The 137,341-nt window shown below is 44.1% G+C and overlaps 3 protein-coding genes across 8 annotated transcripts in view; 1 reads left to right on the forward strand and 2 right to left on the reverse strand.

Moving 5' to 3' along the window:
• csrnp3 (cysteine-serine-rich nuclear protein 3) overlaps window positions 1-24,831 on the forward strand; it is a 91,548-nt gene extending 66,717 nt beyond the window's left edge. For 4 of the 5 annotated variants that reach the window (XM_078403784.1, XM_078403781.1, XM_078403780.1 and 1 more), the window contains 4 exons: window positions 7,910-8,073; window positions 10,061-10,320; window positions 13,537-13,833; window positions 14,493-24,831. In XM_078403784.1, the coding sequence (XP_078259910.1) occupies window positions 7,935-8,073; window positions 10,061-10,320; window positions 13,537-13,833; window positions 14,493-15,554 (1,758 nt within the window). In that variant the 5' untranslated portion in view covers window positions 7,910-7,934 and the 3' untranslated portion in view covers window positions 15,555-24,831. Of the gene's footprint in view, window positions 1-1,136; window positions 1,303-7,909; window positions 8,074-10,060; window positions 10,321-13,536; window positions 13,834-14,492 lie in introns of those variants that run through there. The other variant, XM_078403783.1, reaches the window with a different exon arrangement.
• Window positions 24,832-27,479: 2,648 nt separating this feature from the next.
• On the reverse strand, window positions 27,480-46,815 carry LOC144595903 (polypeptide N-acetylgalactosaminyltransferase 3-like). 2 transcript variants are annotated; one of them, XM_078403785.1, is made up of 10 exons: window positions 46,316-46,815; window positions 44,563-44,735; window positions 43,562-43,711; window positions 43,173-43,407; window positions 37,948-38,065; window positions 37,195-37,395; window positions 36,287-36,418; window positions 35,021-35,122; window positions 31,376-31,525; window positions 27,480-28,203 (listed from the first exon to the last, which is right to left on the reverse strand). In XM_078403785.1, the coding sequence occupies exons 1-10, from the start codon at window positions 46,813-46,815 to the stop codon at window positions 28,090-28,092; spliced, it is 1,875 nt and encodes a 624-aa protein (XP_078259911.1). In that variant the 3' UTR covers window positions 27,480-28,089. The 2 variants fall into 2 exon arrangements, with proteins under 2 accessions (XP_078259911.1, XP_078259912.1); XM_078403786.1 differs by having other exon boundaries at window positions 27,480-28,200; window positions 46,316-46,812.
• An 18,681-nt stretch (window positions 46,816-65,496) lies between these two features.
• On the reverse strand, window positions 65,497-118,945 carry ttc21b (tetratricopeptide repeat domain 21B). The gene is made up of 29 exons (XM_078403788.1): window positions 118,775-118,945; window positions 116,692-116,821; window positions 116,472-116,582; window positions 115,905-116,071; window positions 114,081-114,203; window positions 110,201-110,358; window positions 107,422-107,506; window positions 105,726-105,824; window positions 104,517-104,709; window positions 102,059-102,156; window positions 100,412-100,612; window positions 98,813-98,942; window positions 97,005-97,162; window positions 94,424-94,648; window positions 92,063-92,301; window positions 89,748-89,820; window positions 89,314-89,424; window positions 87,718-87,856; window positions 86,826-86,932; window positions 85,971-86,159; window positions 83,280-83,390; window positions 81,698-81,779; window positions 80,263-80,413; window positions 77,253-77,414; window positions 73,824-74,019; window positions 72,537-72,761; window positions 71,071-71,191; window positions 70,897-70,964; window positions 65,497-69,776 (listed from the first exon to the last, which is right to left on the reverse strand). The coding sequence occupies exons 1-29, from the start codon at window positions 118,799-118,801 to the stop codon at window positions 69,699-69,701; spliced, it is 3,957 nt and encodes a 1,318-aa protein (XP_078259914.1). The 5' UTR covers window positions 118,802-118,945; the 3' UTR covers window positions 65,497-69,698.
• Window positions 118,946-137,341: the final 18,396 nt, after the last annotated feature.

The raw sequence follows: 137,341 nt of genomic DNA on the forward strand, positions 1-137,341 counted from the left end.
ACAGGGTGTGGTGCGGTGGCGGAGTCTTACAACACTAGAGACCCAGGTTCGATCCTGACTACAGGTGCTGTCTATGGAGTTTGTACGTTCTGCCCGTGACCGCATGGGTTTTCTCCGGGTGCTCTGGTTTCCTCCCACACTCCTAAGACGTACAGGTTTATAGGTTAATTGGCTTTAGTAAGCCCCTTCTCAAGATCTCAAGAGGGAAACAATGTGGAGAACTGTGGAATTGGTAAAATGACGAGGGTGGAGGAAGGGATTATTGTCTTTTTTTTAATAAACCAGCATCTGCAGTTCCTTGTTTCTCGACAATATTTCTTTACTGTTCAACATACTGATCCATACTTGTTAATTAATTACTCCATTTAATAATTTAATTAATTGTTTTATTAATCCCATCGCGAGTTCTGGACACAAAGTGCTGGGGTAACTCGGCGGATCAACCAGCATCTCTGGAGAACACGGATAGGTGGTATTTTGGGTCGGGACCCTTCTTCAGAATGATGGTCCGGGGGTCCCGAAGTCTGAAGGTCCCGACCGAAAACATCTCCCATCCATATTCTCCAGAGATGCTGCCTGACCCGCTGAGTTACTCCAGCACTTTGTGTCTTTTTATTTATTGACATTATTCATTTATCTCCTTACTTTGGATTAATACTTAATCCTAGATTATATTAATATTATTAATCTAATATTAATTCATATTAATCCTAGATGAATACACCAACTAACTGCTAAGCATCAGAATCAGTATGAAGAATGGCCCTGACCCAAAACGTAACCTTTCCATGTTCTCTAGGGAGACTCGCTGAGTTACTCCAACACTTTGTGTCTTTTTTTTTGTAAACCAGCATCTGCCGTTCTTTGTTTCTCTGCAATATTTATTTGCTGTTGTACGCTACAAGCTGAAGCCTAATCCCCACTTCACCACAGCCCCTGCCTGGTCTAGGAGATCTGCTGTTTGTGGAACCTCGCCTGTACCATTTAATCCGCTGAAATAATGGCCGATTCCTGGTTCCGATCCGCTCGTATGTTGTTCCTGAGCTGCTGAAAATATCCTCAGGCGGTGAAACGCTGGCATGCCTGGCTGTTCCAGACATTCACCCTCCCCGTCTGATCGCACAGGGGACTGAGTCCGACTGGAGCTATTTGGGGCAACTGAAGCTGATGAACCTTTGTGGAGCCCGCTGCCGTTGTGATTAAACAATATAAAGCATATGGTGGCAGTGTTTCCCCTCTGTGCACAAAAAAACATAATGGCTTCAGATCCGAGGAGGAGCCCGTGGAAAGAATAAATACAAGGTACTGTACATCTCTCGTTATCCGGTAAAGCAACAAAAAAAAAATGCAATGAAAGCACCTGTAAAAGTGCCCACTGCGGCGTGGCACCCAATGACACTGCGATGCAGTCTGCAGGCGTCAAATGCAAGGGAACATTGTGCTTGGCAATTTGGAGATACCTCATTGCAAACAATGTTACGTGAACATCAAAACACCGTTAATTGTTAGTTCTGCACCGGCCGAATAGCGGAGAGCAGACGATTAGTATGCACGGGGTATCATGAGAGAGATACATACCACAGATCACATATTCCGTGCAAGTTTGTCAGTGAATAATGAATCAATAGACTCCCTCGCGTTACAAATTCTGCCTGCTACTTTGTTCTTGTGGTGTTTCAGATGCAAGGCTTGGGGGAAATGCTGCGAGTCGCTATTTGTACTGTGATCGTGATGCACAATATGTACCTCTATTTATCTCATTAGTTGTGTGGACCGATGAGTTGGCATTTTGTTACGGCGGTCCTGTATTGTGGGGGACTGTGTTTTACTGATGTCAGTGTTCTCCTGTTTAGAAATCAAAGACTCACTTCAATTCACTCATCATTAATATACAGATTCTACAACCCAGCTTTAATCATAAGGCACTGTGCAGTTAACTTTGCGACGTTTTAAATGTAATAGAAACTGTTGAATTTCTTATTGATTTTCCAAAGTCTTTGCAATTGCAATGTTTTACTGTACATTAAACAAAGGAAACAGACATTATTGAAACATATAAGACTTCTTAAACATTTTATCTTCATGGTCAGGAAGTACTCTTGTTACCTCAGTTAGAAACATTTGTTTAAAAATTCTGTTTCACAAAGTCATAGAGCTGTACAGCATGGAAACAGGCCCTTCGGCCCACTTTGGCCATGCCACCATGTCAGCATACTGGATTGGTCCCATTTGCCTGCATTTGCCCCCTATCCCTCCAAACCCTTGCTATCCACATATCTGCCCAAATATATTTTAAACATTGTCATTGTATTCTACAGCTTCCTCTGGCAGCTCATTCCAGATACAGACAACCCTCTGAGTGAAAACGTTGCCCCTGGTGTCACTCTTAAATCTCTACACTCACCTTAAGCTTGTCCCCTAGAGTTTTTAAATCCTCTACGCTGAGTAAAAGACTGAGCATTCACTTTATCCATGCTCCCCATGATCGTCCGACTCAGTAAGGTCATCCCTCAGCCTCCTAAGCTCCAAAGGGAAAAAGTCCCAGTCTATCCAACCTCTCCCTATAATTAAAGCCCCAAGTCCCGGTAACGTCCTGCCGAATGTCTTCTGCACTCTTTCCAACTTGCGACATCTTAATTCAGATGAAAAAGTCTAAAAGCTCACATCATTATGCCTGGCATCTTGATGAAAAAGCACTATGTGACCACATATCAAAAGGACACAAAGTGCTGGAGTAACTCAGCTGGTCGGCAGCATCTCTGGAGAACATGGATAGGCGATGGATCTCGTTGAGACCCTTCTTCAGACCGATTGTGGGGGGTGGGATGGAGGGAAGGGAAGAGAGCTGGAAAAGAGGAGGCTGGACGAAGTGTAGCAGGCAATAGGTTGACAAAGGCGAGGGTGGGGGGGGGGACTATGACAGGCAGATGGTTGGAATAAAGGCCATTGATAAGAACAGTAGGTGTGAGACGGGTTTGAAGAGTTGCAGATTGTGAAGAAAGTATCAGTATTTTTCAACCTGGTTAACACACAACAAAAGATTTTCACTGTACCTCGATACACGTGACAATAAACTAAACTAAACCTAATAATATTGACAGGTAAGATATAGTTTCATATGAACCAGCATTCCTTTGTTGTGTGTTTAAAACTTCCATGCAATTATCTGTCTGAAATGCAGCGATCAAGATAACCATTAATTGTCAGTTATCTTCGGAATAACAGTGATTCTAAAGTGGACCCCAAGGAATCATTCACCGTAATGATCCCATTTTAAAGCAATAACATGATTTTAAGGACATAATAACACGTGCTCTTGTCTCCCTCGTGACACTATATAAATTGTGTTTTTGTAAAAACTAATTGGTGCAGTCCAGCCAATTGTATTTTATTTCATATTGGCTGTAATGATATGTTTAGTGGAGAATATCATTGAGAATATCATGGAGAATAACCGTTAAATATAACCGTTGAATATCATGGAGAATAATTCCGTTGAATAACCGTTGAATAACTCCGTTGATAACCGTTGAATATCATGGAGAATAACCGTTAACGTCATAATGTTGAATAATTCCATAATTGAATAATGTTGAATAACCGTTGAATAATTCCGTTGATAACCGTTGAATATCATGGAGAATAACCGTTAACGGCATAATGTGCATAATCTTGGGGACAAAGATCTGAAAGTGAAAAGCGCTAGAATATTCATCCTGCTTGGATTAAGACTGTCTGAGGGGACAGTGTAACGTGAGAGAAATCCTCCCTTGGTTTTGCAATTGCAGGCTGAATCAACACTGGACTACAACAGTTTCTCTAGAGACTAGGATAGAGTGGATGTGGAGAGGATGTTTCCACTAGTCGGAGAGTCTAGGACCAGAGCCCACAGCCATAATAGGACGTACCTTTAGAAAGGTGATGAGGAGGAATTTCTTTAGCCAGAGTGGTGAGTCTGTGAAATTCATTGCCACAGACGGCTGTGGAGGCCAAGTCAATGGATATTTTTAAGGTGGAGATTGATAGATTCTTAATAAGTAAGGGTGTCAGGGGTTATGGGGAGAAAGCAGGAGAATGGGGTTGAGAGGGCAAGATGGATCAGCCATGATTGAATGGCGGAGACTTGATGGGTCGAATGGCCTAATTCTGTTCCTATAACATAAACTATGAACTTATGAAGAGGAGGAGTGAAATGTAAAGCTCTTTCCACCCACTATCCCTCCCTCCCTCCCTTTACATTTCACTGCTAAATTAAGCTCCATGCATCAGCAACCCTCTCCATCACTATACCCCCCTCTTCTGTTTTGATTTTGTGAACATTCAACTTCTGATTTGATAAACCAATATCTAAAAAGTATAAAATCAACACATGTTAAAAATCGAACATATCATTTAAAATAACATACATGAAATAATGCACCAACCCGAGTTTCTGTGAGAGAAGATTCCCATCTTGTGCGGGCAGCACAGAGGTGCAATGGTTAGAGCTGCTGCCTCACAGCACCAGAGACCTGGATTCGATCCTGACAACGGGTAATGTTTGTGTGCGGAGTTTGCACGTTCTCCCTGTGACCGAGTGGGTTTCCTCCGGGTGCTCCGGTTTCCTCCCACATCCCAAGTTTCTTTTGGAGGAAACTGGAGCACCCGGAGGAAACTCATCTGGTCACAGGAAGAACGTATAAACTCCGCCCGAGGTCAGGATTGAACCGGGATCCCTGGTGCTGTGAGGCAGAAACTCTACCCTCTGCACCACTGAGGATCTTGGCACAAATACAGTGAATATGAAAGAAGATCCATTTAATATAACCCTTATTGTTTACTGCCCAACTATCTACCATCTACCAACTACCAACAGTTCAGTTAATACGTGTTTTCTCAAATCCAATCAGGTTTATACCAGGCATCTGATATCATTGTAACAGTTTGTTACCGGACAGATTAGGCTAACATTATTCCATTGTGTGGCATAGTATTGAACATGCTTGTTAAAATCTGTGAAGCCATGTGAATGATTGAGTTCTTCACATACACTTATAAACAAACGTATGCATTAAATTTTACCATAACACAAGTTGAATGTTGCATCATGGTGATAGAGAAAGGTCAAACTTACATTAGGGAGAGGTTGGACAGGCCTCTTTGGACAAGCTTTTCTTTGGCGTGTAGGAGGCTGAGGGGTGACCTTATTGAGGTACTAGATTGTGAGGTGCATAACTCCCTTTTTCTCTCAGGATAGAGGATTCTAAAACTTGAGGGCACAGGCCTAAGGTGAGAGGGGAAAGATTTAAGAGGGACCTTAGGGGCAACGTTGACTCAAAAGGTAATCTTTATCTGGAATAAGCTACCAGAGGAAGCTATAGAAATGAATACAACTATGACTTTTAAAAGACATTTGGATGGATACATGGATAAGAAGGGTTTGGATGGATATTGGTCAAATGCAGGCAAATGGAAGTAGCCCAACTTGTCGCCTTGGTCACCATGGACAGGGTGGGCTAAATGGCCCATTTCTCTGCTGTACAGCTCGATGACTTTATTCTCATTGTAGTGAAAGTATATCCTGAATTAGCCCAAATAATCAAGTTATTATCCATGTACTTCGACAGTGTAGCAGTTTTAGTCAGTGGGAGTTAATTTCTGAAATTCTGCACATTCAAAACATTCCAACAGTGCCACATTCAACTTGAATATCATTTATAGTTTGCAATTTGCAAGGGATAAATTTAGCATGTAATCCCCATACTCCATCCACTCCAACAAAATATGGATCAATTTTCATTTTATTTTGCAAATTATAAGCATATCAACATTTTAACTATGGTCTGGAATGGCTGTTTGTTTTAGCGTAAATGTAGAGTAAAATTAAGGCAATAGTGCAGATCAAAAGGAGGTGATGAGGTATTTCTGTAGTCAGAGGGTGGTGAATCTGTGGAATTTATTGCCACAGACGGCTGTGGAGGCCAAGTCTTTGGGTATTTTTAAAGTGGGGGTAAATGTAAAAATTGTCCCTAGTGGGTGTAGGATAGTGTTAATGTACGGGGATCACTGGGCGGCACGGACTTGGAGGGCCGAAAAGGCCTGTTTCCAGCTGTAGATATATGATATGATATGATATGGAGATTGACAGATTTGTAAGGGGGTTGAGGGGAGAAGGCAGGAGAATGGGGTTGAGAGGCAAAGCCATGATTGAATGGTGGAATAGACTCGATGTGCTGAATGGCCTGGTTCTGCTCCTATGACATGAACAGGATACACTTTTAATTTCTTCTGCAAAAAGGGAAAGGTATCTTGAAAGATTTAATAGGAACCTGAGGGGCAACCTTTACACACAGAGTTGGTGGGTGTATGGAATGAGCTGCCAGAGAAGGTAGTTAAGGCAGATACTATAACAGCATTTAAAAGACACTTAGACAGGTACATGGATAGGAAGGGTTTAAGAGGGAAATGGGCCAAACGTTGGCAGCTGGGACTTGCGCAGTGGGTAGAGCTGCTGCCTCAAAGCACCAGAGACCCGGGTTCGATCCTTGAATGCTGTCTGTGTGGATTTTACACATTCCCCTTTTGACCACTTGGACTTTCTCCAGGTGCTCCAGTTTCTTTGCACTGTCCCAAGACGTGCAGGTTTGTAGGTTAATTGACCCTCTGTAAATTGCCCTTTGTGTGTAGGGAGTGGATGAAATGGGACAACATAGAACTAGTGTGAACAGGTGATCAATGGTCAGCATGGACAAGGTGGGCCGAAGTGCCTCTTTCCATTGCTGTATCTCTAAACTAAACCAAGATAAAGTTGTGCTACCTTGTATTACCATATTTGTGCCTCTTTCAGGCAATTGAAAAATAGATTGCATCTGAGCAAGTCTATTATTTGTATTTATTGTTGCAGATAGCATCTCACACTTTATCAGTTATTGTCAGTAATAAATACCATGCTGGAGGAACTCAGCAAGTCAGGCAGCATCTGTAGAGGGAATGAACAGACAAAGTTTTGGTTTGGGACCCTTCTTCAGTCTGTCGGTGATCTGCCAATCGCCCCCCTCGCCTGTATCCACCCATCTGGCCAGGCTTTGTCCCACTCCCACCTCTCTTCCAGTTTTCTCCCTCCCACTCCATCAATCTGAGGAAGGGTTCCGACCCCATATGTCGCCTGTCTATTCCCTCCACTGATGCTGCCTGACCGGCCGAGTTACTACAGGTCTGTGAGATCTTCTCTCACAGCACTCCCTCTGAAAATTACTATTATATAAATAGTTTAGTTTAGTTTAGAGAGGTAACGTGGAAACAGTCCCTTCGTCCCAGCGAGTCCGTGCCGACCAGCGATCACCTCGTACACTAGCAATCTCCTACACACACTACACACAACTGGGATATGTTGGCAAGTTGGGCTGTAGGGCCTGTTTCCACACTGTATCACTCTGACTCTCTATGACTCTACCAGGAGCAATCTTTAATTTTCCCGGCCAATTAACCTACAAACCTGTACGTCTCTGGAATGTGGGAGGCAATCGGAGCACCCGGAGAAAACCCACGTGGTCACAAGGAGAATGCACAAACTGCATGCAGACAGCGTCCGTGGTCAGGATCGAACCTGGGTCTCTGGCGCTGCTCCACCGTGCACCTCAAGTTCTCAATACAGATACACAAATGGTCAGGTGGCACCAAAGGTCAATATTCTCAAAGTTCATAAAAAGTCCCGTTAATATTCTGAAGATGGGTCCCAACCCGAAACGTTGCCAGTCCATTCCCTCCACTGATGCTGCCTGACCCGCTGAGTTCCTCCAGCAATTTGTGTTTGGCTCAGGATTGCAGCATCTGAACTTCCTTGTGTCGACAGTTAATGGTCAGTGATGGTTCTGCTTTGTTTAATTCAAAATGCGAGATACTATTCAGCTTACTCTACGTCTTGTTGCAGTCGCTGTAGATCACTTGAAGGCACCATGAGTGGAATTTTGAAGAGAAAGTTTGAAGATGTTGAAGGGACCTCCCCATGTTCCTCTGTGAGGGAGTCTGAGGATGAGGTCTCTGGGAGCGAGAGTGGAGATAGTGTCAACGCGTCCACTTCCAGCCACTTCACTCGTAAGTACATATTCCGCTTGGGGTACCTGGCAACCTAACGGCATGTATGCATTATCTCTAAAGATGTTAGACAATAGACAATAGACAATAGGTGCAGGAGTAGGCCATTCAGCCCTTCGAGCCAGCACCGCCATTCAATGCGATCATGGCTGATCACTCTCAATCAGTACCCCGTTCCTGCCTTCTCCCCATACCCCCTCACTCCGCTATCCTTAAGAGCTCTATCCAGCTCTCTCTTGAAAGCATCCAACGAACTGGCCTCCACTGCCTTCTGAGGCAGAGAATTCCACACCTTCACCACTCTCTGACTGAAAAAGTTCTTCCTCATCTCCGTTCTAAATGGCCTACCCCTTATTCTTAAACTGTGGCCCCTTGTTCTGGACTCCCCCAACATTGGGAACATGTTTCCTGCCTCTAATGTGTCCAATCCCCTAATTATCTTATATGTTTCAATAAGATCCCCCCTCATCCTTCTAAATTCCAGTGTATACAAGCCCAATCGCTCCAGCCTTTCAACATACGACAGTCCCGCCATTCCGGGAATTAACCTAGTGAACCTACGCTGCACGCCCTCCATAGCAAGAATATCCTTCCTCAAATTTGGAGACCAAAACTGCACACAGTACTCCAGGTGCGGTCTCACCAGGGCCCGGTACAACTGTAGAAGGACCTCTTTGCTCCTATACTCAACTCCTCTTGTTACGAAGGCCAACATTCCATTGGCTTTCTTCACTGCCTGCTGTACCTGCATGCTTCCTTTCATTGACTGATGCACTAGGACACCCAGATCTCGTTGAACTCCCCCTCCTCCTAACTTGACACCATTCAGATAATAATCTGCCTTTCTATTCTTACTTCCAAAGTGAATAACCTCACACTTATCTACATTAAACTGCATCTGCCATGTATCCGCCCACTCACACAACCTGTCCAAGTCACCCTGCAGCCTTATTGCATCTTCCTCACAATTCACACTACCCCCCAGCTTAGTATCATCTGCAAATTTGCTAATGGTACTTTTAATCCCTTCGTCCAAGTCATTAATGTATATCGTAAATAGCTGGGGTCCCAGCACCGAACCTTGCGGTACCCCACTGGTCACTGCCTCCCATTCCGAAAGGGACCCATTTATCCCCACTCTTTGCTTTCTGTCTGTCAACCAATTTTCTATCCATGTCAGTACCCTGACCCGCTTTGTTTACTTTAGACTTTAGAGATATAGCGCGGAAACAAGCCCTTTGCCCATCGAGTCCACGCCGACCGGCGATCACCCGTACACTACCACTGTCCTACACACCAGGGACAATTTAGTTCTTTACCAAAGCATATTAACTTACAAACCTGTACTTCTTTGAAGTGTGGGAGGAAACGGAGCACCCATTTACGAGGATGTTGCCAGGACTTGAGGGTCTGAGCTAAAGGGTGAGGTTGATTCGGCTAGGACTTTATTCCTTAGAGCGCAGGAGGATGTGGGGTGTTCTTATAGAGGTGGATAAAATCATGAGAGGAATAGATCGGGTAGATGCACAGAGTCACTTGCCCAAAGTAGAAGAAATCGAGAAGTAGAGGGCATAGATTTAAGGTGAAGGGGGTAAGATTTTAGAGGAATCTGAGAGGGTGGTGGATGTATGGAATGCGCTGCCAGAGAAGGTAGTTGAGGCAGGAACAATCGTAAAGTTTAAGAAGCATTTAGATGGGTACATAGACAGGACAGGTTTAGAGGGATATGGGCCTAATGCAGGCAAGTGGGACTAGTGTAGATAGGACATGTTGGTTAGTGTGGGCTAGTTGAGCTGAAGGGCCTGTTTCGACTGTGTCAAAAGACTATGACCACCAGAGATAACCCACTTGGTCACAGGGAGAACGTATAAACTCCGTACAGACAGCACTCGTAGTCAGGATCGAACCTGGGTCTCTGGCGCTGTGAGGCAGCAACTCTACCACTGCGCCACCGTTGCCAAACTAATTTATCTATTTTCTCTTCCAGCATCATCGATCCTGAAACGGGAGAAGAGGATGAGGAGGAAGAGCGTGCGCTTTGACTACGTGACTGTGTACTACTTCACGCGGAGACAGGGCTTCACCAGTGTTCCCAGCCAGGGAGGCAGCACTCTGGGCATGTCCAACCGGCACAAGTGTGTGCGGCAGTACACCCTGGGCGAATTTGCACTAGAACAGGAGAGACTTCATGGGGAGATGCTGAAGGACCATCTCAAGGAGGAAAAGCTGAACTCATTGAAGCTCAAGGTATAATGACCTCTTTATATGTTGCACTTCAGTAATCCGGCAGTCCTGGTGGCCCCATTGCAGGGAGGATGAGGAGACAACACAGAAGAGGCCTACCAGAACGATTTGGCTTCACAATTCACAACTCTTCAATCCTTTAGTTTTGCACTTTCTGTCTTTTCATCTGTGGCTTTTGTCAGTGAAAGGTTTAGTCTTGCATGCTATCCAATCAGATCGGATATACCATTCATAAATGCAATCTGCCTATCACCACCCCCTCCCCTCACCTATACCCACTGTTACCTGCCAGGTTTTGTCCTGCCCCTCCTCTCCAGCTTGTTTCCTACCGCCCCCACCCACCCACCCCTACAATGTCTAAAAAAGGGTCCTGACACAAAATGTCACCTCTCCATGTTCTGCATAGATGTTGCTTGACCCACTGAGTCACTCCAGCACTGTCTTTTGTTTTTACCACAATGATGCCTGAATTAAGGGTTTTTAGCGATAGGGAGATCTTGGACAGATTTGGCTTGTTTTCTCTGTCACGTCAGAAGTTGAGGGGAAAGCTGATAGTAGTACACAAAATAATAGGAGGCAGAGACAGGGTAGACAGTTCAAAACTTTTTCCCAGGGTAGAAATGTCAAAGGCTACCGGGTGGTGTCAGCAATGGCTGCCTCGCCAACAGTCTGTCTGTCTCTTTCTTCTTTGTCGTTTTTTTGTATGTTTTTGGTGTTCTTTAGCTTGTTTTTATGTGGGGGGTGGGGGAGAGGATTGGGGGAAACTTTTTCTAAACTCTTACCTCGGCAGAGATGCAATATTTTCCGTATCGTATCTCCGTCCGCGCTGCGGCCTAACATCGAGGAGCTGGCGGCCTTTGCTGGCGACCGACTTTAAGAGCTCCACCGCGGGAGCCTGCAGGACCTTTAACATCGTGGAGCTCGCGATCCCTTTGCCAGGGATCGACGTCTGAGCTCCAGCCGCAGGAACCTGCAGACTTAACATCGTGGAGCTCGCGATCTCTGGTCAGAGACCGACTTCGGGAACTCCAAACCACAGGAGCTTCGACCGTCCTGATGCGGGGGCTTCGACCACCGGCTGCGGATGGTTCGACTGTCCCGACCGCGGGAGAAAAATGAGGGAAGAAGATTAGACTTTGTTGCCTTCCATCACAGTGAGGAATGTGGGGAATCCACTGTGGTGGACGTTTATGTTAACTTTTATGTAGTTGTGTGTTTTAGTATAGCTGTATGGTAATTCGCATATCGCTGTACCTTAATTGGTACACGTGACAATAAAAGACCTTTGAAACCTTTGACTAGAGGGCATAGCTTTAAGATGAGGGGCAAAGTTTGAAGTGTTAGGTCAAAGGGCCCAGTTTGTGTTTAGTTTATTGTCATGTATACCGAGGTACAGTGAAAAGCTTTTGTTGTGTGCTAACCAGTCGGCGGAAAGACAAGACATGATTACAGTCGAGCCATCCACAGTTACATGATAAAGGGAAGAATGTTTAGTGCAATATAAAATCCAGTAATGTTCAGTTAAAGATAGTCTGAGAGTCTTTGGTAGATGGGAGGTCAGGACCACCACCTAGTTGTTGGTAGTTCAGTTCAGTTGCCGGATAACAGCTGGGAAGAAATTGTGGTGCTGCATGATCACACACTGATGGAACCAAATGAAAAAAATAAAATATATACAGCTTTAAATCTAATTTTATTTTATAGAGTATTTAAGATGTTTTTTCCCCTGCTAAAAGGCATGAGTCATGGTGATTCATAGATCATCCCAGCAGTTGCAGGACACACAGGATGTTGACTTGTGGAGACTGCCAGGGACACTGGACTCTAGGTTTAGCTTTATTATTGTCACATGGTACAACGAAAGGCTTTGCTATGCGTGCTGTCCAAACAGATCAGATGAACTATACATGAATACAATCAAGTGGAACTCAAGTACAAAAGGTATAGCTAAGGGGTGCTGTGGTACGTTTAACACATGGTGGCAGCATTGTGCTCCCTGCAGGAAAATACTTGCAAAATCTCTTGTTCATTTCTTCGCAATGATGTATTGTAGTAAAGGATACAAAGTGCTGGAGTAAGTTAGCAGGTCAGGCAGCATCCCTGGAGAACATGGACAGTTGGTCTGAAGAAGGGTCCCAACCCAAAATGTCACCTATCCATGTTCTCCAGAGATGCTGCCTGACCCACTGAGTTTCTCCAGCATTTTGTGTAAACCAGTGTTTGCAATTCCTTGTTTCCACCATGTATTGTTATAGAGTCATGGTGTGAAACATCGTGGAAACAGGCTCTTCGGCTCAACTTGCCCATACCGACCAAGATGTCCCATCTACATTAGTCCCACCTGCGTGCATTTGGCCCATATCCCTCTAAACCTGTACTATCCATGTATCTGTCCCTATTATAGTAAGATGTATTGCTAACTATGAACTAATGATCACAATAGCAACTTATAGATGTTATTCGTATGTTTGAAGTCGATGTTACACATTGGCCTCAAACACAGACAGAATTCCTCTTGGGAAAAAAAAGTTCATCTTAACATTCATCTTTTAACTGAGCAGATAGATTTCTAATCATAATTATTTAACCTGTTCACATCTTCATTCATCCATCCAATCTTGAAAGTAGTCTGTTTCTACATCCCTTCTCTCAGCCCTTGTCTAATGTTTAAAACACCCAAGATACAACATGGCCCACAGACTCCATTGATCACCAGTTCTGTTCAAGGGTCCCGATCTGAAACACCAACTCTCTATTTTCTCCAGAGATGCTGCCTGACCCATTGAGTTACTCCAGCACTTTGTGTCTTTCTACACTATTTCTATGTTATCTTTAAAAGCTTGTTGCTGAATCTTTAAAAACACAATGTAGATTCCCTGGGATGCTGTTTAATTGAGGTAATAAGAAAAGTAAAATCCACTTGGGGCGGCACAGTGGTAGAGACGCTACCTCTAAGCACAAGAGACCAGGGTTCGATCGTGACTCTGGGTGCTGTCTGTGTGGTGTTTGCACCTTCTCCCTGTGGGTTTTCTCCAGGTGCTCCAGTTTTCTCCCACATCCCAAAGGCATGCGGGTTTGTAGATTAATTGGCCTCTAAACTGACCCCCAACGTGAACCGTCACCTATCCATGTTCTCCAGAGATGCAGCTTGAGCTACTCCAGCACTTTGTGTCTTTTTTTGTAAACCAGCATGGGTGTATCTCACATTTTGCATTGCAGTTGACAAAGAACGGAACCGTGGAGTCTGAAGAAGCCAGCACACTTTCACTGGAAGATATTTCTGACGATGACATCGATCTGGACAACACGGAAGTCGATGACTATTTCTTCCTACAACCATTGCCGACCAAGAAGAGAAGGGCTTTGTTACGGGCGTCTGGTGTCAAGAAGATTGATGGAGAGGAGAAACACGAGCTTCGTGCAATTCGAGTTTCCAGAGAGGACTGTGGCTGTGACTGCCGAATATATTGTGATCCTGAACTCTGTGCTTGTAGTCAAGCGGGAATTAAATGCCAGGTGAGTGAGTGAGTGAGTGAGTGAGTGGAGAACTTATTCTGTGTAAAAACATGAGTAGGTTTAGTCACGTGTATTTTTTAAATAATTTTCTCTCCCAGATCATGCTGCTAAAATATTTGTTGTCACGCCGACCAGCGATCACCCGTTCATAAGTTTATGTTCGTAAGTTATAGGAGCAGAATTAGGGCATTCGGCCCATCAAGTCTTTTCTGCCATTCATTCATGGCTGATTTACCTTTCCCGCTCAAACCCATTCTCCTGCCTTCTCACACTAGTTCTATGTTATCCCATTTCCGTTGTTAAATTGACGACTTTAGAGATGCATCCAGTCCGTGCTGACCAGCGATCGCTGTATCCTACACACTTGGGAAAATTCACAATTTACAGAAGCCAATTAATCTACAAATCTGCACGTTTTTGGGATGAAACCAGAGCACCTGGAGAAAGCTCTCGTGATCACAGGGTGAACGTACAATCCCCGTACAGACAGCATCTGTAGCCAGGATTGAACCTAGGTCTCTGACCATGCTGTGATGCATTCCAATAAAATGCTTTCTCCGGTGCATCGGTAGAAGTTGGTGAGATTGTTTTTTCTAAGCCAGCACCTGTGTTGCCTGTGTCTAGTAAACCGTTGCCCTGTGCTGTTTTCTTCCCCCTAGGTGGACCGCATGAGTTTTCCGTGTGGATGCACCAAGGAAGGATGCAGTAACGCGGCAGGCAGGATTGAGTTCAACCCCATCAGGGTACGGACGCACTTTCTGCACACCATCATGAAGCTAGAGCTGGAGAAGAGCCAGCAGCTGCTGGACCTGGAGAAGGGACTGTCGGGGGGAGAGGCGAACGGCCACTCTGCCCATCTATCCCGTCCGTACTCGGCCACTGAGACCTTCGAGGTGGACAACGAGCCCAAGACGGCGGTGATGCACCTGCAGTCGGCGGAGGAGATGGAGTGGCCTGAGGAGGAGGAGGAGGAAGAGGAAGAGGAGGAGGATGGCAGCAGTCTGTGCAGCGGGGTGACGGACTCCAGCCTTCAGAGTCTGGCTGCCAGCGAGTCGGACGATGAGGGAGGAGGCAAATCCTCGTCTGTCTCCGACCCCCCGGCTCAGCCCGACACCCTCTCCCTCCCCTCCGTGCTGTGCTACGCCGACGGCACCTCGCCTGAGGGCGCTCCCTACTACGGCAGCCCATCCACGCTCTACTATCAGATTGACTGCAACTCAGCCGCCGGTACCGTGAGCGCTGATGACAGCGCCTCGCCCACCTCCACGGAGCGCGGCAGTGAGCCCTTCTGTGTGGAAGCCACCTTGACCTCGAACTACAGCGAGGGGAGCCAGGAGAAGGGGGCGCTCTCCCTGGTGCCCTACGGCTCAGCGGCAGATCAGTACATCGAGTACACCCCGCCGCTGGAGGGAGGCTTCGGCGGTGCCCACTACCCCATCCCCACCCCCTCCGTGATAGTGTGCCGCCCCTCGGCTCACGGAAACATCGCCCAGTGCAACGGCCTGTACTCGGAGCAGCAGCTCGGACACTCCCGAGCGGACCTACAGAGCTACTTAACTAACCGCGTTCAGGATGACTACACCGCTGCTGCTGCTGCTGCTACCGCTGGAGACCTGTACTCCCCCAAACAGGTCCTGGACAATGCCATCATCCTCCCAGAGGGCAGCGCCTTGCTGGAGGAAACCATCAAAGCCTCAGTGGTGGAGACGGTGTTTGTTTAGCTTGCTCCCAGGCTCTGCACGCTTTGTCCCTCCGCTGCCCTCTGCACTGGTCTTTCAGAACGGGAAGGATTTACAACGTGAACGTTTACAGTTTTTAAACACTTGACACCTTTCCTTTGACCGATCAGAGGCCGCTATGAATGCCACTGGATGCAGTGGTTTACCGACTGCAATCAGAAATGAGTTTCATGTGAGACACTGCATTAGACAATGTAGTTTAATGCGAGGCATTACAGTCACTAATAATTTATTTGACTTTCAGAAGCATTTTAATTTACCTGAGCATTATAGATGAAGGACAGTGAAGCAGCCAGATCCAATCTTCCCGCTCTGCTTTAGGTCTACACGACAATCTCAAAAGTTTAAAATAAGGTCCCTGTTTTCAACAAAAAACTTGGAAAAAAAACTACTTATGTACTATTCACGTGAGCATTGTGAAAATAATTTTGTTTAATCTGTGAATTTATTTATGCCAGTTGGTGCAATTGTGAAGTATATGTTAAATATTTCTCTTTGATTATGACAGATAATTCAATCCAAGGGATCAGTGAAAATTGTTTGAGATGATACAGGCTTCATTTTCAGTTAAGGAGTTATTTTGAACTGAATATGAAGACAGCTCTTTCTTTGTGTTTACTCTACAAGTATGAAGGCAGTGCTCATGTTCATAAAACATAGGAGCAGAATTAGGCCCAATGAGTCTACTCTGCCATTCAATCATGGCTGATCTATCTTTCTCTCAACCGCCTTCTCCTTGAAACCCTTACTGATCAAGAATATATCAATCTCCGCTTTAAAAATACCTAATGACGGCCTCCATAGCCATCTGGGTGCAATGAATTCCACACATTCACCACCCTCTGGCTAAAGAAATTCCTCCTCATCTCCATTCTAAAGGTACGCCTAAAGGTACACCCTTTTATTCTGAGGCTGTGCCCTCTGGTCCTAGACTCTCCCATGACTGCAAACATCCTCTCCACATCCACTCTAGCCAGGCATGAGACTCCAGTGAGAAACAAAAGCTCAGGATCTCTTCAGACTGTGAGAACAGGGGTTTTATTTTCAGAGTCAACACCATAGTTTGACTGATCTATGATTATTCCTCACATTCCGTTGTCCAATTTTAAGGTAATAACCCACCTCCCTTTCCCCCTGCCTTACCTTGGTGCGCACACATTTCTCCCGTTATCCCACTCCCCTTCCCCCCTATCTCTTCCTCTGGCTTCACATTTCTCTCCTCTCGCAACTTTTTGTCTCCTTTTCACCTCTGGCCTTTTTGTCCACCCATCTACGACAATCACAACCCCCACTCCTCACTTGTATCCACCCATCACTTGCCAGATTTTGCCCTGCCTTTCATCTCTCTTCCCTCCCTCCCTCCCCACCACTCCATCAGTCTGAGCCAAAACATCGCCTGCCCATTCCCTCCACAGATGCTGCCTGACCTGCTGAGTTCCTCCAACCCTTTGTATTTTTTTTCTTCCTTTTAAGCAAACTGCCTCTGAATTGCAGAATGAGAAAATACTGCCACATGATCACTGACATATCTCAAATAAAACACATCAAAGTCCATGGAAAACACGAAGTGGTAGTGAGAATCAATCTGTCATGCTATCACTGATTGTTATAGCTCCCCCAGCATTTGTTTGGCAAACTAAAGTGAAATCTTTACTCTAAAGAAAGATTGTGCACTCTTTATATGTACGGTGCTGTTTTTCCCAGCTAAATCAAATATTTTAAGGGAATCAAGATTTTTTTAATCAGGCAACATGTTTCTATTTTGTCACTCCACTGTGGTTTATAATTTTTTACCAGTGTGAATGAGGGCAGCACTGTGGCGCAGCTGGTAAAGCTGCCATTTCACAGTTCCATCCTGACCTCGGGTGCAGCCTGTGTGGAGTTTGCATGTTCTCCATGACTGTATAGGGGTGTGGGTTTGTCGGTAATTGTCCTCTGTAAATTGCCCCAAGTGTGTAGGGAGTGGATGAGAAAGTGGAATAAAGTGGAACTAGTGTCAACGGGTGATCAATGGTTGGCATGGATTCGGTGGGCCGAAGGGCCTGTTTCCATGCAGTATCTCTAAACTAAATACTGCCAATATTTCCTAACTGCATGAAATAGTTCACAGGCTGGAATGATGCAAAATTCTGATTTAGCAAGATAAAAATTTATTTAATCGAGTTCATAAGTCATAGGAGCAGAATTTGGCCAATCGGCCCATCAAGTCTACTCCACCAGTCAATCATGGCTGATCTATCTTGCCCTCTCAACCCCCTTTCTCCCCGCAAGCCCTGACACCCTTACTAATCAAGTCTGTTAATCTCCACCTTAAAAAAAATCCATTAACGGCCTCCACAGCTATTTACGGCAATGAATTCCACAGATTCACCTCCCTTTGCCTAAAGAAATTAGTTGTGGCTTTGCAAAATGCATTCCAAAAAAACACTGAACCTAAATTTACACATTCCCATCAGGGAACAATAGGGCTTATCAATGGGAAAAAATACTCACTGGGGCAGCCCTGGTGAAAGTCACGTTAGGAGAGTCTAATTTTAACATTTCATTATATGGTTCTTGACAGCAATCAGAGAGTTCAAAGTTATGCCTGGGGTGAGGGAAATAAATCATTCCTTGGTGACAAGTTAATTCCAGAGTGCATCTTACATTAAATTCTGCCTGTACTGAGCTGTTACCTTGGTGAATAAAAGCTTGGATTTCAGGTTGGTGATTTAACATAGATAAATACAGTTCAGAAAGTAGAAAGTTTAATTTTACTTTTAAAAATAGTTGGTCACTTACTTTATAAATTATGGACGCACAAGAGACAGCAGTTGCTGGAATCTGGAGTAAAACACAAAGTGCTGGAGGAACTCAGCGGGTCAGGTAGCATCTGTGGAGAGAATGGACAGATGACGTTGTGGGTTTAATCTGAAGAAGGGTCCTGACCCGAAAAGTCATCTGTCCATCCTTCCACAGATGTTGCCTGACCCACTGAGTTCCTCCAGCAGTTTGAGAGAGAGATACAGCATGGAAACAAACCCTTCAACCCGCCAACCATTTAGTTTCGTTTATTGTCACGTGTCACAAATACAGTGAAAAGCTTTTGTTTTGCGCTAACCAGAGAGTGGAAAGACTAATTATCCATTTACACTGATCAGACACTGATCTAATCCAACTTTATTCTCTCCGTATAGTCATCAATCCCTCTCAGATTTACCACGCACCATCACACTAGGGATCATTTACAGAGGCCAATTAACCTACAAACCCGCACGATTTTTGGATGTGGGAGGAATCCGGAGCACCTGGAGAAAACCCACGTGGTCACAGGGAGAACATACAAACTCCGTATAGACCGTACAGGCAGTCAGGATTGAACCGGGGTCTCTGGCGCTGTGAGGCAGCAGCTCTACCAGCTGCACCCCTGGTCTGAATTGATCAAGCAAAAAAGAGCCATCAAACATACCCATTAGTGGAGAAATTATAACAACTAATATCCAGGTCACTTTAGTTTTTACCTGCACAAGTTGTAGCTTTGCCAGTGATCTTAATTTCAATTCTTGCATGTACTCAGAATACAATCAGAACTCTCCTTCACTTGTAGCGAGCAATGTGCTTGTGCAGGGGAACTACTTGTTATCTCCATTCTGCTGGAATAAATATTCAAAACTTAAAGTGGAATGACATAAAACTAGTGTGTATAGGTGATTAATGGTCGGCACGGACTCAGTGGGCCGAAGGGCCTGTTTCCACGCTGCATCTGTTAAATGAAAAAGAATGATTGATTTAATTCCAGTAAAAGCTGTGTGTGCTGACTATATGCCACCACATCAGTACCTCTGAACTTTTATCATCCGTGTTTGAAAATTGATCAAACATTTAGACTTACGGACGATATTTTAAGATCACATGATAGATGATTTAATGTGGATAAATGTGAGGTTATTCACTTTGGTGGCAAGAACAGGAAGGCAGATTATTATGTGAATGGTGTCAAGTTAGGAAAAGGGGAAGTACGACGAGATCTGGGTGTCCTTGTTCATCAGTCACTGAAAGTAAGCATGCAGGTACAGCAAGCAGTGAAGAAAGCCAATGGCATGCTGGCCTTCACAATAACAGTTGAGTGTAGGAGCAAAGAGGTCCTTCTGCAGTTGTACAAGGCCCTAGTGAGGCCACACCTGGAGTATTGTGTGCAGTTTTGATCTCCAAATTTGAGGAAGGACATTCTTGCTATTGAGGGAGTGCAGCGTAGGTTCACAAGGTTAATTCCCGGGATGGCGGGACTGTCATATGTTGAAAGAATGGAGCGACTGGGCTTGTATACACTGGAATTTAGAAGGATGAGAGGGGATCTTATTGAAACATATAAGATTATTAAGGGATTGGACACGCTAGAGGCAGGAAACATGTTCCCAATGTTGGGTGAGTCCAGAACCAGGGGCCACAGTTTAAGAATAAGGAGTAGGCCATTTAGAACGGAGATGAGGAAGAACCTTTTCCCTCCAGAGAGTTGTGAATCTGTGGAATTCTCTGCCTCAGAAGGCAGTGGAGGCCAATTCTCGGGATGCTTTCAAGAGAGAGTTAGATAGAGCTCTTAAAAATAGCAGAGTCAAGGGATATGGGGAGAAGGCAGGAATGGGGTACCGATTGTGTATGATCAGCCATGATCACGGTGAATGGCGGTGCTGGCGCGAAAGGCCAAATGGCCCACTCCTGCACCTATTGTCTATTGATTTGATAATTCTGTCAAAGGGGCTAGTGGAATCAAGGGATATGGGGAGAAGTTGGGCACAGGTTACTGATTGTGGATGATCAGCTATGATCACAATGAATGGCGGTGCTGGCTCGAAGGGCTGAATGGCCTCCTCCTACACCTATTTTCTGTTTCTATGTTTCTATTCCAGGGATTGACACACAATGCTGGAGTAACTCAGCTGGAGAAGGAATGTGCTTCTCCAGAGATGCTGCCTGTCCCGCTGAGTTACTCCAGCATTTTGTGTCTATCTTTGGTGTAAACCAGCATCTGCAGTTCCTTCCTACACATAGTGATTCTAAGTTTCAAAACATTTTATTTTGGCTTTGCAGCTTGTTATTCCCAAAGTTATAGCATTAATTAAGAATCAAATTAAATCACTTAAAACAAAATAATGAACAGTGCGATGGCATTGAACTCTCTACCCGCCTGCCCCATGCCTGCTGAAACATACACAGCAGCTACAAGACAGCGTGGCAAAAGTTTCAACAACTTTTGCCAGAATGTTGCATCATTTTTTATATTAAAAGTTTGGACCACCTCACAGCCCAGTTTTAATCCTACAGCACAATTGCAGAGAGTTGTGGATGTAGCCCAGGCCATCACACAGACCAGACTCCCCAACATTGACTCCATCTACACTTCACGCTGCCTCGGGAAAGCAGCCAACATAATCAAAGACTTGTCCCACCCCAGTCATTTCACCTTCTCCCCGCTCCCATCCTCCAGAAGGTATGGAAGCTTGAAGTGCGCACCACCAGACTCGGGAGCAGATTCTTCCCTTCCGTTATCAGGTTCCAGGTCGAGACTCTTCTTCACCTCTATCCCATTGCGGACATTGGACTTTATGTATGGAACTGATGCACTACGATGCTGAGAACTATATTCTGCACTCTGTATCTTCCCCTTTGTTCTTCCTATTGTATGAGTTTGAACTGATTGTATTTACATATAATATTATCTGATCTGTTTGTATAGCATACAAAACAGCTTTCACTGTACCTCGGTACACGTGACAATAATATACCTAAGCTTTCTGATCGCAGCTGGAAGTTGGGAACCAGTGACTTACGTAAATAGACTTTACCTTAAGTTTGCAGTAGTCAGATGCCGTCAGAACATAGCACATAAACAGGAGCGATTTAGACTTTATAGATACAGCACGGAAATTGGCCCTTCGGCATACTGAGTCCTCACCAATCACCCTGTACACAAGCACTATCCTAGAGACAATTTACAATTTTACGGAAGCTAATTAGCCTACAAACCCGTGCGTCTTTGGAGTGTGAGAGGAAACCAGAGTACCCGGTTAAAATCTGTGCAGTCATGGGAAGAACGCACAAACTGCAGATGCAGATTTACGAAAAAGGACACAGTGCTGGAGTAACTCAGCAGGTCAGGCAGCAGCTCTGGAGAACATGGATATGTGGCGTTTTGGGTGGGGGCCCTTCTTCAGACTGATTCAGTGAGTAGTTAAAGGACAGTGGTTCCAGGGACACTGTTGATTTCACATAAGATTATTGAGATTAAGTTTTCTGTTTACAATCTTAGAATATCCAGAATCACTTAAAGCACTGGGTCCTAAGCCAACAGTATTTTGTTCCATGCCTTGAGGTTACCTATATGCCATAAGGGAATGGATAAAGTGTGAAAGAGTTCATGTTGTTCCAATTGATGGTACAACGCAAGCTGTAATCATGTGTAGTCACATCCTTTTATTTTGATAAGATAGTCATTGTACAATAATTCATGCAGGTAGAAAACTGACACAAGATAGTTTCATTTGGACCAAAAAAATCTTTTTTTTCAATCGCATATATGAAACTATGTTTATATCATGGTTAATATTTTTCAAAAACTACTGTTCCAGGACTAATTTTTTGGACATTATGTCATATTTTGTTTAATCACATACCACAGGAGGTTTCACAGCTCATGTTTGACAGACTATTTAATTGGAGACACGAGAAACTGCAGATGCTGGAATCTTGAGCAAAACACAAAGTGCTGGAGGAACTTAGCAGGTCAGGCAACATCTGAGGAGGGAATGGACAAGAAATGTTTCAGGTCGAGACTCTTCTTCAATCTGAAGAAGAGTCTTGACCTGAAACGTCATTTGTCCATTCCTCCACAGATGCTGCCTGACCTGCTGAGTTCCTCCAACACTTTGTGTTTGGATGGTAATATAGTTATCTCATCAAAGATACGACCAGACAGGCAACACTTTGCATTGTTTAGAAAATTTTGGAATATTACAATTTATATAGTCTACCTGTGACCCCAGTTGTGCCAAAAGAGATGGTAGACCACAATATTACAAATCCCCAGAACTGGATTAAAGCTGGGTTTAGAATATTGTCTTTTTTTTCCACAGTAACTGTATACTTGGTAGTATTTATCTGTTCAGTATTTATTATGATGATACAGACATTTGATGTATTTATTGTGGTTTGTTGCAACAGTATATTGCAAATTCAAATGTTACTGTATTTTTTTGTTGCTAGAACATTAGTGCTAATTGTTACAGCTGTACTGTATTATATGAGCTTTGGTTCTCTGATGTCTATTTGTTTGTATTCCAGCTATTGCAAGGTGCAGGCTTGATATTTGTCCAATTAACTTGCATCTTTGGGGCCTGTAAAAATTGGACAAAATGTATTGTTTCAGAGGTTTGTTGTCTTCTTTGCACAAACAGATGTTGCTTATAGATGGTCAGAATGTGAAATATCTATGTTTTAATTATTCCACATTGCTGTAGGAAATGAGGCCAAAATACAGTACTGAACGAATTTCCATCATCCCCATCTGGTGCTTTGCTTTTTTTTTTACATTGATTTATGCACAAGCATATTGTCGGCGTTCATGGACATATGTAGTACATTGAGGCACAAGGAACTGCAGATATTGGAGTCTTTGGCGAAACATAAGAGAACACAGTGGGTCAGGCGTGTGGATGTGGAGGGAATGGACAGTCAACATTTTGGGTCAGAATGTGAATAAGGGTCCTGATCAGAAATGTCACCTGTGCATTTCTTCCTCAGACGCTGGCTAAGTTCTTCCAGCACCTTGTGTTTTGTTCATGTAGATAATCTTAAGCTTCATATATTGATATATTAAAAGTGCAGCCAGTGCTCTCTCCTCTTTGAATTGCCTTCCACTAATGTTGTGAAATAGAGTTATAGAGTAACACAGCATGGAAACAGGCTCTTCATTCCAAATCATCCATGCCAACTAAGATGCCCCGTCTAAACAGTCCCCAATTGCCAGCAATTGGCCCATATCCCTCTAAACCTTTCCTATCCATTTGGCTTTTAAATGTTGTTACAGTCCCTGCCTTAACTACCTCCTCTGGCAGTTCATTCCCAATAGCCACCACCCTCTGTGTTTAAAATGTTGCCCCTCAGGTCCCTATTAAATCTTTCCCCTCTTCCTCTCACCTTAAACCTATGTCCCCTGGTGCTTGATTCCCCTACTGTGGGTAAAAGACTTTGTGCATTCGCCGTATCTATTCTCCTCATGATTTTATACACCTCTCTGAGATCACCCCTCGGCCTCCTGCGCTCCAAGACATACAGCCTGCCCAACCTCGGCAGATCAGGCGCTTGAGTCCTGGCAATATCCTCGTTCTCTGCACTCTATTTAGCTTAATGGCATCCTCCCTATAGCAGGGTGACCAAAACTGAACACAATACTCCAAATGCAGCCTCAGTAACATCGTACAACTATAAAATAATGTCCCAACTTTGATGGTCAAATAAGAGTCCCGACCTGAAACATCACCTATCCTAGTACCCCCAGAGATGCTGCTTGACCTGCTGTGTTACTCCAGGATTCTGTGTATCTTTTCTATACTCAAAACCCCGACTGATGATGTTACACAGCAATGTATCCAGACAAATTCACCTTGACTTATAGGTGTTTCAAAGGTTGGTCAAGTAGATTGATTTTAAACACAAGAACCAGAGGTCTTTAACCTCTTATTCCTTTTCCAGTACGTCATGAGATGATAATTAATCTATAACCCAATTCCATAAATCCAATTCTGCCCATTATTCCTATATTCCAGAGATGCTGCCGGACCCACTGAGTTACTCTAGCACTTTGTCATATCATATCATCATCATATCATATACATACAGCCGGAAACAGGCCTTTTCGGCCCTCCAAGTCCGTGCCGCCCAGTGATCCCCGTACATTAACATTATCCTACACCCACTAGGGACAATTTTTACATTTACCCAGCCAATTAACCTACATACCTGTACGTCTTTGGAGTGTGGGAGGAAACCGAAGATCTCGGAGTAAACCCACGCAGGTCACGGGGAGAACGTACAAACTCCTTACAGTGCAGCACCCGTAGTCAGGATCGAACGTGAGTCTCCGGCGCTGCATTCGCTGTAAAGCAGCAACTCTACCGCTGTGCTACCGTGCTACCGTGCCGCTTTAACATATAACATATAACAACTACAGCATGGAAACAGGCCTGTCCGGCCCTACCAGTCCACGCCGACCATTCTCCCTGACCTAGTCTCATCTACCTGCACTCAGACCATAACCCTCTAATCCCCTCTTATCCATATACCTATCCAATTTACTCTTAAATAATAAAATCGAGCCAGCCTCCACCACTTCCACCGGAAGCCCATTCCATACAGCCACAACCCTCTGAGTAAAGAAGTTCCCCCTCATGTTACCCCTAAACCTTTGTCCCTCAATTCTGAAGCTATGTCCCCTTGTTGGAATCTTCCCCACTCTCAAAGGGAAAAGCCTACCCACGTCAACTCTGTCCGTCCCTCTCAAAATTTAAAAAACCTCTATCAAGTCCCCCCTCAACCTTCTACGCTCCAAAGAATAAAGACCCAACCTGTTCAACCTCTCTCTGTAGCCTAAGTGCTGAAACCCAGGCAACATTCTAGTAAATCTCCTCTGTACCCTCTCCATTTTGTCGACATCCTTCCTATAATTTGGCGACCAGAACTGCACACCATACTCCAGATTTGGCCTCACCAATGCCCTGTACAATTTCAACATTACATCCCAACTTCTATACTCGATGCTCTGATTTATAAAGGCAAGCATACCAAACGCCTTCTTCACCACCCTATCCACATGAGATTCCACCTTCAGGGAACAATGCACAGTTATTCCCAGATCCCTCTGTTCCACTGCATTCCTCAATTCCCTACCATTTACCCTGTACGTCCTATTTTGATTTGATTTTGTGTTCTAAGCTTTTAAATGAGACCCACATTATAAAGGCATCAAAGTGTTGCAGTGTGCAAATTAACATCACAGCACTTCTAAAACACAAATCCAGCACTCACCTGTAAAAATGAATTCCTTTGGATGTTTGTACCCTCTTGTGAGTTGAAAGACATGCCTTCAATAACCAACTGCAAACATGGGGATGTACAAATTGGGGGAAAAGGGCCAATATTATGTGTCTAGCTAGTTACAATTTCCAGAGATTCGAATGATCTCTCAATCCCCACGAAAATAACAGCTATTTTATGTAGCAATACAAGAAACTGCGGATGGAGGAATCTTGAGCAAAAGACAAAGTGCTGGAGAAACATTAATGGGGCCACATTTGGAGTATTGTGTTCAGTTTTGGTCACCCTGCTGTAGGAAGTATGTCATTAAACTAGAAAGAGTACAGAGAAGATTTACCTGGATGTCACCAGGACCTGAGCTATAGGGAGAAGTTGGGCAGGCTAGGACTTTATCCCTTGGAGCACAGGAGGCTGAGGGGTGATATTATTGACGTGTATTGGATCATAAGGGGAATGGAAAGGGTGATTGCACCTGTAGTCAGGACCGGAGTAAGGTATTTTACCTAAGGTTGGGGAACTGAGAACCAGAGGACACAGGCTTAAGGTGCGAGGGGAAAGATTTAATAGGAATCTGAGGGGCAACATTTTCACTCAGAGGGTGGTAGGTATATGCAACAAGCTGCCAGAGGTGGGACGTAGTGGAGGCAGGTACTATAACAACATTTAAAAGGCACGTGGACAGGAAAGTTTTAGAGGGATATGGGCAACTGGGACTAGTGTAGATGGGGCATCTTGGTTGGCATGGATGATTTGGGCCCAAGGGCCTGGTTCCACGCTGTATATAACTGTAACAGCGGGTCAGACAGCATCCCTGGAAGGCATGGACTGGTGATGTTTTGGGTTCTTCAGACTTTTTAATATATTTATTCTGCTGTGAAGTTAGGGGCCACCAGCCGATTCGTTTTCTCGGTACTGGCGGGATGTACAGATCATAAGTGGCTGCAGGATAGTATATTTGCAACACATTTAACAAGAAGGTATGCAGAGAAAGAGTGTTTTTCAAAAGAGTAGGGCTGCTTGGAGCTAGAAGTTGCTTTGTGTAGCAAGAGAGAAGTGGACCCAAAAAGCTGGAGTAACTCAGCGGGACAGGCAACATCTCTGGCGAGAAGGAATGGGTGACGTCTCAGGTCAAAGCCCTTCTTCAGACTAGTCAGGAGAAAGGGGAAGAAGAGAAATAGACAGTGATGGGTATTAGTCAATCAGCAAATACACAATTGGTGCAGATCCAAAGGTACATTTCTCTTAAATAAAGACATCCTCTGTTATCTCACCCTATTTTCCAGGGTGATTTGGCCAATTCTACAAATTGCATAAACTGCTCAATCACTTTGCAAAACATTTATGAAACATAAGCAGCATTTTCCTCAACCCACAGAGATGGATGACCCACGAGAGAGAGAGAGAGGAAACTGCAGACGCTGGAATCTAGAACAAAACACAAAGTGCTGGAGGAACTCAGCGGGTCAGGCAGAATCTGTGGAGGGAATGGACAGATGACAATTCAATTTAACCAGCATTGTGACCTATCTTTAATCGGACTTTACCTTGCCAAAAACATTATACCCTTTATCTAGAGTGTCCTATATCTGAACACTGTGGGTGACTTGATTGTAATTATGTATACGTCGTATAGTCTTTTCGCTGACTGGATAACACGCAACAAAACGCTAACACTGACAATTAACAATTTTTATTGGAGCAGAGTTTGGAAAAATATTATAAATATTGTTGAAAAATTACTTGACATTACATGAAATAAATTTGATTACCCCTGCACAGAAGATCCTTACAACCAAATTTCCTGAATTATAAACACATTTCAATCTCAAAAATTGTCAAACTTCAAGATGAGATAGCAGCAATAATCCAACCCTTGGCACATACTTTATTAAAGAAATGTCATCGCACCAATAAAGATGAAATAATGGACAGTCTAAGAAAGAGATACCTTACAATCCTCTTTCTGTACTTTTGTTTTATAAATACAGCTCTTTGCAGTTTTAATGAAAGGAAAAACAATCTTCCCAATACATCCCTAAATCATTCCCCAAAATATATACCACAGTAAAATCCTCAAGTAAATTATTCTTCAAAAAATAAGCAGAATTTATTCTGCCCCTCATTCACCTGTTAAAATGTGACCAGCATACACAATCACCAACTGTATAAAATCTCACATGTTCTCCAAATTCATCATTGAGTATTGGAATAATAAAAAATATAAATTGATTAAAAAAATGTCCATTGCTATAAGATATCGGAAGGTTACCTTATCACCGTCTAACACATTCAAGTGCAATTTGCTTTACTACAAACTTTAAAAATGTCTGAAAAATATTTCCATTGTATAAACCTGCATGTTTTTGTGCCTTTCAAAACTGTGCAAAAATTCCTGCTGCAATAATTTGGACTTGAGCTTCATTGGTTCAGGGCCGACTGACCTTGCCCGCTAGCTAAAGATCCACTGTTGGTGTTGATCGGAAGGATCGCAGGGAACCAAGTTGGGGTGTTTACCTCGTGCCGTTAAACACTTATTTGAAACTCGATTTACAAGATGCATCTCCTGTAATACAAAATAACGCATGAAAGATAAACCTGCAATATCTTTTTATTATTAATGGTGATAACTACAACTGTCTTTGGAAACCCAACACATTCTGAGCCAATGTCCATGCAAGTACATCTTAGTGATTTTAATAGTGCCGTCAGTAATAAATATTGAAATATTTTACTTTGGTAACTCATGCGGAATTAAACAATTCACAAGATATTTTAGTCGAGTATAGGCATTCCTATTGAACAGTCGCAGTGGTGGAGGCAGATACGCAAGTGGCGTTTAAGAGTCTTTTAGATAAGCACATGGATCATCATTCACAGCATCTTCATCTGGCATTTCCACAAAGAGCCACGGCACTGGGACCACGGGCAATGTTGCTCCCAGTTTGATCTCGTCTCTCCCTGATGCATCGATCCCATAGATGAATGCCAGTCGTGCTTAGACTTCCATTCTTCAACTACTTAAGAGTCATACAGCGTGGAAACATCCCCGGCCAACTTGCCCACGCCAGCCAACATGCCCATCTATTACTAGTCCCACCTGCCTGCGTTTGGCTCATATTCCTCCAAACCTATCCTATCCATGTGCCTATCCAGATGTTTCTTAAACTACCTCCTCAACTACCTCCATATACTTGCCACCCTTTGTGTAAAAAGGTTTCCTTTCAGGTTCCTATTCAATCTTTTCCCTCTCACCTTAAACCTATGTCCTCTGGTTCATGATTCCCCTACTCTGACTGCATTCACCTTATCTATTCCTCTCATGATCAGCCTCCTGCACTCCAAGGAATAGAGTCACAGTCTTCTCAATCTCTCCCTATAGCTCAGACCCCCAAGTCCTGCCAACATCCTCGTAGATTTTCTCTGCACCCTTTACAACTTGCTTTGGAGATCCAATCGTTTCATGTTAATTCCAGCCTTAACTGAAAACAGCCTCCACTTACACTTATCTAGGACATAAGTCCATATGTCAGAGGAGTAGAAGTAGGCCATTCAGCCCATCAAGTCTACTCAGCCATTCAATCATGGCTGATCTATCTTTCCCTCTCAACCCCATTCTCCTGCCTTCTCCGCATAACGGTGACACCCTTACTAATTAAGAATCTGTCAATCTCCGCTTTAATAATACCTAATGACGGCCTCCACCGCCATCTGTGGCAATGAATTGCACAGATTCACCATCCTGACTGAAGAAATTCCTCCTCATCGCCTTTCTAAAGGTCCATCCTTTTATTCTGAGGCTCTACCCTCTGGCCTACTTTTCCATGAGTGGAAACATCCTCTCCTCCACATAGGGTCGGAAACTGATCCGTATTAGCCGGGACATCCCGTATTTTGGGCTAAATTGGTTTGTCCCATACGGGACTGTCCTTGTCCCGTATTAGTAGGGTTGCCAACTTCTTCACTCCCAAATAAGGGACAAAGAGTGACCTCACCCAGCCAGCGGCCACGTCCCTCGCTCCACCAATGGCGGCTGCCTGGGCCGGGTGGCAGGTTGCTACGCAACCTCTGTTAGGGGATCCCAGAAATCGCAACAAAATGTAGTAATAATCAGCGAGGTCTTAAAATCCCGGGTTTAAATGTCCAAGTTTGGGCTAACTCAGTGTAAAATTTAACAGAAATGCCGCGGGGAAAAGCTCAGCGGGTCAGAACGAGAAACGGAGTTAATGTTTCGAGTTGGCGACCGCTTGTCATTCCCAAATCACTTTCAGTCGGATAGTGGAGCATTGTGACTCCTTGTGTAAAGGTCGGAAGGTGGTTTCTAAAGTACAAATGGGGATCACTGCAGAGTACGGGCAGGAAATACATCATGCCCTTGCCATCTTGGCCAGCGCCTGCTCCATGTGTATGGTGGAGCTGGAGAGGGAGTAACATTAAATCAGTGCTTCCTCAAGGGAGTAACATTAAATCAGTGCTTCCTCAAGGGAGTAACATTAAATCAGTGCTTCCAAGTCACATAGCGGGGTTACAATCCACTTAAATTGCTTAAACCTGCGGGAATTCATCCAATCCACAAAAAACAGTCAGAAACTGAACAATTCTTTGACCCTAATCGCGGGTTCCCCATTGACAGTGCGGTTTAATTCCTTGTGGCAGCCGGTAAACCGAGCTAGACTCTGCTGTCTTGGAGGGCATGTTTGGTTGGGTGGGCGGGGTCTCCGGGTTTTTTGATTCCTTTCCCCTCCCCAAAACTTACAGACAAAGGCAGCGTCCTTGGTAAACCTGCACACAATGCCGGAGGAGTTTGTGGTTGAAGCGGGCGAGCCCGACTCGCAAGAGAGGGAGGTGCAGGAGGAACAGGGGGCCGAGCTGCCCCAATGGGAACATGGTGTGCAGCCGGCGCCACCAACACCGAGAGAGCTGCCCGGTGTTTTAACCCGGGATTTTATGACCTCGCTGATTGCGTAGCAACCCGCCTCCCGGCCCGGGCAGCCGCCATTGGTGGAGTGGAAGCATGGGGCCGCTGGCTGGGTGAGGTTACGTGGGGCGGTTATGTCACCTTGTCCCGTATTACGGAGTGAGATAGTTGGCAACCCTATCTCCACATTCGCTCTATCCAGGTCTTTCACTATTTGGTAAGTTTCAATGTGGTCCCCCCTCATCCTCTAAACTCCAGGAGTGCAGGCCCAGTGCTGCCATGCCTGTGTATGTTAAAGCTTACTTCTTTTTTCTTTCTACTTTAATCATTAGTGATCTCTTAGGATTTGACAATGCAAGATGTAGTCTTTAGCTCATCATATTGGGGTGGCGTGGCAGCATGGCAGTAGAGTTGCTGTTTATACAGCGTCGGAGACCCAGGTTCGATCCTGACTACAGGTGCTGAATGTACAAAGTTTATACGCTCTCCCCATGATCACCCATACTCCAAAGATGTACAGGCTTGTAGGTTAATTGGCTTCAGTAAAGACTGCAAATTGTTCTTAGTGTGTAGGATAGTGCTAGTGCATGCGGTGGTCGCTGGTAGGCGCAGATTCGGTGGGCCGAAGGGCCTGTTTCCTCGCTGTATCTCTAAACTAAACTAAAAAATATATTAGTCAAACCACTGTAATATCGCACATGGTTTTACAACATAACTGGGGAGCTGGAAATCATTTGAAATGGGTTTGCTGCATAATCTTCAACATAATTTAAAAGTACATAATGTTTGAGTTACAATCTGTTGATTGTGAGTTGATTACCTGGTTTTCCCAAATCTGCTCTCCTGAGACAGCGCTGTTTGAACCTTTGTAAGTACATTGCTTCAGATAAGCAATGTCGTCTAAGTTATGAACACACAATTCCTTCCGGATATTATGACGAATTTCATGCAATGAGCTATATTCAAAGTACTGAAAAGAATAACAAGAGTCAATGAGTATGCATTCATTATGTAATTGAAGGCAAGCTGAGTTATCTTGCAGCACCCGAGTCAGGATCGAACCCGGGTCTCTGGCGCTGTGAGGCAGCGACTCTACCCGCTGGGCCTCTGTGCTGCTCTTGGAAATCAAGCTTGATAATTGGCGTAGGAATCGCCAAAATAGATGTGATTAAGGGGGGAGCTCGGCTGATGGGATACATTTTGTTCAGGACCAAAATAAAAATCAGAACCACAAAGGTGATGATCATCTTTGCTCTGCATTATCGGGCAGCGCAGTGGCACAGCGGTAGAGTTGCTGCCTTACAGTGCCAGACACCTGGGTACAATTCTGACTGTGTGGAGTTTGCATATTCTCCCTGTGACTGTGTGGGTTGTCTCTGGCTGCTCAGGTTTCCTCCCACATGCTGAAGATATGCAGGTTGGCAGTTTCATTGTCCCTCTGTGAATTCCCTCTAGTCAAGTCAAGTCAAGTCAAATTTTATTTGTCATATACACATACACGATGTGCAATGAAATGAAAGTGGCAATGCCTGTGGATTGTGCACAAAAAGAATTACAGTTACAGCATATAATAAAGTTAATATAGAGAAGACAAAATTTAGTCCCTGGAGTTATAAAAGTTAACAGTCCTGATGGCCTGTGGGAAGAAACTCCGTCTCATCCTCTCCGTTTTCACAGCGTGACAGCGGAGGCGTTTGCCTGACCGTAGCATCTGGAACAGTCCGTTGCTGGGGTGGCAGAGGTCCCTCATAATCTTGCTTGCTCTCGATCTACACCTCCTGATGTATAGGTCCTGCAGGGGGACGAGTGTAGTTCCCATGGTGCGTTCTGCCGAATGCACTACTCTCTGCAGGGCCTTCCTGTCCTGGGCAGAGCTGTTCCCAAACCAGACTGTGATGTTGCCGGACAGGATGCTCTCTACAGCCCCAGAGTAGAAGCACTGAAGGATCCTCAGAGACACTCTGAATTTCCTCAGCTGTCTGAGGTGGTAAAGGCGCTGCTTTGCCTTACCCACCAGTGCGGCAAAGTGTGTTGCCCATGTCAGATCCTCTGTGATGTGGACTCCCAAGTATTTAAAGCTGCTCACCCTATCCACAGTAGACCCATTTATCTCCAGTGGCGTGTACGTCCTTGGATGTTGAGCCATTCTAAAGTCCACAATCAGCTCCTTAGTTTTAGTGACATTCTAGAGGAGGCCATTGTCCTGACACCAGAGTGCCAGATCAGCCACTTCTCATCGTTGTCGGAGATCCGGCCCACCACCACTGTGTCATCAGTAAACTTGATGATGGAGTTTGAGCTGAACCTGGCCACACAGTCATGTGTGTACAGGGAGTACAGTAGGGGGCTAAGGACGCAACCCTGGGGGGATCCTATGTTCAGGAGCTAGATGTGTGTTCCCCCATCCTGACCACTTGGGGCCTGGCGGTGAGAAAGTCCAGGACCCAGGCACACAGAGGGGTGCTAAGCCCCAGTTCCAGCAGCTTCTCAGCCAGTCTGCTGGGGACTATTGTGTTGAAAGCTGAACTAAAGTCAATGAACAGCATCCTCACATAGCCCCCCTGGCTGTCCAGATGAGAGAGAGCGGTGTGCAGAACCTGGGAGACCGCATCATCCGTGGACCTGTTCGGACGGTATGCGAACTGCAGTGGGTCCATGCTGCGAGGAAGGAGGGCACAGATGTGCTTCTTGATTAGCCTCTCGAAGCATTTCATGACAACCGAGGTGAGGGCCACTGGTCGGTAGTCATTTAAACACGCTGGAGAGGCATTCTTTGGCACCGGTACAATGATGGATCTTTTGAAGCATGCAGGGACCACGGACTTTGCCAAGGAGAGGTTGAATATTGTGGTGAGCACTGGAGCAAGCTGAGTAGCACAAGACTTTAGTACTCGCCCAGATATACCATCTGGGCCTCCAGCTTTCCTCGTGTTCACACGCGTCAGAGCCCTCCTCACGTCGTGCTTGGACACCGAGAATGTGTGCACATCCCCGGCGTGTGTGCCCCGGCACATCCCCTCCAGCCTCGCTACCCAGCGCCCCGTCGGTGTTGTTTTTAGACGGCGAGCTAGGGGTGATGTTACCCGTCTCGAACCGTGCATAAAATGAGTACAAGTGTAAGGTAGGACTAGTGTAGGGGTTATGGTTGGTTGGTACAGACTCGGTGGCCTGTGAAAGGACAAATGGCAATCATAAAATAATAAAATGAAGTCAAAAGGGTAAGAGGACATGTGTTTATCTGCCGTGGTGTGGGATTGAGTTACATTTGTTCATCTGTGTCCTTGAGAGGTGCCTGATTTATAATTTAATACTAAGACCATTCTGAAGAAGAAAAAATGCTTGTGCTTGCAACAGTAAACAACACATCATAGGGAGATTCTGTATATAAGGTTCATATGAATCTTTGTTCAGTGAACGATCTGCTAGATTGCTCCCAGCGATCGCCGTATTTAAAGCTCTTAAATAAATCTTGATTGTCTTGCCTGATCTTTGTTGTGTGTTTTCTTTATTGGCCTAGGGGCCTGTTTCAACACTGTATCTCGAAAAACAAAGACTCAAACTAAATCTCTGGATCACCATCTCCTCCATGTTTTGGTTTCTACGAATTTGTCTTTCCTCTAAAGGCTCATGATCTAAAAACGCTGAATTACACTCTTTCACACTTTTCCTACTCAACTGTCCATATTTCTTTTGCAGAAAGGAAAAAGCTTGAGAAAAAGGTTTTAAATCGAAATCGCAAAAACATCTGAACAACAAGCCCAGCATGATTGAGGCAGGTATAAAAGTACGATTTAAAAGATACTTGGACATGAATGGGAAAGGTTTAGAGGGAAAAGGGCCAAAAGCAGGCAGGTGGGACTAGTGTAGACGGAGCATGCTGGTTGGCATGGATGTGTTAGGATGAGGGCTTGTTTCCATGCTGTGATTCTAAAGATGTCCCGCAGTTTTTCCCAGTCTCAAATGCATTACCAAAATTAGTATTATTATTTAATATGCGAGTAATTTTGAGCATTGGGAATAGATGTAGTCACTGCTCAACTTGTCTGAGCACATTTCCAACTGGGAGTGTACCTTGAGAACATTTGAAAAGTAATCTGAAACAAATTTGCAATTTGGCTGCCAAATAGTTATTAACCTGATATTCAGGAGATCATCCAAATGTGGTTTCTCCAAAGCTACCCAAGACTGAATCAATGCAAGCAAAAACACAAAGTGCTGGAAGAACTCAAAGGGTTATGGCAGCATCTTTGGAGGGATTGACAGGCAACGGTTCAAGTCTTCAAACTTAACCAAATTTTTCAACATTCAGTCTTGAAATCAGTTTCAAGAAGGGTCCCGATCCAAAATGTCACCTGTCCATGTTCTCCAGAGATGCTGCCTGACCCGCTGAGTTACTCCAGCACTTTGTGTCTTGTTTTGTAAACCAGCATCTGCAGTTCCTCGTTTTCGTATTAAATATTCTTACCTGGTTTCCCCCAAGTCCATGGCATGTGTACATTATTATGTGCGCTCCACCCACATTATTTTCCCCAGCATCAAGACAGGTCCCGGAACCAACATTTCTAATCTGCAATTGAAGGTGGGAAACAACAAGTCAGTGTGGAACCGCACTACATTTTGATCGACTAAACAAATTTTGTAAATTACTTTTTAGATCAATAGAACAGGGCGTTTAATTCAAACGGATAAATATTAACCGTTAAAATAGCTTAGATTTCAGTTGAAGACATTTAATTGAAATTATTGAAACTATAAAGCTATGATGTAATTATGAGTGTAAAAGGTTTTCAAATTGGGAAGATGGAAATATTTGGTTTTGTTTAGAGAAACAGGCTCCACCAGTAAGCGCCCACCAGCGATCACCCGTTCACACTAGTTTGCTAGACTGTTACACACTAGGGACAATTTACATAAGCCTATTAACTTACAAACCTGCATGTCTTTGGAATGTGGGAGGAAACTAAAGCATCCAGAGAAAATCTCTGTGGTCACAGGGAGTTCATGCAAATTCCATACAGATAGCATCTGAGGTCAGGATTGAACCAAGGTATCTGGCACTGTGAGGCAGTAACTACCACTGTACCACTGTGCCATAAGGCAATGATTTAAAGAAATTCCAATTCTCAGGTATCCAAACTGCAAACAAACTGGCCAGACTGATAATTCTTGTGAATGGAAAATTTCTTTGCAGTATGTTTAGAGTTATTATTAAAACACAAATTACATGCTATAACACCAGGATAAGGGCTCAACCATGAAAACCAAACCCAATGCCAAAGTAGTATCTAAACTGCTTAGACACACTTATGCTATGGGACACAAACTAACTCCATATTCAGTAATAAGCTCTCCACATGTTGACAAACACACAAGCTAAATGTTTAACCAAGAAACCCGATGCCTTTACACAGTTAAACTATGGGACAACAATAACTAGGCGTGTAGATGCCAGTATATCATTGGGGTTATCAAATGGGCAGCTTCCTTCACTGGAGTTTCATTGAGTTAGACCCATGACACCTCAGGAAGGCTCAACAGTTAGTTCTGACGTCCCAGAATCACCCCCCTAAATATACGATCTCCCCATCTATGCTACCAGTATGCACTACTGAGCAGCTAACTATGTAAATATCTACTTAGCAAAACAAATTATAGACCATTGATTCAACACTCAAACAAATGCTAAACATCCATGTCTTGTCTTATACTTAGCATAGAAAAAAGTACTTACAGCACCGAAGTGTTGAGGATATAACTCAGGGATATATACCTCTGGATAAACATTCTTGAGATACCAAGTGAAGTTCTTACATTGCAGACGTTGTTTCACCTCCAGCCTTTTGGTAATGTCTCCGTAAGATTTCTGTTTAAAAACAATTAGATACTATGACCATTTGTACTCGCATCCCCATACCAATCTCTGCCTTGGGCCTCCTCCATTGCCAGAGTCAGGCTACACACCAACTGGGGGAACAGCACCTTATATTCCTCTTGGGTACCTTACAACCCAGCGGTATGAACATTGAATTCTCCAATTTTAGGTAAAATCTACCTAGCCCACCTCACGCCTCCCCTAACCCACAACCAATGTGGGCTCCTGTACATTGGCAAGACCAAACGTAGACTCGGCGACCGTTTCACTCGACACACGCTAGGCCTGCTGGATCTCCCGGATGCCAACCATTTTAACCCCTTCCCATTCCCACACTGACCTTTCTGTCCTGGGCCTCCTACATTCCTAGAGCGAGGCCACATGCAAACTGGAGGAACAGCACCTCATATTCTGCTTGCGTAGCTTACCAGCCAGTGGCATGGACGTTGAGCAAAAAGCACACAAAGTGTTGTAGTAACTTAGCAGGTCAAGCAGTAACTCTGGAGAACATGGCAGGTGTTTCAAACGCAGGCAGGTGGGACTAGTGTAGATGGGGCATGTTGGTTGATGTGGGTATGTTGGGCTTAAGGGTCTGTTTCCACGCTGTATGACTATCAATCCCTCCTCTGGCTTCACATCTTACAATCCTTCTCATCACCCCACCACCTCCACCTGTATCATCTTATCACTAACCAGGCTTTGTCCCCCACCCCCCCCACCCCATGCCCCTCCCCTGTCAAGCTGACAAAGCTCACAATTCCACCTACCTCTTTAAATATCTGCAGTGCCTGATTGTTGCGCCTGTAAAAGATCTGCTTGTACTCCCCCATCCACACCTCTGCCAGCCGCACCAGGTTGCGGGCAATTACTTGATTACCTTTGGGGAAGGAGTGGGGGCTTTTGGAGCGAAAGACATGACCCACGACAGCACAAGGCAGTATCTCTAACTGCCCGCCACACAGCCAGACCTGTTATTGAAACAGAAATTAAAAGACGCCGATTTATTCACAAAATGCTGGAGTAACTCAGCAGGTCAGGCAGCATCTCGGGAGAGAGGGAATGGGTGACGTTTCGGGTCGAGACTGAGGAAGACGTCTTTAGACTTCAGAGATACAGTGTGGAAACAGGCCCTTCAGCTCACCGAGTCTGAGCTGACCAGCGAACACTAGCACTAGCACTATCCCGTACATTAGTGCTAACACTAACACGTACATTAGCACTATCCTACACACTAGGGACAATTTACAATTTTACCAAAACCAATTAACCTTCAAACCTGTAACTGCTCACGCCATCACGGGGAGAATATACAAACCCGTACAGATAGCACCTGTAGTGAGGGTTGAACCTGGATCTCTGGTGTTGTAAGGCAGCAACTCTACCACTGCGCCACGACAAAATTATTATTATATTAGATAAAAGATAGTCACAAAGGAATAGCCTTAATGAGGCTTCGAAATACTCCAACTTGGGTGTCTAATGCATAACAACAACAAAAAAAGCATAAACCAAACACTTACCCTGAAAGACATTTCTATGTTCTCACCACCCCATATTTCCATCTGGTCATCGTAGGTACCTAGATATTCAAAGTATTTCTTGGAGATGGAAAAGAGGCCACCAGCAAATGTTGGCGACCTGCAGAGTGAGAGAAAGTGACAATATCTCAGCGAAGAATTGATGGGGCTAGGTTAATAAAATAAGGCCGTTAACTGGAGAACAGGTCTGCTAAACACAGTGACAATGAACTGCTGTGAGCTCAAGGTTGCAACTGCTAGGGTGCTTGATATGTCCTAATAACCCTACATAGATACAGTGCCCTCCATAATGTTTGGGACAAAGACCCGTCATTTATGTATTTGCCTCTGTACACCATAATTTGAGATTTGTAATAGAAAAAAACCACATGTGGTTAAAGTGCACATTGTCAGATTTTAATAAAGGCCATTTTTATACATTTTGGTTTCACCATGTAGAAATTACAGCAGTGTTTATACATAGTTCCCCCTTTTCAAAGCACCATAATGTTTGGGACACAGCAATGTCATGTAAATGAAAGTACTCATGTTTAGTATTTTGTAGCATATCCTTTGCATGCAATGACTGCTTGAAGTCTGCGATTCATGGACATCACCAGTTGCTGGGTGTCTTCTCTGGTGATCCTCTGCCAGGCCTGTATTACAGCCATCTTCAGCTTAGGCTTGTTTTGGCGGCTGGTCCCCTTCAGTTTTCTCTTCGGCATATAAAAGGCATGCTCAATTGGGTTCAGATCGGGTGATTGACTTGACCACTCAAGAATTGACCATTTTTTAGCTTTAAAAATCTCCTTTGTAGCTTTTGCAGTATGTTTGGGATCATTGTCTTGCTGTAGAATAAACCTCTGGCCAATGAGTTTTGAGGCATTGGTTTGAACTTGAACAGATAGGATGTGTCTATACACCAGAATTCATTATGCTACTACCATCAGCAGTTGCATCATCAATGAAGATAAGTGAGCCAGTACCTTCAGCAGCCATACATGCCCAGGCCATAACACCCCCACCACCGTGTTTCACTGATGAGGAGGTATGCTTTGGATCTTGGGCAGTACCTTCTCTCCTCCATACTTTGATATAAGTTAATCTTCATCTCATTGGTCCACAAGATCTTTTTCCAGAACTGTGGTTGTTCTTTTAAGTACTTCTTGGCAAACTGTAACCTGACCATACTATTTTTGCGGCTAACCAGTGGTTTGCACCTTCTAGTGCAGCCTCTGTATTTCTGTTCATGAAGTCTTCTGCGGACAGTGGTCATTGACGAATCCACACCTGACTCCTCTGGTTTTCAATTCCCCTACTGGGCAAAAGATTCTGTACATTTACGTTATCTATCCCCTCATGATTTTATAAACTTTCATAAGATCACCCCTCAGCTACTTGCGCTCCAAGAAATAAAGTCCAAGCCTGCTCAACCTCACCCTATAGCTCAGGAGACTTTGAAGTATGAGATGGGAATTGGGTAGGATAGACTGGCAAATTATACTTAAAGTGTTGACGGTGGAGATGCAATGGCAAAGATTTGCAACACCAAAAATTGTTCATCCCTGTCTGGCAAAAAAATAAAACGGGGAAGGCAGCTCAACCGTAATCAAAGATAGGACAAAGCATATAAATTGGCCAGAGAAAGCAGCAAACCGGAGTACTGGGAGACATTTAGAACTCAGAGGACAACAAAGGGTTTAATTACAAGGGGGGGAAAAAAGAGCATGGAAAAAAGCTTGCAAGGAATATAAAAACTGACTCTAAAAGCTTCTTTAGATAAAAAGGAAAAAATCAGTGAAGACAAATGTAGGTGCCTTACAATCAGAGACAGGTGAATTTTTAATGGGAAACAAGGAAATGGCAGAACAGTTAAACGAGTAGTTTGGTTCTGTCTTCACAAAGGAAGACACAAACAATCTCGCAGAAATACTAGGGGAACGAAGATCTAGTGGGAGGGGTGAACTGGAATCCACATTAGTCAGAAAATGGTGTTAGGTAAACTGTTGCGACTGAAGGCAGATAAATCCCCAGGGCCTGATGGTCTGAATCCCAGAGTACTCCAGGGCGTGGCCCTAGAAATCGTGGATGCATTGGTGATCATTTTCCAATGTTCTTTCAACTCTGGATCAGTTCCTGTGGACTGGAGGGTAGCCAATGTAACTCCACTTTTTAAGAACGGAGGGAGAGAAAAAAACGGGAATTATAGACAAGTTAGCCTTACATTGGTAGTGGGGAAGATGCTTGAGTTGATTATTAAAGATGTTACAGCAGCGCATTTGGAAAGCAATGACAGGATCGGTCAAAGTCAGCATGGATTTATGAAGGGAAAATCATGCTTGACTAATCTGGAATATTTTGAGGATGTAACTAGTAGAATGGATGAGGGAGAGTCAATGGATGTGGTGTATCTGGACTCAAAAAGCCTTTGACAAGGTCCCACACAAGAGATTATTGTGCAAAATTGGAGCACATGGTATTGGGGGTAGGGTATTGATATGGATAGAGAACTGGTTGGCAGACAGGAAGCAAAGAGGAATTAACGGGTTCTTTTCAGAATGGCAGGCAGCGACTATTGGGGTGCCACAAGGTTCGGTGCTGGGACCCCAGTTATTTACAATATATATTAACGATTTAGACGAGGGAATTAAATGTTACATCTCCAAATTTGTGGATGACACAAAGTTGGGTGGCAGTGTGAGCTGCGATGAGGATGCTATGAGGCTGCAGGGTGACTTGGATAGGTTGGGTGAGTGGGCAGAGGCATGGCAGATGCAGTATAATATGGATAAATGTGAGATTATCCACTTTGGTGGCAAGAACAGGAAGGCAGATTATTATCTGAATGATGTCAGATTAGTAAAAGGGGAGGTGCAACGAGACCTGGGTATCCTTGTACATCAGTCACTGAAAGTAAGCATGCAGGTACAGTAGGCAGTGAAGAAAGTTAATGGCATGTTGGCCTTCATTGCGAGAGGATTTGAGTTTAGGAGCAAGGAGGTCATACTGCAGTTGTACAAGGCCCTGGTGAAACCGCACCTGGAGTATTGTGTGCAATTGTGGTCTCCTAATTTGAGGAAGAACATTATTGCTATTGAGGGAGTGCAGCGTAGGTTCATCAGGTTAATTCCCGGGATGGCGGGACTGACATATGATGAAAGAATGAGTCGACTGGGCTTGTATTTGCTGGAATTCAGAAGGTTGAGAGGGGATCTTATAGAAACATATAAAATTCTTAAAGGATTGGACAGGCTAGATGCGGGAAAAATGTTCCTGACCTTGGGGGAGTCCAGAACGAGGGGGGTCATGGTTTAAGAATAAGGGGTAGACCATTTAGGATTGAGATGAGGAAACATTTCTTCACCCTGAGAGTTGTGAATCTGTGGAATTCTCTACCACAGAAGGCAGTGGAGGCCAATTCACTGGACGTTTTAAAGAGAGAGTTAGATTTAGCTCTTAAGGCTAAAGGAATCAAGGGATATGGGGGAAAAACAAGAACGGTGTACTGATTTTAGATGATCAGCCATGATCATATTGAATGGTGGTTCTGGCTCAAAGGCCCAAATGGCCTACTCCTCCACCTATTTTTCTGTTTCCCGGCCCTTGAGACCTGGCAGCACATGATAATAAAGAAACCACTGAACCATTGAAATGTAAATTGAGAAGATAAAAATAAGAGAAAGATTTACAAGAGTTTTGGGCCACATATCTGAGGGAGGATGTGCTGGCATTGGAGAGGGTCCAGAAGAGAATAATGAGAATTATCTCAGGAATGAGTGGGTTAACATATGATGAGTTTTTTGAAAGCACTGAGCCTGCATTCACTGGAATGAAGAAGGATGCGGGGGAACCTCATTGAATCTTAGTAAATAGTGAAAGGCCTGGATGGTGTGAATGTGGAGAAGATGTTTCCATTAATGCAAGGATATACCTTTAAAAAGATGATGAGGATGAATTTCTTTAGTCAGAGGGTGGTGAATCTGTGGAATTCATTGCCACAGATGGCTGTAGAGGCCCAGTAAATTGATATTTTCAAGGTGGAGATTGACAGGTTCTTGAATAATAAGGGTATCATAGGTTATGGGGAAAAGGCAGGAGAATGGGGTTGAGAGGGAAAGATAGATCAGCCATGCTTTAATGGCGGACTACAAGATGGGCCAAATGGCCTAATTCTGCTCCTATAACTTATGAACATGATAAAAGAATTGGAGAGGTGTTGAGAACAAACAAACCTCATTCAATGTAATGCAGGGGTCTGGAACTCACTTTCCAAAAGGATGGAGAAGCCATATTTACAAAGTATCTGGATAAACACGAGAATTATCAAGCAACTGAACCATTCTACCAATAACTAGAGAAGGTTCCTGGGCTACTATCCACCTCAATGGACACCCTAACCTTAACAACAAGCTCAAAATGAGGATTTCTACCTGAAACCTCCTTTATTTCATATATTGTTTGTAATGTAGTTGTTGTACTGTGCCCCGAGGATAAATTAGGGTTGAAAAAAGACACCAATTTTCTGGAGTAACTAAGCAGGTCGGGCAGCCTTCTGGACTCAGTACCGAATTCCACAACTTCAGAAACAAGGATCTGCAGATGCTGGTTTACAAAATAAAGACATAAACTGCTGGAGTAACTCAGCGAGTCTGGCAAAATCTCTGGAGAACATGGATCGATGACTTTTCAGGTCAAGACCTTTCTTCACACCAATTGTGGCAGAGGAGGCAGAGAAAGCTAGAATCGTGAAGGGGAGGGGGCAGGGCAAAGCCTGGCAAGTGATAGGTGGATACAGTTGAGGTTGGGGGTGGGAGGTCTTGATAGGCACAGGATCGGACAGAGGCCAGAGGTAAAAAGACAAAAGGTGTGAGATAAGGACAGATGTTAGTATTTTGAAGCCAGATGAAGGAATATAGAGGGGGAGGGGAACATTGAAAATGGTATCGAGTTGAGATTAGTATATTGTCACGTGTACCGAGGTTGAGTGAAAAGCTTTTGTTGCGTGCTAACCAGACAGCGGAAGGACAATACGTGTCCTTGTCCAGAGTGTACAAATACATGATAAAGGGAATCATGTGAATAAAGTAAGAATGCTGCTGTTGGAGTAGAGATTTAGAAGAGTGGAGCGATTGCAATGGGTGATTGCAGATCCACTTCTGTGACTAGCACACAAAGAGTTGCCTAGCTTAGGTGCCATCTGGGGTTTTGGAAAATGTCAATAAACTTACTTTATTGGATAGGTTTCATCCCTTCTCAGTTTTCTCTCGTGGTCAGGAAGGCTTTCCCAGCCGAAGGACAAACTCCAATCAAAGTTACCCCTGACATGATGGCTTGCATATGGATTGGGTTTTGACAGTGCAAAAGTCTTCATATCAATGCTGGTGATATCAGGGCTTACCACGACAGTGTCGTTCTCAGCAATCCTGCTCAGTAATGGCTCTAGCCATCCATTGAAGCATTCACCTGGGGAAAGAAACATCTTCAATAGAAAAAGGGGCAGCACGTTGGCACAGCGGTAGAGTTGCTGCCTTACAGCATCAGGCGCTGCAAGGCAGCAACTCTACCGCTCTGCCACTTTGCTGCCCTTTCAATAGCTTCCAAAAGCTGGTAAACTTACAGTGGGCATCCAAGAAGGTCAGGACCTCTCCTGTTGCCACCGAGGCTCCCATCAATCTTGCTGTGATTAACCCCTTCCTTTCCAATTGACGAACAACTTTCACTATTTGAAAAGGCTTCACATAGTTATCCAATTCTTCTTTTAAGTAATCTGCAGATATAAATATTTTGTTAACTTACAACTCAACTGCAACTATTTCAATGAGCATCCGCTGGAATAAAAGCCAAGGAATTAACGACAGTAGAAGTCATTTACACTATCTGCAAAGTTGTATCTTTCTCAACCCCAGTCCAATCAAATTAATTTAAATCAACATATTTCCAAGATATTGTTCATTATGATATTGTTCATTGATCTAATTGCTCATTGTAATCATAATAGTAACAGAATCATAGTTATAATGGTCTTCAGTAAAATTGTCCCTCAATTGTCCCTCATTGGTGGTTGGCGCGGCCTCAGTGGGCCAAGGGCCTGTTTCCACACTGTACTGATTGATACTTTATCACACCTGACACGTCAGTGAAATTCTTTGTTTTGCATATGCAAAGTATGCAAAGAGTCACCACGCAGAGGGCGCTGACAAAGCTGCAGAAGTATTCATTTTAGTCCCCAACAGCCCCTCTTTGTTCTCAGTGGCCCCATCACGCTGGGTCCCTCTGTTCTCAGTGGCCCCCATCACGCTGTGTCCTTCTTTGTTCTCAGTGGTCCCCATCACGCTGGGTCCCTGTTCTCAGCGGCCCCCATCATGCTGGGTCCCTGTTCTCAGTGGCCCCATCACGCTGGGTCCCTCTGTTCTCAGCGGCCCCCATCATGCTGGGTCCCTTTGTTCTCAGTGGCCCCATCACGCTGGGTCCCTCTGATCTCAGTGGCCCCATCACACCGGGTCCCTCTTTGTTCTCGGCAACACGTCCTCGACCGACCTCTGGCACCCACTACGGGCCAGTCCGACCTCCAGTATATCACTAAAGCCTAAATAATTGGTAATAAAAACTAAGGCTCACCATCTGTACTTGCGTCATCGACCAGTATTACTTCCTTTAGTAACTGAGCGGGCGATGTGTGCATTACACTAAAGACTGTTCGCAGTAAGGTGGACCAAGCCTCGTTGTGGAACACGATAATCACACTCGTGGTAGGCAAGGACGGACATCGTTTGAACTTCTGCTCAATGCATCTGGGGAAGAAATTAAACACACCCGGAACGGATATTACCGAGATGAAAAATTGTTATGTTTAGACTTTAGAGAATTTAAAGATACCAACGTGAAAACAAGCCCTTCAGCCCACCTAGTCTGGGCAACCAGAGATCACCAGCACTATCCTACACACTAGGGACAATTTTACAATTAACCTCCAAAACATCTTTGGAGTGTGGGAGGAAACCGGGGCACCCAGAGAAATCCCACACGGTCGCAGGGAGAGCAAACAAACTCCATACATACAGCACTCGTGGTCAGAATCAAACCCGGGTCTCTGGAGCTGTAAGGTAGCAACTCTACCAATGCGCCATTGTGCTGCCAATGTTTGTTAAAGATGCACTCCATTTTTTAAATTATACACAGAGTGCGGTGGGTGTGTGCTACCAGGGGTGAGGATGGAAGCAGATACAATAGTGGTGTTTAGGACCTTTTGAATAGACACATGGAAATTCCATCCTATCAACAACTAGAGAGCAGTTCAGAGCTACCATCTGTGGTCCATCTACCTCATTAGAGATCCTCGGACCATCTGTGATCGGACCTGATCTTGCACTAAACATTATTCCCTTTATCTTGCATCTGCACATTGTGGACAGCTTGATTGCAATCATGTATAGTCTTTCTGCTATCTGGATAGCACGCAACAAAAACGTTTTGCTGTACCTTGGTACACATGATAGAAAACTAGAGTGATGCAGCACAGAAAGCGGGCCCTTCAGCCCAACTTGCCCATGCTGACCAAGGTGGCCCATGTCAGCTAGCTCCATGTGATGGACACATAGATACAGGAGTAACAGCAGGTCAGGCAGGTTAATTGGCCTCTGTAAATTCTCCCCTATGTTTAAGGATGAGAACATGGGAGAGCATAGAACCAGTATGAACATGCGACCAATGGTCGGCGTGGACTTGGTGGGCCGAAGGGTCTATTTCCACCCTGAATTATTCAATCAATCTGCAGTTTCTTGTATCTCCAAGTTTTGATGCATTTCCTTTGACAGAAATTTCCGTCGAAAGATGTCTTGCAATATAATGAGGGAGTACACTATACAGTTGATTCTCTGGGTTTGGATGGGCTGCCCAGTTGAATGAGGAACAGCTGTAAATGCGGTCAGACTTTCCAATCATCCTTGGAGCATTTAGTGCCAAAAAGCTGCCTGACTCCACCTCTCTTGTTCAGTACAAGAACAAGATCCCATTATCTGGACAACTATGGATTGGTAAGGAAAGCAGGTAAGGATTTGTTGAAGAATACCTTTTGTTGCATGCTATCCAGTCAGCAGAACAACTATACATGATTACAATTGAGCCGTCCAATGTACAGATGCGGGATAAAGGGAATAATGTTTAGTGCAAGATGGAGTCCAGTGAAGTCCAATTAAAGATAGGCTGAGGTAGAAGGTAGCTCAGGACCGCTCTCTAGCTGTTGGTTGGATGGTTCACTTGCCCGATAACAGCTGGGAAGAAAGTAAAAGAGTTATTTTTGAATATTGGAAAAGTGGAGACTTCACTAGACTGAATGTGGGAAAGCAAAACACAATTGACACAGTAATCATACTCTGGTGGCCGGGTGTCTGGTCCAAGGTCTCGGTGTAGGGAGATGCGGTCACTTGCAAACTGGTTGAAGCAGTTTTTGGTTTCTCCTCGATCCTTTTCCTTCTGCTCCTCTGGCGTCAGGTTGTCAGTGAGGTAGGGGTTGCCGCCGGCTCCCGGGTCGTTTGGGTCCTGGCGCGGCCGTTCCATGAACGGCTTTAGTTCTGCTGCTGTGAAGTGGCCGGGCAAGCAGAGTTTGCCCAGGTGGGTGGGCATCTGCTCCCTGACCGGCGCTCCGATCTGCATTCGTGGGATCGCCTCCTTGATGTTATTGACTGCCCCCATCATGATGTCCAGCACCTTGTCCTTTCTCACCACCATCTCCCTCAGCCACGGCTCCTGTGTCGAGGTCCCCACCACCTCCCTTTGCATCAGAAATAAAAATGTGATGAACACCAGGGCTGCAAGAACGATCTTCCAGTACAAGTAGCGCCGTCGGAACAGCCTCCCAATCACACGCATCATTCCACTTTATAACTCACTCCAGAAACCCAGCCTCAAAATTTAGACGAACATCCAGCTGCCAGAGGCGCGGAGTCCACAGAAATGTTCATGAAGCTGTGAATGCTTCAAATCTGAAATATAAAACGACAAAGCATAAGACAGGCACAATTCATCCCCATTGACGGAGACCTGTTCCCTAATTTTACAGCACAATGTAAAACTACAAGGCAAGCCACAAATGCTGGAAATTCACTGGTGAAACAAACCAATGGAAAGGAGATGCAAGGAACTGCAGATGCTGGAGTCGAGCAAAACACAGAGTGCTGGAGGGCAGCACAGCGGTAGAGTTGCTGCCTTACAGCGCCAGAGACCCAAATTCGATCCAGACTGCACGTGGAGTCTGTACGGGGTTTGCACATTCTCCCTGTGACCGTGTGGGTTTTCTCCATTTCCTCCAGTTTCCACCCACATCCTAAAGATGTTCAGGCTTGTAGGTTAATTGGCCCTCAGTAAATTGTCCCTTGTGTGTACAATAGAACTAGTGTACAGGTAACTAAACCCAACTAAACCCAACTCTGGTCAGGCGGCATCTGTGGAGGGAATGGACAAACAACGTTTGGGTTGGTACGCTTCTCCAGACTGATTGGTGGAAGGTCTGGAGCAGCCTATCAGGACCTGCAGAGTACAAAACAAGGAACCGCAGATGCTGGATTACAACAAAAAAGTCAAAGTGCTGGAGTAACTCAGCGGGTCAGGCAGCATCTCTGGAGAACATGGATTGTTGACTTATCAGGTCAGGAGAGTGGCAGGCAGAGAGAGGCCCCAGCAAGGAAAGCGTTATTCAAGAGAGTTAGATATAGCTCTTAGGGCTAACAGAATCAAGGGATATGTGGAGAAAGCAGGAACAGGGTACTGATTCTGGATGATGAGCTATGATCATATTGAATGGTGATGTTGGCTCCAAGGGCCAAATGGCCTACTCCTGCACCTATTTTTAATGTTTTTATGAAAGGGTGTCACTGGACCTGAAGTGACAGAAGAACAACATGATAGGCAGGACAATAGAAAGGGATCGATTCATATTACTTCTTCCCCATAGAATACATAAAACAGTACAGCACAAGAAGAGACCCTCAACCCACAATGTCTGTGCTGAACATGATACCAAGACCATCTATTATGAACATAACATGAACATACTCCATATCCCTATATTCCCTGCATATCCAGATGCCTATCCAAAAGTTTGTTAAAAGCCATTAAAGTGTCAGCCTCCCTGTGGGAGGGAACGGATGGGAAGGTAAATCAAATGGAGTACAAGTAGCAAATTGATTCTTAGGTCAACAAGCAAACATAATTAACATTATTTTATGCAGAAACAAGGAAGTGCAGCTGATGGTTTACAAATAAAAAGCACACAAGGTGCTGGAGTAACTCAGCAGGTCAGGAGACACCTCTGGTGAACACAGACAAATGACATTTCAGGTCGGGACCCTTCTTCAGACAGAGTCTGAAGGGTCCCGATCCGAAACGTCATCTATCCACGTTCTCCAGTGATGTTGCCTGACCCGCTGAGTTAGTCCAGCTCTTTGTGTCTGTTTTTGTAAGACTTTAAATACTACTATTAGAAGCTGACATTTCTAAATGCAAGACCCCTCAAAGTCCAATTTTGTATTTCTCCATTATTTCGCGATGCTTTCTGAGTGCTTTGTTATGTAAACAAAGTCAATATGGGAGATGTAAATCTACAGCTCAACTTTCCAGTTTCTGTATTCAGCTAAGACACTCTTGACACAACAGGCTGAGTTATGATTCCAAGATCAAAGTTTGTTCATTTAACAAAAGGAAAAGAAATGCTTCAAACTATCACATAAATCAAGTTGACTCTATTTTTTACACGTTTATTCTGCCACGTACTTTCCTCCAAATTAAAGCACTACAAACATAGCTTGAACATATTGGCCGGTGTCTGGGACATGTTGGTCAGTAGGTGTGGGCAAATTGGGCCGAAGGGCCTGTTTTCACCCTGTATCACTCTATGACTCTATCTGCTTTGTACGTTCAATCTCAAATGAATCTGTTTCAGGGAATAAGTCTTTGATAAAAGTGTTTACAAAAGTGTAAGTGATTCTGCATTTCTTTCTGTACGTTATGAAACATTATTGAATACATATGATGGTCTGCTGACTTTAGTGTGAGCAACAGTAATTCTGCAAGTCAGGACAATTGTCTTGGATTAAACCAGGGCAGATGATTGAATCAGAAACGAGTCACACAGCCTGGAGATAGAGCATTCAGCTCAACTCGCCCATGCAGACTCGAGCAACAGTACATGATATAGTGCACAGCTAGAAACAAGGAACTCCAGATGCTGGTTTACAAAATAAGGACACAAACAGCAGGTCTGGAGAAAGACACAAAATACCGGAGTAATTCAACAGGTATCACAAAAAGTTGTAGTAACTCAGCGGGTCAGGCAGCATCTCAGGATAGAAGGAATGGGTGACGTTTCGGGTCGAGACCCTTCTTCAGGCTGATGTCAGGGGAGGGGGCGGGACAAAGAAAGGATGTAGTTGGAGACAGGAAGACAGTGGGGAACTGGGAAGGGGAAGAGAGGGGCAGCAACAGGTCAGGCAGCATCTCTGACCAAAACAAGCAATTCATACATTCATAAGTTATAGGAGCAGAAATGGGCCATTCAGCCCATCAAGTCCACACTGCCATTCAATCATGGATGATCCACCTTTCCCTCTCAACCCCATTCTTCTGCCTTCTCCCCATGACCAATAACTATAGGTGATGTTTCTGGTTGGAATCCTTCTTCAGACTGTACAGTCCACAGGATAACGTTTGTATATACCAATGCTCTATGTGTACTAGACTATTTGATGAAAGTTTTTAAACAGGAATGTCGGCTTAACTGAAAACCATTTTTGACAGATGAAAGACAATCTAGTCTAAAACACCTTAGTGGGAAATTCACCTGTCACAATTGACCTTGGCTATCAGCACACCTACCCACCACCCACATCTCCCACACCCACCACCCAACCCACTACCTAGGTGGGTTAAAAAATAGATACAGTGGCACTGTATCCGTGCTGATGTGTGCCCACAGATGCTGTCTAACCCACCAAGTTCCTCCAGTACATTTTTTTTTAACAGATCAACAGCACGCATGAAGTCGCTGAGCACACGAACGAAGTTTGCTTGAGTAAAGCAGCAGTAAAAGTCAGCCTACCCGAGGTGTTGGATGTCCGGAGTGGCCGCAAGGATTGGGATGAGTGAATGGTGAGGATCAGTTTGCAGGAATCGCTGTCCGGACAACGGGATGAGCCCAGAGGGAACCCGCAGCGGGCCGGGGTTTCAATGGGTGGGTGGCCGCCCGTGCGTTGCAAGGCTGGGATTAAATCCCCGTCAACAACAGATCATGAGGGAGTCAGGGTCGATGCATTCACCGTGCACGGTGATTCACCAAGAGTGTAACGATTGCCCGGGGGGAGAGACACAGAGAGAGGGGAGCACAGCCTTGTCCCAGGAGAGAGAGAGAGAGAGAGAGAGAGAGCACACTATTGCCCTGGGACGGGGAGAGGGAGGGAGCGCCACCTTGGTCCAGGAGCCCGCTGCCACGCTGGGCGCCCCGGCTTCCGCCTGGGTGGAACAGGTGTGTGCACCAGGTGAGCACGCATGCCCCGTGCAGCGGCGCCAGGTGGGTGGGGCAGGGCAGGGCCGGGCCGAGCCGGGGAGTTAAAGGCACCGCCTCCTCTCTCTGCATTTGTCCCTTTGCAAATACCACTGTTGAGAGGCCGAATGCTACCCGTGTGTAGAAGCGCACATGGCAAGCGTGGTGAGCAGCAGAAGACACATGGTGCTGCAGGAACTCAGCGGGTCGGGCAACGTCTGTGGGGATGGTTGTTGGCCCGTTGCAGGGGGGGCATGTAGAGAGTGCAGCACTGGGGGACCAGCTATATCTTGATCCAGGGATAGGGATGGTTTATGTGTTTCGAGCTACAGTGAAAAACCTAATGTAACAAAAAGAAACTGCAAATGCTGGTTTATACCAAAGATAGACACAAAGTGCTGGAGTAACATAGAAAATAGGTGCAGGAGGAGGCCATTCGGCCCCTCGAGCCAGCACCGCCATTCAATATGATCAGTGCCTCGTTCCAGCTTTTCCCCATATCTCTTGATTCCCTTAGCCCGAAGAGCTAAATCTAACTCTCTCTTGAAAACATCCAATGAATTGGCCACCATTGCCTTCTGTGGAAGAGAATTCCACAGATTCACAACTCTTTGGGTGAAAAAGTTTTTCCTCATCTCAGTCCTAAACCCCTTATTCTTAAACTGTGACCCCTGGTTTTGGACACCCCCAACATCAGGAACATTTTTTCCTGCATCTTCCCTGTCCAATCCTCTAAGAATGTTATGTTTCTATAAGATCCCCTCTCAAACTTCAAAATTCCAGCAAATACAAGCCCAGTCGACACATTCTTTCATCATATGTCAGTCCCGCCATCCCGGGAATTAATCTGGTGAACCCACGCTGCACTTCCTCAATAGCAATAATGTCCTTCCTCAAATTAGATCAAAATTGCACACCAGGTGCGGTTTCACCAGGGCCCTGTACAATAGCAGTAGGACCTCCTTGCTCCTAAACTCAAATCCTCTCGCAATGAAGGCCAACATGCCATTAGCTTTCTTCACTGCCTGCTGTTACTGCTTGCTTACTTTCAGTGACTGATGTACAAGCACACCCAGGTCTCGTTGAACCGCCCCTTCTCCTAATCTGACACCATTCAGATAATAATCTGCCTTCCTGTTCTTGCCACCAAAGTGGATGACCTCACATTTATCCACATTATACTGCATCTGCCATGCTTCTGCCCACTCATTCAACCTATCCAAGTCACCCTGCAGCCTCATAGCATCCTCCTCGTAGCTCACACTGCCTCCCAGGCTTGTGTCATCCGCAAACTTAGAGATGTTACATTTCATTCCCTCGTCTAAATCGTTAATATATATTGTAAACAAATGGGATCTCAGCACCGAGCCTTGCAGCACCCCACTAGTCACTGCACACCGCGCCTTGCAGCACCCCAATAGTCACTAACTCAGCGGATGAGGCAGCATCTCCGATCAGTGGCCCTTATTCAGACTGACCAGTCTGATTAATGATCTGATTAATTAAGTAAGACTGATTAATCAAAATCAAATATGAGGAGTGTGGGAGGAAACTGACACCCGGAGAAAACCCACGAGGTCACAGGGAGAACGTACGAGCTCGTACAGACAGCACCTGTAGTCAGGATCGAAACTGGGTCTCTGGATCACACAATATCAACACAATTGGCCAATAATCATTCTTATATTAGTAAAGACTAAAATAATGACCAGACAAATGTTAACTCAATCTCACCATGAAAAATAATTATTTAATGATATGTCCTAATTATTTATATTCCATTCATTCATCCAATTATAAGTGTCATCAAATTTGTAATTTTTACTGAAATCCTGAGATTATGTGTGCATTATCAAATATTAATATAATTGTAAAGCATAATTTGAATCATATGTGAATCATGCAGTTCATGTTAAGAACAATTTGCCTCCATTCTATGTCTTATATTATACAATGATACAATAAAGACACAATTATATTTACCCAGTGGACCGAGAAAGGATCGTCTCCCTGGAAAATTAGACCTGGAGAACTCTGTGCTTTATTTTACCATCTCCCATGAGATGAAACAACTCCAGACTAAGGGATAAATGGATAAACTGCCAGGCATGATATTCGGTCAGTTGATAAATGGGGTACAACAGGAAGGTACAAAGCAGAATGGTAGAAGATTAACCAAACAGGATCCAGGATACTGACATTTTAACTCCCCTCCCATTCCCACACAGACCTTTCTGTCCTGGGCCTCCTCCATTGCTGGAGTGAGCCAACATGCAAATTGGAGGAACAGCACGTCAAGTTTTGCTTGGGCAGCTTACAACCCAGCGGTATGAAAATTAATTTCTCTAATTTCAAATAATACTTGCATTCCCTCTCCCTCCATCCTTCCCACACCCTAGATGTCCTGCTAGTTTCACTGTTCGTATCCCTTCATTATCACCTCCTCCACAGCCAACAATGGACCATTATGGGCTCCTTGACCATCAGTACCGGCTCTGATTTGTTCTGTACCTTCTCATACTTCTATTTTTCTTCCCCCCTGGCTGAATCTGAAGGGTCTTGACCCGAAAGGTCACCTATTCTTATCGTACTTCGTCATTTGCAAAGCATCAATTAAAAGTCAAGACTATTTTACTGTCATATGTACCCAAATGGAACAATGAGATTGCCACTTGCAGTAGCAGAACTGGTCAGTAAACACAGTACTCAATCGACAATACAATAAACAATCATAAACAAAAGTTAAATAAAGAAAAGACCCGATTTAGTGCATAAAAAGGCCAAAGTCCCTAGTGCAACCAAGGCAGTCCGTAGCAACTTAGATGACAGATAAAATAGTGTCCAATTCTAAATTAGTTTTAAACAGCTAACATTTGAGAGTACCATTTTCCTTTTTTTTTACATTAAGCACCAAGCAATGGTTCCAATGGTTCAGTGGTACTTTATTGTCACATGTACCTAGGTACAGTGAGATTCCTTTTTTGCATACAGTTCAGTAAAAATCTTCCCAGCCCTTTGACCTTCTGAGTCCGTGCTGACCATCAAACATCCATCTACACTATTCCTACATTTTACGTTCCCCACTTTCTCATCAACTCCCCCCAGATGCTACCCATCACCCACACATGGAGGGGGGGGGGGGGGCATTTACAGAGGGTCAATTAACCTACCGACACAAACGTCTTTGAGATGTGGGAGGAAACCGAAGCACCCGGAAGAAACCCCACAGTCACAGGGAGAACGTGCAAACTCCACGGACAGACAGCACCCATAGTCAGGATCGAACCCGGGTCTCCGGTGCTGTAAGACAGCACCTCCATCAGCAGTGCTGCTGTGCCACCCTGATGTAGAGGTCACAGGATCTCTTGTTTCACAGCTGGCTAAGCCAAATAGAGGGTAGAGTTATTAACAGATGAATTGAATTGAATACTTTAATATCCCATGTGACAAGTCACAGTGAAATTCTTTGCTGAGATGAGTAAAGTCCAATAACTTCATCAGTTCCAGGGACCACAATATATCGTAGGTTGCATCATGTAAGAACCCAAAGTGTTGGAGAGTAACTCAGTGTGTCAGGCAGCATCTCTGGAGAACATGGAGAGGTGACGTTTTGGGTCGGGTTCTTTCTTTAGACAGATCAGTCTCAACCCGAAACATCACCCATTACTTCTCTCCAGAGATGCTGCCTGTCATGGAAACGTAGAAAATAGGTGCAGGAGGAGGCCATTTGGCCCTTCGAGCCAGCACCGCCATTCATTATGATCATGGCTGATCATCCACAATCAATCAGTAACCTGTGCCTGCCTTCTCCCTATATCCCTTGATTCCACTAGCCCCTAGAGCTCTATCAAACTCTCTTTTAAATTCATCCAGTGAATTGGCCTCCACTGCCTTCTGTGGCAGAGAATTGCACAAATTCACCACTCTCTGGTTGAAAACGTTTTTTCTCATCTCAGTTTTAAATGGCCTCCCCTTTATTCTTAGACTGTGGCCCCTGATTCTGGACTCCCCCAACATTGGGAACATTTTTCCTGCGTCTAGTTTGTCCAGTCCTTTTATAATTTTATACTTCACAATAAGACCCCCTCTCATCCTCCTAAACTACAGTGAATACAAGCTCAGTCTTTCCAATCTTTCCTCATATGACAGTCCCGCCATCCCGGGGGTTAACCTTGTGAACCTACGCTACACTGCCTCAATAGCAAGGATGTCCTTCCTCAAATTAGGAGACCAATATTGCACACAATACTCCAGATGTGGTCTCACCAGGGCCCTGTACAACCTGCTGAGTTACTCCAGCGTTTTGTGTCTTATCTTCTGCAGGTCCATCAGTCTGAAGGATTCCGACCTGAAACGTCGCCTATCCATGTTTTCCGGAGATGCTGCCTGGCCCGCTGAGTTACTCCAGCACTTTGTGTCTTTGTGTATTAACCAGCATCTGCAATTCTTTGTTTCTACTCTAAAGGTTGCAGCACATTCTACTCATTTAAAATGCACACTAAACTGCTCCCTCCTCTCTATTAAAAAAATACCGGTACATACCTATATTATCTTGTGTAGGAAGGAACTGCAGATGCTGGTTTACAGGGAAGTTAGACACAAAGTGCTGGAGTAACTCAGCGGGTTAGATAGCATCTCTAGAGAAAAGGAATAGGTGAAGTTTCAGGTTGAAACCCTTCTTCAGACAGAGAGTCAGGGGAGAGGGAAATTAGAGGTATGAATAGGTACAGAATAGATATCTTACACATTTCCAAATTTCCTGAAACATTTAACCTTGCCTGTCTGAATATACTCTGCCTACCTGACCTTTAAAAGACATTTGGACAGTTATGTAGATAGGAAGGGTTTAGAGGTATTTGGGCAAAATGCAAGCAAATGGGACTAACGCAGTAAGCCAACTTGGTCGGCACGGACAAGGTGGGCCGAAGAACCAGTTTCCATGCTGCAAGGCTCTATGACTATATCAATTAGTAAGTATGTGGGTATATATTTTTTAAAGAAATGGTTTTAAGCATACGCTGTCAGAAATCTTAATTATATTTCATAAACTATTTTTTTAAAACTTTAAATGCCAGTTCTAGCAAAGATTCTTGAACAAAATTGCTTCATTCCCAGCAATATTTTTAGATATTTTCCAAGCAAGGTCATACAATCACAAGCGATCCTCATGTAAAGCATTCTGTACCAGGAATTGATCACAGGGCTCCCTTATCAACAAAAAGTTACACAGAAAAATCACGACAACAGTTTGCCAACAAATGCCTGTTTCACTCTCTCTTTTGTGAGATCAAGGATAAAACAAAATACAATTGCCTGCTAGAAAAAATATTTTATAATCTTAATAATATACACAATTTTAAAATAAATACCAATAGATTCTCTTATTAAATTGTAAATAATGCAGTCTCTATTAATAATCACAGAATCCTTACAATTAATTCTCTGAAGACATATTAATATCACTGCAAAAATGAATAGTGATATTGATTAACACAGGCCATACATGCATTTTCATAAGTGATTTAAAGTGATAACAAACTGTCAAATGTTTAATTGTCATATGTAGCGGCAAAGGAATAATGAAATTCTTACTTGCTGCAGCTTACCAGACCCATGAACATAACAACACAGATAATATGTAATAGTAATACAATAAATTAATAATCAGTAAACCTAGGGAACCATAATAAGAGTAAAACCAAACTCCACAGTGCATCCCAAAAACTGTTTTAATGTATGTACATAGCACAAAAAGTAAGGAAATTTGTGTTTGGTAGATTATTTCTTTGTTGTAACAATGCTTCTTGGCAATAAATCTTATACCGTTGGAAAGCCTGTTTATTTCCCTTTTAAATGGTGCCGCATTTGTAAGGAACATGCATTTGTGGGATGAGCAGCAGAGCTGAGTATGTGGGTTGCGCCCATGAAAAATCTGCCAAATCTTCTCTGCCAATGCCAAACAGCTTATTCTGCCATTGACTCTTGTTCGGTGTTGTTTGGTGGATTGGATGATTGAAGTCTGAAGAAACAAGACATATTGGCAATTTAACAATTTATTCATTTAATAAACAGGAGCCTCAGTAGCGTGTGGAAGAACCATACACAGCCACAACAGCCTGGCACCTCCTCATGCTGGTCACCAGCCTGGTCACACACTGTTGTGGGATGGCATCCCATTCTTCAACCAGCATTTGTCGCAAGTCAGCCACGTGGTTGTGTTGGTCACTCTGACACGAACAGCACGCCCAAGCTGATCCCACAAGTGTTCAATGGGGTTGAGGTCAGGACTGCTGGCAGGCCATTCCATCCTCTCCACTCCCAAATTCTGGAGATAGTCTCTGAAAAACCCTGCTCTGTGGGGGCGAGCATTGTCATCTTGGAGGATAGAGTTCGGTCCCAGACTGTGGAGATATGGGATTGCCACTGGTTGCAGAATCTCATCTCGATATCTCTCTGCTTTGAGATTGCCTCCAATGATGACAAGCCTCGTTTTTCCAGTGAGGGAGATGCCGCCCACACCATCACACTGCCTCCACCAAAAGATGTTACTCTATCGGTGCAGCAATCAGCATAGCGTTCTCCGCGTCTTCGCCACACTTTGACCCTATGATCCAACTGCCGTAGGCAGAATCTGGACTCATCGCTGAACATAACGTTCCTCCACATGTTCAGGTTCCAGTGCACGTGTTGCCGACACCAGCGCAAACGGGCCTGATGGTGAAGGGCAGTCATGGCAGGCCTCCTGGCAGCCCTATGAGACCGGAGATCGGCTGCGTGCAGTCTGTTCCGAATTGTCTGGGCAGAGAGCCGTCGGCCATATCGTCCTGCAAACCTTGACTGCAAACCTGTAGAAGACAGCCTACGGTTCCTAAGTGCTGACAGGGTGAGGAAACGGTCTTCTTCGGGTGTCGTCTTCTTGGGACGCCCACTTCACGGCCTGTCTCTGACATCCCCTGTTATATGGAACTTGGCCTTCACTTTGGAGATGGTACTAGGGCTCACTCCAAATAATGCCGCAACTTGGTTTTGCGGAACACCAGCTTGAAGTTGCCCTATCGCACGGGCCCTATCCAGATCAGTCAAACGTAGCATGTCGATTCTTGGAGCAGACACCTACTGACCACTGTAGCAGGGCCCATGCTCACAGATGCTGCCAATCAGGTGCCAATCAGGCACCTGATTGTCAGCACCTGGGGGTACCAGAAGCTCAAAACAAGAGTCAATAGCAACAGCAGAATAAGCTGTTTGGCATTGGCATTGGCAGAGAAGATTTGGCAAATTTTTCATGGGCGCAACCCATATACTCAGCTCTGCTGCTCATCCCACAAATGCATGTTCCTTACAAATGTGGCACCATTTAAAAGGGAAATAAACAGGCTTTCCAACGGTATAAGATTTATTGCCAAGAAGCATTGTTACAACAAAGAAATAATCTACCAAACACAAATTTCCTTACTTTTTGTGCTATGTTTATATTCGTCACTAATGAAATAATATAAATTGTGAAATAAAATTTGTTATTACTGAATTAATAAAAACAATCACTTTTTCCTTGTCATTCTTTATATATATTCAGCACAGTTAGATGTGTTTGCGAATGAATACTTCTTTCAGTTTGCTTTTTATGTGCCTTACAATTTGCTTAAAAGTCTTATACATAAACCCAATTATTTTCAAATATGTCCCTATTGTGTTGCAGAAGATTAATTAAACAAAAAGTTTTTTAAAAATAAGCTGAGCTTGGGTTTTTGTTTGTGTGGGATGCTGCCTCACATCACCATATTTAAACAGATAATTAAAACACCATGCTCTACTTCGGCTGACATGTTATAAATACATTTAACTTTTACTAACTTCTCTGGTTTTCTACATACCCTTGTGGAACAAAGAATATTTCAAAGACTTACCAAACATCTCTGCTAACTGAAGCACAGGTCAGATTTGCACACATTGCCAGAGCCAAACAAAGTCAGAACAAGGAAGCCGAGGAGTGTAAAGACTGGAATGATCACACAGTTTATTAGGAGTTCCTGTTACCATTCCGCCCACATGCCGAGTTAAATCAACAATCAACAGTCCTAGTGACCACTGCATGCCTCTTCGCCTCTGACTGACTGGATCAAATGCAACATACAAGTGGATTGGCGATAAATGCTTTTGCTGCTGTGTTTATGTATTTACGTAAAATGGTAAATGTTGAATAAAGTAATTTGTCAAGATAATAAAAAGGTTGACATGGTTTATATCCCAAGCAAACCCAGCCCCATAATTTTACTGAACAAATATTCACACAGAGCAAAAGACACAATGTGCTGGAGTAACTCAGCGGATCAGGCAGCACCTCGGGAGAACATGGGTAGGTGACAATAGACAATCGGTGCAGGAGTAGGTTATTCGGCCCTTCGCGCCAGCACCTCCATTCACTGTGATCATGGCTGATCATCTACAATCAGTATCCCGTTCCTACCTTCTCCCATATCCCTTGACTCTGCTATGTATGAGCTCTATCTAACTCTCTCTTGAAAGCATCCAGAGAATTGGCCTTCTGAGGCAGAGAATTCCAGATTCACAACTCTCTGGGTGAAAAAGTTATTCCTCATCTCCATTCTAAATGGCCTACCCCTTATTCTTAAACTGCGGCCCCTGGTTCTGGACTCCCCCAACATTGGGAACATGTTTCCTGCCTCGAGCGTGTCCAATCCCTTAATAATCTTATATGTTTCAATAAGGTCCCCTCTCATCCTTCTAAATTCTAGTGTATACAAGCCCAGTCGCTCCATTCTTTCACATACGATAGTCCCGCCAACCCGGGAATTAACCTTGTGAACCTATGCTGCACTCCCTCAATAGCAAGAATGTCCTTCCTCAAATTTGGAGACCAAAACTGCACACAATACTCCAGGTGTGATCTCACCAGGGCCCTGTAGAACTGCAGAAGGACCTCTTTGCTTCCATACTCAACTCCTCTTGTTATGAAGGCCAATATGCCATTAGCTTTCTTCACTGCCTGCTGTACCTGCATGCTTACTTTCAGTGACTGATGAACAAGGACACCCAGGTCTTGTTGTACTTCCCCTTTTCCCAACTTGACACAATTCAGATAATAATCTGCCTTCCTGTTCTTGCCACCAAAGTGGATAACCTCACATTTATCCATATTAAACTGCATCTGCCAGGCATCACCCTCTCATCCAACCTGTCCAAGTCACCCTGCATCCTCATAGCATCCTCCTCACAGTTCACCCTGCCACCCAGCTTTGTATCATATGTAAATTTGCTAATAGTACTTTTAATCCCTTCATCTAAGTTATTAATGTATATTGTAAATAGCTGCGGTCCCAGCACCGAGCCTTGCGGTACCCCACTAGACACTGCCTGCCATTCTGAAACGGACCCGTTAATGCATACTCTTTGTTTGCTGTCTGCCAACCAATTTCCTATCCATGTCAGTACTCTACCTCCAATACCATGTGCTCTAACTTTGCCCACTAATCTCCTATGTGGGACCTTATCAAAGGTTTCCTGAAAGTCCAGGTACACTACATTCACTGGCTCTCCCTTGTCCATTTTCCTAGTTACATCCTCAAAAAATTCCAGAAGATTAGTCAAGCATGATTTCCCCTTCGTAAATCCATGCTGACTCGGACCTGCTATCCAAATGTGCTACAATTTCTTCTTTCATAATTGACTCCAGCATCTTCCCCACCACCGATGTCAGGCTAACTGGTCTATAATTCCCTGTTTTCTCTCTCCCTCCTTTCTTAAAAAGTGGGATAACATTAGCTACCCTCCAATCCACAGGAACTGATCCTGAATCTACAGAACATTGGAAAATGATCACCAATGCATCCACGATTTCTAGAGCCATTTCTTTAAGTACCCTGGGATGCAGACCATCAGGCCCTGGAGATTTATCAGCCTTCAGTCCCATCAGTTTACCTAACACCATTTCCTGCCTAATGTGAATTTCCTTCAGTTCCTCCATCACCATAGGTTCTCTGGCCACTAGTACACCTGGGAGATTGTTTGTGTCTTCCTTAGTGAAGACTGATCCAAAGAACCTGCTCAACTCGTCTGCCATTTCTTGTTCCCCATAATAAATTCACCTGTTTCTGTCTTCAAGGGACCCACATTTGTCTTAACAATTTTTCCCTCTTCACGTACCTAAAGAAGCTTTTACTATCTTCCTGTATATTCTTGGCTAGGTTACTTTCGTACCTCATCTTGTCTCCCCGTATTGCCTTTTTAGTTATCTTCTGTTGATCTTTAAAAGTTGCCCAATCCTCTGGCTTCCCACTCATCTTTGCTATGTTATACTTCTTCGCTTTTATTTTTATGCTGTCCTTGACTTCCCTTGTCAGCCACGATCGCCTCTTACTCCCCTTAGAATCTTTCTTCCTCTTTGAAATGTACTGATCCTGCACCTGTATTATTCCCAGAAATACCTGCCATTGTTGATCGACTGTCATCCCTGCTAGGGGTCTCTTTCCAGTCAACTTTGGACAGCTCCTCCCTCATGCCTCCATAGTCCCCTTTGCTCAACCGTAATACTGACACTTCCGATTTTCCCTTCTCCCTCTCAAATTGTAGATTAAAACTTATCATATTATGGTCACTATCTCCTAATGGCTTCTTTACCTTGAGTTCCCTTATCAAATCCGGTTCATTACACAACACTAAATCCAGAATTGCCTTCACCCTGTTAGGCTCCAGTACAAGCTGCTCCAAGAATCCATCTCGGAGGCACTCCACAAATTCCCTTTCTTGGGGTCCAGTACCAACCTGATTTTCCCAGTCTACCTGCATGTTGAAATCTCCCATAACAACCAAAGCATTATCTTTGCGACATGCCAATTTTAACTCTTGATTCAACTTGCACCCTATATCCAGGCTACCGTTTGGGGGCCTATAGATAACTCCTATTAGGGTCTTTTTACCCTTACAATTCCTCAGTTCTATCCATACTGACTCTACATCTCCTGATTCTATGTCACCCTTCGCAAGGAACTGAATTTCATTTCTTACCAACAAAGCTACCCCACCCCCTCTGCCCACCTGCCTGTCTTTTCAATAGGACGTATACCCCTGAATATTCAGTTCCCAGCCCTAGTCCTCTTGCAGCCATGTCTCTGTAATTCCCACAACATCATACTTGCCAATATCGAACTGAGCTTCAAGCTCATCCACTTTATTTTTTATACTTCGCGCTTTCAAATACAATACTTTAACTTCGGTATTCACCTCCCCACTCACACCGGTCACTATTGGCCCTGACCTTACTCTCTTATCCCTTCTCGAACTTTCCTTCCCATTAATTTGGGAGTCTTTTGCAACTTTTCCTGTACTCACTTCCCCTTTAACTTCATCTTTATACTCACAATTTGTCAACCCCTCCCTCCCCGCTATTTAGTTTAAACCCACACTGGTAGCGCTAGCAAACCTACCTGCCAGAACGTTGGTCCCCCTCCAGTTAAGGTATAATCCACCCCTTTTGTACAGGTCAACCCAACCCCAGAAGAGATCCCAGTGATCTATAAATCTAAATCCCTGCTCCCTGCACCAGCCCCACATTCGGGTTCCCTATCTCCCTGTTCCTGCCCTCAAGAGCACAAGGACAGGAAGCAATCCAGAGATAACCCTAGAAGTCCTGTTTTTCAGTCTTCTTCCTACCTCTCTAAACTCACATTGCAGAACCTCCTTCCTCTTCTTCCCGAGGTTGTTTGTCCATGTGCACAACTACTTCCGGCTGTTCACCTTCCCTCTCGAGGATGTTCTGAAGTTGGTCTGTGACATCTTGAATCCTGGCACCAGGGAGGCAACAGACCATCCTCGAGTCTCGCCTGCCGCCACAGAATCTCCTGTCCGCAGCTTGAACAATGGAGTCACCCACCACTATGGCTCTGCCTGACGTCGGTCTCGCTGGTCGAGTCTCATCGCTAGGATTGGAGTCACCGACCAGTCCGCCGCTCTGACTGGAAGCGTCTTCTGCCCTGACAGCTCCCAAGAGGGTGTACCTGTTTTCATTAGGCACAGCCACCGGGGTCTCCTGCACTCCACGTTTACTCCTCTTTCTCACAGTCACCCACCTTCGCTCTTCCTGAATCCTTGGCGTGACAACCTCACTGTTGGTCATGTCCAGGAAACTCTCGTTTTCCCGGATGGCCCTGAGGTCATCAGCTGCTCCTCCAGTTCCCCAACACGTTCATTTACGACCTGCACCTGGAGACAATTCCTGCAGGTGTAGTTTCCAAAAGTTCCAGCGGTGTCCCTGACTTCCCACATCCTGCAGGAAACACACTGCACCACCTTGCCTGCCATTTATTCAGTGGACAAAAATCACAATTTTTTGATGAAGGGTACTGACGTTTCAGGTCAGTACCCTTCTTCAGACAGGGAGTGAGGAGGAGAACTTCTTCAAAGTAGGCATAGCTTGTTCGGATTTCGCAGTGGAACAGTAAAATGTAGAAACAAGGAACTGCAGATACTGGTTTACAAAAAGGTTGAAGGTCCCTATCCATGTGACCTTCACCTATCTGTGTTCTCCAGAGATGCTGCCTTACCCGCTGAGTTACTCCAGCACTTTGTGTCCTTTTTTGTAAACCAGCATATGCAGTACCTTGTTCATAAGTCATCGGAGCAGAAACATAGAAAATAGGCTATTCAACCCTTCGAGACAGCACCGCCATTCAATACAATCATGGTTGATCATCCAAAATCAGTACCCCGTTCCTGTTTTTTTCCCATATCCCTTGAAGTAGGCCATTTGGCTCATTGAGCTTACTCCACCATTCAATCATGGCTGATTTCTCTTTCCCTTTCAACCTCATTATCCCGATAACCTTTGACACCCTTACTAATCAAGAATCTGTCAAGCTCTGCTTTAAAAATACCTAATGATGCCCTCCACAGCCATCTGTGCCGGAGACTCAGGTTCGATCCTGACTACGGGTGCTGTACTGTAAGGAGTTTGTACGTTCTCCCCGTGACCTGTGTGGGTTTTCTCCGAGATCTTCGGTTTCCTCCCACACTCCAAAGACGTACAGGTATGTAGGTTAATTGACTTGGTAAATGTAAAAATTGTCCCTAGTGTGTGTAGGATAGTGTTAATGTGCGGGGATCGCTGGGCGGCACAGGCTTGGTGGGCCGAAGGGCCTGTTTCCGCGCTGTATCTGAAATATGAAAATATGAGATTCACCACCCTCTGACTAAAGAAATTCCTTCTCATCTCCTTTCTAAAGGTGCGTCCTTTTATTCTGAGGCTATGGCCTCTGGTCCTAGACTCTTACTAATGGAAACATCCTCTCCACATTCACTCTATTCAGGTCTTTCACTATTCAGTAAGCTTCAATGAGTTCTCCCCTCATCCTTCTAAAACCCAGCGAGGATAGACCCAGTGCCTTCAAACGCTCGGCATATGGTAACCCAATCATTCCTGGGATCATTCTCGTAAACCTCCTCTGGACCCTCTCCAATGCCAGCACATCCTTCCTCAGATATGAGGCCCAAAACTGATCACAATACTCCAAATGCAGTCTGACCAGTGCCTTATAAATCCTCAGCATTACATCCGTTTATGTATTGCAGCCCACTTGAAATAAATGCTAGCATTGGATTCACCTTCCTTACAACCAATTCAACTTGCAAATGAATCTTTTGAGAATCCTGCACCAGCACTCCCAAGTCTCTTTGCACCTCCGATTTCTGAATTCTCTCCCCATTTAGAAAATAGTTTCTGCCTTTATTCCTACCAAAATGCATGACTCCACATTTTGCTACATTGTATTCCATCTGCACCATTCCACCTACTTTGTACCTAATTGCTCATGATTGAAATGGATGTCAATTGGCCAGAATGAATGGGATCTGACTTTCGTGGACAGAATGAATTCAACAATTAACATCTGAACAATCAGACTTGGATTGTTTTCTCGAAGGTTACAGGGAGAGCTGTGAGAAGTATATAAAATTATGAGAGGCATAAATAGGTTAGACAGTCAGAACCTTTTCCCATGGTGGAAATGTCAAATACTAGAGGGCAGAGCTTTAAGGTGAGAGACAAAGTTTAAACATGTGCATAGCAAGTTTCTTTACATGGTCAGTAGTGAGTGCATGGAACATGCTGCCGGGGTGGTAGTGGAGGCAGATACAATAGTGGTGTTTAAGAGGCTATTGACTAGGTATATGGATATGCATGGAATGGAGAAATATGGATTATGTGCAGGCAGATATGAGTTGGTCTTGGCATCATGTTTGGCACATTGTGGGTTGAAGGGTCTGTTCTTGTGCTGTACTATGTTCTAATGTACCAGGTGTCACGTGTTGTAACTAAACGCTGACATGCATGGTCTTCTGGTTTACAACTTAGCAATATTAGTCTTTATCAACTTTGATTGATGTTCAACTGTGACGTAACTATGATAATATTGTAAAATTAATTGTTGATAAACAGGCCCTTCATTCCGAGTCCATGGCGATCATGGATCACCCTTTCACTGTTCTATGTTTTCCCACTTTCGCTCCCTGCACATTAGGGGCAATTTACAGACACCAATTAACCTACAAACTCGCATGTCTTTGGGATGTGGGAGGAAACCGGAGCACCCAGGAGGAAACCCACGTGATCACTTGGGGAAGGTGCAAACTCCACACAGCCAGCACCCGAGGTCAGGATCGAACCCGGATCTCTGGCACTGTGAGGCAGAAGCTCTACCAGAAGCTCTACTATGCTGCTCTTGGTGAATCTGGTTTGAATTAGGGCTTCAATGTGATTGATTTTAATTGTTAAAAAAAGTTTATACATTTTTCATCTACTTTCAAATTATGTGTGTTTAACATGCATGAGTTTTCCTCATACATAATATATGTATATGTATATGCAGTTATTTTCTTACACTATTATACATATATAAATATATTTGCAATAAAATAACAGGTTGCACTCAAAATCATGTTTAATTGAATCCACCGTTATGAGCCAAAGAAGGGAGTAAACTGGTTAACACTTTCACCAGAATAGTTCAAAACAATCACAAGATGACCTAAAGGTTGAACTGTTCATTAAACTCATAACTTAAATCCTTGAATACTTCCATTGTTAATATTTACCTTGAGATTCAGGGTGGAATTACAAACTGATCAAATTTTGCTCTTTTAAATTGATAGCAAATTACCGAGATTGTTATTCTTATTTATTTCCTTATCACACGCTCCTTTCAATTGCTCATTTCCTATTTGAAACAGTAATTTATTTTACGGTATTTTAGAAGCAGAGTGAGTGTATTCAATTGTGTTGCCAAGACAAAAATATGGTATGGTCATACAGCATGGAAACAGGCTCTTCGGCCCAACTTCCCCATGCCGACCAAGATGCCTCATCTACTCGAGTCCCACCTGCCTGCGTTTGTCCCATGTCCCTCTAAACCTTTCCTATCCATGTATCTGTCCAAGTATCTTTTAAGTGATATTATTGTTCCTGCCTCAACTACCTCTGGCAGCTCCTTCCAAGTACCCACCACCCTCTGAGAAAACTTTGCACCTCAGGTTTCTCTTAAATCTTTCCTCTTTCACCTTGAATTTATGACCTCTCGTTCTTGATTTTCATATCCTTGGTATAGGACTCTGTGCATTTACGCTGTCTATTCCCCTCATGATTTTATAAACCTATGTAAGATCATCCCTCAGCCTCTGTGCTCCAAGGATTAAAGTCTTAGCCTCTCCAACCTTTCCCCATAGCTCAGGCCCTCAGGTCCTGGTAATAACCTCGTAAATTTTCTTGCACTCTTTCCAGCTTACTCTCAAATGTCAGGCATCTCAAAACCCAACTGTGGACAGACAAGACCGCAGCAAAGAAATTGGATAAGTAAACATGTGAACTGGGTTACGTTACAATTCTGCAATAAATCTTGTGTACTTGGACTTACCATTCAGAAACACACACATTTATGCATGCGCAGCTTTTAACGTTTACTGCCAGTAACCTCTTGGCGTCTTGTAAAACTCTCTGATCTGGAATGCGTAAACAATTGCTCAATTTAAGGCATTGTCTTCTAACCGCTTTTCACCAAAAGCCAGGTTTCACTGACCAGTCCAGTATCCAGAGTTAAATCAGCACACTTGAACAACTACTGAGTGTGTGCACAATCCAATTCAATTGTTGAATAATTGAATGTCAAAAGTCAAACATTTAAGCTGGAACTTTCAGCTATGATTTACGAGGATGTTGCCCGGACTTGGGAGCCTGAGCTATAAGGAGAGGATGAACAAGCTAGGATTTTATTCCTTGAAGCGCAGGTGGATGAGGGGCGATCATATAGAGGTGTACAAAATCATGAGAGGAATAGATCAGATGAATGTAGAGTCTCTTGCCCAGAGTAGGGGAATCGAGAACCAGGACATAGGTTTAAGGTGAGGGGGAAAGATTTAATAGGAACCTGAGAGGCAACTTTTTCGCACGGAAGGTTGACGGGGGAGGTAGTTAAGGCAGGAACTATTGCAACGTTTAAGCAATATTTAAACAGATACATGGATAGAATAGGTTTAGAAGGATATGGGCCAAGCATAGGTAGGTGGTACTAGTGCAGATGGGTATGTTGGTTGGTGTGGGCAAGTTTCTGCATTTACAAGGCGGGTCCAGATCAGTATTGGATCAATGGGATGTTCTGTGTGAGGAAATTTGGCAATGGAAATGCAATATGATAAAGAGAAGGTGAAAGTTAGAACTCTGTCTTGCTGACAGTGATTATTAGCCTTTACCAAACGATCTAGGCAATAAAACATGAGCACCAGAGATTGATCAATTAATGTACAAGTTATATCAAATGTGATTAACAAATGCTGTTTACAGCCCCATCTTTCTTTGTGTGATGCTTTGTGCTGCTGCCTTACAGCGCCAGAGACCCGGGTTCGATCCTGATGACGGGTGCTGTCTGTACGGAGATTGTACGTTTGCCCTGTGACCACGTGGGTTTTCTCCAGGTACTCCGGTTTCCTCTCATGCTCCAAGGACGTACAGGTTTGTAGGTTAATTGGCTTCGGTAAAAATTGTAAACTGTCGCTAGTGTAGGATAGTAAAAGTGTAGTGGTTGATCAATGTTCGGCATGGACTCGGTGGACCGAAGGGCCTGTTTACGCCCTTTATCTCTAAAGTCTAATATACGGCTCTGTAAGCCTAATATATATGGCTCTATCCCATTGCAAGCTTTCCTCTGAGTTGTTTCATTTTAATTTTACGTGAATTTCACGATGCCACACGGCCAAATGTAGATGTGTATGTGTAGATGTGTATGTGTAGATGTGTATGTGTATATGTGTATGTGTAGATGTGTATGTGAGGGCTGTATAACTTCACCCTGGCAGAAGGCACAGAAGCTTGAAAGTGTGCACCACCAGACTCAGGAACAGCTTCTTCCCCTCTATTATCAGGCTTCTGAACGTTCTTTCCATAAGCTAGGGTACTGTCTGATTCACCTCTACCCCATTGTGGACATTGCTTGTTCCACCACCCTCTGAGTGAAAATGTTGCCCCTCAGATTCCTATTAAATCTTTTCCCTCTCACCTTAAACCTATGCCCTCTTCTTGATTCCCCTATCCTCTGAAAAAGACTGTGCATCCATCCTAAATAGATCATGTAATGGGAGCAGAATTAGGCCATTCGGCCCATCACGACTACTCCCCCATTCAATCATGGCTAATCTATCTCTCCCTCCTAACCCCATTCTCCTGCCTTCTCCCCATGACATCCGTACTAATCAAGAATCTATCCAACTCTGCCTTAAAAATATCCACTGACTTCGCCTCAACAGCCTTCTGCGGTAAAGTATTCCTCAGATTCACCACCCTCTAACTAAAGAAATTCCTTCTAAAGGAACGTCCTTTAATTCTGAGGCCATGCCCTCTAGTCTTAGACTCTTCCACTAGTGGAAACATCCTCTCCACATCCAACTTATCCAAGCCTTTCACTATTTTGTACATTTCAATGAGGTCCCCCCTCATTCTTCTAAACTCCAGTGAGTACAGGCCCAGTGCTGTCATCATAAGTTAACCCAGTCATTCTTGTAAACCTCCTCTGGACCCTCTCCAGGGCCACCACATCCTTCATCAGATATGGCGCCCAAAATTGCTCACGTACTCCAAATGCGGCCTGACCAGCGCATTATGGAGACTCAACATTACATTCCTGTTTTTGTCTTCTAGCCCTCATGAAATAAATGCTAGGCATTGCGTTTGCATTCTTTACTACTGATTCGATTTGCAGATTAACATTTTGGGAATCCTGCACCAACACTCCTAAGTCCCTTTCAACCTCCAATTTCTGGATTCTCCCCATTTAGAAAAATAGTCCACGCTTTTACAAGATACATGACTCCACACTTTGCTGTGCTATATTCCATCTGCCACTTCTCTGCTCACTCTCCCAACTTGTTCAAGTCCTTCTGCCGAGTCCCTGCTTTCTCTGCACTACCTGCCCTTCCACCTATTTTCGTATCATCCGCAAACTTGGCCACAAACCTTCAATCCCCTCATCCAAATCGTTATTATACAAATCGACCTCAATGTAAATGACAACAACAAGAATGTTAAACAGATAGTTTAGTTTTGTCTTGGATTTAAAATTTCTTTACAGTGATCTATTACATACACACATTGGAAATTAACTTTTATTTTTTTTAATTTAAATTGTTGGGTCCCAACCCAAATCATCACCTATCCATGTTCTCCAGAGATGCTGCCTGATCTGTTGAGTTACTCCAGCAGTTTGTGTCCTTTTTTATAAACCGGCATCTGCAGTTCCTTGTTTCTACATTTTGGAGTTTACTTATTCAGAATAGATGGAACCTTTACCAAAAGCTCAAGGCAATAAAGCACTAATAATTGATAAATTTGTGCTTGAGATATATAAAATGTAATCAACAACTGAGTCAAACGCTGACTCCAAATTTGGGGTCTTGTAAGATTAACTCAGTAAGAAAATCACCAAAAATGAATTGTGTATAGTGAGTATGGGGCAGGAAGGTTAGTGACTATGCATAATTTCTATAAGTACTAACATCATTAAAGGATAACATTACTGTAAAAAAACAAAATACAATATAAATTAATTTTTGAATTATAAAACATTGAAAATCTAAATTTCTAAAATTGTGAATTAGGATTTGCACATAATATAAGATTAACATGGCAAACAAATACACCGATGAACATTTTTTGGAAATGTGGGCAACACTAAGAGCGTAGAGCTGCCCGTGATTTATCAAGAATGTCTTTCCTCATCTTTGGATATTTGGGATGGGCTCTCAATACCTGCCAATGAAAACAAAAAAGAAAAAAGATTTGGGTTACTTCGGTTACTTGCGGGGCAAGTGGCACAGCTGTAGAGTTGATGCCTTACAGCCCCAGAGACCCAGGTTCGATCCTGACTACGGGTGAAACTACTCGCTTAGACATTAACTAATTATTTTATCTCCCTTGGTTGCGTCATTTTATAGTTGTCATCCATGTTTTCTTTGTGACATTAGAAGACGTACAGGTAAGTAGGTTAATTGGCTGGGTAAATGTAAAAATTGTCCCTAGTGGGTGTAGGATAGTGTTAATGTACGGGGATCGCTGGGCGGCACGGACTTGGTGGGCCGAAAAGGCCTGTTTTCGGCTGTATATATATGATATGATATGATGATATTGGTACTAATGTACCATGGGGCGACACAGTGGTAGATTTTTAGTTTTAGTTTAGAGATAGTGTAGTAAGAGGCCCTTTGGCCCACCGAGTCCACGCGGACCAACGATCACCCGTACACTAGTTCTATCCTACACACTACGGACAATTTACAGAAGCCAATTAACTTACAAACCTGTTTGTCTTTGGGATGTGGGAGGAAACCAGGACACCGAGAGAAAACCCACACGGTCACAGGAAAAACATGCAAACTCCATGGTGACAGCACCTGAAGTCAGGATCGAACCCGGGTCTCTGGTGTTGCAAGGCAGCAGTTCTACCAGCTGCACCACTGTGCCATCAAATGATTCTAGCATTAAAAAAAATCCGACCACTGTACACAAATGTAGGGGAGTGGAAAAGGAATGTTTTGTTTTATTTAGTGGGAGTTATGAGGCTGTGAAAATGCTCTGCTAGAATCGGTGACTGATGGCAAGACCATGCCTACATTTAAGCTCAGTTGAACAAAACACAAAGTGCTGGAGGAGCTCAGCGGGTCAGGTAGCATCTGTTGGGGGGAATGGACAGAGGACATTTCGGGTCAGGGCCTTTCTTCAGACCGAAGAAGCAACCCAATTGTCTGTCCATTCCCTCCACAGATGCTGACTGACCCACTGAGTTCCTCCAGCACCTTTTTGTTTTAACACAGACTGGTTATATTTAATCTGTCAACATTTCTACATTAAATTTTGCATTAAAAAAAATTACCTTATGACAAATGTCAATAGCATCAACATATCGCTTTGCCTTCAAGTAGTTAAAAGCCAGCTTGTACCCTATAAAATGAATGGTATCAGTTTTGAGTTTGTTACACAACAATGCATTTTAAAATTCATGATGTCTGTTTATGGTATATATATATATTAATAAATTAGATCTTACCAATGGTTGGATTTGTCTGGTTGCAGTATCTCCAAGCCATCTCATAATTAAAGGCTGCATCTTTATAAGATTGTTCTTTCTCCATAATGTAACCCATATATTCATAGGCCTTGCAACAAGACTAAGAAAACAAAGAGCTGTTAATTCAAAAGAGTAAAGAGTGTTTAATTATCACACTCACCAGCAACGAACAATCAACTCAGGGCACTTTTCTAAAAGCAAACAAAAAAAATCAGTCTAATGAAAAGTCCTGAAGCAACACGTCGTCTGTCCATTCCCTCCACAGATGCTGCCTGACCCGCAAAGAGTTCTTCCGGCACTTTGTGTTTTGCTCAGAATTGCAGCATCTGCAGTTCCTTATAGAGTCATTGTGTCACACAGCACAGAACCTGGCCCTTCAGCCCAACTTGTCCTTGCTGATCACAATGTCTATCTACGCTAGTCCCCACCTGCCCGTGTTTGGCCCATGTCCCTCTAAACCTTTCCTATCCATGTACCTGTCCAAATGTATTTTAAATGGTGTTATTGTATCTGCCTCAACTGCCTCCTCTGGTAGTTCGTTCCATATACCCATCACCCATCTGTGAAAAAGTTGTCCCTCACGTTCCTGTTAAATTTTTCCAGTTTCACCTTAAACCTATGTCCACTCGTTCTTGATTTCACTGGGGAAAAGACTATCTATTCACCCTATCTATTCTCTTCATGATCTTATACACTTCTATAACATTAGCCTTCAGCTTCCTGCGCTCCCAGGAATAAAGTCCTAGCCAGCACCCAACCTCTCCCTCTCGCTCAGGCTCCCAAGTCCTGGCAACATCCTCGTAATTCTTCTCTGCACTCTTTCCAGCTTAACGACACAATTCCTAAAGTAGGTTGGCCAAAACTGAAACAATACTCCAAATGTGGCTCTATGTCTCCAAAGAAAACAATATGTTCCCAGTGAGATCTACCAAGCAGCTCATCAAAACTGACATAATTGGAGGTGTCTACTGTTAAATGTCTGGCACTACACTGGCAGACGATATTACAGAATCTGGACAAGATCTATCTCAAAGGAGACCTTTGAGCTATCCTTATTCGGATTTCAATACTACATCTTGCACTAAATGTTGTACCCGTTATCCTTTATCTGTCCACTCTGGTTAGCTTGCAAACAAAAGCTTTTCATTGACTGGCTAGCATGCAAACAAAAGCTTTTCACTGTACACGTGACGATAAACTAAACCAAATTAATGGACCTACCCAAAGATAGATACAAAGCGCTAGAGTAACTCAGCCGGTCAGGCAGCATTCTCTGGAGAAAAAGGATGAGTAACGTTTCGGGTCGGGACCCTTCTTCAGACTGAGGAAGGGTTCTGACCCAAAACATCGCCTATCCATGTTCCCCAGAGATGCTGAGTTACTTCAGCACTTTGTGTCTATCTTTGGTATAAACCAGCATCTGCAGTTGTTTGTTTCTAACAAACCTTATTGTGGCGCAGGCAGCGTTTGAGCAGTTCTCCAGCCATATCAAACTTGCCAGACTGAATGTAAACATCCGCCAGGAGCAGCCAACTCTTTTCCAACTCCTCAGCATCCACCGCATTCCAGTTTAGCTTTGCAATGCGCTTCAGCTGGTTTCTTGCACGAGGAGTCTGCTTCAAAACCATGTAGGCTGTTGCCATTCCAAACAGCGCAGGGATGTGGTCCTTCTGAATGAAGAGTCAAGAGTGGTTTATTGTCATATGTCCCAAAACGTAGCAATGAAATTCTCACGCAGCAACACAACAGATATGGGATCATATTACTCTGTAAACCATATAACGCACAGCAAAGTGTCGATGGAGTCAATGGTGGGGAGTCTGGTCCGTGTCTTGGACTGGGCTACATTTAGAACTCTGCATTTTATTGAGGTCTCTAATTAACCTATCTAGTGGCATGTGTTTGGGATGTAGGAGGAAACCGGAGCATCCAAGAGTCAAGAGTGTTTAATTCTCATGTGCTGTGACAAGGGAAGAATTAAATTGACACCGTCACAGGGGGATTGTGACAAACTCTGTAAGGACAGCACCCAGTCTGTACCAGCCTCTTGCACTGTGAGTCAGTAGCTCCACCAGCTGCAACATTGTGCCACTATAACAATGCAACCATCTCAAATGATGCAGAAATCCACAAATTTACAATGTCAAAAATAGCTTTCACATGGGCGGCACCATAGCACAATAGTAACGTTGCTGCCTTTTTGCACCAGAAATCTTGACTATGGTTACTGTCTGTACGGAGTTTGTACATTCTCCCTGTGACCGTGGGTTTTCTCAGGGTGCTCCAGTTTTCTCCCACACTCCAAAGAAGTACAGGTTTGTAGGTTAATTTGGCTTTGTTAAACAAAAATTATAAATTGTAGTGTATAGGATAGTCTCAGTGTATGGGGATCACTGGTCGGCACGGACTCGGTGGGCCGAAGGGCCTGTTTCTGCGCCATATCTCTAACCTAAACTATCCATAATTATGTGTAAGAAGGATCTGGAGATGCTGGTGTACACTGAAGATAGACACAAAATGCTGGAGTAACTCAGCGGGTCAGGCAGCATCTCTGGAGAGAAGGAATAGGTGATGTTTCGGGTTGAGATCCTTCATCAGACTGGTGAACCTGATGAAGGGGGTTGAGCCGAAACAGCGCCTATTCTTTTTCTCCAGAGATGCTGCCTGATCCGCTGAGTTACTCCAGGATTTTGTGTCTATCCATAATTATCTTGGGTATATCAGAGACGAACCTCAGCAGTTGCTATTTCCGTGAAGACATTGAGGGCCCGTTCCACATTGACTTTCTGCTTTGTTGCCATGAGGCAGCAACTTTCCATGATACGGAGCTGGGTGTGACCTTGAATGGTCTGGGGTTTGAGTTCCTTCAGAAGCTTCTCTGCTGTCATGACGGCCAGCTGCTCCGACTCCTGTTTCTCAGTTGAGTTTCTATTAGCAACAGAAACATGTCAGTCACACAGCGTGGAAACAGAGATCTCCAGTCCAACGCCCATGCCGACCAACATGCCCCATCTACACTAGTCCCACCTGCCTGCATTTGGCACATATCCCTCTAAACCTATCCAATCCTGTCTAAACGCTTCTTAAACCTTGCAATAGTACCTGCCTCAACTACTTCTTCCAGCAGCTTGTTCTAACAACCACCACCCTTTGTGTAAAAACATTAAAATGTGTGTGAGACATCAGAAGCTTTCTTGCTCGATCTTAATCTCTTGTTCACGTCAGAATTTATCCTACTTCAGTTGCACAGCAATTTTGAATTTCTGCTTCAAATATTACTCCAATTATTTGTTTCTGGTTTGTATATGCAAGGTATCAAATGTATGCAAATATATAAGAAAATAACTGCAGATGCTGGTACAAATCGATTTATTCACAAAATGCTGGAGTAACTCAGCAGGTCAGGCAGCATCTCGGGAGAGAAGGAATGGGTGACGTTTCGGGTCGAGACCCTTCTTCAGACTGATGTCGGGGGTGGGACAAAGGAAGGATATAGGTGGAGACAGGAAGATAGAGGGAGATCTGGGAAGGAGGAGGGGAAGGGAGGGACAGAGGAGCTATCTGAAGTTGGAGAAGTCGACGTTCATACCACCGGGCCGCAAACTGCCCAGGCGAAATATGAGGTGCTGCTCCTCCAATTTACGGCGGGCCTCACTATGGCACTGGAGGAGGCCCATGACAGAGAGGTCAGACTGGGAATGGGAGGGGGAGTTAAAGTGCTGGGCCACCGGGAGATCAGTTGCGTTAATGCGGACCGAGCGCAGGTGTTCAGCGAAGCGATCGCCGAGCCTGCGCTTGGTCTCGCCGATATAGATAAGTTGACATCTAGAGCAGCGGATGCAATAGATGAGGATGGAGGAGGTGCAGGTGAACCTCTGTCTCACCTGGAAAGAATGTTTGGGTCCTTTGATGGAGTTGAGGGGGGAGGTAAAGGGACAGGTGTTGCATCTCATGCGGTTGCAAGGGAAAGTGCCCGGGGTTAGGGTGGTTTGGGTAGGAAGGGACGAGTGGACCAGGGAGTTGCGGAGGGAACGGTCTCTGCGGAACGCAGAGAGGGGAGGGGATGGGAAGATATGGCCAGTGGTGGGGTCCTGTTGTAGGTGACGGAAATGTTGGTGGATAATATGTTGGATCCGCTGGCTGGTGGGGTGGAAGGTGAGAACGAGGGGGATCCTGTCCTTGTTGCGAGTGTGGGGATGGGGAGCAAGAGTGGAGCTGCGGGATGTAGAAGAGACCCTAGTGAGAGCCTCATCTATAATGGAGGAGGGGAAGCCCCGTTTTCTGAAAAACGAGGACATCTCGGAAGCCCTAGTGTGAAACACCTCATCCCGGGCGCAGATGCGGCGTAGACGGAGGAATTGGGAGTAGGGGATAGACTTTTTGCAGGGGACCGGGTGGGAAGAAGTGTAGTCCAGATAGCTGTGCGAGTCGGTGGGCTTGTAATAAATGTCCGTCACTAGTTTTTCTCCTGTGATGGAGATGGTGAGGTCCAGAAACGGGAGGGAGATGTCAGAGATAGTCCAGGTATATTTAAGGGCAGGATGGAAATTGGAGGTGAAGTGTATAAAGTCAGTGAGTTCTGCATGGGTGCAAGAGGTAGCACCAATGCAGTCGTCGATGTAGCGGAGGTAGAGTTCGGGGATGGGGCCAGTGTACGTCTGGAACAGGGATTGTTCGACGTACCCAACAAAGAGGCAGGCGTAGTTAGGGCCCATGCGAGTGCCCATAGCTACGCCTCTGGTTTGGAGGAAGTGGGAGGAGTCAAAGGAGAAGTTGTTGAGGGTAAGAACCAGCTCTGCTAGGCGGAGGAGAGTGTTGGTCGATGGGGATTGGCTGGTTCTACGGTCGAGGAAGAAACGGAGGGCTTCGAGACCATCCTTGTGGGGGATGGAAGTGTAGAGTGACTGGACATCCATGGTGAAAATGAGGGAGTGGGGGCCTGGGAACCGGAAGTTATCCAGGAGATGGAGAGCGTGGGAGGTGTCTTGGACGTAGGTGGGGAGGGATTTGACCAGGGGGGATAGGATGGAGTCGAGGTAGGTAGAGATAAGTTCGGTGGGGCATGAGCAGGCAGAGACAATGGGCCTGCCGGGACAATTGTGTTTGTGGATTTTGGGTAGGAGGTAGAATCGGGCCGTGCGGGGCTGGGGAACTATGAGATTGGAGGCACTGAGGGGTAGTTCGCCGGAGTTGGTGAGGTCGGTGATGGTGCTGGTGATGAAGGTCTGGTGTTTATCGGTGGGGTCATGGTCCAGGGATAGGTAGGAAGAGGTGTCTGATAGTTGTCGTCTGGCCTCGGTGCGGTAGAGGTCAGCACGCCAGACTACCACAGCCCCTCCCTTGTCAGCGGGTTTAATTATTAAGTCCGGGTTGTTGCGGAGTGAGTTGAGGGCTGCACGTTCAGGAGGGGAGAGGTTGGAGTTAACACGTTCAGGAGGGGAGAGGTTGGAGTTAGCACGTTCAGGAGGGGAGAGCAAATATATGTAAGGTACCAAATAGACAATAGACGATGGGTGCAGGAGAAGGCCATTCGGCCCTTCGAGCCAGCACCACCATTCAATGTGATCATGGCTGATCATTCTCAATCAGTACCCCGTTCCTGCCTTCTCCCCATACCCCCTGACTCTGCTATCCTTAAGAGCGCTATCTAGCTCTCTCTTGAATGCATTCAGAGAATTGGCCTCCACTGCCTTCTGAGGCAGAGAATTCCAAATCCTGGCAAATTATGGAGACCACATATTCTGCTTGGGTATTTTATAATCCAACATTAATTTCCCTAATTTTAATTAATACCCCCATCCCCTTTTGCCACCTTCTCTTTCCTGTGTTCCCTCACCCCTTTCTCCCGTTATCCCCACCTCTCCCCCTCCTCCTGCAACCAATATGCCTCCCTCAGGCTTTACATTTCACTCCCCTTCTTCTCCCCTTTTCTTACACCCTTTTGCCTTTTTTCACTTCTAGTGTTTGTCACTTACTCCACCCATCTGCCAATCACGCCCCTCCCCTCACTTGTATCACTGTTGCTGGCTTTACATATCTTTCATTAATTTGTTCTATGTACCTTTTCTGTGTGATTATCTGTGGAATTCTCTACTTCAGATTAAAAGTAAATCGGATTAATCTCTAGCACCTCAACTAAATTTTAACAGAATCATTCTCACCGCACATCTGCATCCAGGTTCTCGAAGACTTCTCCTCCTATGGTGTCATTATCTGGATTCATGCAAATCTCTATCATATTGTAAACTGCATTTTGCCCCCAATCATTATCTTTACGAGCTTTATTGAAGCGTCGGAGTGCATCGTTCGGCTCCCCAGTGAACCTGGAAAAATTAAACATATTTTAAAATATCCCTTACTTATGATGGCATATTTCATTATAACAGTGGGAGTGAATATGGAAGGCATGTTTACTTTACAACTGTACAACTCCTTCCCTTCTGGCATGGGGTAGGTTGACTCCTCCCCAATCCTGGACTTTCCACTCGTCACTTTAATTTCATGTTTTATGTATCTTGTTGTGTTTTATGACTGTTGGCAGACCAATTTCCCTCCTGGGATAAATAAAGTTATTTCGTATCATATCATACAAATCTCAGTATACAATTATACTGCCACTTTGTGCCTCAAAGCAAATTAATTCTAATTTAAGGTAAACATAAATAACTGCAGATGCAGGTTAATACGCAAAAGGACACAAAGTGATGGAGTAACACAACAGGTCAGACAGCATCCTGCAGTGGGGTCTCAACTCAGAACGTCACCTATCCATGTTCTCCAGTCTCTAGAAGAGTCTCGACCCGAAACGCCACCCATCCATGTCCTCTGGAGATGTTGCCCAATTCGCTTAGTTACTTCAGCACTTTGTGCCCAATCCTAATACAACACTGACATTTGTAGTACCAGTCAGTATGTTTGAAAATTCGTTTGGATCATGTAGCTGTCATATCTTCAGTTTACAAAATGTTTCTCACTTGATTTTGTACCTGAGGATCTCCCACAATAATTGGATTTAATATTATAAACTTTATAATTGTATAACTTCATTTTTTCCATAAGCGTTCACAAAAAGGACGTGATATTACTTTTTGTTCCCATAGGTTAAAGGGATATTTATTGAGAGAGGGGGGAAAACCTGACTTTAATATTAAAACAGTCATCAGAGGGCACGCGGCAAGTTAGGCAGCATTTGTGGAGGGAATGGGTTGGGAAACATCTTCAAACGAGTTATTTGCTCCGGTATCTGCAGTTTCTGATACCTCCACCAGAGAGTAGTGTTGTGTCAGTTCCAGTCACACATCACAGTGTTAGGAAACTGATGAGGGTCTCGACCCGAAACATCACTTATTCCTTTTCTTCAGAGATGCTGCCTGACCCGCTGAGTTACGTTAGCATTTTGTGTCTATCTCTGATGATGTACATTTACGCTCAGTTCGCCTTGGCCTATGCAATCTCCCAGTTGCTAAACATTTTAACTCCCCTTCCCATTCCCATACTGACCTTTCTGTCCTAGGCCTCCTCTACTGTCAGTAAGGCTACACACAAATTGGAGGAACAGCACCACATTTTGCTTGGGTAGCTTGCAGCCCAGCGGTATGAACGTTGATTTTTCTAATTTCATGTAACTCTTGCATTCCTTCACCCCCCCCCCCCCCCCCCCCCCCCCCCCCCCCCACACACACACACACACCACTATTTGCATCTTTATGTCCCTGGCATTAGCACATCTTCCACAGCCAACAATGGGCCATTATGGACTCAACCCTTCCTGAGGTCATCTGTTGCTAGCTCTGTTTTGTTCTGGCCTACTCTATCTTTCAGTCTGAAGAAGAGTTCTGACCTGAAACATCACCTATCCCTTTTCTCCAGAGGCCCGCTGAGTTACTCTAGGATTTTGTATCTATTTTCAGTATAAACCAGCATCTGCAGTTCCATCATACACGTCAGTGTTATGTATGAAGAAGATTCCGCACCTAAAACGTCACCTATCCATATTCTCCACAGATGCTGCCTGACCTACTGAGTTACTCCAGCACTTTGAGTCCTTATTTTGCAGTTAGATAAACTAGGCTCAGGACAAAGACTACAATTTGTTCACTGCTAGCTCATCATTGGGGAGCATAGGTGTCATGAATTTAGAGATCCAGCTTCTGCCCCAAATATGATTGGTCAATGAATTAGAAATATAAAACAATGACAAAAAAAATTCAAGGGTTGACACATACAGTTGGAACCATGTTGTAAAACAGTGGTATTTTAGTCAACTTAAGAGATCAATACAAATAAATCCAGTCTGGTATTTATGATAAGAGAGACACTAAGTGCTGGAGTAACTCAGCGGGTCAGGCAGCATCTCTGGAGAATGTGAACAGGTGGTGTTTCGAGTCATGACCCTACTGCAGACTGAAGAAGTCTGCAACCTGAAATCTCACCTATCCATTCCTTCCACAGATGCTGCCTGATCCGCTGAGTTACTCTAGCACTTTATCATTTTTGTAAATCAGCATCTGCAATTCCTTGTGTCCATATTTATAAGTAATATGCATGAATTTTGAAACAAAGAGCAGGTATGCTGCCTTGACTGGAAAGAGAAGATTTACGAAGATGTTGCCAGGACTCGAGGGCCTGACCTATAGGGAGAGATTAGGCATACTAGAACTTTATTCCTTGGATTGCAAGGGGTTGAGAGGGGATCTTATTGAGGTGAATAAAATCACGAGTGGAATCGACACGGTGAATGCGCAGCATCTTCTTCCCAGGGTAGGTAAATCAAAAACTAGAGGGCATATATATATTGGAAACCTGAGGGGTTAATTTTTTACACAGAGGGTGGTGAAACATGGAACGAGCTGCCAGAGGAGGTAGTTCAAGCAGGTACTGTAACAAAAGATATTTGGACAGGTACTTAGATACAGAAGGTTCGGAGGGATGTGGGCATGGATGAGTGTGGCCGAAGGACCTGTTTCTGCGCTGTATGATTCTATAACTACGATTCCAGCCTCTGCCTCACCTGAAAATAAAGCTCTAATTTGCTCTTTTGTCGGCAATGCACTAACTCAACACATTGAGATTTCCCTGATCTTTCTAGTGTAATACCATAGGTGTTTTAATCATCAAGCCTTCAGTAGTTACTTATTCTCTCATAATTCAGATTATTAAAAGAAAACTTACCAGAGGTACAATCCTTTGCAATAATTAAAGCCTGGCTCAGAGTTTGGTCTTGGAGTGTGTTTTTCAGCCATATCAAGGAACCTTGGAACATCTTCTAGTTTTCCAGCTCTCCGCAACAAATCAATCAAGCGTGCTAATGTGATAAAGTTATCTGAAAAAAATTTGCATGAATGCTATGTGTAGGAAGGAACAGCAGATGTTGATTTATACCAAAGATAGATAAAGTACTGGAGTAACTCAGCAGGTCAGGCAACATCTCTGGAGAAAAAGGATAGGTGATGATTTCGGGTCGGGACATCTGAAGAAAGGTTCCGACCCAAAACGTCACCCATCCTTTTTTCCCAGAGATGCTGCCTGACTCGCTGAGTTACTCCAGCTCTTACATGAATGCTGGTTGTCATAGCTTGATACACTATCCCAATAGGAAAGAGTCAGACAGAAGTGATTTAAAATATAATCCGAGGAGTATTTGCTCAGAAAGCACAGCACCATTTGACAAGATGGTGTCAGGGGCGGCACTGAAGCTCAACGGGTAGGGTTGCTGCCTCACAGCACCAGTGACCCAGGTTCGATCCTGATCTCGAGTGCTGTCTGTGTGGAGTTTGCATGTTCTTCCTGTAACTGCGTGGGTTTCCTCCGGGTGCTTCGGTTTCCTCCTACATCCTAAAGACGTGTGGGTTTGTTGGTAAATTGGCCCTTTGTAAATTGCCCCTAATCTGTAAGCAGGGATGTGAAAATGGGATAACACAGAACTAGTGTGAACGGGTGATCGATGGTCAGCATGGACTCTATTAGCTTGATCTTCCTTGGGATTAACTGAATGAGTATAGTTGAATCTGATCCATGAAATAATGTGTTTCATTGTTACACTCCTCAATACTGCTACTGTTCCATTTGGTACAGCCATAGCAATGATGGCCAGACACTTCAAATCGCACAGTACTCCAAACTTGGAACATACATTAAAGAACATGCAAAATTCATTCCTACTCTTTGCCTCTATACCCACTTCCTTGGCCAGGTTTATGCTGGTTGGGTCAGAAATATTTGATCTCACACTGTGGCATTGGTCATGACGGCGGATCAGTAAGGTGAGCTCACCCGATGGGCTTTATTCCCAGCGATAAACAAGAGGGTTTAGAATTATCTCCACAGCTTCCTCTCTCTGCTCCCACTGGTCCTTCAGGGTTTCTAAGGGGTAGGTCCATAGGATTGGGTTAATTGGTCCATTAACTCCAATTGGACATGGCTGCGGCTTGCATGGCTGTGGCCAGGATCAAAGGGGATCTTGAAAGGGATGTGTGGTCACAATATCAATGTTCTCAGGAATGGTAAATAACCACTGTTTTGAACATAAATCCATTTTTGGCTTAATTATAATACTGACTACTTTACAAGAGGTAATCTATTCAGAATAATAAACTGAAATATTTACCTGGTTTGCGCTCCAACAGTTGTTGAAAGTGAAATACTGCTTGGTCAGAATCCTGCTTTCTGAACATCAAATCAGCCATCATCTACAACATGAACATGATTCAAATTAGAATAAATGTTATCTAAAAAGACTGGTAGTTAAATGTTTTAACACATTTGCCAGTAATTTCCTCAAGTAATATGAAGACTGGACATTTCATGAAAATAGTCATAGCTTTCAGACTTTACCGACATCATCAGTTGTTTTGATGCCAATTTCCTCTCTGTACCTCGGCTGTCATGAAATCAGAGGTTCTCTCTTCAGAAAGATTTGTGCTTTCAGTGCAGAGTGGATTTATGATGTTGCCAGAACTCAAGGGCTATAGGGATAGGTTGGGCAGGCTGGGCTTTTATTCCTTGGAGGATGAGGGTGTGTTCTTATAGAGGTATATAAAATCATGCGAAGGATAGGGTGAATGCACAGTCTTTGTACCAGCATCTGCAGTTATTTTCCTACACACAGGATCTTATACCTAGATCAGGGAATCAAATACCAGAGTTTAGAGGGGAAAGATTTAATAGGAACCTGAAGAAAAACTTTTTTATACAGAGGTGGTAAGGAAATGGTACAAACAGAGGAGGTATTTGAGGCATGTGCTATAGCAGCATTGGTCGGCATGGATGAGTTGGGCCAAAACACGTGTTTCCGTGCTGTCAGACTAAATTACTACATATTTAATTCCATCTGCTCATTGTGTCTCTTGACTTGGGTTCTGGAAACGTAATTCACTTTAAGTATATACTTTAATCTGACTATCTGGGTGGAAATTTGTCAGCTAGCTAAATAGTATACTTCTCAATTAGCTTCACCAATTTATAAACATTTTAAACAATAAAGTCCACTGTAAATGCAGAATTATTGAAGGAAATTTAACATTTTTTGTAACTTCTAGCTAGTTGAATTCTCAGCATTATTTGAAGCCTTGTAATTTGGTATAGATTTATTATTATAACGTACTGAGGTACAGTGAAAGGCTTTGTTTTGCATGCTATCCAATAAAACCAGATAATACTATTCATAAATACTAGCAAGTCAAACTCAAGTCCAGGCACAAAAGTGCAGGAGTAACTCAGCGGGTCAGACAGCATCTCTGGAGAACATGGATCGCAACATTTTGGGTCGGGACCCTTCTTCAGACCTGAAACGTCACCCATCCATACTCTCAGAGATTCTGCCTGAGCTGCTAAGTTACTCCACCTCTTTTTGTAAACCAGCATCTGCAGTTCCTTGTATCCACATCAAACTCAAGCACAACAGGTAGAGCAAAAGGGTAGATACTGAGTGCAAGATATATGTGTGTGCTTCATGAAATGGAGGTTGGAAAAAAAATCATCCTTATTTTTTAACCTTTTTTTCTCACATAAATTTGAAAGAGCAAACTTTAATTCCATATCCCAGAAAATTTGGTAATGATTTGTGAATTCTGTAAGGGGTGAGTTTCTGTTACCTGAACTGTCAAAACACTAGGGTTACCTGTAGTTCACATTTCATGTGCCAATGGCAGCATTAAGTTGAATTGAGTTATGCTTGCATTTCTACTTACCATGGTAGCTGCATCATTGTCTTGGTCACTCTTCAGCAGGATAGCACACTGATGTTGGCAGGCATCAATATCATCTTGAGCAAGGTATAAACGAGCAAGCTCCAGCATCACCTATATCAGAAAGAAACAGGAAATCAGCAGGTCAAAGTATTTGATGGATTGAAACATACAGCATAGAAACAGGCCTTTTGGCCTACAGAGTCCACACCAACCATTGATCACCTGTTCATACTAGTTCTATGTTATCCCAACCATTGCAACCACTCTTTGCACACTAGGAGCAATTTACAGAGGCCAGTTAACCTACAAATTTTAGACTTTACTTCAGCGCTACAGCGCGGAAACAGGCCTATCGGCCCACCGAGTCCACACCGATCAGCAATCCCCGTACACGAGCACTATCCTACACACTAACAGCCAATCAGCCTACCAACCTGTATGTCTTTGGGAAGTGGGAGGAAACTGAAGCATCCAGAGGAAAGCTACGCAGTCACTGGGAGAACTTACAAACGCCGCACAGACAGTACCCAATGTCAGGATCGAACCCAGGTCTCTGGCGCCGTGAGCACCAGCTCTATCAGCTGTGCTTCTTTCTCATCACACCTTCTGCCATTGTTGAAGTAATTTCATTCTAAATTAGCAAGACTGCCACCACCACTCTCCCCATCTCTACCTCGACTTCCCAAGTTTCAGGAATTGCTACTGTTGTACCTCCACTAGCTCCACCATTATGCCACACTTTGCCAATCTGTCAGGAAAAATAAGGCAATACATGCAGAATTCATGTGCTTGCTTCTGGAAAACAGCAGATTGAATGACTGGTTTTCCAAACATTCTAGTGTTGAATGCAGATTCAGTAATGTGCAGGAAAAGCAGCTGAAAAAAATATACCGCCATGTTTTTCAAAACTCCACCGAAATTAAAGGAGAAAAAACATATCAATAAACCATGTTTAATTTAGTTTTGGTTATTGTCACATGTACCAAAGTACAGTGAAAAGCTTTTTTGTTGCATGCTATCCTGTCAGTGGAAGACTGTACATGATTACAATCGAGACGTCCAAAATGTACAGACACAGGCAGCCCAGCACTATAAAGACAAGGGATGAGAATCGCTACCAGGCAGTAAACAGGAAGGTAGCATAGTCATTAAATTATTAAACCACTAATTGAGAAGCATGCACGGTGGATCAGGAAAGATAATTTGAAATTACCTCAAAGCAACCGGGGAATTTAAATGCAATTCATGAAATAAATTATGGAACCTAATATTAGTAATGACCACAAAACAGCCAATTTGTTGTAAAGCCCTTTATTGTTCATTAACTTGCTTTCACGCAAAGAAAGCCTGCTAAGCTTTTCCGGCATTGTCTGTATGTGAGTCCAGACCACAGCAATGTGAATGAATCTTTACTTTCCGAAATGGCCTGGCAAAGCACTCACTTCAAAATCAATTAGAGATCAAGAATTTCCAAACCTGTCAAATAAGTCCAAAACTTGCGAGTCCTGAGGATGCGTGCAATACTATTGTAATGTCTATTTTTGGATTATTTCTGATTCTCCCCTCCTTTTAGTTTAGTTTAGGGATACAGCGTGGAAACAGACCCTTCAGCCCATCAAGTCCATGTTGACCAACGATCACCTGTACACTAGTTCTACCATACACACTGGGAAGAATTTACAGGCCAATTAACCTGCAAACCTGCACGCTTTTGGAATGTGGGAGGAAACCAAAGCACCCGGAGAAAATCCAGGTGGTCACAGAGAGAACATGTAAATTCCACAGACAGCACCTGAGGTCAGGATTGAACCTAGGTCTTTGACGCTGTAAGGCAGCAACTCTACCACTGCACCACTGTGCCACCATTTTCTTGCTTTTATTTTCAGAACTGGGAAAATGAGAAACCAAGTTTTTTTTTTAAATTATAAGGGGGGGGGGGGGCAGGGATGAGATGGATATTATAAAGGTGAGACTATATTTTCTGATGATTATCACGTTTATGAAACTATCTGATTAATAGATTAATGAAGGTGGTTACAGAAGGCAAAAAACTAATAAAGGGGCATGTGGAACTGTAAATGTAGATCAATGTTGAGGAGTGTTGTGCAGTGGTGGCACAGCAGTAGAGTTGCTGACTAACAGCGCCAGAGACCCAGATTCGATCCTGCACTCGGGTGCTGTCTGCATGGAGTTTGTATGTTCTCCCTATGATTACGTGGGTTTTCTCCGTATGGTTTTCTCCGTATGTTGCCTCCCATATGCCAAAGATGTACAGGTTTGTAAGTTAATTGGTTTCTGTAAATTGTCCCTGGTGTGTAGGATAGCAGTAGTGTAAGGGTAATCGGTATCGGTGATGGTGAGGCAGCACAGGCTTGGTGCGTCGAAAGGCCTGTTTCTACACTGTATCTCTAAAGTCTAAAGTCAGTGTTCTGATTGTTGTTAAGATGAAGCTGTTCTTCAACATGGAACTCATGGTTCAGGAAGCATAGGCTCCAATATGTTGGTAGCAGCGAGATGAGAGCATGGCCAGGATGGTGTGGGTCTTTGATGACGCTGGTTGCCATCTTGAGGCCTGTAGATCCCTTCGATGGTGGGGAGGGCAGTATCTGTGATGGACCACCAGTGTCTACTGCTCTCTGCAATCTTAAAGTAATCTTGACTCTAAACTACTTTAGAATCTGCAGCACTAACCTTGTGATCATTCTCATTGTAGACTAGAGCTTCTTTGGAGAATTTAATTGCTTTCTCATACTCCCGCTGTTCTGTAGCAAGCTTGGCCACTTCAGCACAAATTTCTGCAGCAAGTTGTTTCTGGGCAGGGACTGCATCGGTCTGTTCCAAATGAACACGTTTCAATACTTGAGCCTGGACTTCTCGTGCCTGGAACAAAATAAGGAAAGTGGCAATTGTCATATTTTAAAAACACATAAAATATTAACAAACTATGTAATAATTACAAGTTGATCAATAATAATATGCATGGTCAGAACAACTCTGTAATCTTTAGTGATGGTTTACCAAAAACCTAAAAGGAAGAATAGAAATAAAAGCATAAACGGTGCAGCACGGTGGCGCAGCGGTAGAGTTGCTGCCTTACAGCGAATGCAGCGCTGGAGACTCAGGTTCAATCCTGACTACGGACGCCATCTGTAAGGAGTTTGTACGTTCTCCCCGTGACTTGCGTGGGTTTTCTCCGAGATCTTCGGTTTCCTCCCACACTCCAAAGACGTACAGGTATGTAGGTTAATTGACTGGGTAAAATGTAAAAATTGTCCCTAGTGTGTGTAGGATAGTGTTAATGTGCGGGGATCGCTGGGCGGCGCGGACTCGGTGGGCCGAAGGGCCTGTTTCCGCGCTGTATCTCTAAATCTAAAAAAAATCGAAAAACATTTTTCATAAAAAAACATTTTCACAAAATGAACATATTAAAAGGCAAGTTGGGCAACTAATTTCACGGCAACTTTTGCAGACAGAATTTGAAGAAGTAAATTTTTTCAAAGCTATATCTTTCTATATTCAAGCACAAAAAAATAAAAACCTATTCACCCTCTGCAATGCAAGGATAGCATCATCAGTCTTCTTCTTCTTGCTATATATTTTTGCCAGCAGCATTAAATAGCGTGCATCTTCCATCAATGTTTGAAGATCATTTACTGGAAAAAATTAGAAAGGAAAACAGGATTATTATAGCGCAGGTTGAGGCCACCTGGCCCATTGAATCTATGCTGGGTAATCAAGTAAGTCCCAGCCATATATCAAAAGAACATGATATTTTACAAATATCAAATGGCACTCACATAAGTTCAGACACAAGGAACTGCCGGTTTACAAAATCACATACGTCTTTCACATTTCGCAGTTTTGGTAAAATGATGGGTTTTCTCCCACATCCCAAAGATGTGCAGGTTTGTAGGTTAATTGGCCTCTGCAAATCACCCCTAATGTGTAGGGAGTGGATGAGAAAGTGGGATACCATTGAATTAGTGTGAACGGGCGATTGATGGTCGCCGTTGATTCGGGAGGCCGTAGGGCGGTTTCCATGCTGTCTTTCAATCAATCAATTTACAACATGCAGGGGCGGCACAGTGGCGCAGCGGTAGAGTTGCTGCCTCACAGTACCAGACACCAGGGTTCAATCCTGACTACAGGTGCTGTCTGCATGGAGCTTTTACGTTCCCCCTGTAATCATGTGGGTCTTCTCCAGGAGCTCCGGTTTCCTCCTACATTCCAAGGATGTACGTTTATAGGTTAATTGGCGTGTACATAGTCCCTTGTATGTGGGACAGGACTAGTGTACAGGTGATTGCTGGACAGCGCGGACACGGTGGGCCGACGGGCATGTTTCCACGCTGTATCTCTAAACTAAAAATGAAACAAATATACTTTTATTTATAAAATAACAAAAGTGGACAATTCACACTATTTAAAAAAGTCTTACCATGGTCATGTTCTAATGAATGCAGTAGATTTGTTTCTGCTTTCTCATACTGTCGAAGCTTAAATAGGAGCTCAGCCAAGTCATACCGAAGAAAATTCTGCTGTCCGCTCTTCAGTGCTGTTTCGTAATAATTAATTGCCTACGAGGGAAATATGAATTTCAGAGATTAAAAACACTCTGCTGCCATTAATATTGTACAAAACAAAGAAAATTAATTTATTAATGAATTAATTCCCCCCTATTTTCTCCCTCCCTCTCTTCCCCAGATAGCACGACATATGTTAATTAAGTCATAGGAGCAGAATTAAACCATTCGGCCCATTGAGTCTACTCCGCCATTCAATCATGGCTGATCCATATTTCCTTTTCAACCCCATTCTCCTGCCTTCTCTTCCTAACCTATGACACCCTTATTAATCAAGAACCTATCGATCTCCGCTTTAAAAAAATCCCCTAAGAATTGGACTCCACAGCCGTCTGTGGCAATGCACTCCACGGATTCACCACTCTCTGACTAAATAAATTTCTCCTTGTCTCCTTTCCTTACATCCTTTTATTCTGAGGCTGTGCCCTCTGGTCCTGGACTCTCGGACTACTGGAAACATCTTCTCCACATCCACTCTATCCAGGCCTTTCACTATTATATGTATAATAGTGAAAATAGTGCTGGTGTTGGGTTCCACAGAAGATGGAAAGACAATGCCACAACCAATTCTTTCTTTGCAATCAATACATATTAATTGTCAGGAAAAACATCTGATATTAGCTTTGATGTACCTTGTCAGGATTTTTTCCCTACTCTTTAATCCTTGGTGAGGTTAGTTGAGAATACCCATTACATTCACCAGTTTACCTGCCTTTCTCCACCATTAAGATATTTTATTTCAACACTGTTTGACTGTATAAGCGCACATGTCTTTATGTCCTTAAATCTCTATCTCACTATATTAAATTTTGAATTGCTAAAATCGAGTCAAGCCAAGTCAGTTTGAAGAAGGGTGCCAACCCAAAACATCATCTGTCCATTCCCTCCACAGATGCTGCCTGACCAACTGAGCTCCTCCAGCACTATGAACATTGCCCAATCTTCCAGCACCTGCAGTTTCATGTGCCTCCAACTCAAGATAAGGCAGAGTTTATTGTATCGAAGAACTGCAGATGCTGGTTAAGACTAAATGCTCTGTCCTGCCCCTCCTCTCTCCCAGCTTTCTTTCCCGCCACCCCCCCTACAATCAGCCTAAAGAAGGGTTCCGACCTGCAACGTCGCCTATCCATGTTCTCCAGATATACTGCCTGACCTGTTGAGTTACTCCTGCATTTTGTGTCAACCTTTGAGTTTATTATCATATGCACAAGTATGGTGAGGTGCAATGAAAACAAGGATTTTAAAAACTGATTGCAATCTGGTCTTTTCACACTACTATAAAAGAAACTCAATGAATGAAGATTGACTCATCATGAATAAATAATCCTAAAATGTGCCACACTTTATACAATTTTCCATAGAAACAATCAAAAAATATTAAATGTAAAACATAGAAGAGAAAATTCATTAGGCAGCTTCGAGTCTAACAGAGAAACAGACTTAGATCAGACCTTAGCATAATTATGTGTTTTAATAAGAGCTTTTCCAATCTTGCTAGCCAGAGTTCCATCTCTTGGATTTTTCTTTAGTGCTTTCTCATATATATCAATGGCCTTTTCTGGCTGCAATGGAATTAAGAGTTAAGTAACAATGACTGCCATTTATACTTCACATTTAATATTGCAAAACAACATCCCAAGAGACTGAAGAAGGGTGAAATGCAAGAACACCATCATCTTCATGGGATATAATTACGGTATGACTAACATCAAATTGTCTTCCAATATTTAAGTTGAGGCAGGAATGTATTACTGAAACACTGACACTTAACATGCACATGCAAGCATGCACATATACTCAATGCCATTTTGTATTTAAAAACAGATTCATTGAATTACCAGGGACATTTCCAAATAAAATTCACGTGAAAATTTAAACGACTTACCTCTTGAATATTCATGTAGGCATCACCCAACAAAAGGAAGGTGTGAGGTCCAGGCAATTTGTCAATTAAGTCCCTGAAGAAAAATGTAAAATTATACATATAATTCCTGGACAATTCCTGGACCTAGGAGTCAGCATCCCATCTTTGATTTTTGGCATCTTGACCCAGAGACAACAATCTGGGAGGATAGGTGATAAAACATCCTCCACGATGACTTCCAATGCCGGTGCTCTGCAAGGGTGCATTCTAAGCATCTTACTATCCTCCGTACAGACTTACGACTGTGTGGCTAAATTCTGCTCTAACTCCATTTAGGTTTGCAAGACACACTCTCTCTTTTGCCTGATGTACTCATGTATAGTATGATTTGGCTGTGTAGCACTCAAAATAAAGCTTTACATTGTATCTTGGCACAGTGGGAGAGTCTAGGGTCAGAGGGCTCAGCCTCAGAATAAAAGGACATACCTTTACAATGGAGATGAGGAATTTCTTTCTTTAGCCAGAGGGTGGTGAATCTGTAGAATCCATTGCCACAGACGGCTGTGGAGGACAAGTCATTTGGTATTTTCAAAGCAGAGATTGACAGGTACTTGATAAGTAAGGGTGTCAAAGATTATGGGAAGAAAGCAGGAGACTGGAGTTGAGTGGGAAAGCTAGATTAGCCATGATCGAATTGTGGAGCAGACTCGGTGGGCTAAATGGCCTAATTCTGCTTTTATTATGTATGAATGCTAATATCAATATCAATCCCTACATTACCATTTGATAAGATTGTGATTAATCCTGTTCCTCATCCATTTCATTTTTATGGTGAATTAGTTATCGCATATTACACAATTTCCTCGGAAACAGCGATCATACAATTTCAAATTTCATATTGATGGTGGGAAACATGGACATGAAACTCGTGTCCTGACCTCAAAAGCAATTACAATGAGTTGGTTAAAGTGAACTGGAATAACGGATTACATGTAAACGTGGTGGATCAGCTGTCGCTCATGCTTATTTCATAAACCTCACCAATGGTATACTCCTTTGACAAAGAATGGTTTTATAAGGATACACCATCAGTAACTAACCAAGGAAGTTAAGAATCGTATCAAATGAAAGTTAAAGTATAGAATATCGTGAAGATCAGTAAAAGCCCAGAGGGTTAGAGATTTTTTTAGAATCCAGCAAAGGATGACTAAAACAAAGAATAAAGAGGGAAAAGATGAAGTATGAATATATACTAGAAAATATTTTTTAAACTATCTACAGGAATACAAAAACCAAGTGGCTAAAGTAAACCATGAGTGCTGGAAAAAGTCAGCTGGTCAGGCAGCATCCCTGGAAGGAATGGACAGGCAATGTTTCAGGTCAAGACCCCTCTTCATTCCAAAGAAGGATCCCGACCCGAAATGTCATCTGTCCAATCTCCCCACAGGTGCTTCCTGACACACTGAGTTACTCCAACACTTTCTGTTTTTCTCAACATTCCTGCAAGTGCAGTTTCTTGTGTCTTAGCTAAAGTAAATGTTAGTTGCTTTTCGGATGAGAGTGAGGAATTAATAATGGGAAATATAAAACTGACAGATTCTAAAGATTGACTTTGGAACGGTGTTCATGGCAGAAGGCACTGCAAACACCTCATAAACACCTCTAATGTGACATGCATGTATATTAATCGTGTTCAGCTAAGGGACAATATCAGTGAATAATTTGCAGCATTTGTTTGTGGAGCTTGGAGTTCAGTTATTATATTACAAGTTAAAGTGTTCACAGATTTGGGTGTAATGAAAGAAAAAAATGGTGATAACTGATAAATGTAGCTTAATTTTAATAGCAACTTTTTGCGAACAAAAAAGCACTGGTTATGACTACGGTTTCTTCCCAGCTGTTATTAGGCAACTGAGCTGTCCTCTCACCAACTAGAGAGTGGCCCTGAACTCCCTCCTACCTCACTGGAGACCATCAAACTATCTTTAATCGGACTTTAGTGGACTTTATATTTTACACTAAACGTTGTTCCATTTATCCTGTATCTGTACACTGTGGATGGCTTGATTGTAATCATGTATGATCTTTTTGCTGTAGCACGTAACAATTTTTTTTCCACTGTACCTCGGTACATGTGACACTAAACTAAACCAGACTGACAGAATTACTTAAATTTATGTGCACATACAAGTATGCTCCAAAAGTTTTTCAGTGACAAAAATAATAAACAAAACTAAACTATGGTTAAATACAAATTGAGCTTTGAAGTGAGTTCCATCTTCAATATATTAGAAACAAATAAATAATGTTCACAGTATGAAACAAAGAGTTTGCACCTGTAGCAGCTTGCGTACAACTGCTTGTCTTTCCTCTGATTGAGGTAAATAGCTGCCATCTTCTCTTTTGCTTGAATAAAGTAAGGCTGTTCAGGTGTGACATTTCGAAGCATGCTAAGTGCCAGCTCTATATCCCCACGTACAACAGCAAGGTCTGCATTAGCTATTGTGACTCTTAATTCTTCAGAGGTGCCTGTAAACTCATTGATAGCATCTTGCATCACCTTGGCAGCTTCATGCTACAGAAACAGAAAATAAGTATTTTTATCACTGTAAGAATATCATCGTATAATTGTATATAACATTTGATTGTGGAAAAGCAGCAAGCAACTTGTATTTTATGCAAAGGCTGGTGTAAGATCTGGAAAAAATGCTTCACTGCTTGTGAATAATAATACAACTGTTTTTATACAAATACAGCAAAGCTGCAATACTCCGGTGCGCTCGGGACTGATGATGCTAGATTAAGGCCCTACAGCAGGCGGGTGAGCGAGCGGATCGAGCGCAGCCTGCGGCAGCTGCATAAAGCGGCGGTGGAAGGAGCCGACGGCATCACACTGGGCCAGGCTGACCCCTACTTCATCGATCCAGTGCCGCCAGGACACCGGGCCTTAAAGTGAGAAAATAAGAAACTGCAGATTTCCTTGGACCAAGATTGGACTTTTCAGAGTTGAAAGCTGCAAGATTGCGCCAGAACGTAGCGACTGTCTGCGTGCTGTTCCAGAAGAGGATCTATTGTACTCACGTACAGTATGATTTGACTGCATAGCATGCAGAACAAGCTCTTCACTGCATCTCTGCACACATGACAATAAACCATTGAACCATTAAAAGATTTTCTAGACTATCAGATGTTATCCCACTAATCGTCCACAGATATTAAATGTACAATCATTTCCAATGCTCCAGAGTAGAATAACATTTTTTCCAGAGAACATGGTAGGTTTAAAGGGAATAGGAGAACATGAATAGGTAACATTCTGGGTCGGGACCCATCTTCAGACTTGTGGTAGGGGGAAGAATGCTGGAATTCCTCAGCGTTTTGTCTCCTTTTCACCTCTGGCCTTTGTCCACCCATCTGCCAATTGAATACTCTCTTCACCTGTATCCACCTATCACTCGCCAAGCTTTGTCCTGCTGCTTATTTTTTCCAACTTTCTTCCCCCAACTCCATCAGTCTGAAGAAGGGTCCCGGCCAGAAATATCGACTATTAGCAAGGGAGTGTGGGTCCCCAGTGAGAAGAAAGGTAGCAAAGGAATCAGAACATAGTGAGTGGGATGGGTGCGCATGAACAGAGGCCCCAACAAGGGATGGACAACATGGGAACAAGATCCCAATGTGTCAGGAGAACCGAGGGCATGGTTTATTGGAAGAGAGAGTAGGACCTGGGAGCTGGTGAGTGGATGAGGGAACTGATAAGGATGACCTGTTATGCCCAATGCTGGGCCAATGGGAACTCAGATAAATCAGATGGAGGATTATTGGTGTTTTACTGAGAATGGAGTTTTAATGAATGCACAGAGCCTTTTACCCAGGGCAGAGGAATCAAAATGCAGAGGACATAGATTTAGGGTGCGATGAACCAGAAGATCATTTTTTCCCCTCACAAGTTGGTGGGTATGTGGAACGAGGTGCCAGAGTAGGTAGTTGAGGCAGGTACTATAACAGCATTTAAAAGTGATTTGGACTGCTACATGGGTAGGGTTGGGTTTATGTTAAGTTTATTAATGTCACGTACAGTGGTACAGCGGCACGAGGTACTGTGAAAAGCTTTGTTTTGCATGCAATCCAATCAGATAATACTATACATGAATACAATCACATCAAACCCAAGTGCAACAAATAAAGCAAAGATACAGGTTACAGAATATGGTTCTCAACATTGTAGCGCACCAGTTCCAAAGACAAATTCCAATGTCTGCAATGGGGATAGAGGTGAATTGAACTGTACCCTAGCTAATGGAAGGACCATTACCAGAAGCCTGATAACAGAGAAAAAACTGTTCCAGTCTGGTGGTGTGCGATTTCAAGCTTCTGTACCTTCTGCCGGATGTCAGCAAGGGGAGAAGCTGTTCCTGAGTTCTGTGGATAGGAAGAGTTTAGAGGGATATGGGCCAAATGCAGGCAAATGGGACCAGCTTAGCTGTGGACGAGTTGGGCCGAAGGGCCTGTTTTTGTGCTGTCTGACTCTATGACTCTAACTTGGGATAAGAACAAAGGTTGGGTTTTATCATATTTCCAGAACACCTATCTGAAATTACAATTTGCTTGAATCCAAATCGTACTTAAATTGTAAAAACTGCAATCATTATTCTGCTTTATGTAGAAAGTACTACAAGGAAAGCAACCCTCTGTATTACCTGTTCTCCGATGCTACAGTGGGCATCTGCCAGCTCCAGGAAAATGGAAACACGATCGGCTGCACTAAACTCAACGATTTTGCTTTTAGATTTGGATGTATTTCCAGTTTTTTTCATCGCAGGTAAACCTGTAGCGATCTGCAAGGTCTTAATGGCTTCCTGAACATCCCCCATTTTCTTCTGCGTCTGGGCTTTAATCAAATGGTACAGAGGATGCTCCCGAACCTGGAACAGTAAATTAATTAAAATTATGGAAACAAGATCAAGGTTTCGAATTGCTTTTGTCTTATTTATTCACCTTTCTCCTAGTGTTGATTGTGACTTGGACATTCAGCCACCTTTCTCACAGAGGTGGAAATGTCACATATTGGAGGGCATAGCTTTAAGGTAAGAGGGGCAACGTTTAAAGGAGATGCGCAGAGCAAGGTTTTTGCACAGAGGGTGGTGGGTGCCTGGAATGCACTGCCGGGGGTGGTGGTGGAGGCAGATAGGATAGCATTTAAGAGGCTTTTGCATTGGTACATGGATATGCAGGAAGAGGAGGGAAATGGATCACATGCAGATCGAGGAAATTAGTTTAACTTGGTATCATGTTCAGCACGGACCTTGTGGGCTGTAGGGTCTGTTCTTATGCTGTACTGTTCTATGTTCAAGGACTGAAAATTTGAATAAAAAGAGGCATTCACTTCTAGAATTCTATAAAGATCTTAACATTACGAAAATAATTTGGAAATTAAAGAAAGTTTAAAATTTCACTTGACAATATGCTGACCTCATGGTCAACTTCTGATATATCACAAGACCTGATAAAGGTATATAAAATGATGGGAGGCAATAATAGAATAACAAATCAAAACCTTTTTTTCCCCGGTGGAAATGACAAAGACAAGAGACATAGCTATAAAGTGACAGGGGGAAAATTTAAAGGAGATTCACAGGTCAAGTTTTTATAAACAGATGTACAGTGCCCTCCATTATGTTTGGGACAAAGACCCATCATTTATTTATTTGCCTCTTACTCCACAATTTGAGATTTTGTAATGGAAAAAAATCATGTAGTTAAAGTGCACATTGTCAGATTTTATTAAAGGCCATTTTTATGGCCAAAGTTGTGCCAATGAAAGTCAAAGAAGCCATTATGAGACTGAGAAACAAGAATAAAACTGTTAGAGACATCAGCCAAACCTTAGGCTTACCAAAATCAACTGTTTGGAACGATTAAGAAGAGAGCTCTGGTGAGCGTACTAATCGTAAAGGGATTGGCAGCCCAAGGAAGACCTCCACAGCTGATGACAGAAGAATTCTCTCTGTAATAAAGAAAAATACCCAAACACCTGTCCGACAGATTAGAAACATTCTTCAGGAGTCAGGTGTGGATTTGTCAATGACCACTGTCCGCAGAAGACTTCATGAACAGAAATAGAGAGGTTACACTGCAAGATGCAAACCACTGGTTAGCCGCAAAAATAGGATGGCCAGGTTACTGTTTGCCAAGAAATACTTAAAAGATCAACCACAGTTCTGGAAAAAGGTCTTGTGGACAGATGAGACGAAGATTAACTGATCAGAGTGATGGCAAGAGCAAAGTATGGAGGAGAGTAGGAACTGCCCAAGATCCAAAGCATACCACCTCATCTGTGAAACACGGTGGTGGGGGTGTTATGGCCTGGGCATCTATGGCTGCTGAAGGTACTGGCTCACTTATCTTCATTGATGATACAATTGCTGATGGTAGTAGCATAATGAATTCTGAACTGTATAGACACATCCTATCTGCTCAAGTTCAAACAAATGCCTCAAAACTCATTGGCCGGCAGTTCATTCTACAGCAAGACAATGATCCCAAACATACTGCTAAAGCAATAAAGGAGTTTTCAAAAGCTAAAAAATGATCAATTCTTGAGTGGCCAAATCAATCACCCGATCTGAACCCAATTGAACATGCCTTTTATATGCTGAAGAGAAAACTGAAGGGGACCAGCCCCCAAAACAAGCATAAGCTAAAGATGGCTGCAATACAAGCCTGGCAGCGCATCACCAGTGAAGACACCCAGCAACTGGTGATGTCCATGAATTGCAGACTTCAAGCAGTCATTGCATGCAAAGGATATGCAACAAAATACTAAACATGACTACTTTCATTGACACGACATTGCTGTGTCCCAAACATTATGGTGCCCTGAAATGAGGGGACTATGTATAAACACTGCTGTGAAACCAAAATGTATAAAATGGCCTTTGTTAAAATCTGACAATGTGCACTTTAACCACATATAATTTTTTCTATTACAAATCTCAAATTGTGGAGTCCAGAGGCAAATCAATAAATGATGAGTCTTTGACCCAAACATTATGGAGGGCACTGTAGGTGGGTGCCTGGAACGCATTGCTTGAGTGGGGGTGGAGGCAAATATGATAGTGGTGTTTCAGAGGCTTTTGGATAGGCACAGGGATATGCAGGGAAAGAGGGGAATACGGATCATGTGCAGGCAGAGAATAGTTTAACTGCACCATATTCGGCAGGGATATCGTGGCCTGTTCCTGTGTTGAACTGTTCTATGTTTTGGACGTTATTACTTACTTCAAAATTATAACTCAAACACATTTCCAGGGAATGTGAGCAGAGTTTGAAATTTTCTTGAGATAAGTGAACTTGGGCCATCAGGAGATGGGCATCTGCAGATGACGGATTCTGTTCTAAACAATGCTGCAGATTGAGCTGGGCGGCATCAACATCACCTGTTAAAGAACAAAGCAGAAAAGCTGTAAGTTTAAATCCGCTGCTTCCTGCAGCATTTTCAGTTCGTAATCAGTTAGGAATATTGTCAAAACAGTTCCTTAGTCTATTATTTTATCTATTCATGCGTCCACTTTACACACAGTTCATTTGCGTTAGAGGTTTGGGCGGCACAGTGGCGCAGTGGTAGACCTGCTGCCTCGCCAGCGCCAGAGACCCGGGTTCGATCCTGACTATGGTGCTGCCTGCATGGAGTTTGTACGCTCTCCCTGTGACTGCGTGGGTATTCTGCAGGTGCTTCAGTTTCCTCCCATTGGCTTTGGTAAAATCGTAAATTGTCCCTAGTGTGTAGGATAGTGATCGCTGGTCGGCACAGATACGGTGGGCCGAAGGGCCTGTTTCCGCACTGTATCTCTAAAGTCTAAAAGTAAAGTCTGAAGATGTTTCTTTCACGAGGAAGTTTTTTTTCATCATGTTATCAGGCTATTAAACACGACAACCTCAAATAAGCTCTGAACTACATTAGACTATTATTATTATTATTATTGCACTACTACTGTTTGTTTTTTGAGTATGTGTGTATGTGTTTGTGTATATATATATATATATATATATATATATATATATATATATGTGTGTGTGTGTTTGAGTACTTGTGAGTATGCGTGTATATATACACATTGAACTTTTTTTTCTCTCATTTATCATATTGTTTACAGTGCACTATGTTTACATATTCTGTGCTGCAGCAAGTAAGAATTTCATTGTTCTATCTGGGACATACGACAATAAAACACTCTTGATTCCTGAAGTTTAAGCAAACAGTTTCATTTTTCTGGTTAGGCAGCATCCCTGGAGAACATGGATAGGTCATGTTTTAGACTGGGACCCTTTGTCAGACTGATGTCAGAAGATGGGTTCCGACCCAAAGCGTCACCTATCCATGTTCTCCCTGGATGTTGCCTGACCCACTGAGTTACTCAAGCATTTTGTGTCTTTCCTTGGTAAACCAGCAACCGCAGTTCCTTGTTTCTAGTTTTTTTCTGCAGATCATGGTAGGCTAAAGATATCAGAATGAATTTACAATACATAGTATTTATCTCTCCCCTCCTAAAACAGAGAGAAGAATAGTTGCAGTATTAAAAGAGCCCCCACGTTTTCCACACCTCTGCAGAAGCAGGTTCCCGGTGAGCCGCGACCATATCTCAACAGCAGGCCTGGCTCGCGCGCTTTGGAACCAGGAACTCGCTGGAGTCGTCTGTGGCTTGTCTCCAGCCTGACCCCGAAGACTGGGAACTGGGGAGGAGGGTGAAGGGAGTCAGTGACAGACGCTGGATAAAGGCCGTTTTCAAGATGCCGGCGGACAGAGGAGAGGATCGGTGCTACCAGGACAACGAGCCTTTAAGGCCAAGATATGACTGTACTCTTAAAAAATTTGAAACTTTGTGGGCGCCAGAACCATGGCAACTCTTTCTTTGTGTACCCTCGGTGAAATCTACTTTTACACTACAATCATTGCACTTTTGTACTTATCCGTGATTGTGCTTATCTATAGTATGATTTTACTGGATTGTATGCAAAACAAACAATTTTGCAGTACCGAGGTACATAGCTACATGTGACAATAAAGTATGTTCAACATCATGAAATACCTGCCAAGTACTTAACCCTGGCCATTAAAAAGGCAGCCTCCAGTAGTCCTGGCACTGTCTTCACGATAGTCTCCAGCACGGATGCACATTGTTTCAGCAATGGAGAGAGAGGTTGGCCAGGAGATGCAGGCTGAAAGAAGATGAGACCATCACGACTAAAGACAACCTGAGTATATCAAGTTTACATTGTTTTTCACTGAAATATATCGAACAATTTCAAAGCAAGACATTTAAAGAACTACTGTGATTACTTAAAAAAAATATGCAGGGTTTATGTCTTCAGAGTTGCTCAACAGATTTTTAAAACTTTTGGTTTTAAAGAATTAGATCTAATAACTGTACAACTCAGCAGGAATAAGTTAGAAAAATAACAATTTTCCACATCCTCTCCACTGACCCACTACTCCAGCCTTTCAATTAAATTTATACAGTGCTCTTTCTGTAGACAATAAGGAGCCGGTACACTTATCAATCAAAACTTAAGCTACACTTATCAATATATTTTTCCAATCAATACACGCAACATTGAGGATACTTAAGCATAAAATAATGATACTACAACTCCAATTATTAACAAATAAATGTTCCAATTCATTCATTTACATTCTCCATAAGCTAAGCACAATTAATGAACATATATGTCACATTAGAGGTGCCAGTATGCACTACCGTCACAAAAAAAACAGTGACTTTACACGTGGAAAGTCCGTCCTAAAAGTAACTAATGTTGGAAAGAATCAACAAATCAAATATATTTTAAATCCTTTGAAAGTTTATCACACTAAAACTTGCTGCCATACTTCTGCTACTTGATGACTATTACCACCATTTTCTGTTCTTTGCTGAAATTTCCAAAGTATATAGTATTTTGCTTTTACATGAGTAAGATTCATTTATTCTAGCCTATGTTTGTGTGTTTATGTTTAGGTATCCAGATATGAAAGGAGGATTAAAGCACATTCTTTCTGGCGATTATTGTTATGCAGACTGCCCCAGTTTCCAACTGCTGCAACAATACAAAGTAGAACTGCTGTAGTTTCCCAAGGCCTTGCATCTTTGTTAATAACTATCTTTTTAAACACAAAAATAAGTTTAAATAACTGATACTTTCACTAGTAAAAGCATTTGTACTAATTGTTTAATCATTAGATTAGTTTTTAGTTTAGAGATACAGTGTGGAAACAGGCCCTTCAGCCCGACGAGTCCACGCTGATCAGCAATCACCCTATACACAAGCACTAGCGACAATTTATAATTTTTACTGAAGCCAATTAACTTATAAACCTGTATGTCTTTGGAGTGTGGAAGGAAACCGGAGCACCCGGAGAAAACCCACACGGTCACAGGGACCACGTACAAACTCTGTACAGACAGCATCCGTAGTCAGGATCGAACCCGGGTCTCTGCCACTGTCAGGCAGCAGCACTACTACTGCGCCACCCGTACTGTCCCTAAACAGTTTGAGCCTTTCCTTAGTAAACGACCATCTGCAGTTCCTTGTTTTGACATTTTGACTGTTTGTGTTTTTCCTTTCCCACAAAAATGAAGTTTGTTTTGCTTCCAAGCATATTTCTGTGAATGTTAATTTAAGGTTTTTACCTGTGTGGGACAGAAGGCGAGGTATTCACGAATTATTTCTACTAAAAAGTCAGGATTTAATTTTTCATAGTAGTGAATTCCAAGTGGTAGGCCTTGCAGTGAAGAAAAGTGGGCGTCAACAGCATCGTTCAACAAATTAATAACTTCATCTTGTCTTTTGTGCTTTTTCACTGCCAAAACCGCACACAAGTACGACAATTCCTGGGAAGAAAAAAAGATTGGTTTAATGTTTAAGCAGAAAATTACTTCCAGAAGCCAGGATTTCCAATCAATTATTAACGGTGCACACTTTTATGAAGGGGGACATGAGCTACCTAGCATGAAGCCAGTCCCCACCCATCAACTTATTAAATAGATAGACACAAAGTGCTGGATTAACTCAGTGGGTCAGGCAGCATCTCTGGAGAAAAGGAATAGGTGACGGACATTTCGGCTCGAGTTCCTTCTTCAGACTCTGACTGAGACAGACTCAGAGTGACTCAGAATGACCCAGAGGAGGGTCTCGACTCGAAATGTCGGTCACCTATTCTTTTGCCCCAGTGATGCTGCCTGACCTGCTGAGTTACTCCAGCACTTTGTGTCTATCTTTGGTGTAAACCAGCATTTGCTGTTCCTTCCTACAGCGTTCTTCAGTATAGATACAGCATGGAAACAACCCCTGGGCCCACCAAGTCCGCACTGATCACCAACCACCCATACAAGTTTTATCCTACATACTGGGAACAATTTTAACCTACAAACCCGCACGTCTTTGGAATGTGGGAGGAAACCAGAGCACCCGGAGAAAACCCATGCAGTCACAGGGACAACGTCCAAACTCCGCACAGACAGCATCCACAGTCAGGATTGAACCCAGGTCTCTGGTGCTATAAGGCAGCAATTCTACTGCTGTGCCACTGAAACCCTCCCCCCATCTCATCCCCCCCCCCCCTCCCTTCCCTCCCCTGTGCCGCACATGAACTCCCACTTATTTGTCCCCTGCCACTTTCCACCCTTGGCTTTACAATCTGCAACTCTTCAAACCTATCTCACATCTTTCTTTCTTACCTCTTGCTTTTTCTCCAACCATCTGCCTATTATAACCCCCACCCCCCCCCCCCCCCCGTCACCTGCTTTGACCTATTACCTGACACGCTTTGTCCTATCTCCCTTTTCCTCCCCCCCCTCACATTCAGTCTGAAGGACTTGACCCAAAACGTCACCTATTGATGTTCTGCAGGGATGCTGCCTGACCCCCTGAGATACTCCAGCACTGTGTCGTTTTTTAAAATGTATGGACAGATATGGAAAGGAAGGGATTGGGGGATAGGGTCAAATGCAGGCAAATGGGACAAGCCCAATATGCCAACTTGGTTAGCATAAACTAGATGTGCCAAAAGCCCTGCATCTGTATTTATACAGCTCTATAACTACGATGGAGATGGGTTTGATTTGAAGTTCATGTAAATTTCTAACCCCTTTGCTTCCTTTCAAACTCCTTTCCTATCTTTCAAAACCTTTCTCATGAATTACTAGTGATCAGAATATATAGAAATTTGTAGATTTAGTTTTAGATGTTCGGTTATTCCTCTTGGTAACAGTAGCATGCAGAAATGCATATGTCTTAATATTTGAAATTAAAAGAAACAAAATCAAAAACACCCTTACTGCAGATTTTCCAATAGATTGTTGAATTTCATTAAGAAAGTCCAGTTGTTGCTCTGCATCTTCTAGCTGTCCTTCGATTAGTTGGCATCTTATAATGCCTGCAATTGCAACAAGCAATGAAAAATAATCTTCTAGTCAAATAAAGGATTTCCCATTTACAAGTATCCCAAAAAACTTTTAGGTGATCATTTGGATGGTGGTAAATTAGACTAACGTCTCATCACCCTGCTGTGTATCTGTCACTAAATATATCATTTTAGAAGATCAGTGTTGAATTAGACGTTAGAGATAGAGTGCGGACACAGGCCCTTCAGCCCACCGGGTCCGCGCTGACCAACCATCACTTACCCATAAGCACTATCCTACAATACGGACAATTTACAGATTATTGACGCCAATAAACCTTTCAATTCTGTACATCTTTGAAGTGTGGGAGGAAACCAGAGCACCCGGAGAAAACCCACGCAGTTACAGGAAGAACGCACAAACTCCGTAGACAGCACCCAAGATCACGTTCAAACCCATGTGTAAGGCAGCAACTCTACCTTACTGTGCCACACCTAGGCATATGCATGGGTCACTGAATTAAAAGAAAGGGCTTTAGTTATGCCTGAGCAAACATTAATCAAAATATAGCAATGGAATTAGTGAGCAGATGCTTGAATGGCAAAACCATTTTAGACAATAGACAATAGACAATAGGTGCAGGAGTAGGCCATTCAGCCCTTCGAGCCAGCACCGCCATTCAATGCGATCATGGCTGATCACTCTCAATCAGTACCCCGTTCCTGCCTTCTCCCCATACCCCCTCACTCCGCTATCCTTAAGAGCTCTATCCAGCTCTCTCTTGAAAGCATCCAACGAACTGGCCTCCACTGCCTTCTGAGGCAGAGAATTCCACACCTTCACCACTCTCTGACTGAAAAAGTTCTTCCTCATCTCCGTTCTAAATGGCCTACCCCTTATTCTTAAACTGTGGCCCCTTGTTCTGGACTCCCCCAACATTGGGAACATGTTTCCTGCCTCTAATGTGTCCAATCCCCTAATTATCTTATATGTTTCAATAAGATTTTAAGTAGTTTATGAAAGATTCTCACTAAAATTATTAATAAGATACTTAGAAATATGTCACTGCAGATACAAAAGACATCCTAACATAAACAAGGCATGGAATTTGAAAGGAATCACAGAGGATTCAAATTTTCCACTCCCCTGACACATCAACCGCCTCAAAGTTTCCACTCCCCTGACTTACTCGAATATCTCCCCTCCTGAACGTACAGCTCTCCGCTCACTCTGCAGCAACCCCGACTTGATAATCAAACCTGCCGTGGTAGTCTGGCGTGCTGACCTCTACTGGACTGAGGCCAGGCAACAACTCTCAGCCATCTCCTCCTACTTATCATTGGACCATGATCCCACAGACGAGCACCAGGCCTTAATCTCAAAACACCATTACAGATTTCATCACTTTGGCTCTCTGCCCCCTAAAGCCTCCAACCTTATCGTTCCCTGACCCCGCACGGCCCAATTTTATCTTTTCCCCAAAATCCACAAACAGAACTGGCCTGGCAGACCCATTGTTTCTGCCTGTTCATGTCCCACCAAATTAATTTCCACCTACCTCGACTCTATCCTATCCCCACTGGTCCTCATTCTATCTTTGTCCCGCCCCCTCCCCTGACATCAGTCTGAAGACGGGTCTCGACCCGAAACATCACCCATTCCTTCTCTCCCGAGATATTGCCTGACCCGCTGAGTTACTCTAGCATTTTGTGCCTACCATGGAATTTGAAATCTCCTCTCATTATCGTTTGGCGGATCAGATGAAGAGCCATCAATGTACCACAGGAGCCAATAAATAGTCATAATCTTACAGTACGGAAACTGGCCCTTCACCCAACACGACCATGCCAACCTGGATGCCCCATCTACAGTACTCCCACTTGCCCGCGTTTGGACCATATCTCTCTAAGTCTTTCCAATCCATGTTCCCGTTCAAATGTCTTTTACATGTAGTTGATTATTTTCTCTGCAATGTCAGAGGCTCCGGACAGACCGAAGAAGCAGATAGGGTAGACAGTCAGGACCTTTTTCCCAGGGTCAAAAGAGTGCATGGTACGAGGGGAAAGTTTAAAGGAGATGTTTTGAAAAAGAGTGGTGTGTGCCATAGAACATGCTGCCTGGGGTGGTGGTGGAGGCAGATACTATAGAGACATTTGAGAGGCTTTTAGATAGGCACATGAATATGCAGCGAATGGAGGAATATGGATCACGTGCTGGTAGATGGGATTAGTTAAACTTGGCTTCATGTTTGGCATGGACACAATGGGCCAAAGGGCCTGGCCTGTTCCTGTGCTGTCCTGTACAAGGGTCTACGTCTTCACTTTCCCCAAGCATAATCTCACACAGGCAAAAAAGGTGATTTCACAAAAAATGCAGGTGAAAAGAATCATACCTGTTACTGCAGGGATACTAGTTTCATCCAGTGACATTGCCGTTTTGTACCATCTCACTGCTTCTTTCATTTTTCCTTGTAATATCATCTGATAGCCAAGCTCATTTGCAATCTCCGCATTATCCGAGGACATGCTGAACGCTCTTTCAACCAAGGTGTACGTCTGTTGAAGGATGATCTGGTTTCGTCCACACTATATTAACGTAATTTGATGAACAAATGTCAAACTTAATTAATTCTAGTAATTCACATATTAGTTTCGTATTTTCTCGGGTGGACATGTTATTTTAGCAAACCATGTTATGCACTACATTATTGACCACGCAGTCCATATTTAATACAAGTAGTTCTGTTATAATACAATAGTTGCATTGCTAAGACACCTCGCGTAAAATAAAATTACTTTATAAAAACAATTGTGTCAGTGGGGGAATGTGGGTTAGGGGGCTAGAGAGTTTCAGACTTGCAAATAAGTTAATTTTTCCCTGTAGGATTTTCAAAAATAAAGGTCATTTCAAAAGCAATAACTAAAGATTGCATGTCACTTTGTTTAATAGGGTACCTTGGCACAATGTCAATAGAAGCCACTGCTTGTCATTTACAAAGGCCTCCCTTCGTTAAATTAGCAGCTGTGTTCTTAATAGCCCATGGTATCTGAATACTGCGGGAATTCAGATGGAAACAGTTTTTTGCCCAAGACAGATCCACCACTGATTTTCCGGCACCCATAGTTCCAGAGCCTTTCTGGACTGTCCGTTTTGCTGGGAGGCCAAGATTGCCCGCAAAGTTAGCATTGGAAGTCGGCTATGGAAATGGATCTGCCAGCTATGGCCGGTCTAGAAATTAAGAGCCCTGGCCGCAGGGAACAAATTCGACCTGCTGATCAGTGCAGAAGTCCCGATGAGGTCGAGATCATCCGCCTCACCTGGCCGAGGCGCCACAATTTTGAGGGAATTCCAGGTGGATTGCAAGTGCATTCTTGTGATTTTGTCCAGATTAAAGGACGTGCCGGACACTAGTTGCCAGAAAATCGGTGGTGGACCTGTACTGTTTAAATTCAGGACAACTTTTTTTTGGCTGCATGTCAATTTCCAAAGTAACTTTTAAGTGTTTCTGTCATTCCCTGGGGTTTTTAAAGCTTATCTATTCACTCAAAAATTCAAACGTTTGGGGAAAGAAATCTCAAAACAAATATATTAATATGCTAACCATTCTGCTGAAAACCAACGCCACCTTGAAGAAAACAGAAGGATTGTGAGGTTCAAGGCGATCCAGTATACTGATCAGATCACCAAGTCTATTGCCAGCCTGGAAAAGATCATAACAAATATGAAGTGTTATCCATAGACGTCTGAATTGCAAAACCTGGGAAAATCTGTGCTAACACACTCTTCAACATACTTGAAATTTACCATTCTGCTCAAGCGCCATAAAAAAAATTGGCAATGTTTGGTTTAGTTTAGAGATACAGCATGGAAACAGGCCTTTTGGACCACTGAGACCACGCCAACCATCGATCACCCGTTCACACTAGTTCTGTTAACCCACTTTGTCATTTACTCCGTACACACTAGGGGCAATTTACAGAGGCAAATTAACCTACAAACCCGCAAGTCTTTGGGATGTGGGAGGAAACCAAAGCACTCGGAGGAAACCCACAGTCACAGAGAATGTGCAAACTCCACACAGACAGCAACCAATGTCAGGATCGAGCCTGTGTCACTGGCGCTGTGAGACAGCGGCTCTACCAGTTGCACTACTGCGCCATCGCATAAGGTACAGTTAAATTCAAATCTCATAATCATAATCATACTTTATTAGCCAAGTATGTTTTGCAACATGCGAGGAATTTGATTTGCCAGAGTCATATCAATAAAAAGCACCAAAACACACAAAATACATTTTAACAAACATCCACCACACTGACTCCTCCACATTCCTCACTGTGATGGAAGGCGGAAAAAAAAAGTTCAATCTCATCCCTTCTTTGTTCTCGAGGTCAGGGGCCTCGAGTCTTCTGTCGACGGGACGATCTTGGCTCCCATGGCCGACGGTCAGACCCTCCGCGTCGGGGAGACCAAGCTCCAGCATCAGGAGGAATCTCAGCTCCCCGCAACGGGCGAACGGACCCCGGGTCGGGGCTGGCCGAACCTCCTTCAACTTTGGAACTTCCCGACATCAGTCTCTGCCCAAGACTGCGAGCTCCTCGTTGGTGAAATCCGCAGGCCGCGGTTGGAGCGGCCATCCCAGGCAAGGGATGGCAGGCTCCAATGGCACATCCACGGCCCTGTGGTGGGGCTCAAAGTCAGTCTCGTGCAAGGCCTCCAGCTCCATGATGTTAGGCCGCAGAGCGACCGGAGATACGATCCGGAAAACAATCGCATCTCCGGCAAGGTAAGAGATTGAGAAAAAAATTCCCTCGACCCCTCCCCCTCCTCCCACATAAAACAAACCAAAGAACATTAACACAAACTTTTTAAAACACACTAAAAATAACAAAAAAGACGAAAAGACAGACAGACCGTTGGCGAGGCTGCCATCACTGACGGCGCCACCCGGTGGAGAGCCTTCGAACAATTGATATTATGGATTCTTACTTTGGAATTGATGCACGACATGCATGTCGGGTATCTGCATAATAATGCATTCAATTCACAAAATTCAAGACCAACATTCTTATCCAGTGGGAGAAAAATGTTTCCAACAAACATAAATATTTTATACAGCAAAAACTGGGTTTAAAACATTAATGTAAGCTTTGTTGAAAGAGGCCGGGAAACCAAATTACTTCGCATTTTGTCACGGATGAGAAATGTGAATAGACTTAATAAAAACACAGCAATTTGTACTAGTAGCCAGAGATGAGATGATCAGTGCAGGTATGATTAATTATTATCTTTCTTACCTCTTTAATATTTCCCTCTCTGCACAATAAATGGACAGCCAACACCTTTAGTGCTTCAAAATTATTACTCTCCTTTTCCAACACTCTGCAATAGATTTCAGAATACATTTTAAATTACAATTTAACAAATTGAATCTTAAAGTCCTAATTTCTCCAAATTTTAGAGAAATATTTCACGCTAAACTTCACATACAGAGATATTACATTTACAGTTCATCGATGGAGTGAAAGCAGCCTATTTTAGAAACAGCCTATATGCATAAGCAATCAGATTCACAACACATCTGTTTTTAATGAAGATGGAGATCAAAATTTCCTGCAGCTTTCCCACATGCATTTTGCAATTCAATTAATTTTATTTATATTTTTGTTCTCTAAACTTGTGGGTACAACAAAATCACCAGCAAAGGATTCTACTCCTGCTCCTACTGTAAAGGAGAAGCCATTGACAAACCAACTAAGAACGGTTTCCAGTATCTTGAAATTCCGAATTTGATGGCCTGAATTGGCCTCCACTGCCTTCTGTGGCAGAGAATTCCACAGATTCACAACTCTCCGGGTGAAAACATTTTTCCTCATCTCAGTCCTAAATGGCCTTACCCTTATTCACAAACTGTGACCCCTGGTTCTGGACTCCCCCAACACCGGGAACATTTTTTCTGCATCTAGCCTGTCATAGAAACATAGAAAATAAGTGCAGGAGGAGGCCATTTGGCCCTTCGAGCCAGCACCGCCATTCATTGTGATCATGGCTGATCATCCACAAACAGTAACCTGTGCCTGCCTTCTCCCCATATCCCTTGATTCTACTAGCCCCTAGAACTCTACCTAACTCTCTTAAATTCCAATCCTTTAAGGTTTATATGTTTCTATAAGATCCCCTCTCATTCTTCTAAATTCCAGTGAATGCAAGCCCAGTCGATCCATTCTTTCATCATATTCATCATATCCATTCTTTCATCATATCCATTCTTTCATCATTCTGCCAACCTCCTGTCCCCCCCCATCCGGACCAAACTCAGATCCTGGGGGGACAGGGCTTTCTCCATTGCTGCTCCCACCCTCTGGAACTCACTACCCCAAACCGTCAGAGACTCCTCCTCACTCACCACATTCAAAACATCACTGAAGTCTCACCTGTTCAGCACTGCCTTCAACCACTGACCGTCACCTCACCTTCTGTCTCCTTTTTCTGTTCGTTTACTTATTTATCTATTTATTTTCTTCTCTATGTTCTAGTAATCCCTGTAAAGCGTCTTTGAGTGTTTGAAAAGCGCTATATAAATGTAATGCATTATTATTATTATTATTATATGTCAGTCCCGCCATCCCGGGAATTAACCTGGTGAACCTAACGCTGTACTCCCTCAATAGCAAGAACATCCTTCCTCAAATTAAGAGAACAAAACTGCACACAATACTCCAGGTGTGATCTCACCAGGGCCCTGTACAACTGCAGTAGGACCTCTTTGCTCCAAAACTCAAATCCTCTCGCAATGAAGGCCAACATGCCATTAGCTTTCTTCACTGCCTGCTGTACCCGCATGCTTACTTTCAGTGACTGATGTACAAGAACATCCAGGTCTCATTGCACCTCCCCTTTTCCTAATCTGACACCATTCAGATAATAATCTACTTTCCTATTCTTGCCACCAAAGTGGATAACCTCACATTTATCCACATTACATTTAGAGGGATATGGGCCAAACGCAGGCAGGACTAGTGTAGCTGGGACATGTTGGCCAGTGTGGGCCATGTTGGGCAAGTTGGGCCGAAAGGCCTGTTTCCACGTTGTATGACCCTAGGCTGCACTAGATGCATGCAAAGAACTTATTATCATATTGCACTTACTCTGAACTGGAAATGACAACTGCAGTACAACTGTAGTCTAAGATTCTCTGTTGGTTATACATAGGCTACTTTCTGGACGATTATAACTGCAACCATAATCATGCACAGATAACATTCAACAGAACAAAACACAAAGTGCTGGTTTAAACCGAAGATAGACACAAAAAGTTGGAGTAACTCAGCGGGACTGGCAGCATCTCTGGGGAAAAGGAATGGGTGACGTTTCGGGTCGAGACCCTTCTTCAGACTGGGTCTCAACCCGAAACGTATACCGTTCCTTCTCTCCAGAGATGCTGCCCGTCCCTCTGAGTTACTCCAACTTTTTGTGTCTATCTTCGGTTTAAACCAGCATCTGCAGTTCCTTCCTACCCATCTGTGGAGGGAATGGACAGGTGGAGCGTTGGGTCAGGACTGTTAAAGGAAACTTTAACACAAGTTTTCTTTAACAGGACTCTTCTTCACATTCCAGCTCTTAGTGCTCATTTTGTGCAAAGACGCTGCCTGAACACTGAGATACTACAGCACTTTGTTTTCTGTTCAAGATTCCAGCATCTGTAGTTGCTTGAAACTAACCAAACCTCTCCTGCATTGGTGCAGCACCTTCTCCCCCCTCTCCCCTCCCCTCTCTCCCTCTCTCCCTCCACCCCCCTTCCCCTTCCCTCCTCCCCCACTCCATCCCCCTCAACCCCTTTTATCCTCCCTCCTCCCCCTCCCTCCCCAGGAGATAATTTAAATTAAAAAATGTGAATAACTTTAAAAATATAACACCGATTTCAATGAAACTTTTTCCATTAGCACCAAAGGGACAACAGTGAGTAAGGTGGGCCTAAAATTGTGGCGGTATCATGTGCCGTTTTAGCTGTAGTTCAGGAACAAACAAACAAGAGTTTTAGTATATAGATAGATGCTGTTAATTGAACATCTTTACCTGTGGACTGTCTCAATTGTCTGTTCCCAATCCTGCAAGGCTAGTTGCAGCTCGATCTTCTTTATAAAAGCAGGCAGGAAGCCAGGAAAATTAACCATTATTTGGTTTACCATTTCCAAAGCCCCTGAGAAGTTCTGTCGCATCTCAAAGTACTGTGCCTATTGACAAGAAATAATATTCTCAAGTCACAAATAAGCAAATGGAATAACTCCATACCTTAACTGCTTCATACTTTTAGGGTGGATAACTGGATATTTTAGCTGAATATTATCATGAACTTAGTTTCGAGACAGCATGAAAACACGACGATTGGTCTACAGAGTCCGTGCTGACCTTCGATCACCCGTTCACACCAGTTCTATGTTATCCCACATTCTCACCACTCTCTGCACACTCGGGGTAATTTATGGAGGCCAATTAACCTACAAATTCGCACGCCTTTGGTTTATGGGAGGGAACCGGAGCACCCGGAGAAAACCCAACTCCACATAGAAAGCACCCAAGGTCAGGATTGAACCCGGGTCTCTGGAGCTGTGAGACAACAGCTCCATTAGCTACATCACTGTGCCATCCCTTATTGATGTCAATTGTAATTTCAAAACAACTTTACAATATGAATAAACCCAGTGCACAGGAATTTTTTCAACCTCAAATCCAAAGAGGCAGCAACTTATTCTAAATTATTTAGATGATTAGAAATCGATCGACTCCCAGAACAGGAAATGATTTTTATGTAATACAAGACCAAGTTGGACCTGTTGGGCCCAAACCTCTCCTGCATTGGTGCAGCACCTCTCCTTTCCCCCTCCCCTCTCCCTCTCCCTCTCCCTCTCCCCCTCCCCTCTCCCTCCCCCTCCCCTCTCCCTCTCCCCCTCCCCTCTCCCTCTCCCCCTCCCCTCTCCCTCTCCCCCTCCCCTCTCCCTCTCCCCCTCCCCCTCTCCCCCCTCGTCCTCCCCCTCCCACTCCCTCCCCCTCCCACTCCCTCCTCCTTCCCCTCCCTCCTCCTTCCCCTCCCTCCCCTCCCTCCCCTCCCCCTCCCTCCACCACCCCTCTCCCCTTCCCCTCCCCCTCAACCCCCCTTATCCTCCCTCCTCCCCTCTCCCTCCCTCCCTCCACCCTCCCTAGGAGATAGATTTAAACTTAAAAATGTGAATAACTTAAAAAACATAAAATAAATTTCCATGAAACTTCTTCCATTAGCACCAAAGGGACGACGGTGAGTAAGGTGGGCCTAAAATTGTCGCGCTATCGTGCACCGTTTTGGCTGTAGTTCAGGAACAAACAAACAAACAAACGAGAGTTTTAGTTTATAGATATGTGTCCTACTTTTTGTTGCATCTTTCTTGTCAATTGTGTTTGGTGCACTTGGTGTTGACTCTCAAACAGGTTACAAAAATGGACAGGGAGGTGCACAGCCAACTTTAGTTCCATTAAATTAGAGGCTGTTGATAAGTAATAGATTCCTTTATTTGTCCCACGCCGGGGAGATTTATAAAGAGTAGGCACGAGGAGCATTATAGCCCAAAGAATGTAAGAGTTTGTTTGAATGCACTGAACAATAAAAATCATGATTCCAGGAAGGAATTATGACAGGGAAAGAGACCAAGGCATACAAAGAAGGAAAAAAAAGATATTTCAAAGGAAACGATTTCCTTTGTTGCATTTTGGTTGAGGGAAAATTGAACGACCTGATATAAAGAGATTGATTGTGCAACTTGATTTGAGGAATTGATGTTAACCGTTCCTTTACCTCTCTAGAGAACATGGATAGGGGACTTTTCAGGTCAGGACCAACCCCCCCACACCCCGATCCATGAGTCATTCCAGTATTTTGTCTTTTTTTGTAAACCAGCAACTGCAGTTCCTTGTTTCTACATGTAACTGTTTTGTTATGTTTTACAGTGAACATACTGTCAATAACAATGTGAAAAGCATTCCGATTAAATTAATGGGCTACATTATTTGGGTTATGAATTATTCAAGCAGAGATATTGAAAAGGTTAGCTACTTGATCAATGAGATATGTAAAAGGTTGCTAAGGGAAGGGAGGAAATTGCAGGCAACCCGACCATAATTTTCCAAACATCTAATGATTCTGACAGAGATGGTTTTTGATGAAGTTTGGAAAGAGATGCTGCGACAAATGTGATATAACTGGAATTCCAAAAGGCATTTGTAAAGGTGCACCAAATTAGTTTGTGTAAGAAAATAACTGCAAATGCTGGTGCCAATTATTTTGTCATCAAGTCGGAAGGCCATGGAATAAAAGGAACTGTAACAGCACGGATACTTGCCGAAGTACCAGAACTTCATTATAGAGTCATAGAATGATACAGTGTGGAAACAGGCCCTAATGCCCAACTTGCCCACACCGGCCAACATGTCCCAGCTACACAAGTCCCACCTGCCTGTGTTGAGTCCATACTCTTCCAAACCTGTCCTATCCATGTACTTGTCTAACTGTTTTTTGAAAGTTGGAATAGTCTCTACCTCGACTACCTCCTCTGGCAGCTTCTTCCATACACCCACCACCCTTTATGTGAAAAAGTTACCCCTCAATTAGTATTAAATCTTTTCCACTTCACCTTAAACCGATGTCCTCTGGTCCTCGATTCACCTACTCTGGACAAGAGACTGTGCCTCTACCTGATTTATTCCTCTCATGATTTTATACACCTCAATAAAATCACCCCTCATCCTACTGCACTCCAATGAATACAGTCCCAGCCTACTCAACCTCTCTCTATATTTATGGTGGAGTTCACTGGGGGCTGATATTAGCATTGTTCTCTTAACATATTATTTTGACGTGGGTGTACAGCATACAATTTCCACATATGCACATCACTTTGAATCTGAGTGAACTGTAACGATAGCAGTGGACTTCAGGAAGAGGTAGGCAGGATGGTGAAATGAGTGGATAGAAAATGCCTGGAACATGCTGCCAAGGGTGGTGGTGGAGGCAGATATGATAATGGCATTTAAGAGACTTTAGGATAGGCACATGGTTGTACAGGGAATGGAGGGATATGGAGTAATGGGCTTGCATAAGAAGTCCATAATTCCCTCAAAGTGGCAACATTACTAGATAAGAGGGGCAAAGTTTAAAGGAGATGTATCGGAGAAAACTTTAGACAGAGTGGCGCGTGCCTGATACATGCTACCAGCGGTGAAAAGGCAGATAAGACAGTGGCGTTTTAGAGATTTTTATGTAAGCATATGCATATGCAGGGAATGGAGGGATATCGATTATGTGCAGGCAGATAAGAGTTGGCATCATGTTTGGCACAGACATTGTGAGCTAAATGTTCCTGTGCTGCAGAGGACATAGGTTTAAGGTGCGAGGGGAACGATTTAATAGAAACCTGAGGGGCTATTTTGTCTCACAGAGGGTGGTGGGTATACAGAACAGGCTGCTAGAGGAGATAGTTAAGCAGGTACAATAACAACATTTAACAGATATTTAGACAGGTACATGGATAGGAAAGGTTTAGAAGCTTTAGGCCAAATACAGGCAATTAGGATGTAATAAAAAGGAATTGCAGATGCTGGTTTATACGAAAGGTAGGCATAAAATGCTGGAGTAACTCAGTGGGTCAGGCAGCGCCTCTAGAGAACATGGATAGGTGACATTTCAGGTTGGGAGAAGAGTCCCAACCCAAAACATCACCTATCCATCTTCTCCAGAGATGCTGCCTGACCCGGCATTATTCCAGCATTTTGTCTCTATCGCAGGCAAAAAGGACTGGCTTAGATGGCGCATCGTGGTTGGTGTGGTCGAGTTGGTCCTAAGGGCCTATATCCATGCTGTAAGACTCCATGATTCTAATTTCATTCTTTTATTTCTCTAGTATCTCTTAACCCCAGTTTTTAAACTCACTTTCCCCATCATGGCAAATACATCATTTCCATCTTGGATTCCTTCATCAAGGTATTTGATGGCCTTTTTAGCATTTGCATCTTTCCCACTGGTTAGATCAATCCATCCTTTCAAGATTAGACCCTGGTAAAAAGGTACATAGAACAATAATTATTACGCGGGCAAATGGAGGAATATGCAAGACAACATCCTGTAACCATTACAGTTCAGAGGGAATCTGGGTGTAAAGGATAATGAGTAGAGATCTGATTTGTAATACCAACGCATGAAACACCCAGCTATGGGAAAGTCAGAATCTTGACAACACAAATGGTCAGATTTTAAAAAGGCACAAAGTGCTGGAGTAACTCAGTAGGTCCGGCAGCATCCCTGGAGAACATGGATAGGTGATTTGAGGAGATTTCGCAGTGTTCTGCAAAGTTTCCGAAGAAGGGTACCGACCCAAAACATCATCTATCCATGTCCTCCGGAGATGCTGCTTCACCGGCTGAGTCACTACAGCATTTTGTGTCTTTTTCTGTAAACCAGCATCTGCCGTTCCTTGTGTCTACAAAGAGTCAGATCTTTTGCTGGTGTAATGCCTGGGAAAACATTGCTTCTAACAGAGGCACGAGGAACTGCAAATGCTGGAATTATCAGCAAAATACAGTGCTGGAGGAACTTAGCAGGTCAGGCAGCATCTGTGCAAGGAATGGACAGGAGCTCTTCAGATTGATCCTGACCTGTAACATCTCAGTCTGAAGCAGGGTCCCGGCACGAAACGTCATCTGTCCATTCTTTGCACAGTTGCTGCCTGACCGTTGAGTTCCTCCAGCACTTGCCCTGCTTCTTCCAGCAAGGTCCAGGGTGCTGATTCAGCTTGGAGCTGGATGCTTGCTCATCGTTGTGGCCCACAGCAGTGAGTGCCTCTCACAGCACAACTGCCCCCTGCATGGCCACAGCAGCTTTGACAGCTGCCAAGAGTCCGTCCTCAATCTCACCCGTACATCTCTCTGCTCCTTGCAGAGTCCTTGCATTTTCCTGTGGTTTGCAACTTATTCACCCACACGTGTCTGTCAACATCCCTTTGATTTTTTCATCACTTACAGTGCTGAAGAGAAAACTGAAGGGAACGAGCCCCCAAAACAAGCATAGGCTAAAGATGGCTGCGATACAGGTCTGGCAGAGAATCACCAGAGAAAACACCCAGCAACTGGTGATGTCCATGAATCGCAGACTTCAAGCAGTCATTGCATGCAAAGGATATGCAACAAAATACTAAACATGACTACTTTCATTTACATGACATTGCTGTGTCCCAAACATTATGGTGCCCTGAAATGGGGGGACTATGTATAAACACTGCTGTAATTTCTACATGGTGAAACCAAAATGTATAAAAATGGCCTTTATTAAAATCTGACTATGTGCACTTTAACCACATGTGATTTTTTCTATTACAAATCTCAAATTGTGGAGGACAAAGGCAAATAAATAAATGATAGGTCTTTGTCGCAAACATTATAGAGGGCATTGTACCTACAATAAAAGGTAATTTCACAGTTGCCAATTAACATGCTGCCATGTTTGTAGGGTGGCTGGAAACCAGAGCATCCAGAGAAATCCACAGGGAGAATGTGCAAACTTCACATAGAAAACACCTGAGGTCAGGATCAAACCCTGATGCCTGTAAACATGAGGCATCAGCACTAGCTGTGCTAGTGTGTGATCATGTCATAATATTTTATCAATGAAAAGAAAAATCTATATCATAATTCCTGTATCTAAATTGAAGAATTATCAAACAAAATACACATATAGAGAATATATAGTAAGTTTACCGACCTTTCGTGATCCACTCGAAACCTTGATCATTCTGTCAACATATTCACGAGCTTTGTCGTGACGCCCAATATGCCAAAGAAAGAGACTAGCAAAATACAACGCCATCTGCCCTGCAGTCTTCCGGTTCTCTTTGAGTTTGCTATCCAGTTCTTGAATGGTGTCACGATCTTTTATCAAGGCAAAATTTTTAGTGTATAAAATTATGAGAAGATTAGATAGGGGAGCCAGTCAGAACCTTTTTCCCTGGGGTGGAAATGTCCAACACATAGCGTTATGGTGAGAGGGGAAACGTTTAATGGAGATGTGCGGTACAAGGTTTTTTTACACAGAGCGGACGCCTCGCCATGGGGTGGAGGTGGAGGACGAAGCGATAGTGGTGTTTATGAGGCTTTTAGATAGGCACATGGGTGTACAGGGAATAGAGGGATATGGATCATGGACAAGTAGATGAGATCTGTTTAGCTAGGCAACGTTCCGCAGAAACATTGTGGGCCACAGAGCCCGTTCCTGTGCTCTGCCAGCAGTGCCACTTTTCCCTTGCATGCATTGGTTGGAAAATATGCTTACCTGGAGCTGAACATTTTTTATGAGCATAGATTAAAGCCATGGTGGTGCAGAGTGAGACATCTTGCTTCTCCCCAACAACCTCAAGCTCACGGATAGCTTCTTGAATGCGATCTACATACACAAAATAGAGACAATTTAGGAATTATATAATTTGTCTCATTATTATTTAATCTGTGAATGTTATGAAAGTGCATTTGACATTTTCACTACGCTACATTACCTTCCATAAGAATCCCATAAGCACGGAAGAATAGGAACACCGCATCATTGCCATACTTTTTAAGACCCACATCTGCAGCAATCTGGATATGATTAAAGTAATTTTTTTGGCAGTAGTAGTTTATTAGTGCCTGCAAAGTCAAAATAGTAACATAAATGTAATTAATTCAACTTTACCTAATCTTCCACAAGCCACCAATTCCTCCATAACCCATCCTTTTCAGGCAGCATTTTTCTTTCATTTGAATGAACAAATCTACCTTCATAGGTCAGAGCCTGTTATAATCTTTGATTGCACCAACAGCATGTTACAGCACAACATTAAGAATGATTGAAAGATACAACATGGAAACTGGCCCTTTGGCTCACCGTCACACACCCCAGGGCTTGGGACACAGTTCCTCCCACCCCCATTCTCCCTGCCCCCCCCCCCCCCCACAAACTAATTCTCCCCAAGGACAGTACAGTTCCCCCTACCTACCCCACAATTTCCCCCTGGACAGTCCCTCCTCTACTTTCCACCCCCACTCACCTCAGGGCTCGGAACAGATTCTCCCCACTCTCCCTGGGGACACAAATCCCCCCAAACCCCCACTCTCCCGAGACAGATCCTGCCATGCTCTACTCACCCCGTGGACACAGAGCCACCCCCAACCCACCCCCCACACTCTCACCCCCGGGGACACAGAGCCAACCCCCCCACACCCCACCCCCCACCCACCCCCGGGGACACAGAGCCACAGAGCCACCACCCCCCACACTCTCACCCCCGGGGACACAGAGCCAATCCCCCCACACCCCACTCACCCCCGGGGACACAGAGCCACACCCACCCCCCACACCCCAACCCACCCCCCACACTCCAACCCACCCCCCACACTCTCACCCCCGGGGACACAGAGCCAACCCCCCCCCCCCACACCCCCCACCCACCCCCGGGGACACAGAGCCACCCCCCCCCACACTCTCACCCCCGGGGACACAGAGCCAACCCCCCCCCCACACCCCACCCCACACCACACCACACCCCACCCCACACTCACCCCCAGGGACACAGAGCCACCCCCCCCCCCCCCCCACACACACCCCAACCCACCCCCCCACACTCTCACCCCCGGGGACACAGAGCCAACCCCCCCCCCACCCCACATTCACCCCGGGGACACAGAACCACAGAGCCACCCCCACCCCAACCCCCACCCCCACCCCACACAACCCAACCCCCCCACACTCTCACCCCCGGGGACACAGAGCCAACCCCCCCCCCCCCCCACACCCCCCACCCCACACTCACCCCCGGGGACACAGAGCCACCCACCCCCCACACTCTCACCCCCGGGGACACAGAGCCAACACCCCCCCCACACCCCACCCCACACTCACCCCCAGGGACACAGAGCCACAGAGCCACCCCCCCCCCCCCCCACACACACCCCAACCCACCCCCCACACTCTCACCCCCGGGGACACAGAGCCACCCACCCCCCACACTCTCACCCCCGGGGACACAGAGCCAACCCCCCACCCCCCCACACCCCCCACCCCACACTCACCCCCGGGGACACAGAGCCACAGAGCCACCCACCCCCCACACTCTCACCCCCGGGGACACAGAGCCAACACCCCCCCCCACACTCACCCCCAGGGACACAGAGCCACAGAGCCACCCCCCCCCCCCCACACACACCCCAACCCACCCCCCACACTCTCACCCCCGGGGACACAGAGCCACCCCCCCCCCCCCACACACACCCCAACCCACCCCCCACACTCTCACCCCCGGGGACACAGAGCCAACCCCCCCCCCCACCCCACATTCACCCCCGGGGACACAGAACCACAGAGCCACCCCCACCCCCCCACCCCCACCCCCACCCCACCTCCCCCCCCCAACCCCCCAACCCCCCCACACTCCCACCCCCGGGGACACAGAGTCACCCCACCCACTCTCACCCCCGGGGACAGTCCCCTCACCCCCACTTTACCTGGCACACCCCGGGCCCCGGGTCACGTCTCCCCGGCCCTCTCCCCGCCTCCCTTCACAGGCCTTGTCAACAGATCTACCCCTCACTCTCCCCCCTCACCAGGGTGACCGGGTCCTGCTCCGCCATCGCCGCGCCGGCCCGGGGTTGCTCCCAGTCTCAGGGCCCGGGCTGGGGCTGTGGTCGTGGTCGGGGGCCGGTGACTGCACTGCCCGGGGCCCGGGGCTGAAGCTCGCGCTGCGCCGGGGCGGCGGGTAACGGCACGGGGGGGGGGGGGGGGGGGCTGTGACCGGACGGAGGCCCGGGGCTGAAGCTCGAGCTGCTCCGCCGCCGCCGCTGCCCGTCTCCCTGGCAACCGCTGCCCGTCTCCCTGGCAACCGCCGCCCGCCGAACCATCGATCAGTCGGTGGGTCGGAGCCGCTCCGCTCATCGACTGCTCCGGATCCGCACCCGGAGTCACCCCTCCCCGCACCCGGAGTCACCCCTCCCCGCACCCGGAGTCACCCCTACACCCGGAGTCACCCCCACACCCGGAGTCACCCCCTCACCCGGAGTCACCCCCACACCCGGAGTCACCCCTACACCCGGAGTCACCCCCATACCCGGAGTAACCCCTACACCCGGAATCACCCCCTCACCCGGAGTCACCCCCACACCTGGAGTCACCCCTACACCTGGAGTCACCCCTCCCCGCACCCGGAGTCACCCCTACACCTGGAGTCATCCCTGCCCGCACCCACCCTAAACCCGGAGTAACCCCTACACCCGGAGTCACCCCTACACCCGGAGTCACCCCTACACCCGGAGTCATCCCTGCCCGCACCCACCCTAAACCCGGAGTCACCCCTATATCCGGAGTCATCCCTACCCGCACCCAACCCTGCACTTGGAGTCACCCCTACACCCGGAGTCACCCCTAACCACACTCGGAGTCACTCCTAACCGCACCCAGAGTCACCCCTACACCCGGAATCACTCCTACCCGCACCCAGAGTCACCTCTAACCGCACCATGAGTCACCCCTAACCGCACCCGGAGTCACCCCTAACCGCACCCGGAGTCACCCCTACACCCGGAGTCACCCCTACACCCGGAGTCACCCCTACACCCGGATTCACCCCTGCACCCGGAGTCATCCCTTCCCACACCCAAAGTCACACCCAGTCAACACGATGTGTTCCTGCCTCCTACACACAGATGGCACACCCTCTCCCAACACCGACACCCCTACCCGGATCTCACCCTGACATTGGAGTCACCATCCACTGGAGTCACTCCCTGTCCACACAAGGAGTCACTACCTCCCCCAAAACCTGGAGTCACCTCCACAGCTGGAGTAATATCACCAACACCCAAATCTCACCCCCCCCCCCCACCCACAAACACCCGGCGTCACCCCTCCAACATCAAAAGTCATCCCACCAACCCGATCTCACCCCCACATCCAATGCTCACTCCGCCTCCATACCTGGATCTCACCCCAAAACCCAGAGATGGAATAGAGAGAGGTAAGTCCTCTGTCAACAATGATGGAGGGGAAGGTGTAGTCCAGACTTGACGGAGATGTCAGGAGCCCTGGTTGGATAATGTTCTCATCTGAACAAATATGCCAGAAAGGCAAGAATTGGATTATGGAATAGGTTAGAAGATACAAATTAGTATTAGTATTTGATTAGTACAGGTGTCAGAGGTTATGGGGAGAAGGCAGGAGAATGGGGTTAGATGGCATTCCAGAGAAGACAATCCAAGTTTGTCCAGCCTCTCCCTGTAGCTAATAGCCTCTATTCCAGGCAGCATTCTGGTAAACCTCCTCTGCACTCTCTCCAAAGCCTCCACCTCCTCCCTGCAATGGGGTGATCAGAAATGCACACAATACTCCAAATGCAGCCTAATCAAAGTACTATAAAGTTGCATCATTATTTCCTGAACCTAATACTGAAAACCCCCATAATAAACCTCGGGTAAATATATTACAAATTTAACCAATTCTCTTATAATTTTCTTGAATTTCAAGGTTTTAAGGTCTCGATTTAATACATCAACATTCAATTAAATATTCAATTATACAGCCCACAGTTTCTGAATGCTGTAAGTTGTAATAATTAATATACCAAAGGTATTTATTTCACAAAATGCTGGAGTAACTCAGCAGGTCAGGCAGCATCTCAGGAGAGAAGAAATGGGTGACGTTTTGGGTCGAGACCCTTCTTCAGACTGATGATAATTAATATACCAGTAGTTATTGTTATTTTCTGATTAATTGAGTATTTTATGGCTATTATTTCCATGACCAATCTGATCTGCAATGAAGTCACCAAGGCCCCACAAGAGGGAGCCAAATGATCAAATGAACCCTATCAAAACTTTTAAAAATTGGCAGCAGCATTTTAAATGTAATCAAGCTCATCCTTCAATGAATCATTAATACAATGTTTTGTTAAATAGAAATGATGGAGCAATACCAATTTAGTTCAGTTTAATTTCAGTTCAGTTCAGAACCAAGAACCAATTTAGAATTACAGCCCCTTCAGTCCACCAAATCGATGCCGACCAATGATCACCTGTTCATACTATTCAATGTCATCTCACTTTCTCATCCACCCCCTACACACTAGGAGCAATTTACAGTGGACCAATTAACGTACAAACCCACACATGTTTGGGATGTGTTTTATGGTGTGACATATATTCTTGATTGGTCAGGGTGTCAGGGGTTGTGGGGAGAAAGCAGGAAAATGGGGTTGAGAGGGAAAGATAGATCAGCCATGATTGAATGGCGGAGTGGACTTGATGGGTCAAATGGCCTAATTCTGCTCCGAGAACTTATGAATTTATGTGTCACCCTTAATTAAACTGATCAATGATCCTTATTTCAATCCAGATAAAACCAAAGATTTTTTGTATTTTCAGCTGTTCATTCCAAACACATGTTTGAACAGCTAAGTCCCCCATGAATGAATAACCTACAAAATAACATTGGTTGTCCCACTTGGAGTGGCACGGTGGCACAGCTGGTAGAGCCGCTGCTTCACAATGCCAGAGACCCGGGTTCAATCCTGACCTCGGTGCTGTCTGTGTGTGGAGTTTGCACATTCTCTCTGTGACCGCGTGGGTTTCCTCTGGTTGTTCCAGTTTCCTGCCACTTCCCAAAGAAATGCGGGTTTGTAGGTTAACTATGTAAATTGTCCCCTAGTGTGTATGTAAGGAGATGAGACAGTGGGATAACATAGAACCAGTGTGAACAGGTGATCGATGGTTGTCACAGACCCAGAGGGCCGAAGGGCCTGTTTCCATGCTGTATCGCTAAAACTAACCCAAATCTGTTTGTAATTTCAGTGGCTGAGAAAATCTTCATTGTTATTATGTGTAGAGGCCTAACATTGTAATAGAAATCTGATTGATTTCATTGAGCGAGGCACAAAGCCTGGCAGGTAATAGAACAGGAGGGCAGCAGGAATCACAGAGGGGGAGCACTGAGAGAGTCTCACAGAACTCCTGTTGAAGAGAGGAGAAGAACATTTTCAAAGTAGGCCTACCTAGAGGAGATTTTGCAGTGGATCAGCCAAAATGTATAGAAAGGAACTGCCGATATTGGTTTACCCAAAAGAACACAAAGTGCTGGAGTAACTCAGCGGGTCAGGCATCATCAAAGTGCGCACTACCAGACTCAGGATCGGCTTCTTCTCTATTATCAGGCTTCTGAATGGTCTTCCATGAGCTAGAATACTATCCGATTCACCATTCTATTGCGGATATTGGACTTCGTCTCTGGAACTGATGCGCGACAATGTTGAGAACTATACTCTGCACTCTGTATCTTTCCCTTTGCTCTACCTATTGAACCTGAGTTTGACTTGATTGTATTTATGTATGGTATCTATTTATATAGCATGCAAAACAAAGCTTTTCACTGTACCTTGGTACACATGACAGTAATAAACGTAAACCTTCAGTTATAATGGTTTACCAACTCATGGGCGACACAGTGGCACAGCAGTAGAGTTGCTACCTTACAGCGCCAGTGACCTGGATTTGATCCCGACTATAGGTGCCTTCTACATGGCGTTTGTACGTTCTCTCTATGACCACGTGGGACTTCACCAGGTGTTCTGGTTTCCTCCCACATTCCAACGATATGCAGGTTTGTAGGTTAATTAGCTTTGGTAAATTGTAAATTGTCCCTAATGTGCAGGATAGTGCTAGTGTACGGGGTGATCACTGATCGTCGCGGGCTAAGGGGCCTTTTTTCCACACTATCTCTAAACTAATAAACTGAGTAGAGGGCATGTGATCAGTTACTGTGACATTGCCCTCCCTGCCTAATGCTGTGCTTTATAGACCCTTATCTTTGGTTGGCAAATACCCAATCTAGTGGTCTTATACTAAAGCATCCCTCATGTTCAGTTAAGGCCTTAGTTTCCATGGTAACGGTTCCAGGAGAAAGCCTATCATTTCCAATTACTGCACTCCTTGAGAGGCCTTCTGCGTGTCTTTTCCCAGGCTTTAACTCTCTCCATCACATTACCTGATGCAACATTACTTCCCAAAATATCGTCACTATATCCTTCAGTTGGTATATCTATCAGCTCGTCTTCTCACTCAGGCCCCCAGTTGCCATGGAGACAGCCTTGGGGGCCACTGTGGGATTCTCTGCCACAGAAGCGTAATTCTCTGCCACTGAAGGCAGTGGAGGCCAATTCACTGGATGTTTTCAAGAGCAAATTAGATTTAGCTCTTAAGGCTAAAGGAATCAAGGGATATGGGGAAAAAGCAGGAACGGGGTACTGATTTTAGATGATCAGCCATGATCATATTGAATGGCGTTGCTGCCTCGAAGGGCCGAAAAGGCTGCTCCTGCACCTACTTTTCTATGTTTCTAACCCTGCTGCCATAGAGACTATCTAGGAACTAGCTTAATTATCGCTAAATACATGAACACAAAGGCTACCGTGGCCCTATAGATCCTGTGGTTAGGGAGTTTTCACCAAGTGGATGTTCCCGTGGGCTGGTTGTTTCTTATCCCAGACTGCTAAGCACAAACCAGTTGTGACTTATCCAATGATGCAGAAATTGACTTCTGTGTTACAGTATCCTGCTCAATCCATCTCAGGGCGGTACACTGGTGCAGCGGTACAGTGCTGCCTCACAGTGCCAGAGACCTGGGTTCGACTCTGAATACGGGTGCTGTCTGTAGGGAGTTTGTATGTTCTCCCTGTGACTGTGTGGGTTTTCTCTGGGCACTTCGGTTTCCTCTCACACTCTGGGGATGTACAGGTTTGTAGGTTAATTGGCTTCTGTAAATTGTCCTTCATGGGTAGGATAGAATTAGTATATGGTTGATCGATGGTCGGCATGGAAGGACCTGTTTGCAAGCTGTATCTTTAAACTAAATAAGATCATGATGATCATGTATAAAGTGACAGTCTCAGCTCACAGTCTTTCCCCCAGGGTAAAGGATTCTAGAATTAGAGGCACAGACTTAAGATGAGAGAGATTTAAGAGGGACCTCAGGGGCAACCTTTTCACACAGAGGATAGACTGTTTCTGGAAGGAGCTGCCTGTGGAAACTATAGAAGCAGAGTTTTAAAAGACATTTGGACAGATATATGGATAGGCAGGGTTTAGAGGGCTGTTGGCCTAATGCAGGCAAATGGGACTAGCCCAATATGCCAACTTGGTTGCATAGACAAGGTGGACAAAATGCCCTTTTTCCATGCTGTACAGCTCTCTGTTTGCGAGGGTGCAAAGCTGGATGTTACGCTACAATCCAAAAAGATAGAGAATTAGGATCCAGTTACATTAAATCTCATGGGCAGGTGAAGAAGGAAAAAAAGAAAAAAGTCTAATCTCTAGGCTAGATTCAGATGACTAGAGAATAAAGGTTATGCTGCAGCTGTACAAATTCCTTGTTAAACCACACATCAGGTGCTATGAGCAGTTTTAAGCACCACATCATGGGAAAAAATACATCAACCTTGAATGAAAGGCAGCTTCGACTTACCAGAAAGATAGCTGGACTTCAAAGACTAAGTCACAAGGAGATATGTTACAAACATAAGGGCTGGTAGAGCCACTGCCTCACAGTGCCATAGACCCAGTTCAATCCTAACTTTGTGTGCAGTCTGTATGGAATTTGCACATTTTCCCTGTGACCGCATAGGTTTCCTCCCACATCTCAAAGACTTGTGGGTTTATAGGTTAATTGGCCCTCTGTAAATTGCCGTGTGCAGGGAGAGGATGCAAAATTGGGATAACAGAACTAGTGTGAATGGATGATCGATGGTCAGCATGGACTCGTTGGGCAAAAGGGTCTGTTTCCTTGCTGTATTTCCCTATAAATGTATATTGTGTTCTCGGGAATGGTTTGATAGTTTTCCAAATGCCAAGTGGAACTGATTAAATTGATGGTATAAGAAAATAACAGCAGATGCTGGTACAAATCGATTTATTCACAAAATGCTGGAGTAACACAGCAGGTCAGGCAGCATCTCGGGAGAGAAGGAATGGGTGACGTTTCGGGTCGAGACCCCTCTTCAGACTGATGTCAGGGGGGCGGGACAAAGGAAGGATATAGGTCGATTTATTCAGAAAATGCTGGAGTAACTCAGCAGGTCAGGCAGCATCTCGGGAGACAAGGAATGGGTGACGTTTCGGGTCTAGACCCTTCTTCAGACTGATGTTCAGGTGGGCGGGACAAAGGAAGGATATAGGTGGAGACAGGAAGATAGAGGGAGATCTGGGAAGGAGGAGGGGAAGGGAGGGACAGAGGAGCTATCTGAAGTTGGAGAAGTCGACGTTCATACCACCGGGCTGCAAACTGCCCAGGCGAAATATGAGGTGCTGCTCCTCCAATTTCCGGCGGGCCTCACTATGGCACTGGAGGAGGCCCATGACAGAGAGGTCAGACTGGGAATGGGAGGGGGAGTTAAAGTGCTGGGCCACCGGGAGATCAGTTTTGTTAATGCGGACCGAGCGCAGGTGTTCAGCGAAGCGATCGCCGAGCCTGCGCTTGGTTTCGCCGATATAAATAAGTTGACATCTAGAGCAGCGGATGCAATAGACGAGGTTGGAGGAGGTGCAGGTGAACCTCTGTCTCACCTGGAAAGACTGTTTGGGTCCTTTGATGGAGTTGAGTGGGGAGGTAAAGGGGCAGTTGTTGCATCTCGTGCGGTTGCAGGGGAAAGTGTCCGGGGTTGGGGTGGTTTGGGTAGGAAGGGACGAGTGGACCAGGGAGTTACGGAGGGAATGGTCTCTGCGGAATGCAGAAAGGGGAGGGGATGGGAAGATATGGCCAGTGGTGAGGTCCCGTTGTAGGTGACAGAAATGTTGGTGGATGATATGTTGGATCCGCTGGCTGGTGGGGTGGAAGGTGAGAACGAGGGGGATCCTGTCATTGTTGCGAGTGGGGGACGACCTGAACAAGAGCGGAGCTGCGGGATGTAGAAGAGACCCTAGTGAGAGCCTCATCTATAATGGAAGAGGGGAAGCCCCGTTTTCTGAAGAACGAGGACATCTCGGAAGCCCTAGTGTGAAACACTTCATCCCGGGCGCAGATGCGGCGCAGACGGAGGAATTGGGAGTAGGGGATAGACTTTTTGCAGGGGACCGGGTGGGAAGAAGTGTAGTCCAGATAGCTGTGCGAGTCGGTGGGTTTGTAGTAAATGTCCGTCACTAGTCTGTCTCCTGTGATGGAGATGGTGAGGTCCAGAAACGGGAGGGAGATGTCAGAGATAGTCCAGGTATATTTAAGGGCAGGATGGAAATTGGAGGTGAAGTGTATGAAGTCAGTGAGTTCTGCATGGGTGCAAGAGGTAGCACCAATGCAGTCGTCGATGTAGCGGAGGTAGAGTTCGGGGATGGGGCCAGTGTACGTCTGGAACAGGGATTGTTTGACGTACCCGACAAAGAGGCAGGCGTAGATTAAATTGATGGATCCCATGGCCAAAGGACATCGTCTAAAACTTAGAATGAAACCTTTCAGGAGGGAAAAACTTTCAGGTGGTAGAAACCTGCCACTTAATTTCACAAATGATAATTTATGCCAGGTCAATAGTTTTAAATCTAATATTAATAAACAGATGTTTTGGGTTGTGACCAAAAAAGTCTGAAGAATGGTCCCGACTGGAAATGTCACCTATCAATGTTCTCCTAAGATGCTGTCGGACCCGCTGAGTTACTCCAACACTTTGTTTCTTTTTTTTGTAAAGCAGCGTCTGCAGTTCTTTGTGTCTCCATGTTAATCTCAGGTACAGCTTCTTCCACTCCATTATCAGGCTTCTGAATGGTTCTACCATAAGCTAGGGTACAGTCCTGATTCACCTCTGCCCCATTGCAGACATTGAACTTTGTCCATGGGACTGAGGCGCTACAATGCTGAGAACTGTATTCTGCACTCTGTATCTTCCCCTTTGCTCTATCTATTGTACTTGAGTTTGACTTGATTGTGTTCATGTATAATATTATGTGATTTAACTTGATTGTATGCAAAACAAAGCTTTTCATTGTAACTCGGTACACTTAACAATAATAAACCTAAATCTAATTAAGTTATTAAGTGTTATGGTGAAAATGCAGGTTATTGGGGTTGAACTACACATCAGCCATTACAACGCTGAATGCCAGACCTAGCACCAGAAGATAACTACGCTCCTTTCTTTTATTAGCTTATTCTCTGAACGCCTCTCCAATTGCTCCAGAGAATCTGGGATCCCATTCAAAATAATGCTGCCAAGTGCTTCAGTAAGTCATGATCTATATTTGCAATGTAGACCTCCCCCTTTAGGGATGAGCCATTTGGCTGTCCAAATAAGCAAGTTACTTTTAGCACGATTAGTTTAATTTAGAGATACAGCGCAGAAACAGGCTCTTCAGCCCACCGAGTTCATCCCGTACACCAGCACCATCCTACACACTTAGGACAATTTACAATTTTACCAAAACCGATTAAGCTACAAACCTACAGGTCTCTGGCATGTCGGAGGAAACCAGTGCACCAGACCAAACCAGAAACCCAGGCAGTCACGGGGAGAACTTACGAACTCCGTACAGACACCACTCATAGTCAGGATTGAACGGGTCTCTGGTGCTGTAAAGCAGCAACTCTATCTCTGCGCCACTGTGCTTCCCCAAAGTTAGCACCACCTGCAAACTATTTGTAGTTGAGGAATGACACACGGTGCTGGAGTACCTCAGCGGGTCAGGCAACATCTCTGGAGAACGTGGATTTGTGACGTTTCGGGTCGGGATCCTTCTTCGTTTGAAGAATCAGTCTGAAGAAGGATCTTGACCCGAAACATCACCAATCCATCTCCTCCACGGACGCTGCCTGACTCTCTGAGTTACTCTAGAACTTTGTGTTCAACGCAAGATTCCAACATCTGCAGTTCCTTGTGTCTAGTTTGTTAATATGGTGAGAGAATCCCCACCAACTTGTAAGATATGAAACTCAGACGGCAAGTTAAGATCATAAATATTGGAAAATATTATTTTTCTCTCAAATTGTATTACAGGTATCTACGTTTAGTTGTGTTTAGATACAGCATGGAACTGGCCCTTTGGCCCACCGTGTCCATGCCGACCATTGATGACTCTTTTTCACTAATTCTGTTATCTCACATTCTCATCCACTCCCTACACACTAAGCAATTTATAGAGGCCAATTAACCTACAAATCTGCTCATCTTTGGGATGTAGAATTTAGCCCACGCGGTCACAGGGAGAACGTGGAAACTCCACGCAGACAGCACCCAAGGTCAGGATAAAACAGGGGTCTCTAGAGCTGTGAGGCAGCTGCCCTACCAACTGCGCCACTGATCTGGAAAAAAAAGATCATGCCCATCTCTTAATGGTCACTGCTGCACATCAATTGCATCTAGGTCATTGATGGGAAAATGTATATTTGAATTATTGAACTATTGGTTAATATTTAATTTTCAGTTGTGTGAAAAGATCAAAAGTAATTGATCTGTAACTAATTAATAGCACATGATAATAATGCATTGCAATTTGTAGCTGTAAAGCATGAAAATAATTTCTGTTCATATCAATCACAAATATAAAGATCAATAATTTAAGCATAATATCAACAATGATTATTGAAAGGTATTATCAATTGTATTATGTGAGAATGTATAATTTTTGGAAACCAAATATGTATCATTTTCCTAGTTGTAACAGGAAACGTCAAGCACAGGCTGGCAACATAAAATAATTTATGTACATGGTTTATGAATAATAGATGAAAAATGCAGACATCCAATCCATGAGTTGTAGCTAGCCTGTTGAATTTCATGATGAAATTCTAGCACTAACTCACTCCTCCTCATCTTCCATTTTGCTACCAATTTTGGTAGGTTCGTGTTTGTGATTGTTTGCTATTACACAGTAAGATTTTTACAGCATTCAAATATTCATAATTATGCTTTGCATTCTCCCTATTATAAAAAAAACCTTGCATCAACATGTATGATGTTAATATGGTCTTGACTATATTTGCAGGAATTGAAATGCACGTGTCTTCAAATATTGAGATTAAAAAAATATACATCCCAAATCTGTATTTCTAGTGATTGATTTTGCAAATATATTTGCAACAGTCATAGCAAATAATATTTTCTATATTAACCTATAGTTTTCAGGATTTATTTACCAAATCAATGGCCAGAAATGAATAATTAAATACTTTATTAACAGTGCCGTAATCTGGATCATGGCAGCCATGAACAGATAGATTTATATTTACTATGTTAATTTTTAACAAGCGACATTGTCTTTGCTTGATTAAGTAAGAAATGTAGAAGATAAATATAGCAACAGAAGTTTCCTAGCAACCAGGCATCACAGTGATGCAACCGTACAGCACCCAGTGTGTCTTACATATTAGGATTTGGGTTGGTGCTAAATTATTGGACAGCTGTTTTATTCTTGCTGTGTCAGATTTTAACCAGGGTTTAATGAGGACACATCTTTTCTCTTAATTACTCAACTGAACCTATTGAAGCAACTCATCAGTGAGAAAAAATAAATCAAGTGTGTCCTGTTTTTGTTTAAGTAATAGCAGATAATAAATTCAATTCTTCAGTTTTTCATTCAGTGGGTGGTGGGTATATGGAATTAGTTGCCGGAGGAGGTAGTTGAGGCAGGTACTTTCACAGCATTTAAAATACACTTGGTCAGATACATGGTTAAGAAAGGTTCAGAAAGAGACACAAGGAACAGTAGATTCTGGTTTACAAGAAAAAGCCACAGATTGCTGGAATAATTCAGCGGGTCAGGCAGCATCTATGGAGAACATGGATAGGTAATGCATCAGGTTGGGACCCTTCAGACTTCAAACATATTTAGAGGGATATGGGACAAGCTTAGGTGGGGCATCTTGTTCGGCATAAAGGAAATTGTGTTGGAGCCGATTTGTTGGATTGAAGTGTTATCATTCAATCTTGACGAGGTCGTAAAATCTAGACTTGCACCTACAGCCAGATCATGTAAGGAGAACATTTTCACTCAGAGGGTGGTGGGTATATGGAACGAGCTGCCAGATGAGGTAGTTAAGGCAGGTACATTAACATTATTTAAAAGACACTTGGACAGGTACATGGATAGGAAAGGTTTGGAGGGGCATGGTCCAAATGTGGGAAAATTGGACTCGCTTAGATGGGGCATCTTGGTCAGCATGGAGTCAAAGGAACGTTGTCCGTGCAGTATGACTCTATGCCTCTAGGGCTTATCATTAGTTATTTTTCAAAAATTATGTTCAATCTCACATTAGCTGCATGCTGCAACTGGGATAAATATTCAATAATTATCTATGGCACAATTTATGACAGGCAATTGATAAACATAAATAAACATTAGTGAGTTCTGAGTGAAAATAGCTGTTTGGCCCATTAATTCAACTGTTTCCACTTTATTCCCTTGTTGATTCTCTCCATTCTATTTGAGATATTCACTTCCATGCAGATATACAAAGATTAATATATCAGACTTCCCATTATGTATCGGTTCAGTAGATAGTCCAAACCTAAAGCCCACAGTATTCAACTGCAACTAGTGCGAGTACATGTAAAAATAAGCAGGTGAAGAAGGATCCCGACCTGAAACATCACTTATCCATGTTCTGCAGAGATGCTGCCTGACCTACTGAGTTACTCCAACAATGTGTTTTAAAAAAAAAAAGTAGGAATCTGAAATAAAAACATCTATCTATATACTAACACTCTCGTTTGTTTGTTTGTTCCTGAACTACAGCCAAAACGGTACACGATAGCGCCACAATTTTAGGCCTACCTTACTCACCGTCATCCCTTTGGTGCTAGTGGAAGAAGTTTCATTAAAACCGGTGTTATATTTTTAAAGTTATTCACGTTTTAAAACTTAAGAAAAACCGTGCATGCGCAGTTGGGGCCCGTTGATCTGATACGTGAGATGGGCAGGACACAAGAGTCTCACGCACAGAGATTGTGGGTGGATGGGTTTGTTATTTGGATAAACATAATCAAAGACTTGTCCCAAACCCAATCATTCCTTCTTCTTCCTGCCCCCGTCTGGCAGAAGGTACAGAAGCTTGAAAGCGCGCACCACCAGACTCAGGAACAGCTTCTTCCCCTCTGTTACCAGGCTTCTGAACGGTCCTTCCATAAGCTCGGGTACTGTCCAATTTACCTCTACCCCATTGCGGACATTGGATTTTGTCTCTGGAACTGATGCGCTACAATTGTGAAAACTGTATGCCGCACTCTGTATCTTCCCCTTTGCTCTACCTATTGTACTTCTAAATTGAATTGATAGTATCCATGCATGGTATTTCTGATCTGTTTAGATAGCATACAAAACAAAGCTTTTCACTGTACACATGACAATAATAAATAGGGAATAAATACCAGCGTTGCCTGTGGCAACCAAGTTCATAAAAAAATTAATACATTTTTAAACTTATTTTCTGCAGAGCGGATTTATTGCAATAGCAGAATATTCCGACAACAGTTGCTCTTGGCTCTTGAAAAATCTCTGTCATTGAAATTGATCTAATTCAGGGTTCCCTTTTTAATGAATGTTGAAATAATTTATATGTTGTTTCAGTGACCTTATTTCCCGCATTTCCTCATCGGCATGCTGAACCGTGAGTGCCATAAAATTTAGCATAAGAGATTTTTGTAATATCCCAGAATTTCACTTAGGATCCATTTCCCTCCAATAAATTAATAATAAATGTAAATGCAATTACACCAAGCTGCTTCAGACAGCTATCCTGCTGTGATGTTGTAGACTTTTGGACTTCGGGTCAATACCATTCCCATAACATCTTATTTACCAGACCAGTAACACAGATAACAAAGCAACATTTAAACGATTGTCTTAAAAGGGTGGGTTATTATTGTAATGAAAAAATCATTCACATTGTTCACGTACATATGCTCAGTGTACGCGAGCAATGTGAATGATTTTTTCATTATAATAATAACCCACCCTTTTAAGACAATCTTTTAAATGTTGCTTTGTTATCTGTGTTACTGGTCTCTATCACAGATTGACACCCCACCATTGTCTCCTCTTTTACACATGCTCACCATATCTCTCCCGCACTCACACCACATGGGTCCAGCCCAGTTTTTACAAGTCAGCGTAATGAACGTTGTTTTCCCTAATTTCCAGTAACCTCTGCATTCACTCTCCCCCCCCACCTCCCCCCCCCCCCCACCCACCCACCCCCTACCCGTGTCGTCCTACCAGTTCCGTTGTTTGCATCCTTGTATCCCTTCGTTATCTCCTCTTCCCAGCCAACAATAGGCCATTATGGGCTACACCCTTCCATGGTCAGCTATTGCTGGCCCTGTTTTCTTCTGGCCTTTGCCTACCTCCAGTTCCCCCACCTCTATTTTCAGTCAGAAGGGATCCGACCCAAAATGTCACCTATTCCATTTCGCCAAAGATGCTGCCTGATCCACTGAGTTGCTCCAGCACATTGTGTCTATCGTTGAACAATCAAGTTTCGCACTATCAAAATCCTGAGTATGCTGGTATATTGGAGATTTCCCAGAAAACAAATAATTGCAAGAATTGGAGGCAATGGGTATGAGATGAAACAATATCCCCACTTTATCGTTTAACATTAGGATTTCTTGGGTGGCACAGTGGGTGGAGCTGCTGCCTCACAGGGCCAGAGACTCGGGTTCAATCCTGATCTCAGGTTCTGTCTGTGTGGAGTTTGCACGTTCTCCCTGTGACTGCGTGCGTTTCCTCCGGGTGCTCCGGTTTCATCCCACATTCCAAAGACGTGCAGCTTGTAGGTTAATTGGCCTCTGTAAATCCTAACATGCAGGGAATGGATGAGAAAGTGGGATAACATAGAACCAGCATGAACTGGTGATCAATGGTCAGTGTGGACTCGGTGAGCCAAAGTGCCTGTTTGCATGCTGTATCTTTAAAATTAAAACTATCTCTAAAATTAAAACTAAACTAACCCTGTTTATCAGCCTATCATTGATATCCTATGAGATTGCTAACACTGTGTCTCCTACCATCGACATCCTGGGGGGCATCATTGTCGATAAACTCATTTGGACCAAATAAATACCTATATGAGTGGCTCAGACTGAATATTCTGCAGTGAGTGATTCATCTTCTGACACCCAAAGCCTTTCCATCATGTATAAAGCACAATTTATGAACATAGAACATAGAGCAGTAGATCACAGGAACAGGTCCTTCGACCTACAATGTCTGTGCCAAACATGGTGCCAAGTTAACTAATCCCTTGATCGTCCCTCTCTTCCCCTCCCCCTTCCCAGATCTCCCTCTATCTTCCTGTCTCCACCTATATCCTTCCTTTGTCCCGCCCCCCTGACATCAGTCTGAAGAAGGGTCTCAACCCAAAACGTCCCATTCCTTCTCTCCTGAGATGCTGCCTGACCTGCTGAGTTACTCCAGCATTTTGTGAATAAATCCCTTGTACATGATCCACATCCCTCTATTCCATGCACTTTAATGTGCCTATCCAAAAGCCTCCACCATCATCTGTGGCAATGCATTCCAGGCCCCCACCACTATGTATAATCCTCAATTCATGCCTAATTAAATTAATATTTTTAAAATATTAATGGCACCCTGCAAATGTCTGTTACTTATATCTGATCAGTCCCTATTGTGCTGAAATTGTAACTGTTTACAGTTGCCTCTCATTTGTTTTTAGTGTTGAAGAGTCTTAGAACCATACAGCATGGGAACAGGCCCTTCAGCCCAACTTGCCCATGCCAACCAAGTTGTCCCATCTACACTAGTCCCACCTGCCCACATTTGGTTCCTATCCCTCTAAACCTTTCCTATCCATGTACCTGTCAAAATGTCTTTTAAGTATTGTTACAATATTTTAAATGTTTAAAAAAATAATAATTCTATGTTGTTACAGTGTTTTCTTGGTAAAAGAAACCTATCAGGAAATTTAAATCTTTAAACACTTTCGTACTAATATTATTTAAATGTTTCCCATGCATACCGAGAAGATCAACTTGTCCTATTTTCCCATCTACCTTTCTTACCTTGACACGGTAGCGCAGCGGTAGAGTTGCTGCTTTACAGCGAATGCAGCGCCGGAGACTCAGGTTCGATCCTGACTATGGGTGCTGTACTGTACGGAGTTTGTACGTTCTCCCCGTGACCTGCGTGGGTTTTCTCCGAGATCTTCGGTTTCCTCCCACACTCCAAAGACGTAGGTTAATTGGCTGGGTAAATGTAAAAATTGTCCCTAGTGGGTGTAGGATAGTGTTAATGTGCGGGGATCGCTGGGCGGCACGGACTTGGAGGGCCGAAAAGGCCTGTTTCCGGCTGTATATATATGATATGATATGATATGATTGAAAGCGATGACTCCAATTCCACAGCATCATCAAGGACCACAGCCACCCAGCATGCAGGCTGTTCTCCTTGTTACTGTCAGGCAGACGACGGAGTATGGCTGCGCGTACCACCAGACTTAAGAACAGTTTCTACCATCAGGCCATCAGGCTTCCGAACTCATAAACACATTTCAAATCATATATGTTGATAATAGACAATGGACAATAGGTGCAGGAGTAGGCCATTCGGCCCTTCGAGCCAGCACTGCCATTCAATGTGATCATGGCTGATCATTCTCAATCAGTACCCCATTCCTGCCTTCTCCCCATACCCCATGACTCCGCTATCCTTAAGAGCTCTATCTAGCTCTCTCTTGAATGCATTCAGAGAATTGGCCTCCACTGCCTTCTGAGGCAGAGAATTTTTAATATTGTTTTTAATATTGTCTTTTTATCTATTTTTAATATTGTTTTACCTTACTAATGTCATTTTAAAAATCTTATTTATCCTTGGGATATTACTGCTGAGGTGACCCGTTGTCTTGTCAAATACATTTCATTGTACCGTTGACCCTGTGCCAACCTACATATGACAAATAAAAAATTATTATTATTAAAAATGTATTATTATTATTATGCTGTACATTGTACAAGTATGCCTTTGTACAAGTATTAAACTATTTATCCAAAATTCTTCTTCTTCTCATTTTAAAATTTTAATCTATTTAATTAATCAACTAAGTGTCATACAGCCTAAGTTGTCATAGTAATCACAGTAAGTATTTTACTTTGATGGTAAAACCATTTGAAGACTTTTTTTCTTTATTTCTGTATTTGTTTACTACACATTTGATGTGGTTTGAAGAATCATTGGAACAATGAAAACATATTATCCTGGTATTCAGAACCTAAACATTGCATGATGCGAACAGAGGTGTTTCCAGTAATGGGAGAGTCTAGAACCAGAGGGCATAGCCTTAGAATAAAAGGATATACCTTTAGAATGCATATGAAGAGAAATATCTTTAGACAGAGGGTGGTGAACCTGTGGAATCCATTGCCACAGCGGCTCTGGAGGCCAAGTCATAGGGAATTTTTAAAGCGGGGATTGATAGGTTCTTGATTAGTAAGGGTGTCAAATGTTACGGGGGAAGGCAGGAGAATAGTGGGGATAAATGGGTCCCTTTCGGAATGGCAGGCAGTGACCAGTGGGGTTCGGTGCTGGGACCCCAGCTATTTACGATATACATTAATGACTTAGACGAAGGGATTAAAAGTACCATTAGCAAATTTGCAGATGATACTAAGCTGGGGGGTAGTGTGAATTGTGAGGAAGATGCAATAAGGCTACAGGGTGACTTGGACAGGTTGTGTGAGTGGGCGGATACATGGCAGATGCAGTTTAATGTAGATAAGTGTGAGGTTATTCACTTTGGAAGTAAGAATAGAAAGGCAGATTATTATCTGAATGGTGTCAAGTTAGGAGGAGGGGGAGTTCAACGAGATCTGGGTGTCCTAGTGCATCAGTCAATGAAAGGAAGCATGCAGGTACAGCAGGCAGTGAAGAAAGCCAATGGAATGTTGACCTTCGTAACAAGAGGAGTTGAGTATAGGAGCAAAGAGGTCCTTCTACAGTTGTACCGGGCCCTGGTGAGACTGCACCTGGAGTACTGTGTGCAGTTTTGGTCTCCAAATTTGAGGAAGGATATTCTTGCTATGGAGGGCGTGCAGCGTAGGTTCACTAGGTTAATTCCCGGAATGGCGGGACTGTCGTATGTTGAAAGGCTGGAGCGATTGGGCTTGTATACACTGGAATTTAGAAGGATGAGGGGGGATCTTATTGAAACATATAAGATAATTAGGGGATTGGACACATTAGAGGCAGGAAACATGTTCCCAATGTTGGGGGAGTCCAGAACAAGGGGCCACAGTTTAAGAATAAGGGGTAGGCCATTTAGAACGGAGATGAGGAAGAACTTTTTCAGTCAGAGAGTGGTGAAGGTGTGGAATTCTCTGCCTCAGAAGGCAGTGGAGGCCAGTTCGTTGGATGCTTTCAAGAGAGAGCTGGATAGAGCTCTTAAGGATAGCGGAGTGAGGGGGTATGGGGAGAAGGCAGGAACGGGGTACTGATTTAGAGTGATCAGCCATGATCGCATTGAATGGCGGTGCTGGCTCGAAGGGCTGAATGGCCTACTCCTGCACCTATTGTCTATTGTCTATTGTCTATAATAGGGTGAGGGGTAAAAATAGATCAGCTTTGGTCAAATGGTGGAGTAGACTCGATGGGCCAAATTGCCTAATTCAACTTCCATGTCTTATTGTTTTATGGTCTTATTTTAGCCATTGGATTTATATTTAATGATTCAATGTTAGGAGGAATTTGTTAATAATGTATTTTTTGCTAAACCTATTACTATCCACTCCCACATAGACATCAAGCATTGTAGGACTCCAGTGTTACAAACAGCTTTAAAAACATACTAGCCGATTCATCTTCTCAGCTATATTGTCTGGCAGGGCTAATTGGATTTGTACAGCGGCACTTTACAAAAAATATAGGTGTTTGCAAAAGTCCAGTCCTTTTCTCAAGATTTAATTCCTTTTAGAATATGGCCGAGGCTCCCTGCATCAAAATTATTCATGTTATATATATATCTTCAGTGCATGCATTGGTAAAACAGGAAGAACATCTTCCAGTGCAGCAATCCTAGAACTCTACAGTGAGTATCAGTTATTCTCTAGAGAGTCAATAACATGCCGTAGAATGTCTTTCCTGAATACTGCAGTGAATTCCGTATTTTCAGCCTGAATGAAGTGTGTGGGCAGATGATTTATGCTG

This window comes from Rhinoraja longicauda, chromosome 8 (assembly GCF_053455715.1).
Source record: "Rhinoraja longicauda isolate Sanriku21f chromosome 8, sRhiLon1.1, whole genome shotgun sequence".
NCBI lineage: Eukaryota > Metazoa > Chordata > Chondrichthyes > Rajiformes > Arhynchobatidae > Rhinoraja > Rhinoraja longicauda.

What these genes read in the sequence shown, in the direction of transcription:
- LOC144595903 (XM_078403785.1), bottom strand. Translation starts at nt 46,815, where the DNA reads ATGATGCGTGTGATTGGGAGGCTGTTCCGACGGCGCTACTTGTACTGG. An exon ending in CCAGACACCCGGCCACCAGA is followed by an intron (nt 44,736 to 46,315) that starts GTATGATTACTG and finishes TTTCTTCCCCAG; the next exon opens with ATGCATTGAGCAGAAGTTCA. An exon ending in CACTGCAGATATTTAAAGAG is followed by an intron (nt 36,419 to 37,194) that starts GTAGGTGGAATT and finishes GTTTTTAAACAG; the next exon opens with AAATCTTACGGAGACATTAC.
- ttc21b (XM_078403788.1), bottom strand. Translation starts at nt 118,801, where the DNA reads ATGGCGGAGCAGGACCCGGTCACCCTG. An exon ending in TAAAAAATGTTCAGCTCCAG is followed by an intron (nt 116,072 to 116,471) that starts GTAAGCATATTT and finishes CCTTGATAAAAG; the next exon opens with ATCGTGACACCATTCAAGAA. An exon ending in CCAGACAAATCCAACCATTG is followed by an intron (nt 70,965 to 71,070) that starts GTAAGATCTAAT and finishes TTCATTTTATAG; the next exon opens with GGTACAAGCTGGCTTTTAAC.